The following is a 144,179-nucleotide window of genomic DNA, read 5'->3' as shown; positions in this document are numbered from 1 at the left end:
TCTCCATGCACATGTCATCGCAATGCCCGATGACCCCTGTCATAGCAAGCTCCATGCCTTTGTCATCACAATGCTTCACGAACATTTCATCAAAATTCTCAATGGCCATTGTCATCACAATGATCCATGACCCTTGTCATCACAATGCTCCAAGCCCTTGTCATCACAATGCTACATTACCTTTGTCATCACAATCCTACAAAACACTTGGCATCGCAATGCTTCCTGCCCTTGTCATCACAATGCACCATGACCCCAGTTCTCACAATGCTCCGTGTCTCCAGTCATCACAAGGCTTCATGACCTGTGTCATCACAATGATCCATGCCCTCATCTTCACAAGGCTCTGTGAACTTGGTCACCACAATGCTCCATGAACTTTTCATCACAATGCTCCGTGACACTTGTTATCACAATGCTCCGTCCCTTTGTCAACACAATGCTCCATGACCCTTGTCATCACAATGTTCCATGCGCTTCTCAGCGCAGTGATCCATGACCCATGTCATCACATTGCTCCATAAACTTTGTCATCACGATGATCCTTGCATGTCTTATCAAAATGCTCTCTCACCACTGATATCAAAATGTTCCCTCACTAGTCATCACAATACACCCACGCCCCTGTTCATCACAATGGTCCATAACCCCTGGCATGAAAATGTTCCATGACCCCTGACATCACAATGTTCCATAACCCCTGTCATCAAAATGTTCCATGACCCTTTTCATCAAATTGGTCCATGACCCTGTCATCACAATGATCCCTGCCCTTCTCATCACAATGCAAAACGCCCTTGTCATAAAAATGCTGCATGATTTTGTCATCACAAAGATCCATGACCCTTGGCATCACAATGCTCCATGTCATTGTCATCACAATGCTCCATGATCGGTCTCATCACATTGCTTCATGCTCTTGTCGTCACAAATCTCCATGACGCATGTCATCAGAATGCTCCATGGCCTTCTCATCACAGTGCTCCATGCCCTTGCCATTACAATGCTCCATTACACCTGTCATCACAATGCTCCAAGACCCCTGTAATCACAATGCTCCATGCCCCTTTTCATCTCAATGCTCCATGAACCCTGTCATCAAAATGCACCATGCCCACCATAATAATGCTTCATGCTATTGTCATCACAGTGAAATCATAATGCTCCATGACCTCTCTCATCACAATGCTCCAAATCCTTGTGATCAAAATGTTCCATAACACTTATCATCACAATGCCCCATGACGCTCGTCATCATAATTATCCATGGCCTTCTCATCACAATGCTCCATGACTTTGTCACCACAATGCTCAATACCCTTGTCATCACAATGCTCCCTGACACTTGTCGTCAGTATGCTCCTTGAACCTTGTGATGACAAGTTCCATGGACTTCTCATCCCAATGCTCCATGCCCTTGTCATCACAGTGCTGCACGACCCCTGTAATCACAATGCTCCATGCCCCTTTTCATCAGAATGTTCCATGAGACATATGATCACAAGGCACCATAGACTTCTCATCACAATGTTCTAATACCTTGTCATCACAATACACCCTGACACCTGTCATCACACTCCTCCATGAACATTTTCAGCCCTATGCACCCTGACCTTCTCATCACAACGCTCCACGTCCCTTGTCATCACAATACTCCATGAACATTTTCATCCCAATGCTCCATGACCCTTGTCATCACAATGATCCATGCCCTTGTCATCCCAATGCTCCATGACCCCTGTATTCACAATGATCCGTGACGCTTGTCTTCATAGTGCTCCATGACACCTGTCATCACAATGCTCCATGCCTTGGTCAGCAAAATGCTACATGACGTTGTCATTACAATGCTCTATGCACTTGTCATCACAATACTCCATTACCATTGTCATCACAATCCTCCATGAACCTTGGAATCACATTGTTTCATGCCCTTGTCATCACAATGCTCCATGCTCCTTGAAATCAAAATGATCCATGACCTCTGTCATCACAATGCTCCAAACCCTTGTGATCACCATGTTCCATAACACTTGTCATCACAACCCTCTATGATGCCTGTCATCACAATACTCCATGCCCCTTTCATCACAATGTTCCATGATCTTTGTCATCACAATTTTCAATACACTTGTCATCACAGTGCTCCCTGATTCTTGTTGTCAGAATGCTCCTTAAAACCTGTCAACAAAAGGCTCCATGCTGTTTTCATCACAAAGCCTAATGCCATTTTCATCACAATAATCCATGCCATTGTCATCAAAATACTCCACAAGCTTGTCATCCAAATGCTCCATGACCCGTCTCATCACAATTCTCCATGCAATTGCCAGCACAATGCTCCCTCACCCTTGTCATCACAATGCTCCAAGCCATTGTAATCACAATGCTCCATTACCTTTGTCATCAGAATCTTCCATGACACTAGGCATCACAATGCTCCATGGCATTGTCATCACAATGGTCCATTACATATGTCATCACAATGCTCCCTGACACCAGTCTTCACAATACCGCCTGACCTGGTCTTCACAATGCTCCATGCCCTTGTCATCATAATGCGCCATTCCAACTGTCATTGCAATAATCCATGAAAATTATTAGACCAATTTTCCATGCCCTTGTCATCACAATGCTCCATGCCCTTGTTATCACAATGCTCCGTGACACCATTCATCACAATTCTTCATGACCTTTGTCATCCCAATGGTCCATGCCCTCGTCATCAACAGTCTCTGTGACTGTTTTATCCTAAATGCTCCATGAAATTGTCATCACAATGCTCTTTGACCCTTGTCATCACAATACTCTATGCCTTTCTCAGCACAATGCTCCATGACCGTTGTCATCACAATGCTCCATGCGCTTGTCAGCACAATGCTCCATGACACATGTCATCACAATGCACCATGCGCTTGTCATCTCAGTGCTCCACAATCTTGTCATCAAAATGTTCCATTAACCTTGTCTTCACCCTGCTCCTTGCACTTCTCATCAAAATGCTCTCTCACCACTGATATCACAATGTTACATCACTATTCATCACAATACTCCCTCACTCTTGTCATCACAATGTTCCATGACTCCTGTCATCACCATGCTCCATGCACTGGTCATCACAATGTTCGATGACCTATGACATCACAATGTTCCATAACCCCTGTCATCAAAATGCTCCATGACACTTTTCATCAAAATGCTCCATGTCCCCTGACACCACAATGCTCCATAGCCCTTGTCATTATAGTGCTCCATGACGCTCGTCATCACAATTATCCATGGTCTTCTCATCACAATGCTCCACCGTCTTGCCATCTCAATGCTCCATGCCCTGTTCATCACAATGCTCCATGTCCCAAGTCATCACAATTCTCCACGTCCTTGTCATCACAATGCTCCATGACAGTTCTCATCACAGTGTTACATGATATTGTCATCACAATTCTCCATGCACATGTCATCGCAATGCCCCATGACCCCTGTCATAGCAAGCTCCATGCCTCTGTCATCATAATGCTTCACGACCTATTCATCCAAATTATCAATGGCCGTTGTCATCAAAATGCTCCATGACCCTTGTCATCACAATGCTCCAAGACCTTGTCATCACAATGCTCCATTACCTTTGTCATCACAATCCTCCAAAACATTTGTCATCACAATGCTCCCTGACAGTTGTCGTCAGAATGCTCCTTGAACCCTGTCACGAAAAGGCTCCATGGCTTTTTCATCACAATGCCCCATGCCGTTTTCATCACAGTGCTCCATGCCATTGTCATAAAAATACTCCACAAGCTTGTCATCAGAATGCTCCATGACCTTTGTCATCACAATTCTGCATGCACTTGTCAGCACAATGCTCCCTGACACTTGTCGTCAGTATGCTGCTTGAATCCTGTGATGACAAAGTTCCATGGCCTTCTCATCCCAATGCTCTATGCCCTTGTCATCACAGTGCTGCACGACCCCTGTAATCACAATGCTCCATGCCCCTTTTCATCAGAATGTTCCATGAGACATATCATCACAAGGCTCCATGGTCTTCTCATCACAATGCACCAGTACCTTGTCATCACAATGCTCTATTATATTTGTCATCACAATCCTCCATTACATTTGGCATCACAATGCTCCCTGCCATTGTCATCGCAATGGACCATGACATATGTCATCACAATGCTCCCTGACACCTGTCTTCACAACACTCCATGAACATTTTCAGCCCAGTGCTCCAAGACCCTTCTCATCTCAATGATCCATGCCCTTGTCATCCCAATGCTCCATGACCCCTGTATTCATAATGCTCCTTGACGCTTGTCATCACAGTGCTCCACAATCTTGTCATCACAATGCTCCATAAACCTTGTCATCACAATGCTCCATGCACTTCTCATCAAAATGCTCTCTCACCACTGATATCACAATATTACATCACTATTCGTCACAATACTCCCTCACCCCTGTCATCACAATGTTCCATGACTCCTGTCATCACAATGCTAAATGCATTATCATCACATTATTCGATGACCCCTGACATCACAATGTTCCATATCCCCTGTCATCAAAATGCTCCATGACCCGTTTCATCAAAATGTTCCATGACCCTTGACATCACAATGTTCCATAACCTCTGCCATCGAAATGTTCCATGACCCTTTTCATCAAATTGCTCCATGACCCTCTCATCACAACGCTCGCTGCCCTGCTCATTACAATGCACAGCACCCTTGTCATCAAAATGCTCCATGACATTGTCATCACAAAGATCTATGACACTTGGCATCACAGTGTACCATGTCATTGTCATCACGATGCTCCATGAACGCTCTCATCACATTGCTCCATGCCCTTGTCATCACAAAGCTCCATGACACAGGTCATCAGAATACTCCATGGCCTTCTCATCACAATGCTCCACGCCCTTGCCATCACAATGCTCCATTACCCCTGTCATAACAATGCTCCATGACCCCGACCATCATGATGGTCCATGGTCTTGTCATCAGAAGGCTCCATGACCCTTCTCATCACAATTCTCCAAGACTCCGGTAATCACAATGCTCCATGCCACTTTTCATCTCAATGATCCATGAACCCTGTCATCACAATGCACCATGCCCATCATCATAATGCTTCATGCTATTGTCATCAAAATGAAATCAAAATGCTCCATGACCTCTGTCATAACAATACTCCAAAATCTTGTGATCTCAATATTCCATAACACTTGTCATCACAATGCCCCATGAGGCTCATCATCACCATTATCCATGGACTTCTCATCACAATGCTCCATGACCTTTGTCATCACAATGCTCAATACACTTGTCATCAAAATGCTCCCTGAAACTTGTTGTCTGTATGCTGCTTGAAACCTGTCATGACAAAGCTCCATGCATTTTCCCTCACAATGAACCATGCCCTTTTCATCACAATGCTCCAAGACCACTGTAATCACATTGCTCCATGCCCGTGTCATCACAAAGCTCAATAAGGCATGTCATTAGAATGCTCCTTGGCCTTCTCCTCACAATGCTCCATGCCCATGTCATCACAAAGTTCCAAGACCCCTGTAATCACATTGGTTCATGTCCCTTTTCATCAGTATGCTCCATGAGATTTTTCATCACAAGGCTCCATGGTTTTCTCATCACAGTGCTCCAGGACCTTGTCATCAAAATGCTTCATGACCTTGTCATGAAAATTCTCAATGGCCCTTGTCATCATAATGCTCCAAGCCCTAGTCAACTCAATGCTCCATTATATTTGTCCTCATAATCCTCCATTACATTTGGCATCACAATGATCCTTGCCATTGTCATTGCAATGGACCATGCCATATGTCATCACAATGCTCCCTGGCAACTTTCTTCAAAATACTCCATGAAATTCCCATCACAATGCTCCATGCCCTTGTCATCACAATGCTCCATGACCCCTGTCATCACAATGCTCCGTGACTCCAGGCATCACAGTGCTTCATAACATTTGTCATCACAATGGTCCATGTCCGCATCATCACAAGGATCTGTGATCTTTGTAACCACAATGCTCCATGAACTTTTCATCACAATGCTCCGTGACCATTGTTATCACAAAGTTCCATGCCTTTGTCAGAAAAATGCTCCATGACCCTTGTCATCACAATGTGCCACGTGCTTTTCATCACAACAGTCCACAAATTTGTCATCACAATGCTCCATAAAACTTGTAATCACAATGCTCCTTGCCTGTCTCATCACAATGCTCCATTACCCCTATCATAACAATGATCCATGATCCCAGCCATCACAATATTCCACGGCCTTGTCATCACAAAGCTCCATGACACTTGTCATCACAATGCTCCAAAATCCCTGTAATCACAATGCTCCATGCTCTTGTCACCACAAAGCTCCATGACCCATGTCATCAGAATGTTCCATGGTCTTCTCATCAAAATGCTCCATGTCCTTGTCATAACAGTGCTCCAAGACCACTGTAATCACAATGGTCCATGCCCCTTTTCATCAGAATGCTCCATGATATTTGTCATCACAAGGCTCCATGGTTTTCTCATCAGAATGCTCCAGGACATTGTCATCACAATGCTTCACGACTTTGCCATGAAAATTCTCAATGGCCCTTGTCATCATAATGCTCCAAGGCCTAGTCATCACAATGCTCCATTATATTTGTCATCACAATGCTCCATTACATTTGGCATCACAATGCACCCTGCCATTGTCATCGCAATGGACCTTGACATATGTCCTCACAATGCTCCCTGACACCTGTCTTCACAGTACTCCATGACCTTCTCATCACAATGCTCCATGCCCTAGTCATCAAAATTCACCATGTCCAGTGTCATCAAAATAATCTATGAAACTTTTCAGACCAATGCTCCATGCCCCTGACATCACAATGCTCCATGCCCTTGTCATCACAATGCTCCATGACCCCTGTCATCACAATGCTCCGTGACTCCAGGCATCACAATGCTTCGTAACATTTGTCATCACAGTGATCCTTGCCCGCGTCATCACAAGGCTATGTGACCTTTGTAACCACAATGCTCCATGAAATTTTCATCAAAATGCTCCGTGACCCTTGTCATCACAATGCTCCAAGCATTTGTCAGAAAAATGCTCCATGACCCTTGTCATTACAATGTGCCAAGCACTTTTCATCACAACGGTCCACAAATTTGTCATTGCAATGGTCCATATACCTTGTAATCACAAAGCTCCATGCCCTTCTTATCACAGTGCTCCATTACCACTGTCATAACAATGCTCCATGACCCCTGCCCTCACAATTTTGCACGGCCTTGTCATCACAAGGCTCCATGACACTTGTCATCACAATGCTTCAAGATCCCTCTAATCACAGTGCTCCATGCTCTTGTCATCACAAATCTCCATGACATGTCATAAGAATGTTCCATGACCTTCTCATCAAATGCTCCATGCCCCTTTTCATCACAATGCTCCATGATACCTGTCATCACAATGCATCGTTCCCATCATCATAATGCTTCAGGCTATGGTCAGCACAATACAATCAAAATTCTCCATGACATCTGCCATCACAATTCTCCATGACCCTTGTCATCACAATGCTCCATGTACATTTTCAGCCCAATGCTCCATGACCCTTGTCATCACAATTATCAATGCCCTTGTCATCCCAATGCTAAATGACCCCTGTATTCACAATGCTCCGTGACGCTTGTCATCACAGTGCTCCATGACACCTGTCATCACAGTGCTCCATGCCTTTGTCAGCAAAATGCTACATGACGTTGTCATTACAATGCTCTATGCACTTGTCATCACAATACTCCATTACCATTGTCATCAGAATCCTCCATGAACCTTGGGATAACATTGCTTCATGCCCTTGAAATCACAATGCTCCATGCTCCTTGAAATCAAAATGATCCATGACCTCTTTCATCACAATACTCCAAACCTTTGTGATCACAAAGTTCCATAACACTTGTCATCACAATTGTCCATGATGCCTGTCAACACAATACTCCATGCCCTTTTCATCACAATGCTCCATGACCTTTGTCATCAAAATTCTCAATACACTTGTCATCACAATGCTACCTGACACTTCTCGTCAGAATTCTCCTTGAAGCCTGTCTCGAAAAGGCTCCATGCCTTTTTCATCACAGTGCCCCATGCCGTTTTCATCACAATGCTCCATGCCACTGTCATCAAAATACACCACAAGCATGTCATCAGAATGCTCCCTGACCCTTGTTATCACTATGCACCAAGTCATTGTCATCAAAATGCTCCATTACCTTTGTCATCAGAATCCTCTATGACACTTGGCATCACAATGATCCATGCTCTTGTCATCACAATGTGCCATTCCAACTGTCATTGCAATAATCCATGAAACATATTAGACCAATGTTCCATGCCATTTCCAACAAAATGTGCCATTCCAACTGTCATCGCAATAATCCATGAAATTTATTAGACCAATGCTATATGCCCTTGTCATCTAAATGCTCCATGTCCTTGTTATCACAATGCTCCATGACCCCTGTCATCACAATGCTCCGTGACTCCATTCATCACAATGCTCCCTGCCATTGTCATCGCAATGTACCATGACATATGTCATCACAATGCTCACTTACACCTGTCTTCACAGTACTCCATGACCTACTCATCACAATGATCCATGCCTTTGTCATCACAATGCACCATGTCCACTGTCATCACAAAAATCTTTCAAACTTGTCAGACCAATGCTCCATGCCCCTGACATCACAATTCTCCATGAGCTTGTCATCACCATGCTCCATGACCCCTGTATTCACAATGCTCCATGCCCATTTTCATCTCCTTGACCCATGAACCCTGTCATCACAATGCACCATGCACATCATCATAATGCTTCATGCTATTTTCATCACAATGAATTCAAAATGCTTCATGACCTCTGTCAAAACAATGCTCCAAACACTTGTGATCACAATATTCCATAACACTTGTCATCACAATGCCACATGACGCTTGTCATCACAATTATCCATGGTCTTCTCATCACAATGCTCCATTTCCTTTGTCATCACAATGCTCAATACACTTGTCATCAAAATGCTCCCAGACACTTGTTGTCTGTATGCTACTTGAACGCTGTCATGACAAGGCTCCATGCCTTTTTAATCACAGTGATCCATGCCCTTTTCATCACAATGCTCCAAGACCCCTGTAATCACAATGCTCCATGCCCTAGTCATCACAAAGCTCAATGATGCATGTCATTAGAATGTTCGTTGGCCTTCTCCTCAAATTGCTCCATGCCCTTGTCATCACAATGTTCCAAGACCCTTGTAATCACAATGGTCCATGACCCTTTTCATCAGTATGCTCCAAGAGAACTGTCATCACAAGGCTCCATGGATTTCTCATCACAATGCTCCAGGACCTTGTAATCACAATGCTTCACGAACTTGTCATGAAAATTCTCAATGGCCCTTGTCATCATAAGGCTCCAAGCACTAATCATCACAATGCTCCATTATATTTGTCATCACAATCCTCCATTATATTTGGCATCACAATGCTCCCTGCCATTGTCATCGCAATGGACCATGACATATGTCATCACAATGCTCCCTGACAGCTTTTTCAATATACTCCATGACCTTCTCATCACAATGCTCCATGCCCCTTTCATCACAATGCTCCTTGCCCTTGTCATCACAATGCTCCATGACGCATGTCATCAGAATGTTCCATGACCTTCTCATCACAATGCTCCATGACCTTGTCATCACAATGCTCCAAGACCCCTGTTATCACAATGCTCCATGCCCCTTTTCATCTCAATGCTCCATGAACCCTGTCATCACAATACACCATGCCCATCATCATAATGCTTCAGGCTATTGTCATCAGAATGAAATCAAAATTCTCCATGACCTCTGTCATAACAATGCTCCAAATCATTGTGTTCAAAATGTTCCATAACACTTATCATCACAACGCCCCATGACGCTCGTCATCACAATTATCCATGGCCTTCTCATCACAATGCTCCATGACTTTTGTCACCAAAATGCTCAATACCCTTGTCATCACAATGCCCCCTGACACTTGTCGTCAGTATGCTCCTTGAACCCTGTGATGACAAAATTCCATGGCCTTCTCATTCCAATGCTCTATGCCCTTGTCATCACAGTGCTGCACGACCCCTGTAATCACAATGCTCCATGCCCCTTTTCATCAGAATGTTCAATGAGACATATCATCACAAGGATCCATGGTCTTCTCATCACAATGCTCCAGTACCTTGTCATCACAATGCTCCATGATACCTGTCATCACAATATTCCATGAACATTTTCAGCCCAATGCTCCCTGACCTTCTCATCACAATGCTCCATGACCACTGTTATTACAATGTTCCATGACCCCTGTCATCACAACGCTCCATGTCCCTGGTCATCACAATACTCCATGAACTTTTTCATCCCAGTGCTCCATGACACTTGTCATCACAATGATCCATGCCCTTGTCATCCCAATGCTTCATGACCCCTGTATTCACAATGATCCGTGACGCCTGTCTTCACAGTGCTCCATGACACCTGTCATCACAATGCTCCATGCCTTTGTCAGCAAAATGCTACATGAAGTTTTCATTACAATGCTCTATGCACTTGTCATCACAATACTCCATTATCATTGTCATCACAATCCTCCATGAATCTTGGAATCACATTGTTTCATGCCCTTGTCATCACAATGCTCCATGCTCCTTGAAATCAAAATGATCCATGACCTCTGTCATCACAATGCTCCATGCCCTTGTTATCACAATGCTCCATGACCCATGTCATCACAATGCTCCGTGAGTCCAGTCATCACAATGCTTCATGACCTTTGTCATCAAAATGGTCCATGCCCTCATCATCAACAGTCTGTGTGACCTTTTTAACCTCAATGCTCCATGAAATTTTCATCACAATGCTCTTTGACCCTTGTCATTACAATACTCTCTGCCTTTCTCAGCACAATGCTCCATGACCTTTATCATCATTATGCCCCATGCGCTTGTCAGCACAATGCTCCATGACACGTCATCACAATGCACCATGCGCTTGTCATCACAGTGCTCCACAATCTTGTCATCACAATGCTCCATTAACATTGTCATCACAATGCTCCATGCACTTCTCATCAATATGCTCTCTCACCACTGATATCACAATGTTACATCACTATTCATTACAATACTCCCTCACCCCTGTCATCACAATGTTCGATGACCCCTGTCATCACCATGCTACATGCACTTATCATCACAATGTTCGATGACCTATGACATCACAATGTTCCATAACCTCTGTCATCAAAATGCTCCATGACCATTTTCATCAAAATGCTCCATGTCCGCTGACATCACAATGCTCCATATCCCTTGTCATTACAGTGCTCCATGACGCTCGTCATCATAATTATCCATGGCCTTCTCATCACAATGCTCCACCGTCTTGCCATCAGAAAGCTCCATGCCCTGCTCATCACAATGCTCCATGTACCATGTCATCACAATTCTCCACCTCCTTGTCATCACAATGCTCCATGACAGTTCTCATCACAATGTTACATGCTTTTGTCATCACAATTCTCCATGCACATGTCATCGCAATGCCCGATGACCCCTGTCATAGCAAGCTCCATGCCTTTGTCATCACAATGCTTCACGAACATTTCATCAAAATTCTCAATGGCCATTGTCATCACAATGATCCATGACCCTTGTCATCACAATGCTCCAAGCCCTTGTCATCACAATGCTACATTACCTTTGTCATCACAATCCTACAAAACACTTGGCATCGCAATGCTTCCTGCCCTTGTCATCACAATGCACCATGACCCCAGTTCTCACAATGCTCCGTGTCTCCAGTCATCACAAGGCTTCATGACCTGTGTCATCACAATGATCCATGCCCTCATCTTCACAAGGCTCTGTGAACTTGGTCACCACAATGCTCCATGAACTTTTCATCACAATGCTCCGTGACACTTGTTATCACAATGCTCCGTCCCTTTGTCAACACAATGCTCCATGACCCTTGTCATCACAATGTTCCATGCGCTTCTCAGCGCAGTGATCCATGACCCATGTCATCACATTGCTCCATAAACTTTGTCATCACGATGATCCTTGCATGTCTTATCAAAATGCTCTCTCACCACTGATATCAAAATGTTCCCTCACTAGTCATCACAATACACCCACGCCCCTGTTCATCACAATGGTCCATAACCCCTGGCATGAAAATGTTCCATGACCCCTGACATCACAATGTTCCATAACCCCTGTCATCAAAATGTTCCATGACCCTTTTCATCAAATTGGTCCATGACCCTGTCATCACAATGATCCCTGCCCTTCTCATCACAATGCAAAACGCCCTTGTCATAAAAATGCTGCATGATTTTGTCATCACAAAGATCCATGACCCTTGGCATCACAATGCTCCATGTCATTGTCATCACAATGCTCCATGATCGGTCTCATCACATTGCTTCATGCTCTTGTCGTCACAAATCTCCATGACGCATGTCATCAGAATGCTCCATGGCCTTCTCATCACAGTGCTCCATGCCCTTGCCATTACAATGCTCCATTACACCTGTCATCACAATGCTCCAAGACCCCTGTAATCACAATGCTCCATGCCCCTTTTCATCTCAATGCTCCATGAACCCTGTCATCAAAATGCACCATGCCCACCATAATAATGCTTCATGCTATTGTCATCACAGTGAAATCATAATGCTCCATGACCTCTCTCATCACAATGCTCCAAATCCTTGTGATCAAAATGTTCCATAACACTTATCATCACAATGCCCCATGACGCTCGTCATCATAATTATCCATGGCCTTCTCATCACAATGCTCCATGACTTTGTCACCACAATGCTCAATACCCTTGTCATCACAATGCTCCCTGACACTTGTCGTCAGTATGCTCCTTGAACCTTGTGATGACAAGTTCCATGGACTTCTCATCCCAATGCTCCATGCCCTTGTCATCACAGTGCTGCACGACCCCTGTAATCACAATGCTCCATGCCCCTTTTCATCAGAATGTTCCATGAGACATATGATCACAAGGCACCATAGACTTCTCATCACAATGTTCTAATACCTTGTCATCACAATACACCCTGACACCTGTCATCACACTCCTCCATGAACATTTTCAGCCCTATGCACCCTGACCTTCTCATCACAACGCTCCACGTCCCTTGTCATCACAATACTCCATGAACATTTTCATCCCAATGCTCCATGACCCTTGTCATCACAATGATCCATGCCCTTGTCATCCCAATGCTCCATGACCCCTGTATTCACAATGATCCGTGACGCTTGTCTTCATAGTGCTCCATGACACCTGTCATCACAATGCTCCATGCCTTGGTCAGCAAAATGCTACATGACGTTGTCATTACAATCCTCTATGCACTTGTCATCACAATACTCCATTACCATTGTCATCACAATCCTCCATGAACCTTGGAATCACATTGTTTCATGCCCTTGTCATCACAATGCTCCATGCTCCTTGAAATCAAAATGATCCATGAACCCTGTCATCACAATGTTGCAAACCCTTGTGATCACAATATTCCATAACTCTTGTCATCAAAATGCCGCATGATGATCGTCATCACAGTTATCCATGGTCTTCTCATCACAATGCTCCATGATCTTTGTCATCACAGTGCTCAATACACTTGTCATCAAAATGCTCCCTGACACTTGTTGTCTGTATGCTCCTTGAACCCTGTCATGACAAGGCTCTATGACTTTTTCATCACAATGATCCATGCCCTTTTCATCACAGTGCTCCAAGTCCCCTGTAATGACAATGATCCATGCCCTTGTCATCACAAAGCTCAAAGACGCATGTCATTAGAATGCTCCTTGGCCTTCTCCTCACAATGCTCCATGCCCTTTACATCACAATGTTCCAAGACCCCTGTAATCACAATGCTCCGTGCCCCATTTCATCAGTATGCTCCATGAGACTTGTCATCACAAGGCTCCATGGTTTTCTAATCACAATGCTCCAGGACCTTGTCATTAAAATGCTTTACGACCTTGTCATGAAAATACTCAATGGCCCTTCTCTTCATAATGCTCCAGGCCCTAGTCATCACAATTCTCCATTATATTTGTCATCACAATCCTCCGTTACATTTGGCATCAGAATGCTCCCTGCCATTGTTATCGCAATGGACCATGACATATGTCATCACAATGCTCCCTGACACCTGTCTTCACAATACTGCATGACCTTCTCATCACAATGATCCGTGCCCTTGTCATCACAATGCACCATGTCCACTGTCATCACAGTAATCTATGAAACTTGGCAGACCAATGCTCCATGCCCCTGTCATCACAATGTTCCATGCCCTTTTCATCACAATGCTTCATAACATTTGTCATCACAACGGTCCATTCCCGCATCATCACAAGGCTCCTTGACATTTGTAACCACAATGCTCCATTAATGGTTCATCACAATGCTCCGTGACCTTTGTCATCACAATGGCTCCAGGCATTTGTCAGAACAATGCTCCATGACCCTTGTCATCACAATGTGCCACGCACTTTTTATCACAATGGTCCACTAATTTGTCATCGCAATGCTCCATAACACTTGTAATCACAATTCTCCATGCCCTTCTCATCACAGTGCTCCATTACCCCTGTCATAACAATGCTCCATGACCCCTGCCATCACAATGTTACACGGCCTTGTCATCACAAGGCTCCAGGACACTTGTCATCAGAATGCTCCATGCCCATTTCATCACAAAGCTCCATGACACATGTCATCAGAATGTTCCATGGACTTCTCAACAAAATGCTCCATGCCCTTGTCATAACAATGCTCCAAGACCCCTGTAATCACAATGCTCCATGCCCCTTTTCATCTCAGTGCTCCATGAACCCTGTCATCACAATGCATCATGCCCATCATCATCATGCTTCCGGCTATTGTCAGCACGATGAAATCAAAATTCTCCATGACCTCTGTCATCACAGTGCTCCATGAACCCTGTCATCACAAAATTCCATGAACATTTTCAGCCCAATGCTCCATGACATTTGTCATTACAATGATCCATGCCCTTGTCATCCCAATGCTCCATGACCCCTGTATTCACAATGCTCCGTGATGCTTGTCATCACAGTGCTCCATGGCACCTGTCATCTCAATGCTCCATGCCTTTGTCAGCAAAATGCTACATAACCTTGTCATTACAATGCTCTATGTGCTTATCATCAGAATACTCCATTACCATTGTCATCAGAATCCTCCATGAACCTTGGGATCACATTGCTTCATGCCCTTGTCATCACAATGCTCCATGATCCTTGAAATCAAAATGATCCATGAACTCTGTCATCGCAATGCTCTATACACTTGTGATCACAATGCTCCATATCACTTGTCATCACAACGCTCCATGATGCCTGTCATCACAATACTCCGTGCCATTTTCATCACAATTCTCCATGACCTTTGTCATCACAATGCTCAATACACTTGTCATCAAAATGCTCCCTGACAATTGTCGTCAGTATGCTCCTTGAACCCTGTCACGAAAAGGCTCCATGACTTTTTCATCACAATGCCCCATGCCGTTTTCATCACAATGCTCCATGACATTTTCATCAAAATACTCCACAAGCTTGTCATCAGAATGCTCCATGCCCTTGTCTTCACAATGCTCCATGCCCTTCTTATCACAATGCTCCATGACCCATGTCATCACAATGCTCATTGACTCCAGTCATCACAATGCTTCATGACCTTTGTCAACACAATGGTCCATGCCCTAGTCATCAACAGTCTCTGTGACAGTTTTAACCTCAGTGCTCCATGAAATTTTCATCACAATGCTCTTTGACCCTTGTCATAACAATGCTCTATGCCTTTCTCAGCACAATGCTACATGACCGTTGTCATCACAATGCTCCATGTGCTTGTCAGCACAATTCACCATGACACATTTCATCACAATGCACCATGCGCTTGTCATCACATTGCTCCACAATCTTGTCATCACAATGCTCCATTAACATTGTCATCACAATGCTCCATGAACTTCTCATCATTATGCTCTCTTACCACTGATACCACAATGACCCATCACTATTCATCACAATAAACCTTCATCCCTGTAATCACAATGTTCCATGACTCCTGTCATCACAGTGCTACATGCACTTATCATCACAATGTTCGATGACCTATGACATCACAATGTTCCATAAGCCATGTCATCAAAATGCTCCATGACCATTTTCATCAAAAGGCTCCATGTCCCCTGACATCACAATGCTCCATACCCCTTGTCATTACAGTGCTTCATGACGCTCGTCATCACAATTATCCATGGTCTTCTCATCACAATGCTCCACGGTGTTGCCATCACAATGCTGCATGCCCTGATCATCACAATGCTCCATGTTCCCTGTCATCACAATTCTCCACGTCCTTAGCATCACTATGTTCCATGACACTTCTCATCACAGGGTTGCATGCTTTGTCAGCTCAATACTCCACAAGCTTGTCATCAGCATGCTCCATGACATTTGTCATCACAATTCTCCACGTGCTTGTCATCACAATGCTCCATGACAGTTTTCGTCACAATGTTACATGCTTTTGTCATCACAATTCTCCATGCACATGTCATCGCAATGCCCCATGACCCCTGTCATAGCAAGCTCCATGCCTTTGTCATCACAATGCTTCACGACATTTTCATCAAAATTCTCAATGGCCGTTGTCATCACAGTGCTCCATGACCATTGTCATCAAAATGCTCCATGCCCTTGTCATCACAAAGCTCAATGACACATGCCATCAGAATGGTCCTTGGTCTTCTCCTCATGATGATCCATGCACTTGTCATCACAATGTTCCAAGATCCCTGTATTCACAATGCTGATGCCCCTTTTCATCAGTAGGCTCCATGAGACTTGTCATCACAAGGCTCCATATTTTCCTCATCACAATGCTCCAGGACATTGTCATCACAATGCTTCAGGACCATGTCATGAAAATTTTCAGTGGCCCTTGTCATCATAATGCTACAAGCCCCAGTCATCACAATGCTCCATTATATTTGTCATCACAATCCTCCATTACATTTGGAATCACAATTATCCATGCCATTGCCATCGCAATGGACCATGACATATGTCATCACAATGCTCCGTGACACCGATCTTCACAATACTCCATGACCTACTCAACACAATGCTCCATGCCCTTGTCATCACAATGCACCATGCACACTGTCATCACAGTAACCTATGAAACTTGTCAGACCCATGCTCCATGCCCCTGTCATCACGATGCTCCATGCCCTTGTCATCACAATGCTCCATGAACCCTGTTATCACAATGCTCCGTGACTCCAATGATCACAATGCTTCATAACGTTTGTCAACACAATGGTCCATGCCCGCGTCATCACAAGGCTCTGTGACTTTTGTAACCACAATGCTCCATGAACATTTCATCACAATTCTCTGTGACCCTTGTCATCACAATGCTCCATGTCTTTGTTAGAACTATGCTCCATGACCATTGTCATCACAATGTGCCACGCGCATTTGATCACAACGGTCCACAACATTGTCATTGCAGTGCTCCATAAACTTGTAATCACAATGGTCCATGCACTTCTCATCAAAATGCTCCCTTAACAGAGATATCACAATGTTCCATCACTAGTCATCACAATACTCCCTCACCCTTGTAATCACAATGTTCCATGAACCTGTCATCACAATGCTACATCCCCTTATCATCACAATGCTCCAAGCCATTGTCATTGCAATGCTCCATTACCTTTGTCATCAGAATCCTCCATGACACTTGGCATCACAATGCTACATGCCATTGTCATCACAATGGGCCATTACATATGTCATCACAATGCTCCCTGACACATGTCTTCACAATACTGCATGACCTGGTCATCACAATGCTCCATGCCATTGCCATCACAATGTGCCATTCCAACTGTCATCGCAATAATCCATGAAACTTATTAGACCAATGCTTCATGCCCTTTCATCACAATGCTCTATGAACCCTGTCATCACAATGCTACGTGACTCCAGTCATCACAATTCTTCATGACCTTTGTCATCACAATGGTCCATGCCCTCGTCATCAACAGTCTCTGTGATCTTTTTAACCACAATGCTCCATGAACTTTTCAGCACAATGCCCTTTTACCCTTGTCATCACAATGCTCTGTGCATTTCTCAGCACAATGCTCCATGACCCTTGTCATCACAATGCTCCATGCGCTTGTCAGCACAATGCTCCATGACACATGTCATCAAGATGCACCATGTGCTTGTCATCACAATGCGCCATTCCAACTGTCATCGCAATAATCCATGAAACTTATTAGACCAATGATCCATGCCATTGTCATCACAATGCTCCATGACCCCTGTATTCACAATGCTCCGTGATGCTTGTCATCACAGTGCTCCATGGCACCTGTCATCTCAATGCTCCATGCCTTTGTCAGCAAAATGCTACATAACCTTGTCATTACAATGCTCTATGTGCTTATCATCAGAATACTCCATTACCATTGTCATCAGAATCCTCCATGAACCTTGGGATCACATTGCTTCATGCCCTTGTCATCACAATGCTCCATGATCCTTGAAATCAAAATGATCCATGAACTCTGTCATCGCAATGCTCTATACACTTGTGATCACAATGCTCCATATCACTTGTCATCACAACGCTCCATGATGCCTGTCATCACAATACTCCGTGCCATTTTCATCACAATTCTCCATGACCTTTGTCATCACAATGCTCAATACACTTGTCATCAAAATGCTCCCTGACAATTGTCGTCAGTATGCTCCTTGAACCCTGTCACGAAAAGGCTCCATGACTTTTTCATCACAATGCCCCATGCCGTTTTCATCACAATGCTCCATGACATTTTCATCAAAATACTCCACAAGCTTGTCATCAGAATGCTCCATGCCCTTGTCTTCACAATGCTCCATGCCCTTCTTATCACAATGCTCCATGACCCATGTCATCACAATGCTCATTGACTCCAGTCATCACAATGCTTCATGACCTTTGTCAACACAATGGTCCATGCCCTAGTCATCAACAGTCTCTGTGACAGTTTTAACCTCAGTGCTCCATGAAATTTTCATCACAATGCTCTTTGACCCTTGTCATAACAATGCTCTATGCCTTTCTCAGCACAATGCTACATGACCGTTGTCATCACAATGCTCCATGTGCTTGTCAGCACAATTCACCATGACACATTTCATCACAATGCACCATGCGCTTGTCATCACATTGCTCCACAATCTTGTCATCACAATGCTCCATTAACATTGTCATCACAATGCTCCATGAACTTCTCATCATTATGCTCTCTTACCACTGATACCACAATGACCCATCACTATTCATCACAATAAACCTTCATCCCTGTAATCACAATGTTCCATGACTCCTGTCATCACAGTGCTACATGCACTTATCATCACAATGTTCGATGACCTATGACATCACAATGTTCCATAAGCCATGTCATCAAAATGCTCCATGACCATTTTCATCAAAAGGCTCCATGTCCCCTGACATCACAATGCTCCATACCCCTTGTCATTACAGTGCTTCATGACGCTCGTCATCACAATTATCCATGGTCTTCTCATCACAATGCTCCACGGTGTTGCCATCACAATGCTGCATGCCCTGATCATCACAATGCTCCATGTTCCCTGTCATCACAATTCTCCACGTCCTTAGCATCACTATGTTCCATGACACTTCTCATCACAGGGTTGCATGCTTTGTCAGCTCAATACTCCACAAGCTTGTCATCAGCATGCTCCATGACATTTGTCATCACAATTCTCCACGTGCTTGTCATCACAATGCTCCATGACAGTTTTCGTCACAATGTTACATGCTTTTGTCATCACAATTCTCCATGCACATGTCATCGCAATGCCCCATGACCCCTGTCATAGCAAGCTCCATGCCTTTGTCATCACAATGCTTCACGACATTTTCATCAAAATTCTCAATGGCCGTTGTCATCACAGTGCTCCATGACCATTGTCATCAAAATGCTCCATGCCCTTGTCATCACAAAGCTCAATGACACATGCCATCAGAATGGTCCTTGGTCTTCTCCTCATGATGATCCATGCACTTGTCATCACAATGTTCCAAGATCCCTGTATTCACAATGCTGATGCCCCTTTTCATCAGTAGGCTCCATGAGACTTGTCATCACAAGGCTCCATATTTTCCTCATCACAATGCTCCAGGACATTGTCATCACAATGCTTCAGGACCATGTCATGAAAATTTTCAGTGGCCCTTGTCATCATAATGCTACAAGCCCCAGTCATCACAATGCTCCATTATATTTGTCATCACAATCCTCCATTACATTTGGAATCACAATTATCCATGCCATTGCCATCGCAATGGACCATGACATATGTCATCACAATGCTCCGTGACACCGATCTTCACAATACTCCATGACCTACTCAACACAATGCTCCATGCCCTTGTCATCACAATGCACCATGCACACTGTCATCACAGTAACCTATGAAACTTGTCAGACCCATGCTCCATGCCCCTGTCATCACGATGCTCCATGCCCTTGTCATCACAATGCTCCATGAACCCTGTTATCACAATGCTCCGTGACTCCAATGATCACAATGCTTCATAACGTTTGTCAACACAATGGTCCATGCCCGCGTCATCACAAGGCTCTGTGACTTTTGTAACCACAATGCTCCATGAACATTTCATCACAATTCTCTGTGACCCTTGTCATCACAATGCTCCATGTCTTTGTTAGAACTATGCTCCATGACCATTGTCATCACAATGTGCCACGCGCATTTGATCACAACGGTCCACAACATTGTCATTGCAGTGCTCCATAAACTTGTAATCACAATGGTCCATGCACTTCTCATCAAAATGCTCCCTTAACAGAGATATCACAATGTTCCATCACTAGTCATCACAATACTCCCTCACCCTTGTAATCACAATGTTCCATGAACCTGTCATCACAATGCTACATCCCCTTATCATCACAATGCTCCAAGCCATTGTCATTGCAATGCTCCATTACCTTTGTCATCAGAATCCTCCATGACACTTGGCATCACAATGCTACATGCCATTGTCATCACAATGGGCCATTACATATGTCATCACAATGCTCCCTGACACATGTCTTCACAATACTGCATGACCTGGTCATCACAATGCTCCATGCCATTGCCATCACAATGTGCCATTCCAACTGTCATCGCAATAATCCATGAAACTTATTAGACCAATGCTTCATGCCCTTTCATCACAATGCTCTATGAACCCTGTCATCACAATGCTACGTGACTCCAGTCATCACAATTCTTCATGACCTTTGTCATCACAATGGTCCATGCCCTCGTCATCAACAGTCTCTGTGATCTTTTTAACCACAATGCTCCATGAACTTTTCAGCACAATGCCCTTTTACCCTTGTCATCACAATGCTCTGTGCATTTCTCAGCACAATGCTCCATGACCCTTGTCATCACAATGCTCCATGCGCTTGTCAGCACAATGCTCCATGACACATGTCATCAAGATGCACCATGTGCTTGTCATCACAATGCGCCATTCCAACTGTCATCGCAATAATCCATGAAACTTATTAGACCAATGATCCATGCCATTGTCATCACAATGCTCCATGCCCTTGTTATCACAATGCTCCATGACCACTGTCATCACAATGCTCCGTGACTCCAGTCATCAGAATGCTTCATGAACTTTGTCATCACAATGGTCCATGCCCTCGTCATCAACAGTCTCTGTGACCTTTTTAACCACAATGCTCCATGAAGTTTTCATCACAATGCTCTTTGACCCTTGTCATCACAATGCTCCATGTGCTTTTCAGCACAATGCTCCATGACACATGTCATCACAATGCACCATTAGCTTGTCATCACAGTTCTCCAAAATCTTGTCATCACAATGCTCCATGAACCTTGGCATCACAGTGCTCCATGCAAGTATCATCAAAATGCTCTCTCAACACTGATATCACAATGTTACATCACAATTCGTCACAATACTCCCTCACACCTGGCATCATAATGTTCCATGACTCCTGTCTTCACCATGCTACATGCATTTTCATCACAATATTCGATGACCCCTGACATCACAATGTTCCATGACCCCTGTCATCAAAATGCTCCATGACGCTTTTCATCAAATTGCTCCATGACCCTGTCATCAAAATGCCCCCTGCCCTTCTCATCACAATGCACAACACCCTTGTCATCAAAATGCTCCATGACATTTGTCATCACAAAGATCCATGACACTTGGCACCACAATGCTCCATGTCACTGTCATCACGATGCTCCATGAACGCTCTCATCACATTGCTCCATGCCCTTGTCATTACAAAGCTCCATGACACATGTCATCAGAATGCTCCATGATCTTCTCCTCACAATGCACCTCGCCCTTGCCATCACAATGCTCCATTACACCTGTCATAAAAATGCCCCATGACACCTGCCATCACGATGTTCCATGGTCTTGTCATCACAAGGCTCCATGACCGTTCTCATCACAATGCTCCAAGACCCCTTTAATCACAATGCTCCATGCCCCTTTTCATCTCAATGATCCATAAACCCTGTCATCACATTGCACCATGCCCATCATCATAATGCTTCATGCTATTGTCATCAAAATGAAAACAAAATGCTCCATGACCTCTGTCATAACAATGCTCCAAACCCTTGTGATCACAATATTCCATAACTCTTGTCATCACAATGCCCCATGACTCTCAATATCACAATTATACATGGTCTTCTCATCACAATGCTCCATGCCCTTGTCATCACAATGCGCCATTCCATATGTCATCGCAATAATCCATGAAACTTATTAGACCAGTGCTCCATGCCCTTGTCATCACAATGCTCCATGCCCTTGTTATCACAATGCTCCATGACTACTGTCATCACAATGCTCCGTGACTACAGTCATCACAATGCTTCATGAAATTTGTCATCACAATGGTCCATGCCCTCGTCATCAACGGTCTCTGTAACCTTTTTAACCACAATGCTCCATGAACTTTTCATCACAATGCTCTTTGACCCTTGTCATCACAATGCTCCATGCGCTTTTCAGCACAATGCTCCATGACACATGTCATCACAATGCACCATTAGCTTGTCATCACAGTGCTCCAAAATCTTGTCAGCACAATGCTTCATAAACCTTGTCATCACAATGCTCCATGCAATTATCATCAAAATGCTCTCTCAACACTGATATCACAATGTTACATCACAATTCGTCACAATACTCCCTCACACCTGGCATCGCAATGTTCCATGACTCCTGTCTTCACCATGCTACATGCATTTTCATCACAATGTTCGATGACCCCTGACATCACAATGTTCCATCACATCTGTCATCAAAATGCTCCATGACGCTTTTCAACACATTGCTCCATGACCCTGTCATCAAAATGCACCAGGCCTTTGTCATCACAATGCACAACACCCTTGTCGACAAAATGCTCCATGACATTTGTCATCACAAAGATCCATGACACTTGGCATCACAATGATCCATGTCATTGTCATCACGATGCTCCATGAACGCTCTCATCACATTGCCCCATGCCCTTGTCATTACAAAGCTCCATGACACATGTCATCAGAATGCTCCATGGCCTTCTCCTCACAATGCACCACGCCCTTGCCATCACAATGCTCCATTACCCCTGTCATAACAATGCTCCATGACTCCTGCCATCACGATGTTCCATGGCCTTCTCATTACAAGGCTCCATGACCGTTCTCATCACAATGCTCCAAGACCCATCTAATCACAATGCTCCATGTCCCTTTTCATCTCAATGATCCATGAACCCTCTCATCACAATGCACCAGGCCCATCCTCATATTGCTTCATGCTATTGTCATCAAAATGAAATCAAAATGCTCCATGACCTCTGTCATAACAATGCTCCAAATCCTTGTGATCACAATATTTCATAACTCATGTCATCACAATGCCCCATGACTCTCGTTATCACAATTATCCATGGTCTTCTCATCACAATGCTCCATGACCTTTGTCATCTCAATGCTCAATACACTTGTCATCAAAATGCTCCCTGACTCTTATTTTATGTATGATCCTTGAAACCTGTCATTACAAGGCTCCATGCCATTTTCATCACAATGATCCATGTTCTTTTCATCACAATGTTCCAAGACCCCTGTAATCACAATGCTCCATGCCCTTGTCATCACAAAGCTCAATGACGAATGTCATTAGAATGCTCCTTGGCCTTCACCTCACAATGCTCCATGCCCATGTCATCACAAAGTTCCAAGACCCCTGTAATCACAATGGTCCATGTCCCTTTTCTTCAGTATGCTCCATGAGATTTGTCATCACAAGGCTCTATGGTATTCTCATAACAATGCTCCAGGAACTTGTCATCACAATGCTACATGACTTGTCATAAAAATTCTCAATGGCCCTTTTCATCATAATGCTCCTATCCCTAGTCATCACAAAGCTTCATTATGTTTGTCATCACAATCCTACATTACATTTGGCATCACAATGCTCCCTGTCATTGTCATTGCAATGGACCATGACATATGTCATCACAGTGCTCCCTGACACCTTTCTTCAAAACACTCCATAAACTTCTCATCTCAATGCTCCATGCCCTTGTCATCACAATGCTCCTTGACCCATGTCATCACATTGCTCCTTGACTCCAGTCATCACAATGCTTCATAACATTTGTCATCACAATGGTCCATGCCCGCATCATCACAAGAATCTGTGATGACCGTTGTAACCACAGTGCTCCATGAACTTTTCATCACAATGCTCCGTGACCCTTGTCATCACAATGCTCCGTGCCTTTCTCAGATAAATGCTCCATGACCCTTGTCATCACAATGTGCCACGCACTTTTTATCACAACGGTCCACAAATTTGTCATCACAATGCTCCATAAACATTGAAAACACAATGCTCCTTTCCCTTCTCATCACAATGCTCCATTAACCCATCATAACAATGATCCATGACCTCTGCCATCACAATGTTCCACGGCATTGTCATCACAATGCTCCAAGACCCCTGTAATCACAATGCTCCATGCCCCTTTTCATCTCAATGATCCATGAACCCTGTCATCATATTGCACCATGCCCATCATCATAATGCTTCATGCTATTGTCATCAAAATGAAATCAATATGCTCCATGACCTCTGTCATAACAATGCTCCACACCCTTGTGATCACAATATTCCATATCTCTTGTCATCACAATGCCCCATGCCTCTCGTTATCACAATTATCCATGGTCTTTTCATCACAATGCTCCAGGCCCTTGTCATCACAATGCACCATTCCAAATGTCATCGCAATTATCCATGAAAATTATTAGACCAATGCTCCATGCCCTTGTCATCACAATGCTCCATGCCCTTGTTATCACAATGCCCCATGACCACTGTCATCACAATGCTCCGTGACTCCAGGCATCACAATGCTTCATGAACTTTGTCATCACAATGGTCCATGCCCTCGTCATCAGCGCTCTCTGTGACCTTTTTAACCACAATGCTCCATGAACATTTCATCACAATGCTCTTTGACCCTTGTCATCACAATGCTCCATGCGCTTTTCAGCACAATGCTACATGACACATGTCATCACAATGCACAATTAGCTTGTCATCACAGTGCTCCAAAATCTTGTCATCACAATGCTCCATAAACCTTGTCATCACAATGCTCCATGCAATTATCATCAAAATGCTCTCTCAACACTGATATCACAATGTTACATCACAATTCGTCACAATACTCCCTCACCCCTGGCATCGCAATGTTCCATGACTCCTGTCTTCACCATGCTACGTGCATTTTCATCACAATGTTCGATGTCCCCTGACATCACAATGTTCCATCACCCCTGTCATCAAAATGTTCCATGACGCTTTTCATCAAATTGCTCCATGACCCTCTCATCAAAATGCTCCAGTCCCTTGTCATCACAATGCACAACATCCTTGTCATCAAAATGCTCCATGACATTTGTCATCACAAAGATCCATGACACTTGGCATCACAATGCTCCATGTCATTGTCATCACGATGCTCCATGAACGCTCTCATCACAGTGCTACATGCCCTTGTCATTACAAAGCTCCATGACACATGTCATCAGAATGCTCCATGGCCTTCTCATCACAATGCACCACGCCCTTGCCATCACAATGCTCCATTACACCTGTCATAAAAATGCTCCATGACACCTGCCATCACGATGTTCCATGGTCTTCTCATCACAAGGCTCCATGACCGTTCTCATCACAATGCTCCAAGACCCCTGTAATCACTATGCTCCATGCCCCTTTTCATCTCAATGATCCATGAACACTGTCATCATAATGAACCATGCCCATCATCATAATGCTTCATGCTATTGTCATCAAAATGAAATCAAAATGCTCCATGACCTCTGTCATAACAATGCTCCAAACCCTTGTGATCACAATATTTCATAACTCTTGTCATCACAATGCCCCATGACTCTCGTTATCACAATTATCCATGGTCTTCTCATCACAATGCTCCATGACCATTGTCTTCACAATGCTCAATACACTTGTCATCAAAATGCTCCCTGACACTTATTGTCTGTATGATCCTTGAAAACTGTCATTACAAGGCTCCATGCCATTTTCATCACAATGATCCAGGTCCATTTCATCACAATGTTCCAAGACCCCTGTAATCACAATGCTCCTTGCCCTTGCCATCACAAAGCTCAATGACGTATGTCATTAGAATGCTCCTTGGCCTTCACCTCACAATGCTCCATGCCCATGTCATCACAAAGTTCCAAGACCCCTGTAATCACAATGGTCCATGTCCCTTTTCTTCAGTATGCTCCATGAGATTTGTCATCACAAGGCTCCATGGTATTCTCATCACAATGCTCCAGGAACTTGTCATCACAATGCTACATAACTTGTCATACAAATTCTCAATGGCCCTTTTCATCATAATGCTCCAAGCCCTAGTCATCACAATGCTTCATTATATTTGTCATCACAATCGTACATTACATTTGACATCACAATGCTCCCTGTCATTGTCATCGCAATGGACCATGACATATGTCATCACAATGCTCCCTGACACCTTTCTTCAAAATACTCCATGAATTTCTCATCACAATGCTCCATGCCCCTATCATCACAATGCTCCATGCCCTTGTCATCACAATGCTCCATGACCCCTGTCATCACATTGCTCCGTGACTCCAGTCATCACAATGCTTCATTACATTTGTCATCACAATGGTCCATGCCCGCATCATCACAAGAATCTGTGACGACCGTTGTTACCACAGTGCTCCATGAACTTTTCATCACAATACTCCGTGACCCTTGTCATCACAATGCTCCATGCCTTTGTCAGAAAAATGCTCCATGACCCTTGTCATCACAATGTGTGACGCACTTTTTATCACAACGGTCCACAAATTTGTCATCACAATGCTCCATAAACATTAAAATCACAATGCTCCTTTCCCTTCTCATCACAATGCTCCATTAACCCATCATAACAATGATCCATGACCCCTGCCATCACAATGTTCCACGGCATTGTCATCACAAGGCTCCAAGACACTTGTCATCACAAAGCTCCAAGACACCTGTAATCACAAAGCTCCATGCCCTTGTCATCACAAAGCTCCATGACACATGTCATCGGAATGTTCCATGTCCTTCTCATCAAAATGATCCATGCCTTGTCATCACAGTGCTCAAAGACCCCTAAAATCACAATGCTCCATGCCCTTTTTCATCAGTATGCTCCATGAGGTTTGTCATCACAAGGCTCCATGGTTTTTTCATCACAATGCTCCAGGACCTTGTCATCACAATGCTTCACGACCTTGTCATGAAAATTCTCAATGGCCCTTGTCATCATAATTCTCCAAACCCTAGTCATCACAATGCTCCATTGTACTTGTCATCACAATCCTCGATTACATTTGTCATCACAATGCTCCCTGCCACTCTCATCACAATGGACCATGATATATGTCATCACAATGCTCCCTGACACATGTCTTCACAATATTCATTGACCTTCTCATCACAATGCTGCATGCCCTTGTCATCACAATGCTCCATGACCCCTGTCATCACAATGTTCCGTGACTCCAGGCATCACAATGCTCCATAACATTTTTCATTGCAGTGGTCGATGCCCGCGTCATCATAAGGTTCTGTGACCCTTGTAAACACGATGCTCCATGAACATTTCATCACAATGCTCTGTGACCCTTGTCATCACAATGCTCCATGCCTTTGTAAGAAAAATTCTCTATGTCCCTTGCATGACCCTTGTCATCCCAACGGTCCACAAATTATTCATCGCAATGCTCCATAAACCTTGTAATCACAATGTTCCATGTCCTTCTCATCACAATGCTCCATTACCCGTCTCATAACTATGCTCCATGACACACGCCATCACAATGTTCCACGGCCTTATCATCACAAGTCTCCATGACACTTGTCATCACAATGCTCCAAGACCCCTGTAATCACAATGCTCCATGCCCCGTTTCATCTCAATGCTCCATGAACCCTGTCATCACAATGCATCATGCCAATCATCATAATGCTTCCGGCTACTGTCACCACAATGAATTCAAAATTCTCCATGACGTCTGTCATCACAATGCTCCATGACCCCTGTCATCACAATACTCCATGAACATATTCAGCCCAATGATCCAAGACCCTTGTCATCACAATGATCCATGCCCTTGTTATCACAATGCTGCATGACCACTGTCATCACAATGCTCCGTGACTCCAGTCATCACAATGCTTCATGAACTTTGTCATCACAATGGTCCATGCCCTCGTCATCAACAGTCTCTGTTACCTTTTGAACCACAATGCTCCATGAACTTTTCATCAAAATGCACTTTGACCCTTGTCATCACAATGCTCCATGCGCTTTTCAGAACAATGCTCCATGACACATGTCATCACAATGCACCTTTAGCTTGTCATCACAGTGCTCCATAAATCTTGTCATCACAGTGCTCCATGCAATTATCATCAAAATGCTCTCTCAACACTGATATCACAATGTTACATCACAATTCGTCACAATACTCCCTCACACCTGGCATCACAATGTTCCATGACTCCTGTCTTCACCATGATACATGCATTTTCATCACAATGTTCGATGACCCCTGACATCACAATGTTCCATCACATCTGTCATCAAAATGCTCCATGATGCTTTTCATCACATTGCTCCATGACCCTGTCATCAAAATGAACCAGGCCTTTGTCATCACAATGCACAACACCCTTGTCGTCAAAATGCTCCATGACATTTGTCATCACAAAGATCCATGACACTTGTCATCACAATGCTCCATGTCATTGTCATCACGATGCTCCATGAACGCTCTCATCACATTGCCCCATGCCCTTGTCATTACAAAGCTCCATGACACATGTCATCAGAATGCTCCATGGCCTTCTCCTCACAATGCACCACGCCCTTGCCATCACAATGCTCCATTACCCTTGTCATAACAATGCTCCATGACTCCTGCCATCACGATGTTCCATGGCCTTGTCATCACAAGGCTCCATGACCCTTCTCATCACAATGCTCCAAGACCCCTCTAATCACAATGCTCCATGCCCCTTTTCATCTCAATGATCCATGAACCCTGTCATCACAATGCACCAGGCCCCTCCTCATATTGCTTCGTGCTTTTGTCATCAAAATGAAATCAAAATGCTCCATGACCTCTGTCATAACAATGCTCCAAATCCTTGTGATCACAATATTTCATAACTCTTGTCATCACAATGCCCCATGACTCTCGTTATCACAATTATCCATGGTCTTCTCATCACAATGCTCCATGACCTTTGTCATCACAATGCTCAATACACTTGTCATCAAAATGCTCCCTGACTCTTATTTTCTGTATGATCCTTGAAACCTGTCATTACAAGGCTCCATGCCATTTTCATCACAATGATCCATGTCCTTTTCATCACAATGTTCCAAGACCCCTGTAATCACAATGCTCCATGCCCTTGTCATCACAAAGCTCAATGACGTATGTCATTAGAATGTTCCTTGGCCTTCACCTCACAATGTTCCATGCCCATGTCATCACAAAGTTCCAAGACCCCTGTAATCACAATGGTCCATGTCCCTTTTCTTCAGTATGCTCCATGAGATTTGTCATCACAAGGCTCCATGGTATTCTCATCACAATGCTCCAGGAACTTGTCATCACAATGCTACATAACTTGTCATAAAAATTCTCAATGGCCCTTTTCATCATAATGCTCCAAGCCCTAGTCATCACAAAGCTTCATTATGTTTGTCATCACAATCCTACATTACATTTGGCATCACAATGCTCCCTGTCATTGTCATCGCAATGGACCATGGCATATGTCATCACAATGCTCCCTGACACCTTTCTTCAAAATACTCCATGAACTTCTCATCACAATGCTCCATGCCCTTGTTATCACAATGCTCCTTGACCCCTGTCATCACATTGCTCCTTGACTCCAGTCATCACAATGCTTCATAACATTTGTCATCACAATGGTCCATGCCCGCATCATCACAAGAATCTGTGATGACCGTTGTAACCACAGTGCTCCATGAACTTTTCATCACAATGCTCCGTGACCCTTGTCATCACAATGCTCCGTGCCTTTCTCAGATAAATGCTCCATGACACTTGTCATCACAATGTGCCACGCGCTTTTTAACACAACGGTCCACAAATTTGTCATCACAATGCTCCATAAACATTGAAAACACAATGCTCCTTTCCCTTCTCATCACAATGCTCCATTAACCCATCATAACAATGATCCATGACCTCTGCCATCACAATGTTCCACGGCATTGTCATCACAATGCTCCAAGACCCCTGTAATCACAATGCTCCATGCCCCTTTTCATCTCAATGATCCATGAACCCTGTCATCATATTACACCATGCCCATCATCATAATGCTTCATGCTATTGTCATCAAAATGAAATCAATATGCTCCATGACCTCTGTCATAACAATGCTCCACCCCCTTGTGATCACAATATTCCATATCTCTTGTCATCACAATGCCCCATGACTCTCGTTATCACAATTATCCATGGTCTTTTCATCACAATGCTCCATGCCCTTGTCATCACAATGCGCCATTCCAAATGTCATCGCAATAATCCATGAAACTTATTAGACCAATGCTCCATGCCCTTGTCATCACAATGCTCCATGCCCTTGTTATCACAATACCCCATGACCACTGTCATCACAATGCTCCGTGACTCCAGGCATCACAATGCTTCATGAACTTTGTCATCACAATGGTCCATGCCCTCCTCATCAACGCTCTCTGTGACCTTTTTAACCACAATGCTCCATGAACTTTTCATCACAATGCTCTTTGACCCTTGTCATCACAATGCTCCATGCGCTTTTCAGCACAATGCTCCATGACACATGTCATCACAATGCACCATTAGCTTGTCATCACAGTGCTCCAAAATCTTGTCATCACAATGCTCCATAAACCTTGTCATCAAAATGCTCCATGCAATTATCATCAAAATGCTCTCTCAACACTGATATCACAATGTTACATCACAATTCGTCACAATACTCCCTCACCCCTGGCATCGCAATGTTCCATGACTCCTGTCTTCACCATGCTACGTGCATTTTCATCACAATGTTCGATGACCCCTGACATCACAATGTTCCATCACCCCTGTCATCAAAATGTTCCATGACGCTTTTCATCAAATTGCTCCATGACCCTCAGATCAAAATGCTCCAGTCCCTAGTCATCACAATGCACAACATCCTTGTCATCAAAATGCTCCATGACATTTGTCATCACAAAGATCCATGACACTTGGCATCACAATGCTCCATGTCATTTTCATCACGATGCTCCATGAATGCTCTCATCACATTGCTACATGCCCTTGTCATTACAAAGCTCCATGACACATGTCATCAGAATGCTCCATGGCCTTCTCATCACAATGCACCACGCCCTTGCCATCACAATGCTCCATTACACCTGTCATAAAAATGCTCCATGACACCTGCCATCACGATGTTCCATGGTCTTCTCATCACAAGGCTCCATGACCGTTGTCATCACAATGCTCCAAGACCGCTGTAATCACTATGCTCCATGTCCCTTTTCATCTCAATGATCCATGAACCCTGTCATCATAATGCACCATGCCCATCATCATAATGCTTCATGCTATTGTCATCAAAATGATATCAAAATGCTCCATGACCTCTGTCATAACAATGCTCCAAACCCTTGTGATCACAATATTTCATAACTCTTGTCATCACAAAGCCCCATGACTCTCGTTATCACAATTATCCATGGTCTTCTCATCACAATGCTCCATGACCTTTGTCATCACAATGTTCAATACACTTGTCATCAAAATGCTCCCTGACTCTTATTTTCTGTATGATCCTTGAAACCTGTCATTACAAGGCTCCATGCCATTTTCATCAAAATGATCCATGTCCTTTTCATCACAATGTTCCAAGATCACTGTAATCACAATGCTCCATGCCCTTGTCATCACAAAGCTCAATGACGTATGTCATTAGAATGCTCCTTGGCCTTCACCTCACAATGCTCCATGCCCATGTCATCACAAAGTTCCAAGACCCCTGTAATCACAATGGTCCATGTCCCTTTTCTTCAGTATGCTCCATGAGATTTGTCATCACAAGGCTCCATGGTATTATCATCACAATGCTCCAGGAACTTGTCATCACAATGCTACATAACTTGTCATACAAATTCTCAATGGCCCTTTTCATCATAATGCTCCAAGCCCTAGTCATCACAATGCTTCATTATGTTTGTCATAACAATCCTACATTACATTTGGCAACACAATGCTCCCTGTCATTGTCATCGCAATGGACCATGACATATGTCATCACAATGCGCCCTGACAGCTTTCTTCAAAATACTCCATGAATTTCTCATCACAATGCTCCATGCCCTTGTCATCACAATGCTCCTTGACCCCTGTCATCACATTGCTCCTTGACTCCAGTCATCACAATGCTTCATAACATTTGTCATCACAATGGTCCATGCCCGCATCATCACAAGAATCTGTGATGACCGTTGTAACCACAGTGCTCCATGAACTTTTCATCACAATGCTCCGTGACCCTTGTCATCACAATGCTCCATGCCCTTGTCATCACAATGCTCCATGACCCCTGTCATCACATTGCTCCGTGACTCCAGTCATCACAATGCTTCATAACATTTGTCATCACAGTGGTCCATGCCCGCAATATCCCAAGAATCTGTGACGACTGTTGTAACCACAGTGCTCCATGAACATTTCATCACAATGCTCCGTGACCCTTGTCAACACAATGCTCCATGCCTTTGTCAGAAAAATGCTCCATGACCCTTGTCATCACAATGTGCCACACGCTTTTTATCACAACGGTCCACAAATTTGTCATCACAATGTTCCATAAACATTGAAAACACAATGCTCCTTTCCCTTCTCATCACAATGCTCCATTAACCCATCATAACAATGATCCATGACCTCTGCCATCACAATGTTCCAAGGCATTGTCATCACAAGGCTCCAAGACACTTGTCATCACAAAGCTCCAAGACACCTGTAATCACAATGCTCCATGCCCTTGTCATCACAAAGCTCCATGACACATGTCATCAGAATGTTCCATGTCCTTCTCATCAAAATGATCCATGCCTTGTCATCACAGTGCTCCTAGACCCCTGTAATCACAATGCTCCATGCCCCTTTTCATCAGTATGCTGCATGAGGTTTGTCATCACAAGGCTCCATGGTTTTCTCATCACAATGCTCCAGGACCTTGTCATCACAATGCTTCACGACCTTTTCATGAAAATTCTCAATGGCCCTTGTCATCATAATGCTCCAATCCCTAGTCATCACAATGCTCCATTATATTTGTCATCACAATCCTCCATTACATTTGTCATCACCATGCTCCCTGCCATTGTCATCACAATGGACCATGACATATGTCATCACAATGCTCCCTGACACATGTCTTCACAATATTACACGACATTCTCATAACAATGCTCCATGCCCTTGTCATCACAATGCTCCATGACACCTGTCATCACAATGTTCCGTGACTCCAGGCATCACAATGCTTCATAACATTTGTCATCACAGTGGTCGATGCCCGCGTCATCATAAGGCTCTGTGACCTTTGTAACCACAATGCTCCATGAACATTTCATCACAATGCTCCGTGACCCTTGTCATCACAATGCTCCATGACTTTCTAAGAAAAATTCTCTATGACCCTGGCATGAAACTTGTCATCCCAACGGTCCACAAATTATTCATCGCAATGCTCCATAAACCTTGTAATCACAATGTTCCATGCCCTTCTCATCCCAATGCTCCATTACCCCTCTCATAACAATGCACCATGACACCCGCCATCACAATGTTCCACGGCCTTATCCTCACAAGTCTCCATGACACTTGTCATCACAATGCTCCAAGACCCCTGTAATCACAATGCTCCATGCCCCTTTTCATCTCAATGCTCCATGAACCCTGTCATCACAGTGCATCATGCCCATCATCATAATGCTTCCGGCTATTGTCACCACAATGAAATGAAAATTCTCCATGACCTCTGTCATCACAATGCACCATGACCCCTGTCATCACAATACTCCATGAATATTATCAGCCCAATATTCCATGACCCTTGTCATCAAAATGATCCATGCCCTTGTCATCCCAATGCTCCATGACCCCTGTATTCACAATGCTCCGTGATGCTTGTCATCACATTGCTCCATGACACCAGTCAACACAATGCTCCATGCCTTTGTCAGCAAAATGCTACATGAGCTTGTCATTACAATGCTCTATGCGCTTTTCATCACAATACTCCATTACTATTGTCATCACAATCCTCCATGAAACTTGGGATCAGATTGCTACATGCTCTTGTCATCACAATGCTCCATGCTCCTGAAATCAAAATGATCCATGACCTCTGTCATCACAATGCTCCACACCCTTGTGATCACAAAATTCAATAACCTTTGTCATCACAATGCTCCATGTTGCCTGTCATCACAATACTCCATGCCCTTTTCATCAAAATGCTCCTTGAACATTGTCATCACAATTCTCAATACACTTGTCATTACAATGCTCCCTGACACTTGTCGTCAGAATGCTCCTTGAACACTGTCACGAAAAGGCTCCATGCCTTTTTCATCACAATGTCCCAGGCCATTTTCATCACAATGCTCCATGCCATTGTCATCAAAATACTCCACAAGCTTGTCATCAGAATGCTCCATGACCGTTGTCATCACAAATCTCCATGCACTTGTCAGCACAATGCTCCCTGACCCTTGTCATCACAAAGCTCCAAGCCATTGTCATCGCAATGCTCCATTACCTTTGTCATCAGAATCCTCCATGACACTTGGCATCACAATGCTCCATGCCATTGTCATCACAATGGTCCATTACATATGCCATCACAATGCTACCTGACACCTGTCTTCACAATACTGCATGACCTGGTCATCACAATGCTCCATGCCTTTGCCATCACAATGCGCCATTCCAAGTGTCATCGCAATAATCCATGAAACTTATTAGACCAATGCTTCATGCCCTTTCATCACAATGCTCTATGAACCCTGTCAACACAATGCTACGTGACTCCAGTCATCACAATTCTTCATGACCTTTGTAATCACAATGGTCCATGCCCTCGTCATCAACAGTCTCTGTGATCTTTTTAACCACAATGCTCCATGAACTTTTCAGCACAATGCCCTTTGACCCTTGTCATCACAATGCTCTATGCCTTTCTCAGCACAATGCTCCATTACCCTTGTCATCAGAATGCTCCATGTGCTTGTCAGCACAATGCTCCATGACACATGTCATCAAGATGCACCATGCGCTTGTCATCACAATGCGCCATTCCCAATGTCATCGCAATAATCCATGAAACTTATTAGACCAATGCTCCATGCCCTTGTCATCACAATGGTCCTTGCCCTCGTCATCAACAGTCTCTGTGACCTTTTTAACAACAATGCTCCATGAACTTTTCATCACAATGCTCTTTGACCCTTGTCATCACAATGCTCCATGCGCTTTTCAGCACAATGCTCCATGACACATGTCATCACAATGCACCATTAGCTTGTCATCACAGTGCTCCAAAATCTTGTCATCACAATGCTCCATAAACCTTGTCATCAGAGTGCTCCATGCAATTATCATCAAAATGCTCTCTCAACACTGATATCACAATGTTACATCACAATTCGTCACAATACTCCCTCACACCTGGCATCGCAATGTTCCATGACTCCTGTCTTCACCATGATACATGCATTTTCATCACAATGTTCCATGACCCCTGACATCACAATGTTCCATGACCCCTGTCATCAAAATGCTCCATGACGCTTTTCATCAAATTGCTCCATGACCCTGTCATCAAAATGCTCCCTGCCCATCTCATCACAATGCACAACACCCTTGTCATCAAAATGCTCCATGACATTTGTCATCACAAAGATCCATGACACTTGGCATCACAATGCTCCATGTCATTGTCATCACGATGCTCCATGAACACTCTCATCACATTGCTCCATGCCCTTGTCATTACAAATCTCCATGACACATGTCATCAGAATGCTCCATGATCTTCTCCTCACAATGCACCACGCCCTTGCCATCACAATGCTCCATTACACCTGTCATAAAAATGCCCCATGACACCTGCCTTTACGATGTTCCATGGTCTTGTCATCACAAGGCTCCATGACCGTTCTCATCACAATGCTCCAAGACTCCTGTAATCACAATGCTCCATGACCCTTTTCATCTCAATGATCCATGAACCCTGTCATCACATTGCACAATGCCCATCATCATAATGCTTCATGCTATTGTCATCAAAATGAAATCAAAATGCTCCATGACCTCTGTCATAACAATGCTCCAAACCCCTGTGATCACAATATTCCATAACTCTTGTCATCACAATGCCCCATGACTCTCGTTATCACAATTATCCATGGTCTTCCCATCACAATGCTCCATGCCCTTGTCATCACAATGCGCCATTCCAAATGTCATCACAATAATCCATGAAACTTATTAGACCAATGCTCCATGCCCTTGTCATCACAATGCTCCATGCCCTTGTTATCACAATGCCCCATGACCACTGTCATCACAATGCTCCGTGACTCCAGGCATCACAATGCTTCATGAACTTTGTCATCACAATGGTCCATGCCCTCGTCATCAACGGTCTCTGTGACCTTTTTAACCACAATGCTCCATGAACTTTTCATCACAATGCTCTTTGAAACTTGTCATCACAATTCCCCATGCGCTTTTCAGCACAATGCTCCATGACACATGTCATCACAATGCACCATTAGCTTGTCATCACAGTGCTCAAAAATCTTGTCATCACAATGCTCCATAAAACTTGTCATCACAATGCTCCATGAAATTATCATCAAAATGCTCTCTCAACACTGATATCACAATGTTACATCACAATTCGTCACAATACTCCCTCACACCTGGCATCACAATATTCCATGACTCCTGTCTTCACCATGCTACATGCATTTTCATCACAATGTTCGATGACCCCTGACATCACAATGTTCCATGACATCTGTCATCAAAATGCTCCATGACGCTTTTCATCAAATTGCTCCACGACCCTGTCATCAAAATGCTCCAAGCCCTTGTCATCACAATGCACAACACCCTTGTCATCAAAATGCTCCATGACATTTGTCATCACAAAGATCCATGACACTTGGCATCACAATGCTCCATGTCATTTTCATCACGATGCTCCATGAACGCTCTCATCACATTGCCTCATGCCCTTGTCATTACAAAGCTCCATGACACATGTCATCAGAATGCTCCATGGCCTTCTCATCACAATGCACCACGCCCTTGCCATCACAATGCTCCATTACACCTGTCAAAAAAATGCTCCATGACACCTGCCATCACGATGTTCCATGGTCTTCTCATCACAAGGCTCCATGACCGTTCTCATCACAATGCTCCAAGACCCCTGTAATCACAATGCTCCATGCCCCTTTTCATCTCAATGATCCATGAACCCTGTCATCACAGTGCACCATGCCCATCATCATAATGCTTCATGCTATTGTCATTAAAATGAAATCAAAATGCTCCATGACCTCTGTCATAACAATGCTCCAAATCCTTGTGATCACAATATTTCATAACTCTTGTCATCACAATGCCCCATGACTCTCGTTATCACAATTATCCATGGACTTCTCATCACAATGCTCCATGACCTTTGTCATCACAATGCTCAATACACTTGTCATCAAAATGCTCCCTGACACTTATTGTCTGTATGATCCTTGAAACCTATCATTACAAGGCTCCATGCCATTTTCATCACAATGATCCATGTCCTTTTCATCACAATGTTCCAAGAACCCTGTAATCACAATGTTCCATGCCCTTGTCATCATAAAGCTCAATGACGTATGTCATTAGAATGCTCCTTGGTCTTCACCTCACAATGCTCCATGCCCATGTCATCACAAATTTCCAAGACCCCTGTAATCACAATGGTCCATGTCCCTTTTCTTCAGTATGCTCCATGAGATTTGTCATCACAAGGCTCCATGGTATTCTCATCACAATGCTCCAGGAACATGTCATCACAATGCTACATGACTTGTCATAAAAATTCTCAATGGCCCTTTTCATCATAATGCTCCAAGCCCTAGTCATCACAATGCTTCATTATGTGTGTCATCACAATCCTACATTACATTTGGCATCACAATGCTCCCTGTCATTGTCATCGCAATGGACCATGACATATGTCATCACTATGCTCCCTGACACCTTTCTTCAAAATACTCCATGAACTTCTCATCACAATGCTCCATGCCCCTATCATCACAATGCTCCATGCCCTTGTCATCACAATGCTCCATGACCCCTGTCATCACATTGCTCCGTGACTCCAGTCATCACAATGCTTCATAACATTTGTCATCACAAAGGTCCATGCCCGCATCATCACAAGAATCTGTGACGACCGTTGTAACCACAGTGCTCCATGAACTTTTCATCACAATGGTCCGTGACCCTTGTCATCACAATGCTCCATGCCTTTGTCAGAAAAATGCTCCATGACCCTTGTCATCACAATGTGCCACGCGCTTTTCATCACAACGGTCCACAAATTTGTCATCACAATGCTCCATAAACATTGAAAACACAATGGTCCTTTCCCTTCTCATCACAATGCTCCATTAACCCATCATAAAAATGATCCATGACCTCTGCCATCACAATGTTCCACGGCATTGTCATCACAAGTCTCCAAGACACTTGTCATCACAGTGCTCCAAGACCCCTGTAATCACAATGCTCCATGACCCTTTTCATCTCAATGATCCATGAACCCAGTCATCACATTGCACCATGCCCATCATCATAATGCTTCATGCTATTGTCATCAAAATGAAATCAAAATGCTCCATGACCTCTTTCATAACAATGCTCCAAACCCTTGTGATCACAATATTCCATAACTCTTGTCATCACAATGCCCCATGACTCTCGTTATCACAATTATCCATGGTCTTCTCATCACAATGCTCCATGCCCTTGTCATCACAATGCGCCATTCCAAATGTCATCACAATAATCCAAGAAACTTATTAGACCAATGCCCCATGCCCTTGTCATCACAATGCTCCATGCCCTTGTTATCACAATGCCCCATGACCACTGTCATCACAATGCTCCGTGACTCCAGGCATCACAATGCTTCATGAACTTTGTCATCACAATGGTCCATGCCCTCTTCATCAACGGTCTCTGTGACCTTTTTAACCACAATGCTCCATGAACTTTTCATCACAATGCTCTTTGAAACTTGTCATCACAATTCTCCATGCGCTTTTCAGCACAATGCTCCATGACACATGTCATCACAATGCACCATTAGCTTGTCATCACAGTGCTCAAAAATCTTGTAATCACAATGCTCCGTAAAACTTGTCATCACAATGCTCCATGCAATTATAATCAAAATGCTCTCTCAACACTGATATCACAATGTTACATCACAATTCGTCACAATACTGCCTCACCACTGGCATCGCAATATTCCATGACTCCTGTCTTCACCATGCTACATGCATTTTCATCACAATGTTCGATGACCCCTGACATCACAATGTTCCATCACCCCTGTCATCAAAATGCTCCATGACACTTTTCATCAAATTGCTCCATGACCCTGTCATCAAAATGCTCCAGGTCCTTGTCATCACAATGCACGACATCCTTGTCATCAAAATGCTCCATGACATTTGTCATCACAAAGATCCATGACAATTGGCATCACAATGCTCCATGTCATTTTCATCACGATGCCCCATGAACGCTCTCATCACATTGCCTCATGCCCTTGTCATTACAAAGCTCCATGACACATGTCATCAGAATGCTCCATGGCCTTATCATCACAATGCACCACGCCCTTGCCATCACAATGCTCCATTACACCTGTCAAAAAAATGCTCCATGACACCTGCCATCACGATGTTCCATGGTCTTCTCATCACAAGGCTCCATGACCGTTCTCATCACAATGCTCCAAGACCCCTGTAATCACAATGCTCCATGCCCCTTTTCATCTCAATGATCCATGAACCCTGTCATCACAGTGCACCATGCCCATCATCATAATGCTTCATGCTATTGTCATTAAAATGAAATCAAAATGCTCCATGACCTCTGTCATAACAATGCTCCAAATCCTTGTGATCACAATATTTCATAACTCTTGTCATCACAATGCCCCATGACTCTCGTTATCACAATTATCCATGGACTTCTCATCACAATGCTCCATGACCTTTGTCATCACAATGCTCAATACACTTGTCATCAAAATGCTCCCTGACACTTATTGTCTGTATGATCCTTGAAACCTATCATTACAAGGCTCCATGCCATTTTCATCACAATGATCCATGTCCTTTTCATCACAATGTTCCAAGAACCCTGTAATCACAATGTTCCATGCCCTTGTCATCATAAAGCTCAATGACGTATGTCATTAGAATGCTCCTTGGTCTTCACCTCACAATGCTCCATGCCCATGTCATCACAAATTTCCAAGACCCCTGTAATCACAATGGTCCATGTCCCTTTTCTTCAGTATGCTCCATGAGATTTGTCATCACAAGGCTTCATGGTATTCTCATCACAATGCTCCAGGAACATGTCATCACAATGCTACATGACTTGTCATAAAAATTCTCAATGGCCCTTTTCATCATAATGCTCCAAGCCCTAGTCATCACAATGCTTCATTATGTGTGTCATCACAATCCTACATTACATTTGGCATCACAATGCTCCCTGTCATTGTCATCGCAATGGACCATGACATATGTCATCACTATGCTCCCTGACACCTTTCTTCAAAATACTCCATGAACTTCTCATCACAATGCTCCATGCCCCTATCATCACAATGCTCCATGCCCTTGTCATCACAATGCTCCATGACCCCTGTCATCACATTGCTCCGTGACTCCAGTCATCACAATGCTTCATAACATTTGTCATCACAAAGGTCCATGCCCGCATCATCACAAGAATCTGTGACGACCGTTGTAACCACAGTGCTCCATGAACTTTTCATCACAATGGTCCGTGACCCTTGTCATCACAATGCTCCATGCCTTTGTCAGAAAAATGCTCCATGACCCTTGTCATCACAATGTGCCACGCGCTTTTCATCACAACGGTCCACAAATTTGTCATCACAATGCTCCATAAACATTGAAAACACAATGGTCCTTTCCCTTCTCATCACAATGCTCCATTAACCCATCATAAAAATGATCCATGACCTCTGCCATCACAATGTTCCACAGCATTGTCATCACAAGTCTCCAAGACACTTGTCATCACAGTGCTCCAAGACCCCTGTAATCACAATGCTCCATGACCCTTTTCATCTCAATGATCCATGAACCCAGTCATCACATTGCACCATGCCCATCATCATAATGCTTCATGCTATTGTCATCAAAATGAAATCAAAATGCTCCATGACCTCTTTCATAACAATGCTCCAAACCCTTGTGATCACAATATTCCATAACTCTTGTCATCACAATGCCCCATGACTCTCGTTATCACAATTATCCATGGTCTTCTCATCACAATGCTCCATGCCCTTGTCATCACAATGCGCCATTCCAAATGTCATCACAATAATCCAAGAAACTTATTAGACCAATGCCCCATGCCCTTGTCATCACAATGCTCCATGCCCTTGTTATCACAATGCCCCATGACCACTGTCATCACAATGCTCCGTGACTCCAGGCATCACAATGCTTCATGAACTTTGTCATCACAATGGTCCATGCCCTCTTCATCAACGGTCTCTGTGACCTTTTTAACCACAATGCTCCATGAACTTTTCATCACAATGCTCTTTGAAACTTGTCATCACAATTCTCCATGCGCTTTTCAGCACAATGCTCCATGACACATGTCATCACAATGCACCATTAGCTTGTCATCACAGTGCTCAAAAATCTTGTAATCACAATGCTCCGTAAAACTTGTCATCACAATGCTCCATGCAATTATAATCAAAATGCTCTCTCAACACTGATATCACAATGTTACATCACAATTCGTCACAATACTGCCTCACCCCTGGCATCGCAATATTCCATGACTCCTGTCTTCACCATGCTACATGCATTTTCATCACAATGTTCGATGACCCCTGACATCACAATGTTCCATCACCCCTGTCATCAAAATGCTCCATGACACTTTTCATCAAATTGCTCCATGACCCTGTCATCAAAATGCTCCAGGTCCTTGTCATCACAATGCACGACATCCTTGTCATCAAAATGCTCCATGACATTTGTTATCACAAAGATCCATGACAATTGGCATCACAATGCTCCATGTCATTTTCATCACGATGCCCCATGAACGCTCTCATCACATTGCCTCATGCCCTTGTCATTACAAAGCTCCATGACACATGTCATCAGAATGCTCCATGGCCTTATCATCACAATGCACCACGCCCTTGCCATCACAATGCTCCATTACACCTGTCAAAAAAATGCTCCATGACACCTGCCATCACGATGTTCCATGGTCTTCTCATCACAAGGCTCCATGACCGTTCTCATCACAATGCTCCAAGACCCCTGTAATCACAATGCTCCATGCCCCTTTTCATCTCAATGATCCATGAACCCTGTCATCACAGTGCAACATGCCCATCATCATAATGCTTCATGCTATTGTCATTAAAATGAAATCAAAATGCTCCATGACCTCTGTCATAACAATGCTCCAAATCCTTGTGATCACAATATTTCATAACTCTTGTCATCACAATGCCCCATGACTCTCGTTATCACAATTATCCATGGACTTCTCATCACAATGCTCCATGACCTTTGTCATCACAATGCTCAATACACATGTCATCAAATTCTCCCTGACACTTATTGTCTGTATGATCCTTGAAACCTATCATTACAAGGCTCCATGCCATTTTCATCACAATGATCCATGTCCTTTTCATCACAATGTTCCAAGAACCCTGTAATCACAATGTTCCATGCCCTTGTCATCATAAAGCTCAATGACGTATGTCATTAGAATGCTCCTTGGTCTTCACCTCACAATGCTCCATGCCCATGTCATCACAAATTTCCAAGACCACTGTAATCACAATGGTCCATGTCCCTTTTCTTCAGTATGCTCCATGAGATTTGTCATCACAAGGCTCCATGGTATTCTCATCACAATGCTCCAGGAACATGTCATCACAATGCTACATGACTTGTCATAAAAATTCTCAATGGCCCTTTTCATCATAATGCTCCAAGCCCTAGTCATCACAATGCTTCATTATGTGTGTCATCACAATCCTACATTACATTTGGCATCACAATGCTCCCTGTCATTGTCATCGCAATGGACCATGACATATGTCATCACTATGCTCCCTGACACCTTTCTTCAAAATACTCCATGAACTTCTCATCACAATGCTCCATGACCCTATCATCACAATGCTCCATGCCCTTGTCATCACAATGCTCCATGACCCCTGTCATCACATTGCTCCGTGACTCCAGTCATCACAATGCTTCATAACATTTGTCATCACAAAGGTCCATGCCCGCATCATCACAAGAATCTGTGACGACCGTTGTAACCACAGTGCTCCATGAACTTTTCATCACAATGGTCCGTGACCCTTGTCATCACAATGCTCCATGCCTTTGTCAGAAAAATGCTCCATGACCCCTGTCATCACAATGTGCCACGCGCTTTTCATCACAACGGTCCACAAATTTGTCATCACAATGCTCCATAAACATTGAAAACACAATGGTCCTTTCCCTTCTCATCACAATGCTCCATTAACCCATCATAAAAATGATCCATGAACTCTGCCATCACAATGTTCCACGGCATTGTCATCACAAGTCTCCAAGACACTTGTCATCACAGTGCTCCAAGACCCCTGTAATCACAATGCTCCATGACCCTTTTCATCTCAATGATCCATGAACCCAGTCATCACATTGCACCATGCCCATCATCATAATGCTTCATGCTATTGTCATCAAAATGAAATCAAAATGCTCCATGACCTCTTTCATAACAATGCTCCAAACCCTTGTGATCACAATATTCCATAACTCTTGTCATCACAATGCCCCATGACTCTCGTTATCACAATTATCCATGGTCTTCTCATCACAATGCTCCATGCCCTTGTCATCACAATGCGCCATTCCAAATGTCATCACAATAATCCAAGAAACTTATTAGACCAATGCTCCATGCCCTTGTCATCACAATGCTCCATGCCCTTCTTATCACAATGCCCCATGACCACTGTCATCACAATGCTCCGTGACTCCAGTCATCACAGTGCTTCATGAACTTTGTCATCACAATGGTCCATGCCCTCTTCATCAACGGTCTCTGTGACCTTTTTAACCACAATGCTCCATGAACTTTTCATCACAATGCTCTTTGAAACTTGTCATCACAATTCTCCATGCGCTTTTCAGCACAATGCTCCATGACCCATGTCATCACAATGCACCATTAGCTTGTCATCACAGTGCTCAAAAATCTTGTAATCACAATGCTCCGTAAAACTTGTCATCACAATGCTCCATGCAATTATAATCAAAATGCTCTCTCAACACTGATATCACAATGTTACATCACAATTCGTCACAATACTGCCTCACCCCTGGCATCGCAATATTCCATGACTCCTGTCTTCACCATGCTACATGCATTTTCATCACAATGTTCGATGACCCCTGACATCACAATGTTCCATCACCCCTGTCATCAAAATGCTCCATGACACTTTTCATCAAATTGCTCCATGACCCTGTCATCAAAATGCTCCAGGTCCTTGTCATCACAATGCACGACATCCTTGTCATCAAAATGCTCCATGACATTTGTCATCACAAAGATCCATGACAATTGGCATCACAATGCTCCATGTCATTTTCATCACGATGCCCCATGAACGCTCTCATCACATTGCCTCATGCCCTTGTCATTACAAAGCTCCATGACACATGTCATCAGAATGCTCCATGGCCTTATCATCACAATGCACCACGCCCTTGCCATCACAATGCTCCATTACACCTGTCAAAAAAATGCTCCATGACACCTGCCATCACGATGTTCCATGGTCTTCTCATCACAAGGCTCCATGACCGTTCTCATCACAATGCTCCAAGACCCCTGTAATCACAATGCTCCATGCCCCTTTTCATCTCAATGATCCATGAACCCTGTCATCACAGTGCACCATGCCCATCATCATAATGCTTCATGCTATTGTCATTAAAATGAAATCAAAATGCTCCATGACCTCTGTCATAACAATGCTCCAAATCCTTGTGATCACAATATTTCATAACTCTTGTCATCACAATGCCCCATGACTCTCGTTATCACAATTATCCATGGACTTCTCATCACAATGCTCCATGACCTTTGTCATCACAATGCTCAATACACTTGTCATCAAAATGCTCCCTGACACTTATTGTCTGTATGATCCTTGAAACCTATCATTACAAGGCTCCATGCCATTTTCATCACAATGATCCATGTCCTTTTCATCACAATGTTCCAAGAACCCTGTAATCACAATGTTCCATGCCCTTGTCATCATAAAGCTCAATGACGTATGTCATTAGAATGCTCCTTGGTCTTCACCTCACAATGCTCCATGCCCATGTCATCACAAATTTCCAAGACCCCTGTAATCACAATGGTCCATGTCCCTTTTCTTCAGTATGCTCCATGAGATTTGTCATCACAAGGCTCCATGGTATTCTCATCACAATGCTCCAGGAACATGTCATCACAATGCTACATGACTTGTCATAAAAATTCTCAATGGCCCTTTTCATCATAATGCTCCAAGCCCTAGTCATCACAATGCTTCATTATGTGTGTCATCACAATCCTACATTACATTTGGCATCACAATGCTCCCTGTCATTGTCATCGCAATGGACCATGACATATGTCATCACTATGCTCCCTGACACCTTTCTTCAAAATACTCCATGAACTTCTCATCACAATGCTCCATGCCCCTATCATCACAATGCTCCATGCCCTTGTCATCACAATGCTCCATGACCCCTGTCATCACATTGCTCCGTGACTCCAGTCATCACAATGCTTCATAACATTTGTCATCACAAAGGTCCATGCCCGCATCATCACAAGAATCTGTGACGACCGTTGTAACCACAGTGCTCCATGAACTTTTCATCACAATGGTCCGTGACCCTTGTCATCACAATGCTCCATGCCTTTGTCAGAAAAATGCTCCATGACCCTTGTCATCACAATGTGCCACGCGCTTTTCATCACAACGGTCCACAAATTTGTCATCACAATGCTCCATAAACATTGAAAACACAATGGTCCTTTCCCTTCTCATCACAATGCTCCATTAACCCATCATAAAAATGATCCATGAACTCTGCCATCACAATGTTCCACGGCATTGTCATCACAAGTCTCCAAGACACTTGTCATCACAGTGCTCCAAGACCCCTGTAATCACAATGCTCCATGACCCTTTTCATCTCAATGATCCATGAACCCAGTCATCACATTGCACCATGCCCATCATCATAATGCTTCATGCTATTGTCATCAAAATGAAATCAAAATGCTCCATGACCTCTTTCATAACAATGCTCCAAACCCTTGTGATCACAATATTCCATAACTCTTGTCATCACAATGCCCCATGACTCTCGTTATCACAATTATCCATGGTCTTCTCATCACAATGCTCCATGCCCTTGTCATCACAATGCGCCATTCCAAATGTCATCACAATAATCCAAGAAACTTATTAGACCAATGCTCCATGCCCTTGTCATCACAATGCTCCATGCCCTTGTTATCACAATGCCCCATGACCACTGTCATCACAATGCTCCGTGACTCCAGTCATCACAGTGCTTCATGAACTTTGTCATCACAATGGTCCATGCCCTCTTCATCAACGGTCTCTGTGACCTTTTTAACCACAATGCTCCATGAACTTTTCATCACAATGCTCTTTGAAACTTGTCATCACAATTCTCCATGCGCTTTTCAGCACAATGCTCCATGACCCATGTCATCACAATGCACCATTAGCTTGTCATCACAGTGCTCAAAAATCTTGTAATCACAATGCTCCGTAAAACTTGTCATCACAATGCTCCATGCAATTATAATCAAAATGCTCTCTCAACACTGATATCACAATGTTACATCACAATTCGTCACAATACTGCCTCACCCCTGGCATCGCAATATTCCATGACTCCTGTCTTCACCATGCTACATGCATTTTCATCACAATGTTCGATGACCCCTGACATCACAATGTTCCATCACCCCTGTCATCAAAATGCTCCATGACACTTTTCATCAAATTGCTCCATGACCCTGTCATCAAAATGCTCCAGGTCCTTCTCATCACAATGCACGACATCCTTGTCATCAAAATGCTCCATGACATTTGTCTTCACAAAGATCCATGACACTTGGCATCACAATGCTCCATGTCATTTTCATCACGATGCTCCATGAACGCTCTCATCACATTGCCTCATGCCCTTGTCATTACAAAGCTCCATGACACATGTCATCAGAATGCTGCATGGCCTTCTCATCACAGTGCACCACGCCCTTGCCATCACAGTGCTCCATTACACCTGTCAAAAAAATGCTCCATGACACCTGCCATCACGATGTTCCATGGTCTTCTCATCACAAGGCTCCATGACCGTTCTCATCACAATGCTCCAAGACCCCTGTAATCACAATGCTCCATGCCCCTTTTCATCTCAATGATCCATGAACCCTGTCATCACAGTGCACCATGCCCATCATCATAATGCTTCATGCTATTGTCATTAAAATGAAATCAAAATGCTCCATGACCTCTGTCATAACAATGCTCCAAATCCTTGTGATCACAATATTTCATAACTCTTGTCATCACAATGCCCCATGACTCTCGTTATCACAATTATCCATGGACTTCTCATCACAATGCTCCATGACCTTTGTCATCACAATGCTCAATACACTTGTCATCAAAATGCTCCCTGACACTTATTGTCTGTATGATCCTTGAAACCTATCATTACAAGGCTCCATGCCATTTTCATCACAATGATCCATGTCCTTTTCATCACAATGTTCCAAGAACCCTGTAATCACAATGTTCCATGCCCTTGTCATCATAAAGCTCAATGACGTATGTCATTAGAATGCTCCTTGGTCTTCACCTCACAATGCTCCATGCCCATGTCATCACAAATTTCCAAGACCCCTGTAATCACAATGGTCCATGTCCCTTTTCTTCAGTATGCTCCATGAGATTTGTCATCACAAGGCTCCATGGTATTCTCATCACAATGCTCCAGGAACATGTCATCACAATGCTACATGACTTGTCATAAAAATTCTCAATGGCCCTTTTCATCATAATGCTCCAAGCCCTAGTCATCACAATGCTTCATTATGTGTGTCATCACAATCCTACATTACATTTGGCATCACAATGCTCCCTGTCATTGTCATCGCAATGGACCATGACATATGTCATCACTATGCTCCCTGACACCTTTCTTCAAAATACTCCATGAACTTCTCATCACAATGCTCCATGCCCCTATCATCACAATGCTCCATGCCCTTGTCATCACAATGCTCCATGACCCCTGTCATCACATTGCTCCGTGACTCCAGTCATCACAATGCTTCATAACATTTGCCATCACAAAGGTCCATGCCCGCATCATCACAAGAATCTGTGATGACCGTTGTAACCACAGTGCTCCATGAACTTTTCATCACAATGGTCCGTGACCCTTGTCATCACAATGCTCCATGCCTTTGTCAGAAAAATGCTCCATGACCCTTGTCATCACAATGTGCCATGCGCTTTTCATCACAACGGTCCACAAATTTGTCATCACAATGCTCCATAAACATTGAAAACACAATGGTCCTTTCCCTTCTCATCACAATGCTCCATTAACCCATCATAACAATGATCCATGACCTCTGCCATCACAATATTCCACGGCATTGTCATCACAAGTCTCCAAGACACTTGTCATCACTAAGCTCCAAGACACCTGTAATCACACTGCTCCATGCCCTTGTCATCACAAAGCTCCATGACACATGTCATCAGAATGCTCCATGGCCTTCTTATCACAATGATCCATGACCTTGCCATCACAATGCTCCATTACCCCTGTCATTACAATGCTCCTTAACCCCTGCCATCACGATGTTCCATGGACTTGTCATAACAAGGCTCCATGACACTTCTTATCACAATGCTCCAAGACCCCTGTAATCACAGTTCTCCATGCCCCTTTTCATCAGTATGCTCCATGAGACTTGTCATTACGAGGCTCCTTGATTTTCTCATCACAATGCTCCAGGAGCTTGTCATCACAATGCTTCATGCCCTTGTCATAAAAATTCTCAATGGCCATTCTCATCATAATGCGCAAGCCCTAGTCATCACAATGCTCCATTATATTTGTCATCACAATCCTCCATTACATTTGGCATCACGATGCTCCCTGCCAATGTCATCACAATGGACCATGACATATGTCATCACAGTGCTCCCTGACAGCTGTCTTCACAATACTCCATGACCTTCTCATCACAATGCTTCATGCCCTTGTCATCACAATGCACCATGCCCACTCTCATCACAATACTCTATGAAATTGGTCAGACCAATGTTTCATGCCCCTGTCCTCACAATGCTCCATGCCCTAGTCATCACAATGCTCCATGACCCCTGTCACCACAATGCTCCGTGACTCCAGTCATCACAATGCTGCATAACGTTTGCCATCACAATGGTCCATGCCCGCATTATCACAAGGCTCTGTGACATTTGGAACCACAATGCTCCATGAACTTTTCATCACAATGCTCCATGACCATTGTCATCACAATGCTCCATGCCTTTGGCAGAAAAATATTCAATGTCCCTTGTCATCACAATGTGCCGCGCGCTTTTCCTCACAACGGTCCACAAATTTTCATTGCAATGCTCCATAAACATTGTAATCACAATGCTCCATGCATTTCTCATCAAAATGCTCTCTCACAAGAGATATCACATTGTTACATCACTAGTCGTCACAATACTCCCTCACCCTGTAATCACAATATTCCATGACCCCAGTCATCACAATTGTACATCCCCTTATAATCACCATGTTCCATGACCCCTGACATCACAATGTTCCATAACCCCTGTCATCAAAATGCTCCATGATCCTTTTCATCCCAAAGCTCCATGACCCCTGACATCACAATGTTCTATAACCCCTGTCTTCAAAATGTTCCATTATACTTTTCATCAAATTCCTGCATAACCTTGTCACAAAAATACTCCCTGCCCTTCTCATCACAATGCACCACACCCTTGTCATCAAAATGCTCCATGACCTTTGTCATCACAAAGCTCCATGACCCTTGGCATCAAAATGCTCCATGTCATTGTCATCACAAAGCTCCATGACACTTGTCATCACAATGCTCGATGCCCTTCTCATCACAATGCTCCATGTCCTTTTCATTACAAACCTCATTGACTCATGTATCACACTGTTCTGTGCCCTTGTCATCACAATGCTCCATGCCCACTCTCATCACAATAATCCATGAAGCATTTCAGACCAATGCTCCTTGCCCTTCTCATCACAATGCTCCAAGACCCTTGTAATCACAATGCTCGATGCCCCTTTTCATCTCAATGCTTCATGAACCCTTTCAACACAATGCACCATGCCCATCATCATAATGCTTCAGGCTATTGTCATCACAATGAAATCAAAATGCTCGATGACCTCTGTCATCACAATGCTCCAAACTAGTTTGATCACAATGTTCCATAACCCTTATCATCACAACACCCCATGTTGCCCATCATCACAATTATCCATGATCTTCTCATCACTATGCTCCATAACCCTTGTCATCACAATGCTCTATACACTTGTCATCACAATGCTCCCTGACACTTGTCGTCAGTATGCTCCTTGAACCCTATCATGACAAGGCTCCATGCCCTTTTCATCACAATTCTCCAAGACACCTGTAATCGCAGTGCTCCATGCACTTGTCATCACAAAGCTCCATGACGCATGTCATCAGAATACTCCATGGCCTCCTCACAATGCTCCATGCCCTTGTCATAACAATGTTCCAAGACTCCTGTAATCACAATGCCCCATGCCCCTTTTCATCAGAATGCTCCATGAGACTTGTCATCACAAGTCTCCATGGTCTTCTATTCACAATGCTAAATTTCCTTTTCATCACAATGTTCCATGACCCCTGTAATCACAATACTCCATGAATATTTTCAGCCCAATGCTCCATGACCCTCACATCACAATGCTCGATGACCAATATCATCACAATGCTCCATGACCACTGTCATCACAACACACCATGACCGCTGACAACACAGTGATACGGGACTCTGGTCATCACAATGCTCAATTCCCTACTCATCACAATGCTCCATGATCCCTGTCATCACTATACTACATGAATATTTTAAGCCCAATGCTCCATGACGCTTATCATCACAATGATCCATGCCCTTGTCATCCCAATGCTCCATGACCCCTGTATTCACAATGCTCAGTGACGCATGTCACCAAAGTGATCCATGACACCTGTCATCAAAATGCTCCATGCCTTTGTCAGCAAAATGCTACATGACCTTGTCATTACAATGTTCTATGCGCTTGTCATCACAAAACTGCATTACCATTGTCATCACAATCCTCCATGAACCTTGGAATCATATTGCTTCATGCCATTGTCATCACAATGCTCCATGCTCCTTGAAATCAAAATGATCCATGACTCTGTCATCACAATGCTCCAAAATTTATGATCAAAATGTTCCATAACACTTGTCATCACAATGCTCCCTGACTCTTGTCCTCAGAATGCTCCTTGAACCCTGTCACTAAAAGGCTCCATGCATTTTTCATCACAAAGCCCCATGCCATTTTCATCACAATGCTCCATGCCATTGTCATCAAAATACTCCACAATTTTTTCATCAAAATGCTCCATGACCCGTGTCATCACAATTCTCCATGCACTTGCCAGCACAATGCTCCCTGACCCTTTTCATCACAATGCTCCAATCCATTGTCATCACAATGCTCCATTACCTTTGTCTTCAGAATCCTCCATGACAGTTGGCATCACAATGTTCCATGCCATTGTCATCACAATGGGCCATTACATATGTCATCACAATGCTCCCTGACACCTGTCTTCACAATACAGCATGACGTGGTCTTCACAATTGTCCATGCCCTTGTCATCAAAATGCGCCATTCCAGGGCCTCCCTGGTGGCGCAGTGGTTGAGAGTCCGCCTGCCGATGCAGGGGATACGGGTTCCTGCCCCGGTCTGGGAGGATCCCATATGCCGCGGAGCGGCTGGGCCCGTGAGCCATGGCCTCTGGGCCTGCGCGTCCGGAGCCTGTGCTCCGCAATGGGAGAGGCCACAACAGTGAGAGGCCCACATACCGCAAAAAGAAAAAAAAAATGCGCCATTCCAACTTACATTGCAATAATCCATGAAACTTATAAGACCAATGATCCATGCCCTTGTAATCACAATGCTCATGACCTTGTTATCAAAATGCTCCGTTACTCCAGTCATCACAATTCTTCATGACCTTTGTCATCAAAATGTTCCATGCCCTCATCATCAACAGTCTCTGTGACATTTTTAACCTCAATGCTCCATGAAATTTTCATCACAATGCTCTTTGGCCCTTGTCATCACAATGCTCTATGCTTTTCTCAGCACAATGCTCCATGACCGTTGTCATCACAATGCTCCATGCACTTGTCAGCCCAATGATCCATGACACGTCATCACAATGCACCATGCGCTTGTCATCACAGTGCTCCACAATCTTGTAATCACAATGCTCCATGCACTTCTCATCAATATGCTCTCTCACCACTGATATCACAATGTTACATCACTGTTCATCTCAATACTCCCTCACCCCTGTCATCACAATGTTCCATGACTCCTGTCATCACAATGCTACATGCACTTATCATCACAGTGTTCGATGACCTATGACATCACAATGTTCCATAACCCCTGTCATCAAAATGATCCATGACGCTTTTCATCAAAATGCTCCATGTCCCCTGACATCACAATGCTCCATAGCCCTTGTCATTACAGTGCTCCATGACGCTCATCATCTCAATTATCCATGGTCTTCTCATCACAATGCTCCACGGTCTTGCCATCACAATGCTCCATGCCCTGGTCATCACAATGCTCCATGTCCCTTGTCATCATATTTCTCACGTCCTTGTCTTCACAATGCTCCATGACAGTTCTCTTCACAATGTTACATGTTTTTCAAACTTGTCAAACCAATGCTCCATGCCACTGTCATCACAATGCTCCATGACCTTTGTCATCACAATTCTCAGTACACTTGTCATCACAATGCTCCCTGACTCTTTTCGTCAGAATGCTCCTTGAACACTGTCTCGAAAAGGCTCCATGCATTTTTCATCACAATGCCCCATGCCGTTTTCATCACAATGCTCCATGCCATTGTCATCAAAATACTCCACTAGCTTGTCATCAGAATGCTCCATGACCTTTGTCATCACAATTCTCCATGCACTTGTCAGCACAATGCTCCCTGACCCTTGTCATCACAATGTTCCAAGCCATTGTCATCACAATGCTCCATTACATTTGTCATCAGAATCCTCCATGATACTTCGCATCACAATGCTCCATGCCATTGTCATCACAATGGGCCATTACATATGTCATCACAATGCTCCCTGACACCAGTCTTCACAATAATGCATGACCTGGTCTTCACAATGCTCCATGCCCTTGTCATCAAAATGTGCCATTCCAACTCTCATTGCAATAATCCATGAAACTTTTTAGACCAATGCTCCATGCCCTTGTCATCACTATGCTCCATGCCCTTGTTATCACAATTCACCATGACCCATGTCATCACAGTGCTCCGTGAGTCAAGTCATCACCATGCTTCATGACCTTTGTCATCACAATGATCCATGCCCTCGTCATCAACAGTGCTCCATGCCTTTGTCAGCAAAATGCTACATGACCTTGACATTACAATGCTCTATGCGCTTGTCATCACAATACTCAATTACCATTGTCATCACAAACCTCCATGAACCTTGGGATCACATTGCATCATGCCCTTGTCATCGCAATGCTCCATGCTTCTTGAAATCAAAATGATCCATGACCTCTGTCATCACAATGCCCCAAACCCTTGTGATCACAAAGTTCCATAACAATGTCAGCACAACGCTCCAAGATGCCTGTCATCACAATATTCCATGTCCTTTTCATCACAATGCTCCATGACCTTGGTCATCACAATCCTGAATACACTTCTCATCACAATGCTCCCTGACACTTGTCGTCACAATGCTCCTTGAAACCAGTCAGGAAGAGGCTCCATGCCTTTTTCATCACAATGCCCCATGCGGTTTCCATCACAATGCTCCATGCCGTTGTCATCAAAATACACCACAAGCTTGTCATCAGAATGCTCCATGACTCTTGTCATCACAATTCTCCATGCACTTGTCAGCACAATGCTCCCTGACCCTTGTCATCACAATGCCCAAAGCCATGGTCATCAAAATGCTCCATTACCTTTGTGATCAGATTTCTCCATGACATTTGGCATCCCAATGCTCCTTGCCATTCTCATCACAATGGGTCATTACATATGTCATCACAATGCTCCCTGACAACTGTCTTCACAATACTGCATGACCTGCTCATCACAAAGCACCATCACACTGGCCATCGCAAAGTTCCACGGCCTCGTCATCACAAGAGTCCATGACACTTGTCATCACAATGTTCCAAGACCCCTGTAATCGCAATGCTCCATGCCCTTGTCATCACAAAGCGCCATGACACATGTCATCAGAATATTCCTGGGCCTTCTCATCAAAATGCTCCATGCCCTTGTCTTCACCGTGCTCCAACACCCCTTTAATGACAATGCTCCATGCCCCTTTTCATCCGTATGATCCATGAGATTTGTCATCACAAGGCTCCATGGTTTTCTCATCACAGTGCTCCATAATTTTTTCATCACAATGCTTCACGACCTTGTCATGAAAATTCTCAATGGCCCTTGTCATCATAATGCTCCAAGCCCTAGTCATCACAATGCTCCATTATATTTGTCATCACAATCCTCCATTACATTTGGCATCACCATGCTCCCTGACATTGTTATCGCAATGGACCATGACATATGTCATCACAGTGCTCCCTGACACCTGTCTTCACAATACTGCATGACCTGGTTATCAAAATGCTCCATGCACTTGTCATCACAATGCGCTATTCCAACTGTCATCGCAATAATCCATGAAACTTTTGAGACCAATGTTCCATGCCCTTTTCATCACAATGTCCCATTCCAACTGTCATCGCAATAATCCATGAAACTTATTACACCAATGCTCCATGCCCTTGTCGTCACAGTGCTCCATGCCCTTGTTATCACAATGCTCCATGACCCCTGTCATCACAATTCTCCATGACTCCAATCATCACAATGCTTCATGAACTTCGTCATCACAATTGTCCATGCCCTCGTCATCAACAGTCTCTCTGACAATTTTGACCACAATGCTCCATGAACTTTTCATCACAATGCTCTTTGACCTTTGTCATCACAATACTCCCTTCCCTTCTCATCACAATGCGCAACGCCCTTGTCATCAAAATGCTCCATGACTTTTGTCATCACACATATCCATGACCCTTGGCATCACAATGCTCCTTGTCATTGTCATCACAGTGCTCCATGAACACTCCCATCACATTGCTTCATGCCCTTGTCATCACAAAGCTCCATGACACATGTCATCAGAATGCTCCATGGCTTTTTCATCACAATGCTCCATGCCCTTGCCATCACAATGCTCCATTACACCTGTCATAACAATGCTCAATGACCCCTGCCATCACGATGTTCCTTCACCTTGTCATCACAAGGCTCCATGACACTTCTCATCACAATGTTCCAAGACCCCTGTAATCACAGTGCTCCATGCCCCTTTTCATCTCAATGATCCATGAACCCTGTCATCACAATACACCATGACCATCATCATAGTGCTTCATGCTGTTCTCATCACAATGAAATCAAAATTCTCCATGAACTCTGTCATAAAAATGCTGCAAACACTTGTGATCACAATATTCCATAACAGTGTTCAGGACAATGCCCCTTGACACTCGTCATCACAATTATCCATGGTTTTCTCATCACAATGCTCCATGACCTTTGTCATCACAATGCTCAATACACTTGACATCAAAATGCTCCCTCACACTTGTTGTCTTTATGCTACTTGAACACTGTCATGAGAAGGCTCCATGACTTTCTCATCACAATGATCCATGCCCTTTCATCAAAATGCTCCAAGACCTCTGTAATCACAATGCTCCGTGCCCTTTTCATTACAAAGCTCAATGACACATGTCATTATAATGTACATTGGCCTTCTTCTCACATTGCTCCATGCCCTTGTCATCACAATGTTCCAAGACCCCGATAATCACAGTGGTCCATGCCCCTTTTCATCAGTATGCTCCATGAGATTTGTCATCACAAGGCTCCATGTTTTTCTTATCACAATGCTCCAGGAACTTGTCATCACAATGCTTCACGACATTGTCATGAAAATTCTCAATGGCCCTTGTCATCATAATGTTCCAAGCCCTAGTCATCACAATGCTCCGTGACACTTGTCATCACAATGCTCCATGCCTTTGTCAGAAAAATGCTCCATGACCCTTGTCATCACAATGTGCCACGATCATTTCATCTCAACTGTCTACAAATATGTCATCACAATGCTCCAGAAAACTTTTCATCACAATGCTCCTTGCCCTTCTCATGACAATGCTTCATTAACCCTCTCATAACAATGCTCCATGACCCCTGCCATCACAATTTTCCACGGCTTTGTCATCACAAGACTCCATGACACTTGTCATCACAATGCTCCAAGACACTTTTAATCACAATGCTCCACGCCCTTGTCATCACAAAGCTCCATGACACATGTCATCAGAATATTCCATGGTCTTCTCATCAAAATGCTCCATGCCTTTGTCATCACTATGCTCCATTACCTTTGTCATCAGAATCCTCCATGTCACTTGGCATCAAAATGCTCCATGCCATTGTCATCACAATGGGCCATTACATATGTCATCACAATGCTCCCTGACACCAGTCTTCACAATACTGCATGACCTGGTCATCACAATGCTCCATGCCCTTGTCATCACAATGCACCATTTCAACTGTCATCGCAATAATCCATGAAACTTATTAGACCAATGCTCCATGCTCTTTTCATCACAATTCTCCATACCCTTGTTATCACAATGCTCCATGACCCCTGTCATCACAATGCTCCATGTGCTTTTCAGCACAGTGCTCCATGACACATGTCATCAGAATGCATCATGCACTTGTCATCACAGTGCTCCACAATCTTGTCATCACAATGCTCCATAAACCTTGTCATCACAATGCTTCATGCACTTCTCATCAAAATGCTCTCTCACCACTGATATCACAATGTTACATCACTATTCGTCACAATACTCCCTCACCCCTGTCATCATAATGGTCCATGACTACTCTCATCACAATGGTGCATGCACTTATCATCACAGTGTTCGATGACAACTTACATCACAATGTTCAATAACGCCGTCATGAAAATGCTCCATGACCCTTCCCATCACAATGCTCTAGTACCCCTCTCATAACAATGCTCCATGACCCCTGCCATCACAGTGTTCCACGGCCTTGTCATCACAATACTCCATGACACTTGACATAACAATGCTCCAAGATACCTGTAATCACAATGCTCCATGCCCTTGTCATCACAAAGCTCCATGACACATGTCATCAGAATGTTCCATGGCATTCTCATTCAAATGCTCCATGCCCTTTTCATCACAGTGCTCTAAGACCCCTGTAATCACAATGCTCCATGCCCCTTTTCATCGGTATGCTCCATGAGATTTTTCATCCCAAGGCTCCATGGTTTTTTTATCACAATGCTTCAGGACCTTGTCATCACAATGCTTCTGTACCTTGTCATGACAATTCTCAATAACCCTTGTCATCATAATGCTCCAAGCCCTAGTCATCACAATGCTCCATTATATTTGTCATCAGAATCCTCCATTTCATTTGTCATCACAATGCTCCCTGCCATTGTCATCGCAATGGACCATGACATATGACATCACAATGCTCCCTGACACCTGTCTTCACAATAATCCATGACCTTCACATCACAATGATCCATGCCCTTGTCAGCACAATGCACCATGTCCACTGTCATCACAATAATCGATGAAGGTTTTCAGACGAATGCTCCATGCCCCTGACATCACAATGCTCCATGCCCTTGTCATCACAATGCTCCATGACCCCTGTCATCACAATGCTCCGTGACTCCAGGCATCACAATGCTTCATAACATTTCTCATCACAATGGTCCATGCCCGCATCATCACAAGGCTCTGTGACCATTGTAACCACAATGCTCCATGAAATTTCCTTCACAATGCTCCGTGACACTTGTTATCACAATGCTCCATGCCTTTGTCAGAAAAATGCTCCATGACACTTGTCATCACAATATGCCACCGCTTTTCATCACAACAGTCCACAAATTTGTCATGGCAATGCTCCATAAATCTTGTAATCACAATGCTCCATGTCCTTCTCATCGCAATGCTCCATTACCCCTGTCATAACAATGCTCCGTGAACGTTGCCATCACAATGTTTCACTTCCTTGTCATCACAAGGCTCTATGACACTTGTCATCACAATGATCCAAGACCCCTGTAATCACACAGCTCCATGCCCTTGTCATCACAAAGCTCCATGACACATGTCATCAGAATGTTCCATGGCCTTCTCATCAAAAAGCTCCATGCCCTTTTCATCACAATGCTCCAAGACGCCTGTAATCACAGTGCTCCATGCCCTTTTTCATGTCAATGCTCCATGAACCCTGTCATCTCAATGCATCATGCCCATCATCATAATGCTTCCGGCTATTGTCAGCAAAATGAAATCAAAATTCTCCATGACCTCTCTCATCACAATTCTCCATGACCCCTGTCATCACAATACTCCATGAACATTTTCAGCCAAATGCTCCATGACACTTGTTATCACAATCATCCATGCCCTTGTCATCCCAATGCTCCATGACCCCTGTATTCACAATGATCCATGACTCCAGTCATCACAATGGTTCAGGACTTTTGTCATCACAATGTTCCATGTTCTCGTCATCCACAGTCTCTGTGACCTTTTTAACCACAATGCTCCATGAACTTTTCATCACAATTCTCTTTGACCCTTGTCATCTCAATGCTCTATGCCTTTCGAAGCAGAATGCTCCACGACCCATGTCATCACAATGCTCCATGTGCTGGTCAGGACAATACTCCAAGACATATGTCATCACAATGCACCATGCAATTGTCATCACAGTGCTCCACAATTTGTCATCACAATGCTCCATAATCTTGTCATCACAATGCTCCATGCACTTCTCAACAAAATGCTCTCTCACCACTGATATCACAATGTTACATCACTATTCGTCACAATGCTCCCTCACCCTGTCATCACAATGTTCCATGACTCCTGTCATCACAGTGCTACATGCACTTATCATCACAATGTTCGATGACCTATGACATCACAATGTTCCATAAGCCATGTCATCAAAATGCTCCATGACCCTTTTCATCAAAAGGCTCCATGTCCCCTGACATCACAATGCTCCATACCCCTTGTCATTACAGTGCTCCATGACGCTCGTCTTCACAATTATCCATGGTCTTCTCATCACAATGCTCCACGGTGTTGCCATCACAATGCTCCATGCCCTGGTCATCACAATGCTCCATGTTCCCTGTCATCACAATTCTCCACGTCCTTGGCATCACTATGTTCCATGACACTTCTCATCACAGTGTTACATGCTTTGTCAGCACAATACTCCACAAGATTGTCATCAGCATGCTCCATGCCCCTTGTCATCACAATTCTCCACGTGCTTGTCATCACAATGCTCCATGACAGTTCTCATCACAATGTTACATGCTTTTGTCATCACAATTCTCCATGCACATGTCATCGCAATGCCCCATGACCAATAACATAGCAAGCTCCATGCCTTTGTCATCACAATGCTTCACAACATTTTCATCAAAATTCTCAATGGCCGTTGTCATCACAATGCTCCATGACCCTTGTCATCACAATGCTCCATGCCCTTGTCATCACAAAGCTCAATGACACATGCCATCAGAATGCTCCTTGGTCTTCTCCTCACAATGATCCATGCCCTTGTCATCACAATGTTCCAAGACCACTGTATTCTCAATGCTCCATGCCCCTTTTCATCAGTATGCTCCATGAGACTTGTCTTCACTAGGCTCCATGGTTATGTCATCACAAGGCTCCAGGACCTTGTCATCACAATGCTTCACGACCATGTCATGAAAATTTTCAATGGCCCTTGTCATCATAATGCTGCAAGCCCCAGTCATCACAATCCTCCATTACATTTGGAATCAAATTATCCATGTCATTGTCATCGCAATGGACCATGCCATATGTCATCACAATGCTCCCTGACACCTGTCTTCACAATACTCCATGACCTTCTCATCACAATGCTCCATGCCATTGACATCACAATGCACCATGCACACTGTCATCACAGTAATCTATGAAACTTGTCAGACCAATGCTCCATGCCCCTGTCATCACAATGCTCCATGGCCTTGTCATCAGAATGATCCATGAACCCTGTCATCACAATGCTCTGTGACTCCAATCATCACAATGCTTCATAACGTTTGTCATCACAATGGTCCATGCCCGCATCATCACAAGGCTCTGTGACCTTTGTAACCACAATGCTCCATGAACATTTCATCACAATTCTCTGTGACACTTCTCATCACAATGCTCCATGTCTTTGTCAGAACAATGCTCCATGACCATTGTCATCACAATGTGCCACGTGCATTTCATCACAACGGTCTACAACCTTGTCATTGCAGTGCTCCATATACATTGTAATCACAATGGTCCATGCACTTCTCATCAAAATGCTCTCTTAACAGAGATATCACAATGTTCCATCACTAGTCATCACAATACTCCCTCACCCCTGTAATCACAATGTTCCATGACCCTGTCATCACAATGCTACATCCCCTTATCATCACAATGTTCCATGACCCCTGACATCACTCTATTACATAAACCCTGTCATCAAAATGCTCCTTGACCTATTTCATCCCAAAGCTCCATGACCCCTGATGTCACAATATTCTATAACCCATGCCATCAAAAGGTTCCATTACAGGTTATATAAAAGTGCTGCATGACTCGGTCATCAAAATGCTCCCTGCCCTTCTCATCACAATGCACCATGCCCTTGTCATCAAAATGCTCCATGAGTTGTCATCACAAAGCTCCATGACCCTTGGCATCACAATGCTCCATGTCATTGTCATCACAATGCTCCATGAAACCTCTCATCACATTCCTCCATGCCCTTGTCATCACAAAGCTCCATGACACATGTCATCAGAATGCTACATGGCCATATCATCACAATGTTCCATGCCCTTGCTATCAGAATGTTCCATTACACCTGTCATAACAATGTTCCATGATACCTGCCATCACGTTGTTCCATGGCCTTGTCATCAAAAGGCTCCATGACCCTTCTCATCACAAGCTCTAAGGCCCCTGTAGTCACAATGCTACATGCCCATTTTCATCTCAATGACCCATGAACCCTGTCATCACAATGCACCATGCCCATCATCATAATGCTTCATGCTGTTGTCATCACAATGGGCCATTACATATGTCATCACATTGCTCCCTGACACCTCTCTTCACAATATTGCATGACCTGGTCATCACAATGCTCCATGCCCTTGTCATCACAATGCGTCATTCAAACTGTCATCGCAATAATCCATGAAACTTATTAGACAATGTTCCATGCCCTTGTTAATACAATGCTCCATGACCCCTGTCATCACAATGCTCCGTGACTCTAGTCATCACAATGCTTCATAACCTTTGTAATCACAATGGTCCATGTCCTCGTCATCAACAGTCTCTGTTACCTTTTTAACCACAATGCTCCATGAACTTTTCATCACAATGCTCTTTGACACTTGTCATCAAAATGCTCTATGCCTTTCTCAGCCCAATGCTCCAAGACCCTTGTCATCACAATACTCCACGCACTTGTCAGCACAGTGCTCCATGACACATGTAATCACAATGCACTAGGCACTTGTCATCACAGTGTTCCACAATCTTGTCATCACAATGCTCCATAAAACTTGTCATCACAATTCTCCATGCACTTCTCATCAAAATGCTCTGTCACCACTGATATCACCATGCTACATCAATATTTGTCACAATACTCCCTCAACCCTGTCATTACAATATTACATGACCCCTGTCATCACAATGCTACATGCACTTATCATCACAATGTTCGATGACCTATGACATCACAATGTTCCATAAGCCCTGTCATCAAAATGCTCCATGACCCTTTTCATCAAAATGCTCCATGTCCCCTGACATCACAAGGCTCCATACCCCTTGTCATTACAGTGCTCCATGACACTCTTCATCACAATTATACATGGCCTTCTCATCACAATGCTCCATGGTCTTGCCATCACAATGCTCCATGCCCTGGTTATCACAATTCTCCAAGTTCTTGGCATCACTATGTTCCATGACACTTCTCATCACAGTGTTACATGCTTTGTCAGCACAATACTCCACAAACTTGTCATCAGAATGCTCCATGACCCTTGTCATCACAATTATCCATGCCCCTGTCATCACAAAGCTCCATGCCCTTGTCATCACAATGCTCCATGACCCCTGTCATCACAATACTGCATGAATATTATCAGCCCAATGCTCCATGTCATTCTCATCGCAATGCTCCATGACCAATATCATCACAATGCTCCATGACCACTGTCATCACAACACTCCATGACACCTGATAACACAATGATCCGGGACACTTGTCATCACAATGCCCCATTACCTAGTCATCACAATGCTCCATGACCCCTGTCATCACAATACTCCATGAATATATTCAGCCCAAACTCCATGACCCTTGTCATCAAAATGATCCGTGCCCTAGTCATCCCAATGCACCATGACCTCTAGATTCACAATGCTCTGTGACACTTGTTATCACAGTGCTCCATTACACCTGTCATAACAATGCTCCATGAATCCTGCCATCCCAATGTTACACTGCCTTGTCACCACAAGGCTCCATGACACTTGTCACAACTATGCTCCAAGACCACTGTAATCACATTGCTCGCTGCCCTTGTCATCACAAAGCTCCATGACACATGTCATCAGAATGTTCCATGGCTTTCTCATCAAAATGTTCCATGCCCTTGTCCTCACAATGCTCCAAGACCCCTGTAATCACAATGCTCCATGCCCCATTTCATCTGAAGGCTCCATGAACCCTGTCATCACAATGCATAATGCCCATCATCATAATGCTTCAGGGTATTGTGATCACAATGAAATCAAAATTCTCCATGACCTCTCTCTACACAATGCTCCATGACATTTATCATCACAATATTCCATGAACATATTCAGCCCAATGCTCCATAACACTTGTCGTCACAAAGATCCATGACCTTGTCATCCCAATGCTCCATGGCACCTGTATTCACAATGCTCTGTAACGATTGTCATTACAGTGCTCCATGACACCTGTCATCACAATGCTCCATGGCTTTGTTAGCAAAATGCTACATGACTTTGTCATTACAATGCTCTATGCCCTTGTCATCACAATACTCCATGAATCGTGGGATCACATTGCTTCATGCCCTTGTCATCACAATGCTCCATGCTCCATGAAATCAAAATGATCCATGACCTCTGTCATCACAATGCTACAAACCCTTGTGATCACAATGTTCCATAACACATGTCATCACAAAGCTCAATGCCCTTTTCATCACAATGCTCCATGACATTTGTCATCACAATTCTCAATACACTTGTCATCACAGTGCTCACTGACTCTTGTCGTCAGAATGCTCCTTGAACCCTGTCACGAAAAGGCTACATGCCTTTTTCATCACAATGCCCCATGCTGCTTTCATCAAAATGCTCCATGCCATTGTCATCAAAATACACCACAAGCTTGTCATCAGAATGCTCCATGACCCTTGTCATCACAATTCTCCATGCACTTGTCAGCACATTGCTCCCTGACCCTTGTCATCACAATGCCCCAAGCCATTGTCATCACAATGATCCATTACATTTGTCATCAGAATCCTCCATGACACTTGGCATCACAATGCTCCATGCCATTGTCATGACAATGGGCCATTACATATGTCATCACAATATTCCAGGACAGCTGTCTTTACAATACTGACTGATCTGGTCATCACAATGCTCCATGCCGTTGTCATCACAATGCGCCATTCCAACTGTCATCGCAATAATCCATGAAACTTATTAGACCAATGCTCCATGCCCTTGTCATCACAATGCTCCATACACTTGTTATCACAGTGCTCCATGACCCCTGTCATCACAATGCACCGTGACTGCAGTCATCACAATGCTTCATGACCTTTGTCATCACAATGGTCCATGCCCTCATCATCAACAGTCTCTGTGTCGTTTTTAATCACAATGCTCCGTGAACTTTTCATCACAATGCTCTTTGACCCTTGTCATCACAATGCTCTATGCCTTTCTCAGCACAATTCTCCATGACCCTTGTCATAACAATGCTCCATGGGCTTGTCAGCACAATGCTCCACGACACATGTCATCACAATGCACCATTCGCTTGTCATCACAGTGCTCCACAATCTTGTCATCACAATGCTCCATGAACCTTGTCATCACAATGCTCCATGCACTTCATATCAAAATGCTCTCTCACCACTGATATCACAGTGTTACATCACTATTCGTCACAATACACCCTCATCCCTGTCATCACAATGTTCCATGACTCCTGTCATCAAAATATTCCATGACCCTTTTCATCAAAAAATGCTCCATGACCCCTGACATGACAATGTTCCACAAACTCAGTCATCAAAATGTTCCATGACCATTTTCATCAAATTGCTCCATGACCCTCTCATCACAGTGCTCCCTGCCCTTCTCATCACAATGCACAACGACCTTGTCATAAAAATGCTCCATGACCTTTGTCATCATAAACATCCATGATGCTTGGCATCACAAACCTCCATGTCATTGTCATCATGATGCTCCATGAACGCTCTCATCACATTGCTCCATGACCTTGTCATCACAAATCTCCATGACACATGTCATCAGAATGCTCCATGGCCTTCTCATCACAATGCTCCATGCCCTTGCCATCACAATGCTCCATTACCCCGTCATAACAATGCTACATGACCACTGCCATCACGATGTTCCATGGCCTTGTCATCACAAGATTCCATGACCCTTTTCATCACAATGCTCCAAGACCACTGTAATCACAATGCTCCATGCCCCTTTTCATCTCAATGATCCATGAACCCTGTCATCACAATGCACCATGCCCTTCATCATAATGCTTCATGCTATTCTCATCCCAATGAAATTAGAATGCTTCATGAACTCTGTCATAACAATGCTCCAAACCCTTGTGATCACAATATTTCATAACAGTTGTCATCACTATTCCCCATGACACTCGTCATCAAAATTATCCATGGTCATCTCATCACAATGCGCCATGATCTTTGTCATCACAATGCTCAATCCACTTGTCATCAAAATTCTCCCTGACACTTGTTGTCTCTTTGATCCTTGAAACCTCTCATGACAAGGCTTCATGAATTTTTCATCACAGTGATCCATGCCCATTTCATCACAATGCTCCAAGACACTTGTAATCACAATGCTCCATGCCTTTGTCATCACAAAGCTCAATGACGCATGCCATTAGAATGCTCCTTGACCTTCTCCTCACAATGCTCCATGCCATTGTCATCACAATGTTTCAAGACACCAGTAATCACAATGGACCATGCCCCTTTTCATTAGTATGCTCCATGAGATTTGTCATCACAAGGCTCCATGGTTTTCTCATCACAATGCTCCAGGACCTTGTCATCACAAGGCTCCATGACGCTTGTCATCACTGTGTACCAAGACCCCTGTAAACACAAAGCTCCATGCCCTTGTCATCACAAAACTCCATGACACATGTCATCAGAATGTTCTATGGCCTTCTCATCAAAATTCTCCATGCACTTGTCGTCACAATGTTCCATTACCACTGTAATAACAATGCTCCCTGACCCCTGCCATCACAATGCTCCCTGCCCTTCTCATCACAATGCACATTGCACTTTTCATCAAAATGCTCCTTGACCTTTGTCATCACAAAGATCCATGACCCTTGGCATCAGAATGCTCCAAGTCAATGTCATCACCATGTTCCATGACTCCTGTCATCACAATGCTACATGAATTATCATCACAATATTCGATGACCACTGACATCACAATGTTCCCCAACCCCTGTCATCAAAATGTTCCATGACCCTTTTCATCAAATTGCTCCATGACCCTGTCATCAAAATGCTTCCTTCCCTTCTCATCACAGTGCACAACGCCCTTGCCATCAAAATGCTCCATGACCATTGCCATCACAAAGATCAATGACGCTTGGCATCAGAAAGCTCCATGCCATTGTCATCACAAAGCTCCATGACACATGTCATCAGAATGCTCCATGGCCTTCTAATCACAATGCTCCATGCCCTTGCCATCACAATGCTCCATTACCCCTGTCATAACAATGCTCCATGACCACAGCCATCACGATGTTCCATGGCCTTTTCATCACAAGGATCCATGACCCTTCTCATCACAATGCTCCAAGACCCCTGTAATCGCAGAGCTCCATGCCCCATTTCATCTCACTGATACATGAAACCTGTCATCACAATGCACCATGCCCATCATCATAAAGCTTCATGCTATTGTCATCACAATGAAATCAAAATGCTCCATGACCTCTGTCATAACAATGCTCCAAACCCTTGCTATCACAATATTCCATAACACTTTTCATCACAGTGCCCCATGACGCTCGTCATCACAATTATCCTTGTTCTTCTCATCACAATGCTCCATACTTTTGTCATCACAATGCTCAATACACTTGTCATCAAAATACTCCCTAACACTTGCTGTCTGTATGCTCCTTGAACCCTGTCATGACAAGCCTCCATGCCTTTTTCATCACAATGAGCCATGCCCGTTTCATCACAATGCTCCAAGACAACTGTAATCACAATGCTCTATGCCTTTGTCAGCAAAATGCTACATGACCTTGTCATTAGAGTGCTCTATGTGCTTGTCATCACAATAACTCTATTACCATTGTCATCACAATCCTCCATGAACCTGGGTATCACATTGCTTCATGTCCTTGTCATCACAATGCTCCATGCTCTTTCAAATCAAAATGATCCATGACCTCTCTCATCACAATGCTCCAAACACTTGTGATAACAATATTCCATAACACTTCTCATCACAACGATCCATGATGCTTGTCATCACAGTACTCCAAGCCCTTTCCATCACTATGGTCCATGACCTTTGTCATCACAATTCTCAATACACATGTCATCACAATGCTCCCTGACACTTGTCGTCAGAATGCTCCTTGAACACTGTCACGAAAAGACTCCATGCTTTTTTCATCACAATGTCAAATGCATTTTTCAGCACAATGCTCTATGCCATTGTCATCAAAATACTCTACAATCTTGTCATCACAATCCTCCATGACCCTTGTTATCACAATTCTCCATGAACTTGTCAGCACAATGCTCCATGATCCTTGTCATCACAAAGCTCCAAGCTATTGTCATCACAATGCTCCATTACATTTGTCATCAGAATCCTCCATGACACTTGGCATCACAATGCTCCATGCCATTGTCATCACAATGGGCCATTACATAAGTCATTTCAATGCTCCCTGACAACTGTCTTCACAATACTGCATGACCTGGTCATCACTATGCTCCATGCCCTTGTCATCACAATGCGCCATTCCAAATGTCATCACAATAATCCATGAAACTTATTAGACCAATGCTCCATGCCCTTGTCATCACAATGCTTCATGCCCTTGTTATCACAATGCTCTATGACCCCTGTCATCACAATGCTCCGTGACTCCAATCATCACAATGTTTAATGAACTTTTTCATCACAATGGTCCATGCCCTCGTCATCAACAGTCTCTGTGAATATTTAACCACAGTGCTCTATAAACTTTTCATCACAATGCTCTTTGACCTTTGTCATCACAATGCTCTATGCCTTTCTCAGAACAATGCTCCATGACCCTTGTCATCACAGTGCTCCATGTGCTTGTCAGGACAGTGCTCCGTGACACATGTCATCACAATGCTCCATAAGCATTGTCATCACAGTGTTCCATGACTTCTCATCAAAATGCTCTCTCACCACTGATATCACAATGTTACATCACAATTCGTCACAATACTCCCACACTCATCATCACAATGTTCCATGACTCCTGTCATCACAATGCTACATGCACTTATCATCACAATGTTCGATGACCCATGACATCACAATGTTCCATAAACCCTATCATCAAGATGCTCCATGACACTTTTCATCAAATTGCTCCATGAGCCTGTCATCACAATATTCCCTGCCCTTCTCATCACATTGCACAATGCCCTTGTCATCAAGATGCTCCATGACCCTTGGCATCACAGTGCTCCATGTCATTGTCATCACAATGCTCCATGAACGCTCTCATCACATTGCTCCATGCCCTTGTCATCAAAAAGCTCCATGACTCCTGTAATAACAATGTTCCATGATCCCTGCCATCACGTTGTTCCATGGACTTGTCATCACAAGGCTCCATTACCCTTCTCCTCACAAAGCTCCAATAACCTTGTAATCACAATGCTCCATGCCCATTTTCATCTCAATGACCCATGAAACCTGTCATCACAATGCAACATGCACATCATCATAATGATTCATAATATTGTCATCACAATGAAATCAAAATGCTCCATGACCTCTGTAATAACAATGCTCAAAACCGTTGTGATCAAATAATTCCATTACACTTGTCATCACAGTGCCCCATTACGCTCGTCATCAAAATTATCCATGCCTTTCTCATCGAAATGCTCCATTACCCCTCTCTTAAAAATGCTCCATGACCCCTGCGATCACAATGTTCCACGGCCTTGTCATCACAAGGCTCCATGACACTTGTCATCACGATGGTCAAAGACACCTGTCATCACAATGCTCCATGCCTTTGTCAGCAAAATGCTACATGACATTGTCATTACTATGCTCTTTGCGCTTGTCATCAAAATACTCCATTACCATTGTCATCACAATCCTCCATGAACATTGAGTTCTCATTGCTTCATGTCCTTGTCATCACAATGCTCCATGCTCCTTGAAATCAAAATGATCCATGACCTCTGTCATCACAATGCTCCAAACACTTGTGATTACAATGTTCCACAACACTTGTCATCACAACGCTCCATGATGCTTATCATCACAATACTCCATGCCCTTGTCATCACAATGCTCCCTGACACTTGTTGTCAGAATGCTCCTTGAGCCCTATCACGAAAAGGCACCATGCCTTTTTCTTCACAATGTCCCATGCCGTTTTCATCACAATGCTCCATGCCATTGTCATCACTATAATTCACAAGCTTGTCATCAGAATGCTCCATGACCATTGTCATCACAATTCTCCATGCACTTGTCAGCACAATGCTCCCTGACCCTTGTCATCACAATGCCCCAAGCCATTGTCATCACAATGCTCCATTACCTTTGTCATCAGAATCCTCCATGCAATTTGGCATCACAATGCTCCATGCCATTGTCATCACAATGGGCCATTACAAATGTCATCACAATGCTCCCTGACACCTGTCTTCAAAATACTGCATGAGCTGGTCATCACAATGCTCCATGCCCTTGTGATCACAATGCGCCATTCCAACTGTCATCGCAATAATCCATGAAACTTATTAGAATACTCCATGCCCTTGTCATCACAATGCTACATGCGAAGTTATCACAATGCTCCATGAGCCCTGTCATCACAGTGCTTCGTGACTCCAGTCATCACAATGCTTCATGACTTTTCTCATCACAATGGTCGATGCCCTCATCATCAAGAGTCTCTGTGCCCTTTTTAACAACAATGCTCCATGAAATTTTCATCATAATGCTCTTTGACCCTTGTCATCACAATACTCAATGCCTTTCTCAGCACAGTGCTCCATGACCCTTTTCATCACAATGCTCCATGCGCTTGTCAGCACAATGCTCCGCGACACATGTCATCACAATGCACCATGCGATTGTCATCACAGTGCTCCACAATCTTGTCATCACAATGCTCCATAAACCTTGTCATCACAATGCTCCATGCACTTCTCATCCAAATGCTCTCTCACCAGAGATATCACAATGTTCCTTCACTAGTCATCACAATACTCCCTCACCCCTCTAATCACAATATTCCATGACCCCTGTCATCACAATGCTACATGCCCTTATCATCACAATGTTCCATGAACCCTGACATCACCATGTTCCATAACCCCTGTCATCAAAATGCGCCATGACCCATTTCATCCCAAAGCTCCATGATCATTGACATCACAATGTTCTATAACCCCTGTCATCAACATGTTCCATTACACTTTTCATCAAATTGCTGCATGACCCTGTCATCAAAATGCTCCCTGCCATTCTCATCAAAATGCACAACGCCCTTGTCATAAAAATGTTCCATGTCATTTGTCATCAAAAAGCTCCATGATACTTTGCATCACAATGCTCCATGTCATTGTCATCACAATTCTCCATGAACCCTCTCATCACATTTCTCCATGCCTTTGTCATCACAATGCTCCAGGACAGTTGTCATCACAATGCTCGATGCCCTTCTCATCAAAATGCCCCATGCCCTTGCCATCACAATGCTCCATTACCCCTGTCATGACAATGCTCCATGACCCTTGCCATCACGATGTTCCATGGCCTTGTCATCACAAGGTTCCATGACCCTCCTCATCACAATGCTCCATTACCTCTGTCATAACAATGCTCCATGACCCCTGCCATCATAATATTTCACGGCCTTGTCATCACAAGACTCCATGACCCTTGCCATCACAATGACCCAAGTCCCTGGTAATCACAATGCTCCATGCCATTGGCATCACAAAGCTCCATGACGCATGTCATCAGAATGTTCCATGACCTTTTCATCACAATGCTCCATGCCCTTGTCATCACAATGCTCCAAGACCCCTATAATTACAATGCTCCATGCCCCTTTTCATCTCAATGTTCCATGAACCCTGTCATCACAATGCACCATGCCCATCATCATAATGCTTCATACTATTGTCATCACAATGAAATCAAAATGCTCCATGACCTCTGTCATCATAATGCTCCAAACCCTTGTGATCACAATCTTCCATAACACTTATCATCACATCACCACCTGACGCTCATCATCACAAATATCCATGGTCTTCTCATCACAATGCTCCATGAAATTTGTCATCACAAGGCTCAATACACTTGTCACACAATGCTCCCTGACACTTGTTGTCTGTATGCTCCTTGAACCCTGTCATGACAAGGCTCCATGCCTGTTTCATCACAATGCTCCCTGACCCCTTTAATCAAAATGCTCCATGCCCTTTTCATCACAAAACTCCATGACGAATATCAGCAGTGTGCTCCATGGCATTTTCCTCACAATGCTCCAAGCCCTTGTTATCACAATGCTCCAAGAGCCCTGTAATCACAAGGCTCCATGCCCCTTTTCATCAGAATGCTCCATGAGACTTGTCATCACAAGTCTCCATGTTCTTCTCATCACAATGCTCCAGGACCTTGTCATAACTATGCTCCATTCCCTTTTCATCACAATGCTCCATGACCCCTGCCTCCACAATACTCCATGAATATTTTCAGCCCAATGCTCCATGACCTTCTCATCACAATGCTCAATGACCAATATCATCACAATGCTCCATGACCACTGTCATCACAAAACTCCATGACACCTGACAACACAATGATCCGAGACTCTTGTCATCACAATGCTCCATTCCCTAGTCATCACAATGCTCCATGACCCCTCTCATCACAATATTCCTTGAACATTTTCAGCCCTATGCTCCATGACCCATTTCATCACAATGATCCATGCCCTTGTCATCTCAATGATCCATGACCCCTGTATTCACAATGATCCGTGACACTTGTCATCACAGTGCTCCATGACACCTGTCATCACAATGCTCCATGGCTTTGTCAGCAAATGCTACATGACCTTGTCATTACAATGCTCTATGTGCTTGTCATCACAATACTCCATTACCATTGTCATCACAATCCTCCATGAACCTTGGGATCACATTGAGGCATGTCCTAGTCATCACAATGCTCCATGCCCATTGAAATAAAAATGATCCATGACCTCTGTCATCACAATGCTCCTAACACTTGTGATCACAATGTTCCATAACACTTGTCATCACAACGCTCCATGATGCCTGTCACCACAGTACTCCATGTCCTTTTCATCACAATGCTCCATGAGCTTTGTCATCACAATTCTCAATACACTTGTCATCACAATGATTCCTGACACTCATCGTCAGAATGCTCCTTGAACACTGTCACGAAAAGGCTCCATGCCATTTTCATCATAATGCCCCATGCCATTTTCATCACAATAATCCATGCCATTGTCATCAAAATACTCCACAAGCTTGTCATCCAAATGCTTCATGACCCGTGTCTTCACAATTATCCATGCACTTGCCAGCACAATGCTCCCAGACACTAGTCATCACAATGCTCCAAGCCATTGTCATCACAATGTTCCATTACCTTTGTCATCAGAATCCTCCATGACACTAGGCATCACAATGCTCCATGCCATTTTCATCACAATGGGCCATTACATATATCATCACAGTGCTCACTGACACTAGTCTTCACAATACTGCACGACCTGGTCATCACAATGCTCCATGCCCTTGTCATCACAATGTGCCATTCAAACTGTCATCGCAATAATCCATGAAACTTATTAGACCAATGCTCCATGCCCTTGTCATCACAATGCTCCATGAACCCTATCATCACAATGCTCCGTAACTCCAGTCATCACAATGGTTCAGGACGTTTGTCATCACAATGTTCTATGCCCTCATCATCAACAGTCTCTGTGACCTTTTTAACCACAATGCTCCATGAACTTTTCATCACAATGCTCTTTGCCCCTTGTCATCACAGTGCTTTGTGCCTTTCTAAGCACAATGCTCTAAGAAACTTGTCGTCACAATCCTCCATGTGCTAGATAGGACAATGGTCCAAGACAAATGTCATCAAAATGCACCTTGCGCTTGTCATCACATTGCTCCACAATCTTGTCATCACAATGCTCCATTAACCTTGTCATCACAATACTCCATGCACTTCTCAACAAAATGCTCTCTCACCACTGATATCACAATATTACATCACTATTTGTCACAATGCTCCCTCACCCCTGTCATCACAATCTTCCATGACTCCTGTCATCACAATGCTACATTCACTTATCATCACAATGTTCGATGACCTATGACATCACAATGTTCCATAACACCTGTCATCACAATGCTCCATGCCCCTTTTCATCAGTATGCTGCATGAGACTTGTCATCACAAGGGTCCATGGTTTTATCATCACAATGCTCCAGGAAATTGTCATCACAATGCTTCACGACCTTGTCCTGAAAATTCTCAATGGCCCTAGTCATGATAATGCTCCAAGCCCTAGTCATCACAATGCTTCATTACATTTGGCATCACAATGCTCCCTGCCATTGTCACCGCAGTGGATCATGACATATGTCATCACAATGCTCCCTGACACCTGTCTTCACATAACTCCATGACCTTCTCTTCATAACGCTCCATGCCCTTGTCATCACAATGCACCATGTCCACTGTCATCACAATAATCTATGAAACTTGTCAGACCAATGCTCCATGCCCCTCTCATCACAGTGCTCCAAGCCCTTGTCATCACAATGCTCCATGACCCATGTCATCACAGTGCTCCGTGACTCCAGTCATCACAGTGCTTCATAACATTTGTCATCAAAATGGTCCATGCCTGCATCATAACAAGGCACTGTGACCTTTGTAACCACAATGCTCCATGAACTTTTCATCACAATGCTCCGTGACCCTTGTCATCACAATGCTCCATGCCTTTGCCAGAAAAATGCTCCATGACCCTTGTCAACACAATGTGCCACGCACTTTTCATCACAAAGGTCCACAATTTGTCATTGCAATGCTCCATAAATCTTGGAATCACAATGCTCCATACCCTTCTCATCACAATGCTCCATTACCCCTGTCATAACAATGCTCCATGACCCCTGCCATCACAATGTTCCAGGGCCTTGTCATCACAAGGCTCCATGACACTTGTCATCACAATGCTCCAAGACCCCTGTAATCACAATGCTCCATGCCCTTGTCTTCACAAAGCTCCATGACATATATCATCAGAATGTTCCATGCCCTTCTCATCACAATGCTCCATTACCCCTGTCATCACAATGCTCCATGACCCCAGCCATCACATTGTTCCACGGTCTTGTCATCACAAGGCTCCCTGACACTTGTCCTCACAGTGTTGCAAGACACCTGTCATCACAATGCTCCATGCCTTTGTCAGCAAAATGCTACATGACCTTGTCATTACTATGTTCTTTGCGCTTGTCATCACAATACTCCATTACCATTGTCATCACAATCCTCCATGAACCTTGGGATCATATCGCTTCATGCCCTTGTCATCACAATGCTCCATGCTCTTGTCATCAAAAAGCTCCATGACGCATATCATCAGAAAGTTCAATGGCCTTCTCATCACAATGCTCCTTGCCCTTGCCATCACAATGTTCCATTACCCCGTCATCACAATGCTCCATGACCCCTGACATCACGATGTTCCAAGGCCTTTTCATCACAAGGCTCCATGACCCTTCTCATCACAATGCTCCAAGACCTCTAAAATCACAATACTCCATGTCCCTTTTCATCTCAATAAACCATGAACCCTCTCATCACAATGTACCATACCCATCATCATAATGCTTCATGCTATTGTCATCACAATGACATCAAAATGCTCCATGACCTCTGTCATCACAGTGCTCCAAACCCTTGTGATCACAATATTCCATAACACTTATCATCACAACACCCCATGACGCTCATCATCACAAGTATCCATGGTCTTCTCAACACAATGCTCCATGACATTTGTCATCACAATGCTCAATACACTTGTCATCACAATGCTCCCTGACACTTGTCGTCAGTGTGCTCCTTGAACCCTGTCATAACAAGGCTCCATGCCTTTTTCATCACAATGATCGAGGCCGTTTGCATGATAATGCTCCAAGACCCCTGTAATCAAAATGCTCGATGCCCTTGTCATCACAAAGCTCCCAGACTAATGTCATCAGAATGCTCCATGGCCTTCTCATCACAATTCTCCATGGCCTTGTCATCACAATGCTCCAAGACCCCTGTAATCACAATGCTCCATGCCCCTTTTCATCTCTATGCTCCATGGACCATGTCATCACAATGCATCATGCCCATCATAATAATCCTTCCGGCTATTGTCAGCACAATGAAATCAAAATTCTCCATGACCTCTGTCATCACAGTGCACCATGAGCCCTGTCATCACAAAACTCCATGAACATTTTCAGCCCAATGCTCCATGACATTTGTCATTACAATTTGTCATCACAATGCTCCATGACAACTGTATTCACAATGCTCTGTGACGCTTGTCATCACAGTGCTCCATGACACCTGTCGTCACAATGCTCCATGCCTTTGTCAGCAAAATGCTACATGATATTGTCATTGCAATGCTCTATGCGCTTGTCATCACAATACTCCATTACCATTGTCATCACAATCCTCCATGAACCTTGGGATCACATTGCTTCATGCCCTTGTCATCACAATGCTCCATGCTCCTTGAAATCAAAATGATCCATGACCTCTGTCATCGCAATGCTCTAAACCCTTGTGATCACAATGTTCCATAACACTTGTAATCACAACACTCCATGATGCCTGTCATCACAATACTCCATGCCCTTTTCATCACAATGCTCTATGACCTTTGTCATCACAATTCTCCATACACTTGTCATCAAAATGCTCCCTGACAATTGTCGTCAGAATGCTCCTTGAAACCTGTCATGAAAAGGCTCCATGGGATTTTCATCACAATGCCCCATGCCGTTTTCATCACAATGCTGCATGCTATTGTTATCAAAATACTCCACAAGCTTGCCATCAGAAAGCTCCATGACCCTTGTCATCACAATTCTCCATGCCCTTGTCAGCACAATGCTCCCTGACCCTTGGCATCACAATGCTCCAAGCCATTGTCATCACAATGCTCCATTTTATTTATCATCAAAATCCTCCATTACATTTGGCATCACAATGCTCCCTGCCATTGTCATCGCAATGGATCATGACATATTTCATCACAATGCTCCCTGACACCTGTCTTCACAATACTCCATGACCTTCTCATAACAACGCTCCATGTCCTTGTCATCACAATGCACCATGTCCACTGTCATCACTATAATCTATGAAATTTGTCAGACCAATGCTCCATGCCACTCTCATCACAGTGCTCCAAGCCCTTTTCATCACAATGCTACATGACCCCTGTCATCACAATGCTCCGTGACTGCAGTTATCACAATGTTTCATAACATTTGTCATCACAATGGTCCATGCCCGCATCATCACAAGGCTCTGTGACCTTTGTAACCACAATGCTCCATGAACTTTTCATCACAATGCTCCGTGACCCTTGTCATCACAATGCTCCATGCCTTTGCCAGAAAAATGCTCCATGACCCTTGTCATCACAGTGTGTCACGCACTTTTCGTCACAACGGTCCACAAATTTGTCATCGCAATGCTCAAAAAACTTTGGAATCACAATGCTCCATACCCTTCTCATCAAAATGCTCCATTATCCCTGTCATAACAATGCTCCATGCCCCCTGCCATCACAATGTTCCACGGCCTTGTCATCACAAGGCTCCATGACACTTGTCATCGCAATGCTCCAAGACCCCTGTAATCACAATGCTCCATGCCCCTTTTAATCTCAATGCTCCATGAACCCTGTCATCAAAATGCATCATGCCCATCATTATAATGCTTCCAGCTATTGTCCGCACAATTAAATCAAAATTCTCCATGACCTCTGTCATCACAATGCTCCATGCCATTGCCATCACAATGCGCCATTCCAAGTGTCATCGCAATAATCCATGAAACTTATTAGACCAATGCTCCATGCCCTTGTCATCACAATGCTCCATGAACCCTATCATCACAATGCTCCGTAACTCCAGTCATCACAATGGTTCAGGACGTTTGTCATCACAATGTTCTATGCCCTCGTCATCAACAGTCTCTGTGACCTTTTTAACCACAATGCTCCATGAACTTTTCATCACAATGCTCTTTGCCCCTTGTCATCACAATGCTTTGTGCCTTTCTAAGCACAATGCTCCAAGAAACTTGTCGTCACAATCCTCCATGTGCTAGATAGGACAATGGTCCAAGACAAATGTCATCAAAATGCACCATGCGCTTGTCATCACATTGCTCCACAATCTTGTCATCACAATGCTCCATTAACCTTGTCATCACAATACTCCATGCACTTCTCAACAAAATGCTCTCTCACCACTGATATCACAATATTACATCACTATTCGTCACAATGCTCCCTCACCCCTGTCATCACAATGTTCCATGACTCCTGTCATCACAATGCTACATTCACTTATCATCACAATGTTCGATGACCTATGACATCACAATGTTCCATAACACCTGTCATCACAATGCTCCATGCCCCTTTTCATCAGTATGCTCCATGAGACTTGTCATCACAAGGGTCCATGGTTTTATCATCACAATGCTCCAGGAAATTGTCATCACAATGCTTCACGACCTTGTCCTGAAAATTCTCAATGGCCCTAGTCATGATAATGCTCCAAGCCCTAGTCATCACAATGCTTCATTACATTTGGCATCACAATGCTCCCTGCCATTGTCACCGCAGTGGATCATGACATATGTCATCACAATGCTCCCTGACACCTGTCTTCACATAACTCCATGACCTTCTCTTCATAACGCTCCATGCCCTTGTCATCACAATGCACCATGTCCACTGTCATCACAATAATCTATGAAACTTGTCAGACCAATGCTCCATGCCCCTCTCATCACAGTGCTCCAAGCCCTTGTCATCACAATGCTCCATGACCCATGTCATCACAGTGCTCCGTGACTCCAGTCATCACAGTGCTTCATAACATTTGTCATCAAAATGGTCCATGCCTGCATCATAACAAGGCACTGTGACCTTTGTAACCACAATGCTCCATGAACTTTTCATCACAATGCTCCGTGACCCTTGTCATCACAATGCTCCATGCCTTTGCCAGAAAAATGCTCCATGACCCTTGTCATCACAATGTGCCACGCACTTTTCATCACAAAGGTCCACAATTTGTCATTGCAATGCTCCATAAATCTTGGAATCACAATGCTCCATACCCTTCTCATCACAATGCTCCTTTACCCCTATCATAACAATGCTCCATGACCCCTGCCATCACAATGTTCCAGGGCCTTGTCATCACAAGGCTCCATGACACTTGTCATCACAATGCTCCAAGACCCCTGTAATCACAATGCTCCATGCCCTTGTCTTCACAAAGCTCCATGACATATATCATCAGAATGTTCCATGCCCTTCTCATCACAATGCTCCATTACCCCTGTCATCACAATGCTCCATGACCCCAGCCATCACATTGTTCCACGGTCTTGTCATCACAAGGCTCCCTGACACTTGTCCTCATAGTGTTGCAAGACACCTGTCATCACAATGCTCCATGCCTTTGTCAGCAAAATGCTACATGACCTTGTCATTACTATGTTCTTTGCGCTTGTCATCACAATACTCCATTACCATTGTCATCAAAATCCTCCATGAAACTTGGGATCATATTGCTTCATGCCCTTGTCATCACAATGCTCCATGCTCTTGTCATCAAAAAGCTCCATGACGCATATCATCAGAAAGTTCAATGGCCTTCTCATCACAATGCTCCTTGCCCTTGCCATCACAATGTTCCATTACCCCGTCATCACAATGCTCCATGACCCCTGACATCACGATGTTCCAAGGCCTTTTCATCACAATGCTCCGTGACCCTTGTCATCACAATGCTCCATGCCTTTGCCAGAAAAATGCTCCATGACACTTGTCATCACAGTGTGTCACGCACTTTTCGTCACAACGGTCCACAAATTTGTCATCGCAATGCTCAAAAAACTTTGGAATCACAATGCTCCATACCCTTCTCATCAAAATGCTCCATTATCCCTGTCATAACAATGCTCCATGCCCCCTGCCATCACAATGTTCCACGGCCTTGTCATCACAAGGCTCCATGACACTTGTCATCGCAATGCTCCAAGACCCCTGTAATCACAATGCTCCATGCCCCTTTTAATCTCAATGCTCCATGAACCCTGTCATCAAAATGCATCATGCCCATCATTATAATGCTTCCAGCTATTGTCCGCACAATTAAATCAAAATTCTCCATGACCTCTGTCATCACAATGCTCCATGCCATTGCCATCACAATGCGCCATTCCAAGTGTCATCGCAATAATCCATGAAACTTATTAGACCAATGCTCCATGCCCTTGTCATCACAATGCTCCATGAACCCTATCATCACAATGCTCCGTAACTCCAGTCATCACAATGGTTCAGGACGTTTGTCATCACAATGTTCTATGCCCTCGTCATCAACAGTCTCTGTGACCTTTTTAACCACAATGCTCCATGAACTTTTCATCACAATGCTCTTTGCCCCTTGTCATCACAATGCTTTGTGCCTTTCTAAGCACAATGCTCCAAGAAACTTGTCGTCACAATCCTCCATGTGCTAGATAGGACAATGGTCCAAGACAAATGTCATCAAAATGCACCATGCGCTTGTCATCACATTGCTCCACAATCTTGTCATCACAATGCTCCATTAACCTTGTCATCACAATACTCCATGCACTTCTCAACAAAATGCTCTCTCACCACTGATATCACAATATTACATCACTATTCGTCACAATGCTCCCTCACCCCTGTCATCACAATGTTCCATGACTCCTGTCATCACAATGCTACATTCACTTATCATCACAATGTTCGATGACCTATGACATCACAATGTTCCATAACACCTGTCATCACAATGCTCCATGCCCCTTTTCATCAGTATGCTCCATGAGACTTGTCATCACAAGGGTCCATGGTTTTATCATCACAATGCTCCAGGAAATTGTCATCACAATGCTTCACGACCTTGTCCTGAAAATTCTCAATGGCCCTAGTCATGATAATGCTCCAAGCCCTAGTCATCACAATGCTTCATTACATTTGGCATCACAATGCTCCCTGCCATTGTCACCGCAGTGGATCATGACATATGTCATCACAATGCTCCCTGACACCTGTCTTCACATAACTCCATGACCTTCTCTTCATAACGCTCCATGCCCTTGTCATCACAATGCACCATGTCCACTGTCATCACAATAATCTATGAAACTTGTCAGACCAATGCTCCATGCCCCTCTCATCACAGTGCTCCAAGCCCTTGTCATCACAATGCTCCATGACCCATGTCATCACAGTGCTCCGTGACTCCAGTCATCACAGTGCTTCATAACATTTGTCATCAAAATGGTCCATGCCTGCATCATAACAAGGCACTGTGACCTTTGTAACCACAATGCTCCATGAACTTTTCATCACAATGCTCCGTGACCCTTGTCATCACAATGCTCCATGCCTTTGCCAGAAAAATGCTCCATGACCCTTGTCATCACAATGTGCCACGCACTTTTCATCACAAAGGTCCACAATTTGTCATTGCAATGCTCCATAAATCTTGGAATCACAATGCTCCATACCCTTCTCATCACAATGCTCCATTACCCCTATCATAACAATGCTCCATGACCCCTGCCATCACAATGTTCCAGGGCCTTGTCATCACAAGGCTCCATGACACTTGTCATCACAATGCTCCAAGACCCCTGTAATCACAATGCTCCATGCCCTTGTCTTCACAAAGCTCCATGACATATATCATCAGAATGTTCCATGCCCTTCTCATCACAATGCTCCATTACCCCTGTCATCACAATGCTCCATGACCCCAGCCATCACATTGTTCCACGGTCTTGTCATCACAAGGCTCCCTGACACTTGTCCTCATAGTGTTGCAAGACACCTGTCATCACAATGCTCCATGCCTTTGTCAGCAAAATGCTACATGACCTTGTCATTACTATGTTCTTTGCGCTTGTCATCACAATACTCCATTACCATTGTCATCAAAATCCTCCATGAAACTTGGGATCATATTGCTTCATGCCCTTGTCATCACAATGCTCCATGCTCTTGTCATCAAAAAGCTCCATGACGCATATCATCAGAAAGTTCAATGGCCTTCTCATCACAATGCTCCTTGCCCTTGCCATCACAATGTTCCATTACCCCGTCATCACAATGCTCCATGACCCCTGACATCACGATGTTCCAAGGCCTTTTCATCACAATGCTCCGTGACCCTTGTCATCACAATGCTCCATGCCTTTGCCAGAAAAATGCTCCATGACACTTGTCATCACAGTGTGTCACGCACTTTTCGTCACAACGGTCCACAAATTTGTCATCGCAATGCTCAAAAAACTTTGGAATCACAATGCTCCATACCCTTCTCATCAAAATGCTCCATTATCCCTGTCATAACAATGCTCCATGCCCCCTGCCATCACAATGTTCCACGGCCTTGTCATCACAAGGCTCCATGACACTTGTCATCGCAATGCTCCAAGACCCCTGTAATCACAATGCTCCATGCCCCTTTTAATCTCAATGCTCCATGAACCCTGTCATCAAAATGCATCATGCCCATCATTATAATGCTTCCAGCTATTGTCCGCACAATTAAATCAAAATTCTCCATGACCTCTGTCATCACAATGCTCCATGCCATTGCCATCACAATGCGCCATTCCAAGTGTCATCGCAATAATCCATGAAACTTATTAGACCAATGCTCCATGCCCTTGTCATCACAATGCTCCATGAACCCTATCATCACAATGCTCCGTAACTCCAGTCATCACAATGGTTCAGGACGTTTGTCATCACAATGTTCTATGCCCTCGTCATCAACAGTCTCTGTGACCTTTTTAACCACAATGCTCCATGAACTTTTCATCACAATGCTCTTTGCCCCTTGTCATCACAATGCTTTGTGCCTTTCTAAGCACAATGCTCCAAGAAACTTGTCGTCACAATCCTCCATGTGCTAGATAGGACAATGGTCCAAGACAAATGTCATCAAAATGCACCATGCGCTTGTCATCACATTGCTCCACAATCTTGTCATCACAATGCTCCATTAACCTTGTCATCACAATACTCCATGCACTTCTCAACAAAATGCTCTCTCACCACTGATATCACAATATTACATCACTATTCGTCACAATGCTCCCTCACCCCTGTCATCACAATGTTCCATGACTCCTGTCATCACAATGCTACATTCACTTATCATCACAATGTTCGATGACCTATGACATCACAATGTTCCATAACACCTGTCATCACAATGCTCCATGCCCCTTTTCATCAGTATGCTCCATGAGACTTGTCATCACAAGGGTCCATGGTTTTATCATCACAATGCTCCAGGAAATTGTCATCACAATGCTTCACGACCTTGTCCTGAAAATTCTCAATGGCCCTAGTCATGATAATGCTCCAAGCCCTAGTCATCACAATGCTTCATTACATTTGGCATCACAATGCTCCCTGCCATTGTCACCGCAGTGGATCATGACATATGTCATCACAATGCTCCCTGACACCTGTCTTCACATAACTCCATGACCTTCTCTTCATAACGCTCCATGCCCTTGTCATCACAATGCACCATGTCCACTGTCATCACAATAATCTATGAAACTTGTCAGACCAATGCTCCATGCCCCTCTCATCACAGTGCTCCAAGCCCTTGTCATCACAATGCTCCATGACCCATGTCATCACAGTGCTCCGTGACTCCAGTCATCACAGTGCTTCATAACATTTGTCATCAAAATGGTCCATGCCTGCATCATAACAAGGCACTGTGACCTTTGTAACCACAATGCTCCATGAACTTTTCATCACAATGCTCCGTGACCCTTGTCATCACAATGCTCCATGCCTTTGCCAGAAAAATGCTCCATGACCCTTGTCATCACAATGTGCCACGCACTTTTCATCACAAAGGTCCACAATTTGTCATTGCAATGCTCCATAAATCTTGGAATCACAATGCTCCATACCCTTCTCATCACAATGCTCCATTACCCCTATCATAACAATGCTCCATGACCCCTGCCATCACAATGTTCCAGGGCCTTGTCATCACAAGGCTCCATGACACTTGTCATCACAATGCTCCAAGACCCCTGTAATCACAATGCTCCATGCCCTTGTCTTCACAAAGCTCCATGACATATATCATCAGAATGTTCCATGCCCTTCTCATCACAATGCTCCATTACCCCTGTCATCACAATGCTCCATGACCCCAGCCATCACATTGTTCCACGGTCTTGTCATCACAAGGCTCCCTGACACTTGTCCTCATAGTGTTGCAAGACACCTGTCATCACAATGCTCCATGCCTTTGTCAGCAAAATGCTACATGACCTTGTCATTACTATGTTCTTTGCGCTTGTCATCACAATACTCCATTACCATTGTCATCAAAATCCTCCATGAAACTTGGGATCATATTGCTTCATGCCCTTGTCATCACAATGCTCCATGCTCTTGTCATCAAAAAGCTCCATGACGCATATCATCAGAAAGTTCAATGGCCTTCTCATCACAATGCTCCTTGCCCTTGCCATCACAATGTTCCATTACCCCGTCATCACAATGCTCCATGACCCCTGACATCACGATGTTCCAAGGCCTTTTCATCACAAGGCTCCATGACCCTTCTCATCACAATGCTCCAAGACCTCTAAAATCACAATACTCCATGTCCCTTTTCATCTCAATAAACCATGAACCCTCTCATCACAATGTACCATACCCATCATCATAATGCTTCATGCTATTGTCATCACAATGACATCAAAATGCTCCATGACCTCTGTCATCACAGTGCTCCAAACCCTTGTGATCACAATATTCCATAACACTTATCATCACAACACCCCATGACGCTCATCATCACAAGTATCCATGGTCTTCTCAACACAATGCTCCATGACATTTGTCATCACAATGCTCCCTGACACTTGTCGTCAGTGTGCTCCTTGAACCCTGTCATAACAAGGCTCCATGCCTTTTTCATCACAATGATCCAGGCCGTTTGCATGATAATGCTCCAAGACCCCTGTAATCAAAATGCTCGATGCCCTTGTCATCACAAAGCTCCCAGACTAATGTCATCAGAATGCTCCATGGCCTTCTCATCACAATTCTCCATGGCCTTGTCATCACAATGCTCCAAGACCCCTGTAATCACAATGCTCCATGCCCCTTTTCATCTCTATGCTCGATGGACCATGTCATCACAATGCATCATGCCCATCATAATAATCCTTCCGGCTATTGTCAGCACAATGAAATCAAAATTCTCCATGACCTCTGTCATCACAGTGCACCATGAGCCCTGTCATCACAAAACTCCATGAACATTTTCAGCCCAATGCTCCATGACATTTGTCATTACAATTTGTCATCACAATGCTCCATGACACCTGTATTCACAATGCTCTGTGACGCTTGTCATCACAGTGCTCCATGACACCTGTCGTCACAATGCTCCATGCCTTTGTCAGCAAAATGCTACATGATATTGTCATTGCAATGCTCTATGCGCTTGTCATCACAATACTCCATTACCATTGTCATCACAATCCTCCATGAACCTTGGGATCACATTGCTTCATGCCCTTGTCATCACAATGCTCCATGCTCCTTGAAATCAAAATGATCCATGACCTCTGTCATCGCAATGCTCTAAACCCTTGTGATCACAATGTTCCATAACACTTGTAATCACAACACTCCATGATGCCTGTCATCACAATACTCCATGCCCTTTTCATCACAATGCTCTATGACCTTTGTCATCACAATTCTCCATACACTTGTCATCAAAATGCTCCCTGACAATTGTCGTCAGAATGCTCCTTGAAACCTGTCATGAAAAGGCTCCATGGGATTTTCATCACAATGCCCCATGCCGTTTTCATCACAATGCTGCATGCTATTGTTATCAAAATACTCCACAAGCTTGCCATCAGAAAGCTCCATGACCCTTGTCATCACAATTCTCCATGCCCTTGTCAGCACAATGCTCCCTGACCCTTGGCATCACAATGCTCCAAGCCATTGTCATCACAATGCTCCATTTTATTTATCATCAAAATCCTCCATTACATTTGGCATCACAATGCTCCCTGCCATTGTCATCGCAATGGATCATGACATATTTCATCACAATGCTCCCTGACACCTGTCTTCACAATACTCCATGACCTTCTCATAACAACGCTCCATGTCCTTGTCATCACAATGCACCATGTCCACTGTCATCACTATAATCTATGAAATTTGTCAGACCAATGCTCCATGCCACTCTCATCACAGTGCTCCAAGCCCTTTTCATCACAATGCTACATGACCCCTGTCATCACAATGCTCCGTGACTGCAGTTATCACAATGTTTCATAACATTTGTCATCACAATGGTCCATGCCCGCATCATCACAAGGCTCTGTGACCTTTGTAACCACAATGCTCCATGAACTTTTCATCACAATGCTCCGTGACCCTTGTCATCACAATGCTCCATGCCTTTGCCAGAAAAATGCTCCATGACCCTTGTCATCACAGTGTGTCACGCACTTTTCGTCACAACGGTCCACAAATTTGTCATCGCAATGCTCAAAAAACTTTGGAATCACAATGCTCCATACCCTTCTCATCAAAATGCTCCATTATCCCTGTCATAACAATGCTCCATGCCCCCTGCCATCACAATGTTCCACGGCCTTGTCATCACAAGGCTCCATGACACTTGTCATCGCAATGCTCCAAGACCCCTGTAATCACAATGCTCCATGCCCCTTTTAATCTCAATGCTCCATGAACCCTGTCATCAAAATGCATCATGCCCATCATTATAATGCTTCCAGCTATTGTCCGCACAATTAAATCAAAATTCTCCATGACCTCTGTCATCACAATGCTCCATGCCATTGCCATCACAATGCGCCATTCCAAGTGTCATCGCAATAATCCATGAAACTTATTAGACCAATGCTCCATGCCCTTGTCATCACAATGCTCCATGAACCCTATCATCACAATGCTCCGTAACTCCAGTCATCACAATGGTTCAGGACGTTTGTCATCACAATGTTCTATGCCCTCGTCATCAACAGTCTCTGTGACCTTTTTAACCACAATGCTCCATGAACTTTTCATCACAATGCTCTTTGCCCCTTGTCATCACAATGCTTTGTGCCTTTCTAAGCACAATGCTCCAAGAAACTTGTCGTCACAATCCTCCATGTGCTAGATAGGAAAATGGTCCAAGACAAATGTCATCAAAATGCACCATGCGCTTGTCATCACATTGCTCCACAATCTTGTCATCACAATGCTCCATTAACCTTGTCATCACAATACTCCATGCACTTCTCAACAAAATGCTCTCTCACCACTGATATCACAATATTACATCACTATTCGTCACAATGCTCCCTCACCCCTGTCATCACAATGTTCCATGACTCCTGTCATCACAATGCTACATTCACTTATCATCACAATGTTCGATGACCTATGACATCACAATGTTCCATAACACCTGTCATCACAATGCTCCATGCCCCTTTTCATCAGTATGCTCCATGAGACTTGTCATCACAAGGGTCCATGGTTTTATCATCACAATGCTCCAGGAAATTGTCATCACAATGCTTCACGACCTTGTCCTGAAAATTCTCAATGGCCCTAGTCATGATAATGCTCCAAGCCCTAGTCATCACAATGCTTCATTACATTTGGCATCACAATGCTCCCTGCCATTGTCACCGCAGTGGATCATGACATATGTCATCACAATGCTCCCTGACACCTGTCTTCACATAACTCCATGACCTTCTCTTCATAACGCTCCATGCCCTTGTCATCACAATGCACCATGTCCACTGTCATCACAATAATCTATGAAACTTGTCAGACCAATGCTCCATGCCCCTCTCATCACAGTGCTCCAAGCCCTTGTCATCACAATGCTCCATGACCCATGTCATCACAGTGCTCCGTGACTCCAGTCATCACAGTGCTTCATAACATTTGTCATCAAAATGGTCCATGCCTGCATCATAACAAGGCACTGTGACCTTTGTAACCACAATGCTCCATGAACTTTTCATCACAATGCTCCGTGACCCTTGTCATCACAATGCTCCATGCCTTTGCCAGAAAAATGCTCCATGACCCTTGTCATCACAATGTGCCACGCACTTTTCATCACAAAGGTCCACAATTTGTCATTGCAATGCTCCATAAATCTTGGAATCACAATGCTCCATACCCTTCTCATCACAATGCTCCATTACCCCTATCATAACAATGCTCCATGACCCCTGCCATCACAATGTTCCAGGGCCTTGTCATCACAAGGCTCCATGACACTTGTCATCACAATGCTCCAAGACCCCTGTAATCACAATGCTCCATGCCCTTGTCTTCACAAAGCTCCATGACATATATCATCAGAATGTTCCATGCCCTTCTCATCACAATGCTCCATTACCCCTGTCATCACAATGCTCCATGACCCCAGCCATCACATTGTTCCACGGTCTTGTCATCACAAGGCTCCCTGACACTTGTCCTCATAGTGTTGCAAGACACCTGTCATCACAATGCTCCATGCCTTTGTCAGCAAAATGCTACATGACCTTGTCATTACTATGTTCTTTGCGCTTGTCATCACAATACTCCATTACCATTGTCATCAAAATCCTCCATGAAACTTGGGATCATATTGCTTCATGCCCTTGTCATCACAATGCTCCATGCTCTTGTCATCAAAAAGCTCCATGACGCATATCATCAGAAAGTTCAATGGCCTTCTCATCACAATGCTCCTTGCCCTTGCCATCACAATGTTCCATTACCCCGTCATCACAATGCTCCATGACCCCTGACATCACGATGTTCCAAGGCCTTTTCATCACAATGCTCCGTGACCCTTGTCATCACAATGCTCCATGCCTTTGCCAGAAAAATGCTCCATGACACTTGTCATCACAGTGTGTCACGAACTTTTCGTCACAACGGTCCACAAATTTGTCATCGCAATGCTCAAAAAACTTTGGAATCACAATGCTCCATACCCTTCTCATCAAAATGCTCCATTATCCCTGTCATAACAATGCTCCATGCCCCCTGCCATCACAATGTTCCACGGCCTTGTCATCACAAGGCTCCATGACACTTGTCATCGCAATGCTCCAAGACCCCTGTAATCACAATGCTCCATGCCCCTTTTAATCTCAATGCTCCATGAACCCTGTCATCAAAATGCATCATGCCCATCATTATAATGCTTCCAGCTATTGTCCGCACAATTAAATCAAAATTCTCCATGACCTCTGTCATCACAATGCTCCATGCCATTGCCATCACAATGCGCCATTCCAAGTGTCATCGCAATAATCCATGAAACTTATTAGACCAATGCTCCATGCCCTTGTCATCACAATGCTCCATGAACCCTATCATCACAATGCTCCGTAACTCCAGTCATCACAATGGTTCAGGACGTTTGTCATCACAATGTTCTATGCCCTCGTCATCAACAGTCTCTGTGACCTTTTTAACCACAATGCTCCATGAACTTTTCATCACAATGCTCTTTGCCCCTTGTCATCACAATGCTTTGTGCCTTTCTAAGCACAATGCTCCAAGAAACTTGTCGTCACAATCCTCCATGTGCTAGATAGGACAATGGTCCAAGACAAATGTCATCAAAATGCACCATGCGCTTGTCATCACATTGCTCCACAATCTTGTCATCACAATGCTCCATTAACCTTGTCATCACAATACTCCATGCACTTCTCAACAAAATGCTCTCTCACCACTGATATCACAATATTACATCACTATTCGTCACAATGCTCCCTCACCCCTGTCATCACAATGTTCCATGACTCCTGTCATCACAATGCTACATTCACTTATCATCACAATGTTCGATGACCTATGACATCACAATGTTCCATAACACCTGTCATCACAATGCTCCATGCCCCTTTTCATCAGTATGCTCCATGAGACTTGTCATCACAAGGGTCCATGGTTTTATCATCACAATGCTCCAGGAAATTGTCATCACAATGCTTCACGACCTTGTCCTGAAAATTCTCAATGGCCCTAGTCATGATAATGCTCCAAGCCCTAGTCATCACAATGCTTCATTACATTTGGCATCACAATGCTCCCTGCCATTGTCACCGCAGTGGATCATGACATATGTCATCACAATGCTCCCTGACACCTGTCTTCACATAACTCCATGACCTTCTCTTCATAACGCTCCATGCCCTTGTCATCACAATGCACCATGTCCACTGTCATCACAATAATCTATGAAACTTGTCAGACCAATGCTCCATGCCCCTCTCATCACAGTGCTCCAAGCCCTTGTCATCACAATGCTCCATGACCCATGTCATCACAGTGCTCCGTGACTCCAGTCATCACAGTGCTTCATAACATTTGTCATCAAAATGGTCCATGCCTGCATCATAACAAGGCACTGTGACCTTTGTAACCACAATGCTCCATGAACTTTTCATCACAATGCTCCGTGACCCTTGTCATCACAATGCTCCATGCCTTTGCCAGAAAAATGCTCCATGACCCTTGTCATCACAATGTGCCACGCACTTTTCATCACAAAGGTCCACAATTTGTCATTGCAATGCTCCATAAATCTTGGAATCACAATGCTCCATACCCTTCTCATCACAATGCTCCATTACCCCTATCATAACAATGCTCCATGACCCCTGCCATCACAATGTTCCAGGGCCTTGTCATCACAAGGCTCCATGACACTTGTCATCACAATGCTCCAAGACCCCTGTAATCACAATGCTCCATGCCCTTGTCTTCACAAAGCTCCATGACATATATCATCAGAATGTTCCATGCCCTTCTCATCACAATGCTCCATTACCCCTGTCATCACAATGCTCCATGACCCCAGCCATCACATTGTTCCACGGTCTTGTCATCACAAGGCTCCCTGACACTTGTCCTCATAGTGTTGCAAGACACCTGTCATCACAATGCTCCATGCCTTTGTCAGCAAAATGCTACATGACCTTGTCATTACTATGTTCTTTGCGCTTGTCATCACAATACTCCATTACCATTGTCATCAAAATCCTCCATGAAACTTGGGATCATATTGCTTCATGCCCTTGTCATCACAATGCTCCATGCTCTTGTCATCAAAAAGCTCCATGACGCATATCATCAGAAAGTTCAATGGCCTTCTCATCACAATGCTCCTTGCCCTTGCCATCACAATGTTCCATTACCCCGTCATCACAATGCTCCATGACCCCTGACATCACGATGTTCCAAGGCCTTTTCATCACAAGGCTCCATGACCCTTCTCATCACAATGCTCCAAGACCTCTAAAATCACAATACTCCATGTCCCTTTTCATCTCAATAAACCATGAACCCTCTCATCACAATGTACCATACCCATCATCATAATGCTTCATGCTATTGTCATCACAATGACATCAAAATGCTCCATGACCTCTGTCATCACAGTGCTCCAAACCCTTGTGATCACAATATTCCATAACACTTATCATCACAACACCCCATGACGCTCATCATCACAAGTATCCATGGTCTTCTCAACACAATGCTCCATGACATTTGTCATCACAATGCTCAATACACTTGTCATCACAATGCTCCCTGACACTTGTCGTCAGTGTGCTCCTTGAACCCTGTCATAACAAGGCTCCATGCCTTTTTCATCACAATGATCCAGGCCGTTTGCATGATAATGCTCCAAGACCCCTGTAATCAAAATGCTCGATGCCCTTGTCATCACAAAGCTCCCAGACTAATGTCATCAGAATGCTCCATGGCCTTCTCATCACAATTCTCCATGGCCTTGTCATCACAATGCTCCAAGACCCCTGTAATCACAATGCTCCATGCCCCTTTTCATCTCTATGCTCGATGGACCATGTCATCACAATGCATCATGCCCATCATAATAATCCTTCCGGCTATTGTCAGCACAATGAAATCAAAATTCTCCATGACCTCTGTCATCACAGTGCACCATGAGCCCTGTCATCACAAAACTCCATGAACATTTTCAGCCCAATGCTCCATGACATTTGTCATTACAATTTGTCATCACAATGCTCCATGACACCTGTATTCACAATGCTCTGTGACGCTTGTCATCACAGTGCTCCATGACACCTGTCGTCACAATGCTCCATGCCTTTGTCAGCAAAATGCTACATGATATTGTCATTGCAATGCTCTATGCGCTTGTCATCACAATACTCCATTACCATTGTCATCACAATCCTCCATGAACCTTGGGATCACATTGCTTCATGCCCTTGTCATCACAATGCTCCATGCTCCTTGAAATCAAAATGATCCATGACCTCTGTCATCGCAATGCTCTAAACCCTTGTGATCACAATGTTCCATAACACTTGTAATCACAACACTCCATGATGCCTGTCATCACAATACTCCATGCCCTTTTCATCACAATGCTCTATGACCTTTGTCATCACAATTCTCCATACACTTGTCATCAAAATGCTCCCTGACAATTGTCGTCAGAATGCTCCTTGAAACCTGTCATGAAAAGGCTCCATGGGATTTTCATCACAATGCCCCATGCCGTTTTCATCACAATGCTGCATGCTATTGTTATCAAAATACTCCACAAGCTTGCCATCAGAAAGCTCCATGACCCTTGTCATCACAATTCTCCATGCCCTTGTCAGCACAATGCTCCCTGACCCTTGGCATCACAATGCTCCAAGCCATTGTCATCACAATGCTCCATTTTATTTATCATCAAAATCCTCCATTACATTTGGCATCACAATGCTCCCTGCCATTGTCATCGCAATGGATCATGACATATTTCATCACAATGCTCCCTGACACCTGTCTTCACAATACTCCATGACCTTCTCATAACAACGCTCCATGCCCTTGTCATCACAATGCACCATGTCCACTGTCATCACTATAATCTATGAAATTTGTCAGACCAATGCTCCATGCCGCTCTCATCACAGTGCTCCAAGCCCTTTTCATCACAATGCTCCGTGACTGCAGTTATCACAATGCTTCATAACATTTGTCATCACAATGGTCCATGCCCGCATCATCACAAGGCTCTGTGACCTTTGTAACCACAATGCTTCATAACATTTGTCATCACAATGCTCCATGCCTTTGCCAGAAAAATGCTCCATGACCCTTGTCATCACAGTGTGTCACGCACTTTTCGTCACAACGGTCCACAAATTTGTCATCGCAATGCTCAAAAAACTTTGGAATCACAATGCTCCATACCCTTCTCATCAAAATGCTCCATTATCCCTGTCATAACAATGCTCCATGCCCCCTGCCATCACAATGTTCCACGGCCTTGTCATCACAAGGCTCCATGACACTTGTCATCGCAATGCTCCAAGACCCCTGTAATCACAATGCTCCATGCCCCTTTTAATCTCAATGCTCCATGAACCCTGTCATCAAAATGCATCATGCCCATCATTATAATGCTTCCAGCTATTGTCCGCACAATTAAATCAAAATTCTCCATGACCTCTGTCATCACAATGCTCCATGACTCCTGTCATCACAATTCTCCATGAACTCTCTCATCACATTTCTCCATGCCTTTGTCATCACAAAGCTCCATGACACTTGTCATCACAATGCTCGATGCCCTTCTCATCACAATGCTCCATGCCCTTGCCATCACAATGCTCCATTACCCCTGTCATGACAATGCTCCATGACCCCTGCCATCACGATGTTCCATGGCCTTGTCATCACAAGGCTCCATGACCCTTCTCATCACAATGCTCCATTAACTCTGTCATAACAATGCTCCATGACCCCTGCCGTCACAATGTTTCACGGCCTTGTCATCACAAGACTCCATGACCCTTGCCATCACAATGATCCAAGACCCTGGTAATCACAATGCTCCATGCCCTTGGCATCACAAAGCTCCTTGACGCATGGCATCAGAATGTTCCTTGCCCTTTTCATCACAATGCTCCATGCCCTTGTCATCACAAAGCTGCATGACACATGTCACCAGAATGTCCATGGCCTTCTCATCAAAAGGCTCCATGCCCATGTCATCACAATGCTCCAACACCCCTGTAATCACAATGCTCCATGCCCCTTTAATCTCAATGCTCCATGAACCCTGTCATCAAAATGCATCATGCCCATCATCATAATGCTTCCAGCTATTGTCAGCACAATTAAATCAAAATTCTCCATGACCTCTGTCATCACAATGCTCCATGACTCCTGTCATCACAATTCTCCATGAACTCTCTCATCACATTTCTCCATGCCTTTGTCATCACAAAGCTCCATGACACTTGTCATCACAATGCTCGATGCCCTTCTCATCACAATGCTCCATGCCCTTGCCATCACAATGCTCCATTACCACAGTCATGGCAATGCTCCATGACCCCTGCCATCACGATGTTCCATGGCCTTGTCATCACAAGGCTCCATGACCCTTCTCATCACAATGCTCCATTAACTCTGTCATAACAATGCTCCATGACCCCTGCCATCACAATGTTTCACGGCCTTCTCATCACAAGACTCCATGACCCTTGCCATCACAATGATCCAAGACCCTGGTAATCACAATGCTCCATGCCCTTGGCATCACAAAGCTCCTTGACGCATGTCATCAGAATGTTCCTTGCCCTTTTCATCACAATGCTCCATGCCCTTGTCATCACAAAGCTGCATGACACATGTCACCAGAATGTCCATGGCCTTCTCATCAAAAGGCTCCATGCCCTTGTCATCACAATGCTCCAAGACCCCTGTAATCACAATGCTCCATGCCCCTTTAATCTCAATGCTCCATGAACCCTGTCATCAAAATGCATCATGCCCATCATCATAATGCTTCCAGCTATTGTCAGCACAATTAAATCAAAATTTTCCATGACCTCTGTCATCACAATGCTCCATGACACCTGTCATCACAATACTCCATGAAAATTTTCAGCCCAGTGCTCCATGACGCTTGTCATCACAATGATCCATGACCATATCAACTCAATGCTCCATGACCCCTGTATTCACAATGCTCCGTGACGCTTGTCATCACAGTGCACCATGACACCTATCATCACAATGCTCCATGCCTTTGTCAACAAAATGCCTCATGACCTTGTCATTACAATGCTCTATGTGCTTGTCATCACAACACTGCATTTCCATTGTCATCACAATCCTCCAAGAATCTTGGGATCACATTGCTTCATGCACTTGTCATCACAATGCTCCCTGCTCTTCTCATCAAAATGCACAACGCCCTTGTCATCAAAGTGCTCCATGACTTTGTCATCACAAAGATCCATAAACGCTCTCATCACATTGCTCCATGCACTTGTCATCAAAAAGCTCCATGACGCATATCATCAGAAAGTTCCATGGCCTTCTCATCACAATGCTCCTTGCCCTTGCCATCACAATGTTCCATTACCCCGTCATCACAATGCTCCATGACCCCTGACATCACGATGTTCCAAGGCCTTTTCATCACAAGGCTCCATGACCCTTCTCATCACAATGCTCCAAGACCTCTAAAATCACAATACTCCATGTCCCTTTTCATCTCAATAAACCATGAACCCTCTCATCACAATGTACCATACCCATCATCATAATGCTTCATGCTATTGTCATCACAATGACATCAAAATGCTCCATGACCTCTGTCATAACCATGATCCAAACCCTTGTGATCACAATATTCCATAACACTTGTCATCACAATGCCCCATGACGCCCGTCATCACAATTATCCATGGTCTTCTCAATGCAATGCTCCATGACACATGTCATCACCATGCGCCATGTGCGTGTTTCCACAGCGCTCCACAAACTTGTCATCACAATGCTCCATAAAACTTGTCATCACAAGGCTCCATGCACTTCTCATCAAAATGCTCTCTCACCACTGATATCACAATGTTACATCACTATTCATCACAATACTCCCTCACCCCTGTCATCACAATGTTCCATGACTCCTGTCATCACAATGCTACTTGCAATTATTATCACAATGTTCGATGACCCCTGACATCACAATGTTCCATAACCCCTGTCATCAAAATGCTCCATGACCATTTTCATCAAATTGATCCGTGACCCCTGACATCACAATGTTCCATAACCCCTGTCATCAAAATGTTCCATGACCCTTTGCATCAAATTGCTCCATGACACTGTCATCACAATGCTCCCTGCCCTTCTCATCAGAATGCACATCGCCCTTGTTATCAAAATGCTCCATGTCCTTTTCAACACAAAGATCCATGACCCTTGGCATCACAGTGCTCCATGTCTTTGTCATCACAATGCTCCATGAAAGCTCTCATCACATTGCTCCATGCCCGTGTCATCACAAAGCTCCATGACGCATGTCATCAGAATGCTCCATCCCTTCTCCTCACAATGCTCCATGACCCCTGCCATTACGATGTTCCTTGGACTTGTCATCACAAGGCTCTATGACCCTTCTCATCACAATGCTCCATGACTTTTGTCATCACAATGCTCAATACACTTGTCATCAAAATGCTCCCTGACACTTGTCGTCAGTATGCTCTTTGAACCCTGTCATGACAAGTCTCCATGACTTTTTCATCACAATGATCCATGTCGTTTGCATGATAATGCTCCAATACCCCTGTAATCAAAATGCTCCATGCCCTTGTTATCAGAAAGCTCCATGACTCATGTCATCAGAATGCTCCATGGCCTTCTCATCACAATGCTCCATTACCCCTGTCATTACAAAGCTCCTTAACCCCTGCCATCACGATGTTCCATGGACTTGTCATAACAAGGCTCCATGACACTTCTCATCACAATGCTCCAAGACCACTGTAATCACAGTGCTCCATGCCCCTTTTCATCAGTATGCTCCATGAGACTTGTCATTACGAGGCTCCATGATTTTCTCATCACAATGCTCCAGGAGCTTGTCATCACAATGCTTCATGTCCTTGTCATAAAAATTCTCAATGGCCATTCTCATCATCATGCTGCAAGCCCTAGTCTTCACAATGCTCCATTATATTTGTCATCACAATCCTCCATTACATTTGGCATCACAATGCTCCCTGCCAATGTCATCACAATGGACCATGACATATGTCATCACAGTGCTCCCTGACAGCTGTCTTCACAATACTCCATGACCTTCTCATCACAATGCTCCATGCCCTTGTCATCACAATGCACCATTCCCACTCTCATCACAATACTCTATGAAACTGGTCAGACCAAAGTTTCATGCCCCTGTCATCACAATGCTCCATGCCCTAGTCATCACAGTGCTCCATGACCCCTGTCCTCACAATGCTCCGTGACTCTAGTCATCAAAATGCTGCATAACGTTTGCCATCACAATGGTCCATGCCCGCATCATCACAAGGCTCTGTGTCATTTGGAACCACAATGCTCCATGAACTTTTCATCACAATGCTCCATGACCATTGTCATCACAATGCTCCATGCCTTTGGCAGAAAAATATTCAATGTCCCTTGTCATCACAATGTGCCACGCGGTTTTCATCACAACGGTCCACAAATTTTCATTGCAATGCTCCATAAACCTTGTAATCACAATGCTCCATGCATTTCTCATCAAAATGCTCTCTCACAAGAGATATCACAGTGTTACATCACTAGTTGTCACAATACTCCCTCACCCTGTAATCACAATATTCCATGACCCCTGTCATCACAATTCTACATCCCCTTATAATCACAATGTTCCATGAGCCCTGACATCACATGTTCCATAACCCCTGACATCACAATGTTCCATAACCCCTGTCATCAAAATGCTCCATGATCCTTTTCATCCCAAAGCTCCATGACCCCTGACATCACAATGTTCTATAACACCTGTCTTCAAAATGTTCCATTACACTTTTCATCAAATTCCTGCATAACCTTGTCACAAAAGTACTCCCTGCCCTTCTCATCACAATGCACCACACCCTTGTCATCAAAATGCTCCATGACCTTTGTCATCACAAAGCTCCATGGCCCTTGGCATCACAATGCTCCATGTCATTGTCATCACAAAGCTCCATGACACTTGTCATCACAATGCTCGATGCCCTTCTCATCACAATGCTCCATGTCCTTGTCATTACAAACCTCATTGACTCATGTATCACAGTGTTCTGTGCCCTTGTCATCACAATGCTCCATGCCCATTCTCATCACAATAATCCATGAAACATTTCAGAACAATGCTCCTTGCCCTTCTCATCACAATGCTCCAAGACCCTTGTAATCACAATGCTCCATGCCCCTTTTCATCTCAATGCTCCATGAACCCTTTCAACACAATGCACCATGCCCATCATCATAATGCTTCAGGCTATTGTCATCACAATGAAATCAAAATGCTCGATGACCTCTGTCATCACAATGCTCCAAACTCTTTTGATCACAATGTTCCATAACCCTTATCATCACAACACCCCATGACGCCCATCATCACAATTATCCATGATCATCTCATCACTATGCTCCATAACCCTTGTCATCACAATGCTCTATACACTTGTCATCACAATGCTCCCTGACACTTGTCGTCAGTATGCTCCTTGAACCCTATCATGACAAGGCTCCATGCCCTTTTCATCACAATTCTTCAAGACACCTGTAATCGCAGTGCTCCATGCACTTGTCATCACAAAGCTCCATGACGCATGTCATCAGAATACTCCATGGCCTCCTCACAATGCTCCATGCCCTTGTCATAACAATGTTCCAAGACTCCTGTAATCACAATGCCCCATGCCCCTTTTCATCAGAATGCTCCATGAGACTTGTCGTCACAAGTCTCCATGGTCTTCTATTCACAATGCTACGTTTCCTTGTCATCACAATGTTCCATGACCCCTGTAATCACAATACTCCATGAACATTTTCAGCCCAATGCTCCATGACACTTGTCATCACAATGATCCATGCCCTTGTCATCTCAATGATCCATGACCCCTGTATTCAGAATGCTCCGTGACGCTTGTCATCACAGTTCTCCAAGACCCCTGTAGTCACAATGCTCCATGCCCTTGTCATCACAAAGCTCAATGACGCATGTCGTGAGAATGCTCCTTGGTCTTCTCCTCACAATGCTCCTTGCCCTTGTCATCACAATGTTCCAAGACCCCTGTAATCACAATGTTCCATGCCCCTTTTCATCAGTATGCTCCATGAGACTTGTCATCACAAGGCTCCATGGTTTTGTCATCACAATGCTCCAGGACCTTGTCATCCCAATGCTTCACGACCTTGTCATGAAAATTCTCAATGGCCCTTGTCATCATAATGCTCCAAGCCCTAGTCATCACAAAGCTCCATGACACATGTCATCAGAATATTCCATGGAATTCTTATCAAAATGCTCCATGTCCTTGTCATAACAATACTCCAAGTACCCTGTAATCACAATGCTCCATGCCCCTTTTCATCTCAGTGCTCCATGGACCATGTCATCACAATTCATCATGCTCTAGTCATGACAATGCTCCATTATATTTGTCATCACAATCCTCCATTACATTTAGCATCACAATGCTCCCTGCCATTGTCATCTTAAGGACCATGACATATATCATCACAATGCTCCCTGACACCTGTCTTCACAATACTCCATGACCTTCTCATCACAATGCTCCATGTGCTTGTCACCACAATGTACCATGTCCACTGTCATCACAATAATCTATGAAACTTGTCAGATCAATGCTCCATGCTCCTGTCATCACAATGCTCCATGCCCTTTTCATCACAATGCTCCATGACCCCTGTCATCACAATGCTCCGTGACTCCAGTCATCACAATGATTCATAACGTTTGTCATCAAAATGGTCCATACCCGCGTCATCGCAAGGCTCTGTGACCTTTGTAACCACAATGCTCCATGAACTTTTCATCACAATGCTCCGTGACCCTTGTCATCACAATGCTCCATGTCTTTGTCAGAACAATGCCCCATGACCCTTGTCATCACAATGTGCCAAACGATTTTCATCACAACATTCCACAACCTTGTCATTGCAATGCTCCATAAACGCTGTAATCACAATGCTCCATGCACTTCTCATCAAAATGCTCTCTCACCAGAGATATCACAGTGTTCCATCACTAGTCATCAGAATACACCCTCACGCCTGTAAACACAATATTCCATGACTCCTGTCATCACAGTGCTACATCCCTTTATCCTCACAATGTTCCATGACCATTGACATCAACATATTCCATAACCCCTGTCATCAAAATGCTCCATGACCATATTCATCCCAAAGCTCCATGACCCCTGACATCACAATGTTCTATAACCACAGTCATCAAAATATTCCATTACACTTTTCATCAAATTGCTGCATGACCCTGTCATCAAAATGCTCCCTGCCCTACTCATCACAATGCACCACACCCTTGTCATCAAAATGCTCCATGACCTTTGTCATCACAAAGCTCCATGACACTTTGCATCACAATGCTCCATGTCATTGTCATCACAATGCTCCATGAACCCTCTCATCACATTGCTCCATGCCCTTGTCATCACAAAGCTCCATGACACATTTCATCACAATGCTCGATGTCCTTCTAATCACAATGCTCCATGCCCTTGTCATTACAGTCCTCCATGACCCATGTATCACAGTGTTCAGTGTCCTTGTCATCACAATGCTCCATGCCCACTCTCATCACAATAATCCATGAAATATTTCAGACCAGTGCTCCATGCCCTTCTCATCACATTGCTCCATTACACCTGTCGTAACAATGCTCCATGAACCCTGCCTTCACAATGTTCCACGGCCTTCTCATCACAAGGCTCCATGACAATTGTCATCACAATGCTCCAAGACCCCTTTAATCACCATGATCCATGCGCTTGTCATCACAAAGCTCCTTGATGCATGTAATCAGAATGTTCCATGGCCTTCTCATCACAATGCTCCATGCCCTTGTCATCACAATGCTCCAAGACCCTTGTAATCATAATGCTCCATGCCCCATTTCATCTCAATGCTCCATGAACCCTGTCATCACAGTGCACTATGCCCATCATCATAATGCTTCAGGCTATTGTCATCACAATAACATCAAAATGCTCCATGACCTCTGTCATCACAGTGCTCCAAAACCTTTTGATCATAATGTTCCATAACACTTATCATCACAACACCCCATGACGCTCGTCATCACAATTATCCATGGTCTTCTCATCACAATGCTCCATGACATTTGTCATCACAATGCTCAATACAATTGTCATCACAATGCTCCCTGACACTTGTCGTCAGTGTGCTCCTTGAACCCTGTCATAACAAGGCTCCATGCCTTTTTCATCACAATGATCCAGGCCGTTTGCATGATAATGCTCCAAGACCCCTGTAATCAAAATGCTCGATGCTCTTGTCATCACAAAGCTCCCAGACTAATGTCATCAGAATGCTCCATGGCCTTCTCATCACAATTCTCCATGCCCTTGTCATCACAATGCTCCAAGACCCCTGTAATCACAATGCTCCATGCCCCTCTTCATCTCTATGCTCCATGGACCATGTCATCACAATGCATCATGCCCATCATAATAATCCTTCCGGCTATTGTCAGCACAATGAAATCAAAATTCTCCATGACCTCTGTCATCACAGTGCACCATGAGCCCTGTCATCACAAAACTCCATGAACATTTTCAGCCCAATGCTCCATGACATTTGTCATTACAATTATCCATGCCCTTGTCATCACAATGCTCCATGACACCTGTATTCACAATGCTCTGTGACGCTTGTCATCACAGTGCTCCATGACACCTGTCATCACAATGCTCCATGCCTTTGTCAGCAAAATGCTACATGATATTGTCATTGCAATGCTCTATGCGCTTGTCATCACAATACTCCATTACCATTGCAATCACAATCCTCCATGAACCTTGGGATCACATTGCTTCATGCCCTTGTCATCACAATGCTCCATGATCCTTGAAATCAAAATGATCCATGACCTCTGTCATCGCAATGCTCTAAACCATTGTGATCACAGTGTTTCATAACACTTGTCATCACAACACTCCATGATGCCTGTCATCACAATACTCCATGCCCTTTTCATCACAATGCTCTATGACCTTTGTCATCACAATTCTCCATACACTTGTCATCAAAATGCTCCCTGACAATTGTCGTCAGAATGCTCCTTGAAACCTGTCACGAAAAGGCTCCATGGGTTTTTCATCACAAAGCCCCATGCCGTTTTCATCACAATGCTGCATGCTATTGTTATCAAAATACTCCACAAGCTTGCCATCAGAAAGCTCCATGACCCTTGTCATCACAATTCTCCATGCCCTTGTCAGCACAATGCTCCCTGACCCTTGGCATCACAATGCTCCAAGTCATTGTCATCACAATGCTCCATTATATTTATCATCAAAATCCTCCATTACATTTGGCATCACAATGCTCCCTGCCATTGTCATCGCAATGGATCATGACATATGTCATCACAATGCTCCCTGACACCTGTCTTCTCAATACTCCATGACCTTCTCATAACAACGCTACATGCCCTTGTCATCACAATGCACCATGTCCACTGTCATCACTGTAATCTATGAAATTTGTCAGACCAATGCTCCATGCCGCTCTCATCACAGTGCTCCAAGCCCTTTTCATCACAATGCTACATGACCCCTGTCATCACAATGCTCCGTGACTGCAGTTATCACAATGCTTCATAACATTTGTCATCACAATGGTCCATGCCCGCATCATCACAAGGCTCTGTGACCTTTGTAACAACAATGCTCCATGAACTTTTCATCACAATGCCCCGTGACCCTTGTCATCACAATGCTCCATGCCTTTGCCAGAAAAATGCTCCATGAGCCTTGTCATCACAGTGTGTCACGCACTTTTCGTCACAACGGTCCACAAATTTGTCATCGCAATGCTCAAAAAACTTTGGAATCACAATGCTCCATACCCTTCTCATCAAAATGCTCCATTATCCCTGTCATAACAATGCTCCATGCCCCCTGCCATCACAATGTTCCACGGCCTTGTCATCACAAGGCTCCATGACACTTGTCATCGCAATGCTCCAAGACCCCTGTAATCACAATGCTCCATGCCCCTTTTAATCTCAATGCTCCATGAACCCTGTCATCAAAATGCATCATGCCCATCATTATAATGCTTCCAGCTATTGTCCGCACAATTAAATCAAAATTCTCCATGACGTCTGTCATCACAATTCTCCATGAACTCTCTCATCACATTTCTCCATGCCTTTGTCATGACAAAGCTCCATGACACTTGTCATTACAATGCTCGATGCCCTTCTCATCACAATGCTCCATGCCCTTGCCATCACAATGCTCCATTACCCCTGTCATGACAATGTTCCATGACCCCTGCCATCACGATGTTCCATGGCCTTGTCTTCACAAGGCTCCATGACCCTTCTCATCACAATGCTCCATTAACTCTGTCATAACAATGCTCCATGACCCCTGCCATCACAATGTTTCACGGCCTTCTCATCACAAGACTCCATGACCCTTGCCATCACAATGATCCAAGACCCTGGTAATCACAATGCTCCATGCCCTTGGCATCACAAAGCTCCTTGACGCATGTCATCAGAATGTTCCTTGCCCTTTTCATCACAATGCTCCATGCCCTTGTCATCACAAAGCTGCATGACACATGTCACCAGAATGTCCATGGCCTTCTCATCAAAAGGCTCCATGCCCTTGTCATCACAATGCTCCAAGACCTCTGTAATCACAATGCTCCATGCCCCTTTAATCTCAATGCTCCATGAACCCTGTCATCAAAATGCATCATGCCCATCATCATAATGCTTCCAGCTATTGTCAGCACAATTAAATCAAAATTCTCCATAACCTCTGTCATCACAATGCTCCATGACTCCTGTCATCACAATACTCCATGAAAATTTTCAGCCCAGTGCTCCATGACGCTTGTCATCACAATGATCCATGACCATATCATCTCAATGCTCCATGACCCCTGTATTCACAATGCTCCGTGACGCTTGTCATCACAGTGCTCCATGACACCTATCATCACAATGCTCCATGCCTTTGTCAACAAAATGCCTCATGACCTTGTCATTACAATGCTCTATGTGCTTGTCATCACAACACTGCATTTCCATTGTCATCACAATCCTCCAAGAATCTTGGGATCACATTGCTTCATGCACTTGTCATCACAATGCTCCCTGCTCTTCTCATCAAAATGCACAACGCCCTTGTCATCAAAGTGCTCCATGACTTTGTCATCACAAAGATCCATAAACGCTCTCATCACATTGCTCCATGCACTTGTCATCAAAAAGCTCCATGACGCATATCATCAGAAAGTTCCATGGCCTTCTCATCACAATGCTCCTTGCCCTTGCCATCACAATGTTCCATTACCCCGTCATCACAATGCTCCATGACCCCTGACATCACGATGTTCCAAGGCCTTTTCATCACAAGGCTCCATGACCCTTCTCATCACAATGCTCCAAGACCTCTAAAATCACAATACTCCATGTCCCTTTTCATCTCAATAAACCATGAACCCTCTCATCACAATGTACCATACCCATCATCATAATGCTTCATGCTATTGTCATCACAATGACATCAAAATGCTCCATGACCTCTGTCATAACCATGATCCAAACCCTTGTGATCACAATATTCCATAACACTTGTCATCACAATGCCCCATGACGCCCGTCATCACAATTATCCATGGTCTTCTCATCGCAATGCTCCATGACACATGTCATCACCATGCGCCATGTGCGTGTTTTCACAGCGCTCCACAAACTTGTCATCACAATGCTCCATAAAACTTGTCATCACAAGGCTCCATGCACTTCTCATCAAAATGCTCTCTCACCACTGATATCACAATGTTACATCACTATTCATCACAATACTCCCTCACCCCTGTCATCACAATGTTCCATGACTCCTGTCATCACAATGCTACTTGCAATTATTATCACAATGTTCGATGACCCCTGACATCACAATGTTCCATAACCCCTGTCATCAAAATGCTCCATGACCATTTTCATCAAATTGATCCGTGACCCCTGACATCACAATGTTCCATAACCCCTGTCATCAAAATGTTCCATGACCCTTTGCATCAAATTGCTCCATGACACTGTCATCACAATGCTCCCTGCCCTTCTCATCAGAATGCACATCGCCCTTGTTATCAAAATGCTCCATGTCCTTTTCAACACAAAGATCCATGACCCTTGGCATCACAGTGCTCCATGTCTTTGTCATCACAATGCTCCATGAAAGCTCTCATCACATTGCTCCATGCCCGTGTCATCACAAAGCTCCATGACGCATGTCATCAGAATGCTCCATCCCTTCTCCTCACAATGCTCCATGACCCCTGCCATTACGATGATCCATGGACTTGTCATCACAAGGCTCCATGACCCTTCTCATCACAATGCTCCATGACTTTTGTCATCACAATGCTCAATACACTTGTCATCAAAATGCTCTCTGACACTTGTCATCAGTATGCTCTTTGAACCCTGTCATGACAAGTCTCCATGACTTTTTCATCACAATGATCCATGTCGTTTGCATGATAATGCTCCAATACCCCTGTAATCAAAATGCTCCATGCCCTTGTTATCAGAAAGCTCCATGACTCATGTCATCAGAATGCTCCATGGCCTTCTCATCACAATGCTCCATTACCCCTGTCATTACAAAGCTCCTTAACCCCTGCCATCACGATGTTCCATGGACTTGTCATAACAAGGCTCCATGACACTTCTCATCACAATGCTCCAAGACCCCTGTAATCACAGTGCTCCATGCCCCTTTTCATCAGTATGCTCCATGAGACTTGTCATTACGAGGCTCCATGATTTTCTCATCACAATGCTCCAGGAGCTTGTCATCACAATGCTTCATGCCCTTGTCATAAAAATTCTCAATGGCCATTCTCATCATAATGCTGCAAGCCCTAGTCATCACAATGCTCCATTATATTTGTCATCACAATCTTCCATTACATTTGGCATCACAATGCTCCCTGCCAATGTCATCACAATGGACCATGACATATGTCATCACAGTGCTCCCTGACAGCTGTCTTCACAATACTCCATGACCTTCTCATCACAATGCTCCATGCCCTTGTCATCACAATGCACCATGCCCACTCTCATCACAATACTCTATGAAACTGGTCAGACCAATGTTTCATGCCCCTGTCATCACAATGCTCCATGCCCTAGTCATCACAGTGCTCCATGACCCCTGTCCTCACAATGCTCCGTGACTCTAATCATCAAAATGCTGCATAACGTTTGCCATCACAATGGTCCATGCCCGCATCATCCAAGGCTCTGTGTCATTTGGAACCACAATGCTCCATGAACTTTTCATCACAATGCTCCATGACCATTGTCATCACAATGCTCCATGCCTTTGCCAGAAAAATGCTCCATGACCGTTGTCATCACAGTGTGTCACGCACTTTTCGTCACAAAGGTCCACAATTTGTCATTGCAATGCTCCATAAATCTTGGAATCACAATGCTCCATACCCTTCTCATCACAATGCTCCATTACCCCTGTCATAACAATGCTCCATGACCCCTGCCATCACAATGTTCCAGGGCCTTGTCATCACAAGGCTCCATGACACTTGTCATCACAATGCTCCAAGACCCCTGTAATCACAATGCTCCATGCCCTTGTCTTCACAAAGCTCCATGACATATATCATCAGAATGTTCCATGCCCTTCTCATCACAATGCTCCATTACCCCTGTCATCACAATGCTCCATGACCCCAGCCATCACATTGTTCCACGGTCTTGTCATCACAAGGCTCCCTGACACTTGTCCTCACAGTGTTGCAAGACACCTGTCATCACAATGCTCCATGCCTTTGTCAGCAAAATGCTACATGACCTTGTCATTACTATGTTCTTTGCGCTTGTCATCACAATACTCCATTACCATTGTCATCAAAATCCTCCATGAAACTTGGGATCATATTGCTTCATGCCCTTGTCATCACAATGCTCCATGCTCTTGTCATCAAAAAGCTCCATGACGCATATCATCAGAAAGTTCAATGGCCTTCTCATCACAATGCTCCTTGCCCTTGCCATCACAATGTTCCATTACCCCGTCATCACAATGCTCCATGACCCCTGACATCACGATGTTCCAAGGCCTTTTCATCACAAGGCTCCATGACCCTTCTCATCACAATGCTCCAAGACCTCTAAAATCACAATACTCCATGTCCCTTTTCATCTCAATAAACCATGAACCCTCTCATCACAATGTACCATACCCATCATCATAATGCTTCATGCTATTGTCATCACAATGACATCAAAATGCTCCATGACCTCTGTCATCACAGTGCTCCAAACCCTTGTGATCACAATATTCCATAACACTTATCATCACAACACCCCATGACGCTCATCATCACAAGTATCCATGGTCTTCTCAACACAATGCTCCATGACATTTGTCATCACAATGCTCAATACACTTGTCATCACAATGCTCCCTGACACTTGTCGTCAGTGTGCTCCTTGAACCCTGTCATAACAAGGCTCCATGCCTTTTTCATCACAATGATCGAGGCCGTTTGCATGATAATGCTCCAAGACCCCTGTAATCAAAATGCTCGATGCCCTTGTCATCACAAAGCTCCCAGACTAATGTCATCAGAATGCTCCATGGCCTTCTCATCACAATTCTCCATGGCCTTGTCATCACAATGCTCCAAGACCCCTGTAATCACAATGCTCCATGCCCCTTTTCATCTCTATGCTCCATGGACCATGTCATCACAATGCATCATGCCCATCATAATAATCCTTCCGGCTATTGTCAGCACAATGAAATCAAAATTCTCCATGACCTCTGTCATCACAGTGCACCATGAGCCCTGTCATCACAAAACTCCATGAACAATTTCAGCCCAATGCTCCATGACATTTGTCATTACAATTTGTCATCACAATGCTCCATGACACCTGTATTCACAATGCTCTGTGACGCTTGTCATCACAGTGCTCCATGACACCTCTCGTCACAATGCTCCATGCCTTTGTCAGCAAAATGCTACATGATATTGTCATTGCAATGCTCTATGCGCTTGTCATCACAATACTCCATTACCATTGTCATCACAATCCTCCATGAACCTTGGGATCATATCGCTTCATGCCCTTGTCATCACAATGCTCCATGCTCTTGTCATCAAAAAGCTCCATGACGCATATCATCAGAAAGTTCAATGGCCTTCTCATCACAATGCTCCTTGCCCTTGCCATCACAATGTTCCATTACCCCGTCATCACAATGCTCCATGACCCCTGACATCACGATGATCCAAGGCCTTTTCATCACAAGGCTCCATGACCCTTCTCATCACAATGCTCCAAGACCTCTAAAATCACAATACTCCATGTCCCTTTTCATCTCAATAAACCATGAACCCTCTCATCACAATGTACCATACCCATCATCATAATGCTTCATGCTATTGTCATCACGATGACATCAAAATGCTCCATGACCTCTGTCATCACAGTGCTTCAAACCCTTGTGATCACAATATTCCATAACACTTATCATCACAACACCCCATGACGCTCATCATCACAAGTATCCATGGTCTTCTCAACACAATGCTCCATGACATTTGTCATCACAATGCTCAATACACTTGTCATCACAATGCTCCCTGACACTTGTCGTCAGTGTGCTCCTTGAACCCTGTCATAACAAGGCTCCATGCCTTTTTCATCACAATGATCCAGGCCGTTTGCATGATAATGCTCCAAGACCCCTGTAATCAAAATGCTCGATGCCCTTGTCATCACAAAGCTCCCAGACTAATGTCATCAGAATGCTCCATGGCCTTCTCATCACAATTCTCCATGGCCTTGTCATCACAATGCTCCAAGACCCCTGTAATCACAATGCTCCATGCCCCTTTTCATCTCTATGCTCCATGGACCATGTCATCACAATGCATCATGCCCATCATAATAATCCTTCCGGCTATTGTCAGCACAATGAAATCAAAATTCTCCATGACCTCTGTCATCACAGTGCACCATGAACCCTGTCATCACAAAACTCCATGAACATTTTCAGCCCAATGCTCCATGACATTTGTCATTACAATTTGTCATCACAATGCACCATGACATCTGTATTCACAATGCTCTGTGACGCTTGTCATCACAGTGCTCCATGACACCTGTCGTCACAATGCTCCATGCCTTTGTCAGCAAAATGCTACATGATATTGTCATTGCAATGCTCTATGCGCTTGTCATCACAATACTCCATTACCATTGTCATCACAATCCTCCATGAACCTTGGGATCACATTGCTTCATGCCCTTGTCATCACAATGCTCCATGCTCCTTGAAATCAAAATGATCCATGACCTCTGTCATCGCAATGCTCTAAACCCTTGTGATCACAATGTTCCATAACACTTGTAATCACAACACTCCATGATGCCTGTCATCACAATACTCCATGCCCTTTTCATCACAATGCTCTATGACCTTTGTCATCACAATTCTCCATACACTTGTCATCAAAATGCTCCCTGACAATTGTCGTCAGAATGCTCCTTGAAACCTGTCATGAAAAGGCTCCATGGGATTTTCATCACAATGCCCCATGCCGTTTTCATCACAATGCTGCATGCTATTGTTATCAAAATACTCCACAAGCTTGCCATCAGAAAGCTCCATGACCCTTGTCATCACAATTCTCCATGCCCTTGTCAGCACAATGCTCCATGACCCTTGGCATCACAATGCTCCAAGCCATTGTCATCACAATGCTCCATTTTATTTATCATCAAAATCCTCCATTACATTTGGCATCACAATGCTCCCTGCCATTGTCATCGCAATGGATCATGACATATTTCATCACAATGCTCCCTGACACCTGTCTTCACAATACTCCATGACCTTCTCATAACAACGCTCCATGTCCTTGTCATCACAATGCACCATGTCCACTGTCATCACTATAATCTATGAAATTTGTCAGACCAATGCTCCATGCCACTCTCATCACAGTGCTCCAAGCCCTTTTCATCACAATGCTACATGACCCCTGTCATCACAATGCTCCGTGACTGCAGTTATCACAATGTTTCATAACATTTGTCATCACAATGGTCCATGCCCGCATCATCACAAGGCTCTGTGACCTTTGTAACCACAATGCTCCATGAACTTTTCATCACAATGCTCCGTGACCCTTGTCATCACAATGCTCCATGCCTTTGCCAGAAAAATGCTCCATGACCCTTGTCATCACAGTGTGTCACGCACTTTTCGTCACAACGGTCCACAAATTTGTCATCGCAATGCTCAAAAAACTTTGGAATCACAATGCTCCATACCCTTCTCATCAAAATGCTCCATTATCCCTGTCATAACAATGCTCCATGCCCCCTGCCATCACAATGTTCCACGGCCTTGTCATCACAAGGCTCCATGACACTTGTCATCGCAATGCTCCAAGACCCCTGTAATCACAATGCTCCATGCCCCTTTTAATCTCAATGCTCCATGAACCCTGTCATCAAAATGCATCATGCCCATCATTATAATGCTTCCAGCTATTGTCCGCACAATTAAATCAAAATTCTCCATGACCTCTGTCATCACAATGCTCCATGACTCCTGTCATCACAATTCTCCATGAACTCTCTCATCACATTTCTCCATGCCTTTGTCATCACAAAGCTCCATGACACTTGTCATCACAATGCTCGATGCCCTTCTCATCACAATGCTCCATGCCCTTGCCATCACAATGCTCCATTACCCCTGTCATGACAATGCTCCATGACCCCTGCCATCACGATGTTCCATGGCCTTGTCATCACAAGGCTCCATGACCCTTCTCATCACAATGCTCCATTAACTCTGTCATAACAATGCTCCATGACCCCTGCCGTCACAATGTTTCACGGCCTTGTCATCACAAGACTCCATGACCCTTGCCATCACAATGATCCAAGACCCTGGTAATCACAATGCTCCATGCCCTTGGCATCACAAAGCTCCTTGACGCATGGCATCAGAATGTTCCTTGCCCTTTTCATCACAATGCTCCATGCCCTTGTCATCACAAAGCTGCATGACACATGTCACCAGAATATCCATGGCCTTCTCATCAAAAGGCTCCATGCCCATGTCATCACAATGCTCCAACACCCCTGTAATCACAATGCTCCATGCCCCTTTAATCTCAATGCTCCATGAACCCTGTCATCAAAATGCATCATGCCCATCATCATAATGCTTCCAGCTATTGTCAGCACAATTAAATCAAAATTCTCCATGACCTCTGTCATCACAATGCTCCATGACTCCTGTCATCACAATTCTCCATGAACTCTCTCATCACATTTCTCCATGCCTTTGTCATCACAAAGCTCCATGACACTTGTCATCACAATGCTCGATGCCCTTCTCATCACAATGCTCCATGCCCTTGCCATCACAATGCTCCATTACCCCTGTCATGGCAATGCTCCATGACCCCTGCCATCACGATGTTCCATGGCCTTGTCATCACAAGGCTCCATGACCCTTCTCATCACAATGCTCCATTAACTCTGTCATAACAATGCTCCATGACCCCTGCCATCACAATGTTTCACGGCCTTCTCATCACAAGACTCCATGACCCTTGCCATCACAATGATCCAAGACCCTGGTAATCACAATGCTCCATGCCCTTGGCATCACAAAGCTCCTTGACGCATGTCATCAGAATGTTCCTTGCCCTTTTCATCACAATGCTCCATGCCCTTGTCATCACAAAGCTGCATGACACATGTCACCAGAATGTCCATGGCCTTCTCATCAAAAGGCTCCATGCCCTTGTCATCACAATGCTCCAAGACCCCTGTAATCACAATGCTCCATGCCCCTTTAATCTCAATGCTCCATGAACCCTGTCATCAAAATGCATCATGCCCATCATCATAATGCTTCCAGCTATTGTCAGCACAATTAAATCAAAATTTTCCATGACCTCTGTCATCACAATGCTCCATGACACCTGTCATCACAATACTCCATGAAAATTTTCAGCCCAGTGCTCCATGACGCTTGTCATCACAATGATCCATGACCATATCATCTCAATGCTCCATGACCCCTGTATTCACAATGCTCCGTGACGCTTGTCATCACAGTGCACCATGACACCTATCATCACAATGCTCCATGCCTTTGTCAACAAAATGCCTCATGACCTTGTCATTACAATGCTCTATGTGCTTGTCATCACAACACTGCATTTCCATTGTCATCACAATCCTCCAAGAATCTTGGGATCACGTTGCTTCATGCACTTGTCATCACAATGCTCCCTGCTCTTCTCATCAAAATGCACAACGCCCTTGTCATCAAAGTGCTCCATGACTTTGTCATCACAAAGATCCATAAACGCTCTCATCACATTGCTCCATGCACTTGTCATCAAAAAGCTCCATGACGCATATCATCAGAAAGTTCCATGGCCTTCTCATCACAATGCTCCTTGCCCTTGCCATCACAATGTTCCATTACCCCGTCATCACAATGCTCCATGACCCCTGACATCACGATGTTCCAAGGCCTTTTCATCACAAGGCTCCATGACCCTTCTCATCACAATGCTCCAAGACCTCTAAAATCACAATACTCCATGTCCCTTTTCATCTCAATAAACCATGAACCCTCTCATCACAATGTACCATACCCATCATCATAATGCTTCATGCTATTGTCATCACAATGACATCAAAATGCTCCATGACCTCTGTCATAACCATGATCCAAACCCTTGTGATCACAATATTCCATAACACTTGTCATCACAATGCCCCATGACGCCCGTCATCACAATTATCCATGGTCTTCTCATCGCAATGCTCCATGACACATGTCATCACCATGCGCCATGTGCGTGTTTCCACAGCGCTCCACAAACTTGTCATCACAATGCTCCATAAAACTTGTCATCACAAGGCTCCATGCACTTCTCATCAAAATGCTCTCTCACCACTGATATCACAATGTTACATCACTATTCATCACAATACTCCCTCACCCCTGTCATCACAATGTTCCATGACTCCTGTCATCACAATGCTACTTGCAATTATTATCACAATGTTCGATGACCCCTGACATCACAATGTTCCATAACCCCTGTCATCAAAATGCTCCATGACCATTTTCATCAAATTGATCCGTGACCCCTGACATCACAATGTTCCATAACCCCTGTCATCAAAATGTTCCATGACCCTTTGCATCAAATTGCTCCATGACACTGTCATCACAATGCTCCCTGCCCTTCTCATCAGAATGCACATCGCCCTTGTTATCAAAATGCTCCATGTCCTTTTCAACACAAAGATCCATGACCCTTGGCATCACAGTGCTCCATGTCTTTGTCATCACAATGCTCCATGAAAGCTCTCATCACATTGCTCCATGCCCGTGTCATCACAAAGCTCCATGACGCATGTCATCAGAATGCTCCATCCCTTCTCCTAACAATGCTCCATGACCCCTGCCATTACGATGTTCCATGGACTTGTCATCACAAGGCTCTATGACCCTTCTCATCACAATGCTCCATGACTTTTGTCATCACAATGCTCAATACACTTGTCATCAAAATGCTCCCTGACACTTGTCGTCAGTATGCTCTTTGAACCCTGTCATGACAAGTCTCCATGACTTTTTCATCACAATGATCCATGTCGTTTGCATGATAATGCTCCAATACCCCTGTAATCAAAATGCTCCATGCCCTTGTTATCAGAAAGCTCCATGACTCATGTCATCAGAATGCTCCATGGCCTTCTCATCACAATGCTCCATTACCCCTGTCATTACAAAGCTCCTTAACCCCTGCCATCACGATGTTCCATGGACTTGTCATAACAAGGCTCCATGACACTTCTCATCACAATGCTCCAAGACCACTGTAATCACAGTGCTCCATGCCCCTTTTCATCAGTATGCTCCATGAGACTTGTCATTACGAGGCTCCATGATTTTCTCATCACAATGCTCCAGGAGCTTGTCATCACAATGCTTCATGTCCTTGTCATAAAAATTCTCAATGGCCATTCTCATCATCATGCTGCAAGCCCTAGTCTTCACAATGCTCCATTATATTTGTCATCACAATCCTCCATTACATTTGGCATCACAATGCTCCCTGCCAATGTCATCACAATGGACCATGACATATGTCATCACAGTGCTCCCTGACAGCTGTCTTCACAATACTCCATGACCTTCTCATCACAATGCTCCATGCCCTTGTCATCACAATGCACCATTCCCACTCTCATCACAATACTCTATGAAACTGGTCAGACCAAAGTTTCATGCCCCTGTCATCACAATGCTCCATGCCCTAGTCATCACAGTGCTCCATGACCCCTGTCCTCACAATGCTCCGTGACTCTAGTCATCAAAATGCTGCATAACGTTTGCCATCACAATGGTCCATGCCCGCATCATCACAAGGCTCTGTGTCATTTGGAACCACAATGCTCCATGAACTTTTCATCACAATGCTCCATGACCATTGTCATCACAATGCTCCATGCCTTTGGCAGAAAAATATTCAATGTCCCTTGTCATCACAATGTGCCACGCGGTTTTCATCACAACGGTCCACAAATTTTCATTGCAATGCTCCATAAACCTTGTAATCACAATGCTCCATGCATTTCTCATCAAAATGCTCTCTCACAAGAGATATCACAGTGTTACATCACTAGTTGTCACAATACTCCCTCACCCTGTAATCACAATATTCCATGACCCCTGTCATCACAATTCTACATCCCCTTATAATCACAATGTTCCATGAGCCCTGACATCACATGTTCCATAACCCCTGACATCACAATGTTCCATAACCCCTGTCATCAAAATGCTCCATGATCCTTTTCATCCCAAAGCTCCATGACCCCTGACATCACAATGTTCTATAACACCTGTCTTCAAAATGTTCCATTACACTTTTCATCAAATTCCTGCATAACCTTGTCACAAAAGTACTCCCTGCCCTTCTCATCACAATGCACCACACCCTTGTCATCAAAATGCTCCATGACCTTTGTCATCACAAAGCTCCATGGCCCTTGGCATCACAATGCTCCATGTCATTGTCATCACAAAGCTCCATGACACTTGTCATCACAATGCTCGATGCCCTTCTCATCACAATGCTCCATGTCCTTGTCATTACAAACCTCATTGACTCATGTATCACAGTGTTCTGTGCCCTTGTCATCACAATGCTCCATGCCCATTCTCATCACAATAATCCATGAAACATTTCAGAACAATGCTCCTTGCCCTTCTCATCACAATGCTCCAAGACCCTTGTAATCACAATGCTCCATGCCCCTTTTCATCTCAATGCTCCATGAACCCTTTCAACACAATGCACCATGCCCATCATCATAATGCTTCAGGCTATTGTCATCACAATGAAATCAAAATGCTCGATGACCTCTGTCATCACAATGCTCCAAACTCTTTTGATCACAATGTTCCATAACCCTTATCATCACAACACCCCATGACGCCCATCATCACAATTATCCATGATCATCTCATCACTATGCTCCATAACCCTTGTCATCACAATGCTCTATACACTTGTCATCACAATGCTCCCTGACACTTGTCGTCAGTATGCTCCTTGAACCCTATCATGACAAGGCTCCATGCCCTTTTCATCACAATTCTTCAAGACACCTGTAATCGCAGTGCTCCATGCACTTGTCATCACAAAGCTCCATGACGCATGTCATCAGAATACTCCATGGCCTCCTCACAATGCTCCATGCCCTTGTCATAACAATGTTCCAAGACTCCTGTAATCACAATGCCCCATGCCCCTTTTCATCAGAATGCTCCATGAGACTTGTCGTCACAAGTCTCCATGGTCTTCTATTCACAATGCTACGTTTCCTTGTCATCACAATGTTCCATGACCCCTGTAATCACAATACTCCATGAACATTTTCAGCCCAATGCTCCATGACACTTGTCATCACAATGATCCATGCCCTTGTCATCTCAATGATCCATGACCCCTGTATTCAGAATGCTCCGTGACGCTTGTCATCACAGTTCTCCAAGACCCCTGTAGTCACAATGCTCCATGCCCTTGTCATCACAAAGCTCAATGACGCATGTCGTGAGAATGCTCCTTGGTCTTCTCCTCACAATGCTCCTTGCCCTTGTCATCACAATGTTCCAAGACCCCTGTAATCACAATGTTCCATGCCCCTTTTCATCAGTATGCTCCATGAGACTTGTCATCACAAGGCTCCATGGTTTTGTCATCACAATGCTCCAGGACCTTGTCATCCCAATGCTTCACGACCTTGTCATGAAAATTCTCAATGGCCCTTGTCATCATAATGCTCCAAGCCCTAGTCATCACAAAGCTCCATGACACATGTCATCAGAATATTCCATGGAATTCTTATCAAAATGCTCCATGTCCTTGTCATAACAATACTCCAAGTACCCTGTAATCACAATGCTCCATGCCCCTTTTCATCTCAGTGCTCCATGGACCATGTCATCACAATTCATCATGCTCTAGTCATGACAATGCTCCATTATATTTGTCATCACAATCCTCCATTACATTTAGCATCACAATGCTCCCTGCCATTGTCATCTTAAGGACCATGACATATATCATCACAATGCTCCCTGACACCTGTCTTCACAATACTCCATGACCTTCTCATCACAATGCTCCATGTGCTTGTCACCACAATGTACCATGTCCACTGTCATCACAATAATCTATGAAACTTGTCAGATCAATGCTCCATGCTCCTGTCATCACAATGCTCCATGCCCTTTTCATCACAATGCTCCATGACCCCTGTCATCACAATGCTCCGTGACTCCAGTCATCACAATGATTCATAACGTTTGTCATCAAAATGGTCCATACCCGCGTCATCGCAAGGCTCTGTGACCTTTGTAACCACAATGCTCCATGAACTTTTCATCACAATGCTCCGTGACCCTTGTCATCACAATGCTCCATGTCTTTGTCAGAACAATGCCCCATGACCCTTGTCATCACAATGTGCCAAACGATTTTCATCACAACATTCCACAACCTTGTCATTGCAATGCTCCATAAACGCTGTAATCACAATGCTCCATGCACTTCTCATCAAAATGCTCTCTCACCAGAGATATCACAGTGTTCCATCACTAGTCATCAGAATACACCCTCACGCCTGTAAACACAATATTCCATGACTCCTGTCATCACAGTGCTACATCCCTTTATCCTCACAATGTTCCATGACCATTGACATCAACATATTCCATAACCCCTGTCATCAAAATGCTCCATGACCATATTCATCCCAAAGCTCCATGACCCCTGACATCACAATGTTCTATAACCACAGTCATCAAAATATTCCATTACACTTTTCATCAAATTGCTGCATGACCCTGTCATCAAAATGCTCCCTGCCCTACTCATCACAATGCACCACACCCTTGTCATCAAAATGCTCCATGACCTTTGTCATCACAAAGCTCCATGACACTTTGCATCACAATGCTCCATGTCATTGTCATCACAATGCTCCATGAACCCTCTCATCACATTGCTCCATGCCCTTGTCATCACAAAGCTCCATGACACATTTCATCACAATGCTCGATGTCCTTCTAATCACAATGCTCCATGCCCTTGTCATTACAGTCCTCCATGACCCATGTATCACAGTGTTCAGTGTCCTTGTCATCACAATGCTCCATGCCCACTCTCATCACAATAATCCATGAAATATTTCAGACCAGTGCTCCATGCCCTTCTCATCACATTGCTCCATTACACCTGTCGTAACAATGCTCCATGAACCCTGCCTTCACAATGTTCCACGGCCTTCTCATCACAAGGCTCCATGACAATTGTCATCACAATGCTCCAAGACCCCTTTAATCACCATGATCCATGCGCTTGTCATCACAAAGCTCCTTGATGCATGTAATCAGAATGTTCCATGGCCTTCTCATCACAATGCTCCATGCCCTTGTCATCACAATGCTCCAAGACCCTTGTAATCATAATGCTCCATGCCCCATTTCATCTCAATGCTCCATGAACCCTGTCATCACAGTGCACTATGCCCATCATCATAATGCTTCAGGCTATTGTCATCACAATAACATCAAAATGCTCCATGACCTCTGTCATCACAGTGCTCCAAAACCTTTTGATCATAATGTTCCATAACACTTATCATCACAACACCCCATGACGCTCGTCATCACAATTATCCATGGTCTTCTCATCACAATGCTCCATGACATTTGTCATCACAATGCTCAATACAATTGTCATCACAATGCTCCCTGACACTTGTCGTCAGTGTGCTCCTTGAACCCTGTCATAACAAGGCTCCATGCCTTTTTCATCACAATGATCCAGGCCGTTTGCATGATAATGCTCCAAGACCCCTGTAATCAAAATGCTCGATGCTCTTGTCATCACAAAGCTCCCAGACTAATGTCATCAGAATGCTCCATGGCCTTCTCATCACAATTCTCCATGCCCTTGTCATCACAATGCTCCAAGACCCCTGTAATCACAATGCTCCATGCCCCTCTTCATCTCTATGCTCCATGGACCATGTCATCACAATGCATCATGCCCATCATAATAATCCTTCCGGCTATTGTCAGCACAATGAAATCAAAATTCTCCATGACCTCTGTCATCACAGTGCACCATGAGCCCTGTCATCACAAAACTCCATGAACATTTTCAGCCCAATGCTCCATGACATTTGTCATTACAATTATCCATGCCCTTGTCATCACAATGCTCCATGACACCTGTATTCACAATGCTCTGTGACGCTTGTCATCACAGTGCTCCATGACACCTGTCATCACAATGCTCCATGCCTTTGTCAGCAAAATGCTACATGATATTGTCATTGCAATGCTCTATGCGCTTGTCATCACAATACTCCATTACCATTGCCATCACAATCCTCCATGAACCTTGGGATCACATTGCTTCATGCCCTTGTCATCACAATGCTCCATGATCCTTGAAATCAAAATGATCCATGACCTCTGTCATCGCAATGCTCTAAACCATTGTGATCACAGTGTTTCATAACACTTGTCATCACAACACTCCATGATGCCTGTCATCACAATACTCCATGCCCTTTTCATCACAATGCTCTATGACCTTTGTCATCACAATTCTCCATACACTTGTCATCAAAATGCTCCCTGACAATTGTCGTCAGAATGCTCCTTGAAACCTGTCACGAAAAGGCTCCATGGGTTTTTCATCACAAAGCCCCATGCCGTTTTCATCACAATGCTGCATGCTATTGTTATCAAAATACTCCACAAGCTTGCCATCAGAAAGCTCCATGACCCTTGTCATCACAATTCTCCATGCCCTTGTCAGCACAATGCTCCCTGACCCTTGGCATCACAATGCTCCAAGTCATTGTCATCACAATGCTCCATTATATTTATCATCAAAATCCTCCATTACATTTGGCATCACAATGCTCCCTGCCATTGTCATCGCAATGGATCATGACATATGTCATCACAATGCTCCCTGACACCTGTCTTCTCAATATTCCATGACCTTCTCATAACAACGCTACATGCCCTTGTCATCACAATGCACCATGTCCACTGTCATCACTGTAATCTATGAAATTTGTCAGACCAATGCTCCATGCCGCTCTCATCACAGTGCTCCAAGCCCTTTTCATCACAATGCTACATGACCCCTGTCATCACAATGCTCCGTGACTGCAGTTATCACAATGCTTCATAACATTTGTCATCACAATGGTCCATGCCCGCATCATCACAAGGCTCTGTGACCTTTGTAACAACAATGCTCCATGAACTTTTCATCACAATGCCCCGTGACCCTTGTCATCACAATGCTCCATGCCTTTGCCAGAAAAATGCTCCATGAGCCTTGTCATCACAGTGTGTCACGCACTTTTCGTCACAACGGTCCACAAATTTGTCATCGCAATGCTCAAAAAACTTTGGAATCACAATGCTCCATACCCTTCTCATCAAAATGCTCCATTATCCCTGTCATAACAATGTTCCATGCCCCCTGCCATCACAATGTTCCACGGCCTTGTCATCACAAGGCTCCATGACACTTGTCATCGCAATGCTCCAAGACCCCTGTAATCACAATGCTCCATGCCCCTTTTAATCTCAATGCTCCATGAACCCTGTCATCAAAATGCATCATGCCCATCATTATAATGCTTCCAGCTATTGTCCGCACAATTAAATCAAAATTCTCCATGACCTCTGTCATCACAATGCTCCATGACTCCTGTCATCACAATTCTCCATGAACTCTCTCATCACATTTCTCCATGCCTTTGTCATCACAAAGCTCCATGACACTTGTCATTACAATGCTCGATGCCCTTCTCATCACAATGCTCCATGCCCTTGCCATCACAATGCTCCATTACCCCTGTCATGACAATGTTCCATGACCCCTGCCATCACGATGTTCCATGGCCTTGTCTTCACAAGGCTCCATGACCCTTCTCATCACAATGCTCCATTAACTCTGTCATAACAATGCTCCATGACCCCTGCCATCACAATGTTTCACGGCCTTCTCATCACAAGACTCCATGACCCTTGCCATCACAATGATCCAAGACCCTGGTAATCACAATGCTCCATGCCCTTGGCATCACAAAGCTCCTTGACGCATGTCATCAGAATGTTCCTTGCCCTTTTCATCACAATGCTCCATGCCCTTGTCATCACAAAGCTGCATGACACATGTCACCAGAATGTCCATGGCCTTCTCATCAAAAGGCTCCATGCCCTTGTCATCACAATGCTCCAAGACCTCTGTAATCACAATGCTCCATGCCCCTTTAATCTCAATGCTCCATGAACCCTGTCATCAAAATGCATCATGCCCATCATCATAATGCTTCCAGCTATTGTCAGCACAATTAAATCAAAATTCTCCATAACCTCTGTCATCACAATGCTCCATGACTCCTGTCATCACAATACTCCATGAAAATTTTCAGCCCAGTGCTCCATGACGCTTGTCATCACAATGATCCATGACCATATCATCTCAATGCTCCATGACCCCTGTATTCACAATGCTCCGTGACGCTTGTCATCACAGTGCTCCATGACACCTATCATCACAATGCTCCATGCCTTTGTCAACAAAATGCCTCATGACCTTGTCATTACAATGCTCTATGTGCTTGTCATCACAACACTGCATTTCCATTGTCATCACAATCCTCCAAGAATCTTGGGATCACATTGCTTCATGCACTTGTCATCACAATGCTCCCTGCTCTTCTCATCAAAATGCACAACGCCCTTGTCATCAAAGTGCTCCATGACTTTGTCATCACAAAGATCCATAAACGCTCTCATCACATTGCTCCATGCACTTGTCATCAAAAAGCTCCATGACGCATATCATCAGAAAGTTCCATGGCCTTCTCATCACAATGCTCCTTGCCCTTGCCATCACAATGTTCCATTACCCCGTCATCACAATGCTCCATGACCCCTGACATCACGATGTTCCAAGGCCTTTTCATCACAAGGCTCCATGACCCTTCTCATCACAATGCTCCAAGACCTCTAAAATCACAATACTCCATGTCCCTTTTCATCTCAATAAACCATGAACCCTCTCATCACAATGTACCATACCCATCATCATAATGCTTCATGCTATTGTCATCACAATGACATCAAAATGCTCCATGACCTCTGTCATAACCATGATCCAAACCCTTGTGATCACAATATTCCATAACACTTGTCATCACAATGCCCCATGACGCCCGTCATCACAATTATCCATGGTCTTCTCATCGCAATGCTCCATGACACATGTCATCACCATGCGCCATGTGCGTGTTTTCACAGCGCTCCACAAACTTGTCATCACAATGCTCCATAAAACTTGTCATCACAAGGCTCCATGCACTTCTCATCAAAATGCTCTCTCACCACTGATATCACAATGTTACATCACTATTCATCACAATACTCCCTCACCCCTGTCATCACAATGTTCCATGACTCCTGTCATCACAATGCTACTTGCAATTATTATCACAATGTTCGATGACCCCTGACATCACAATGTTCCATAACCCCTGTCATCAAAATGCTCCATGACCATTTTCATCAAATTGATCCGTGACCCCTGACATCACAATGTTCCATAACCCCTGTCATCAAAATGTTCCATGACCCTTTGCATCAAATTGCTCCATGACACTGTCATCACAATGCTCCCTGCCCTTCTCATCAGAATGCACATCGCCCTTGTTATCAAAATGCTCCATGTCCTTTTCAACACAAAGATCCATGACCCTTGGCATCACAGTGCTCCATGTCTTTGTCATCACAATGCTCCATGAAAGCTCTCATCACATTGCTCCATGCCCGTGTCATCACAAAGCTCCATGACGCATGTCATCAGAATGCTCCATCCCTTCTCCTCACAATGCTCCATGACCCCTGCCATTACGATGATCCATGGACTTGTCATCACAAGGCTCCATGACCCTTCTCATCACAAGGCTCCATGACTTTTGTCATCACAATGCTCAATACACTTGTCATCAAAATGCTCTCTGACACTTGTCATCAGTATGCTCTTTGAACCCTGTCATGACAAGTCTCCATGACTTTTTCATCACAATGATCCATGTCGTTTGCATGATAATGCTCCAATACCCCTGTGATCAAAATGCTCCATGCCCTTGTTATCAGAAAGCTCCATGACTCATGTCATCAGAATGCTCCATGGCCTTCTCATCACAATGCTCCATTACCCCTGTCATTACAAAGCTCCTTAACCCCTGCCATCACGATGTTCCATGGACTTGTCATAACAAGGCTCCATGACACTTCTCATCACAATGCTCCAAGACCCCTGTAATCACAGTGCTCCATGCCCCTTTTCATCAGTATGCTCCATGAGACTTGTCATTACGAGGCTCCATGATTTTCTCATCACAATGCTCCAGGAGCTTGTCATCACAATGCTTCATGCCCTTGTCATAAAAATTCTCAATGGCCATTCTCATCATAATGCTGCAAGCCCTAGTCATCACAATGCTCCATTATATTTTTCATCACAATCCTCCATTACATTTGGCATCACAATGCTCCCTGCCAATGTCATCACAATGGACCATGACATATGTCATCACAGTGCTCCCTGACAGCTGTCTTCACAATACTCCATGACCTTCTCATCACAATGCTCCATGCCCTTGTCATCACAATGCACCATGCCCACTCTCATCACAATACTCTATGAAACTGGTCAGACCAATGTTTCATGCCCCTGTCATCACAATGCTCCATGCCCTAGTCATCACAGTGCTCCATGACCCCTGTCCTCACAATGCTCCGTGACTCTAATCATCAAAATGCTGCATAACGTTTGCCATCACAATGGTCCATGCCCGCATCATCCAAGGCTCTGTGTCATTTGGAACCACAATGCTCCATGAACATTTCATCACAATGCTCCATGACCATTGTCATCACAATGCTCCATGCCTTTGCCAGAAAAATGCTCCATGACCCTTGTCATCACAGTGTGTCACGCACTTTTCATCACAAAGGTCCACAATTTGTCATTGCAATGCTCCATAAATCTTGGAATCACAATGCTCCATACCCTTCTCATCACAATGCTCCATTACCCCTGTCATAACAATGCTCCATGACCCCTGCCATCACAATGTTCCAGGGCCTTGTCATCACAAGGCTCCATGACACTTGTCATCACAATGCTCCAAGACCCCTGTAATCACAATGCTCCATGCCCTTGTCTTCACAAAGCTCCATGACATATATCATCAGAATGTTCCATGCCCTTCTCATCACAATGCTCCATTACCCCTGTCATCACAATGCTCCATGACCCCAGCCATCACATTGTTCCACGGTCTTGTCATCACAAGGCTCCCTGACACTTGTCCTCACAGTGTTGCAAGACACCTGTCATCACAATGCTCCATGCCTTTGTCAGCAAAATGCTACATGACCTTGTCATTACTATGTTCTTTGCGCTTGTCATCACAATACTCCATTACCATTGTCATCAAAATCCTCCATGAAACTTGGGATCATATTGCTTCATGCCCTTGTCATCACAATGCTCCATGCTCTTGTCATCAAAAAGCTCCATGACGCATATCATCAGAAAGTTCAATGGCCTTCTCATCACAATGCTCCTTGCCCTTGCCATCACAATGTTCCATTACCCCGTCATCACAATGCTCCATGACCCCTGACATCACGATGTTCCAAGGCCTTTTCATCACAAGGCTCCATGACCCTTCTCATCACAATGCTCCAAGACCTCTAAAATCACAATACTCCATGTCCCTTTTCATCTCAATAAACCATGAACCCTCTCATCACAATGTACCATACCCATCATCATAATGCTTCATGCTATTGTCATCACAATGACATCAAAATGCTCCATGACCTCTGTCATCACAGTGCTCCAAACCCTTGTGATCACAATATTCCATAACACTTATCATCACAACACCCCATGACGCTCATCATCACAAGTATCCATGGTCTTCTCAACACAATGCTCCATGACATTTGTCATCACAATGCTCAATACACTTGTCATCACAATGCTCCCTGACACTTGTCGTCAGTGTGCTCCTTGAACCCTGTCATAACAAGGCTCCATGCCTTTTTCATCACAATGATCCAGGCCGTTTGCATGATAATGCTCCAAGACCCCTGTAATCAAAATGCTCGATGCCCTTGTCATCACAAAGCTCCCAGACTAATGTCATCAGAATGCTCCATGGCCTTCTCATCACAATTCTCCATGGCCTTGTCATCACAATGCTCCAAGACCCCTGTAATCACAATGCTCCATGCCCCTTTTCATCTCTATGCTCCATGGACCATGTCATCACAATGCATCATGCCCATCATAATAATCCTTCCGGCTATTGTCAGCACAATGAAATCAAAATTCTCCATGACCTCTGTCATCACAGTGCACCATGAGCCCTGTCATCACAAAACTCCATGAACAATTTCAGCCCAATGCTCCATGACATTTGTCATTACAATTTGTCATCACAATGCTCCATGACACCTGTATTCACAATGCTCTGTGACGCTTGTCATCACAGTGCTCCATGACACCTCTCGTCACAATGCTCCATGCCTTTGTCAGCAAAATGCTACATGATATTGTCATTGCAATGCTCTATGCGCTTGTCATCACAATACTCCATTACCATTGTCATCACAATCCTCCATGAACCTTGGGATCATATCGCTTCATGCCCTTGTCATCACAATGCTCCATGCTCTTGTCATCAAAAAGCTCCATGACGCATATCATCAGAAAGTTCAATGGCCTTCTCATCACAATGCTCCTTGCCCTTGCCATCACAATGTTCCATTACCCCGTCATCACAATGCTCCATTACCCCTGACATCATGATGTTCCAAGGCCTTTTCATCACAAGGCTCCATGACCCTTCTCATCACAATGCTCCAAGACCTCTAAAATCACAATACTCCATGTCCCTTTTCATCTCAATAAACCATGAACCCTCTCATCACAATGTACCATACCCATCATCATAATGCTTCATGCTATTGTCATCACAATGACATCAAAATGCTCCATGACCTCTGTCATCACAGTGCTTCAAACCCTTGTGATCACAATATTCCATAACACTTATCATCACAACACCCCATGACGCTCATCATCACAAGTATCCATGGTCTTCTCAACACAATGCTCCATGACATTTGTCATCACAATGCTCAATACACTTGTCATCACAATGCTCCCTGACACTTGTCGTCAGTGTGCTCCTTGAACCCTGTCATAACAAGGCTCCATGCCTTTTTCATCACAATGATCCAGGCCGTTTGCATGATAATGCTCCAAGACCCCTGTAATCAAAATGCTCGATGCCCTTGTCATCACAAAGCTCCCAAACTAATGTCATCAGAATGCTCCATGGCCTTCTCATCACAATTCTCCATGGCCTTGTCATCACAATGCTCCAAGACCCCTGTAATCACAATGCTCCATGCCCCTTTTCATCTCTATGCTCCATGGACCATGTCATCACAATGCATCATGCCCATCATAATAATCCTTCCGGCTATTGTCAGCACAATGAAATCAAAATTCTCCATGACCTCTGTCATCACAGTGCACCATGAACCCTGTCATCACAAAACTCCATGAACATTTTCAGCCCAATGCTCCATGACATTTGTCATTACAATTTGTCATCACAATGCTCCATGACACCTGTATTCACAATGCTCTGTGACGCTTGTCATCACAGTGCTCCATGACACCTGTCGTCACAATGCTCCATGCCTTTGTCAGCAAAATGCTACATGATATTGTCATTGCAATGCTCTATGCGCTTGTCATCACAATACTCCATTACCATTGTCATCACAATCCTCCATGAACCTTGGGATCACATTGCTTCATGCCCTTGTCATCACAATGCTCCATGCTCCTTGAAATCAAAATGATCCATGACCTCTGTCATCGCAATGCTCTAAACCCTTGTGATCACAATGTTCCATAACACTTGTAATCACAACACTCCATGATGCCTGTCATCACAATACTCCATGCCCTTTTCATCACAATGCTCTATGACCTTTGTCATCACAATTCTCCATACACTTGTCATCAAAATGCTCCCTGACAATTGTCGTCAGAATGCTCCTTGAAACCTGTCATGAAAAGGCTCCATGGGATTTTCATCACAATGCCCCATGCCGTTTTCATCACAATGCTGCATGCTATTGTTATCAAAATACTCCACAAGCTTGCCATCAGAAAGCTCCATGACCCTTGTCATCACAATTCTCCATGCCCTTGTCAGCACAATGCTCCCTGACCCTTGGCATCACAATGCTCCAAGCCATTGTCATCACAATGCTCCATTTTATTTATCATCAAAATCCTCCATTACATTTGGCATCACAATGCTCCCTGCCATTGTCATCGCAATGGATCATGACATATTTCATCACAATGCTCCCTGACACCTGTCTTCACAATACTCCATGACCTTCTCATAACAACGCTCCATGTCCTTGTCATCACAATGCACCATGTCCACTGTCATCACTATAATCTATGAAATTTGTCAGACCAATGCTCCATGCCACTCTCATCACAGTGCTCCAAGCCCTTTTCATCACAATGCTACAAGACCCCTGTCATCACAATGCTCCGTGACTGCAGTTATCACAATGTTTCATAACATTTGTCATCACAATGGTCCATGCCCGCATCATCACAAGGCTCTGTGACCTTTGTAACCACAGTGCTCCATGAACTTTTCATCACAATGCTCCGTGACCCTTGTCATCACAATGCTCCATGCCTTTGCCAGAAAAATGCTCCATGACCCTTGTCATCACAGTGTGTCACGCACTTTTCGTCACAACGGTCCACAAATTTGTCATCGCAATGCTCAAAAAACTTTGGAATCACAATGCTCCATACCCTTCTCATCAAAATGCTCCATTATCCCTGTCATAACAATGCTCCATGCCCCCTGCCATCACAATGTTCCACGGCCTTGTCATCACAAGGCTCCATGACACTTGTCATCGCAATGCTCCAAGACCCCTGTAATCACAATGCTCCATGCCCCTTTTAATCTCAATGCTCCATGAACCCTGTCATCAAAATGCATCATGCCCATCATTATAATGCTTCCAGCTATTGTCCGCACAATTAAATCAAAATTCTCCATGACCTCTGTCATCACAATGCTCCATGCCATTGCCATCACAATGCGCCATTCCAAGTGTCATCGCAATAATCCATGAAACTTATTAGACCAATGCTCCATGCCCTTGTCATCACAATGCTCCATGAACCCTATCATCACAATGCTCCGTAACTCCAGTCATCACAATGGTTCAGGACGTTTGTCATCACAATGTTCTATGCCCTCGTCATCAACAGTCTCTGTGACCTTTTTAACCACAATGCTCCATGAACTTTTCATCACAATGCTCTTTGCCCCTTGTCATCACAATGCTTTGTGCCTTTCTAAGCACAATGCTCCAAGAAACTTGTCGTCACAATCCTCCATGTGCTAGATAGGACAATGGTCCAAGACAAATGTCATCAAAATGCACCATGCACTTGTCATCACATTGCTCCACAATCTTGTCATCACAATGCTCCATTAACCTTGTCATCACAATACTCCATGCACTTCTCAACAAAATGCTCTCTCACCACTGATATCACAATATTACATCACTATTCGTCACAATGCTCCCTCACCCCTGTCATCACAATGTTCCATGACTCCTGTCATCACAATGCTACATTCACTTATCATCACAATGTTCGATGACCTATGACATCACAATGTTCCATAACACCTGTCATCACAATGCTCCATGCCCCTTTTCATCAGTATGCTCCATGAGACTTGTCTTCACAAGGGTCCATGGTTTTATCATCACAATGCTCCAGGAAATTGTCATCACAATGCTTCACGACCTTGTCCTGAAAATTCTCAATGGCCCTAGTCATGATAATGCTCCAAGCCCTAGTCATCACAATGCTTCATTACATTTGGCATCACAATGCTCCCTGCCATTGTCACCGCAGTGGATCATGACATATGTCATCACAATGCTCCCTGACACCTGTCTTCACATAACTCCATGACCTTCTCTTCATAACGCTCCATGCCCTTGTCATCACAATGCACCATGTCCACTGTCATCACAATAATCTATGAAACTTGTCAGACCAATGCTCCATGCCCCTCTCATCACAGTGCTCCAAGCCCTTGTCATCACAATGCTCCATGACCCATGTCATCACAGTGCTCCGTGACTCCAGTCATCACAGTGCTTCATAACATTTGTCATCAAAATGGTCCATGCCTGCATCATAACAAGGCACTGTGACCTTTGTAACCACAATGCTCCATGAACTTTTCATCACAATGCTCCGTGACCCTTGTCATCACAATGCTCCATGCCTTTGCCAGAAAAATGCTCCATGACCCTTGTCATCACAATGTGCCACGCACTTTTCATCACAAAGGTCCACAATTTGTCATTGCAATGCTCCATAAATCTTGGAATCACAATGCTCCATACCCTTCTCATCACAATGCTCCATTACCCCTATCATAACAATGCTCCATGACCCCTGCCATCACAATGTTCCAGGGCCTTGTCATCACAAGGCTCCATGACACTTGTCATCACAATGCTCCAAGACCCCTGTAATCACAATGCTCCATGCCCTTGTCTTCACAAAGCTCCATGACATATATCATCAGAATGTTCCATGCCCTTCTCATCACAATGCTCCATTACCCCTGTCATCACAATGCTCCATGACCCCAGCCATCACATTGTTCCACGGTCTTGTCATCACAAGGCTCCCTGACACTTGTCCTCACAGTGTTGCAAGACACCTGTCATCACAATGCTCCATGCCTTTGTCAGCAAAATGCTACATGACCTTGTCATTACTATGTTCTTTGTGCTTGTCATCACAATACTCCATTACCATTGTCATCAAAATCCTCCATGAACCTTGGGATCATATCGCTTCATGCCCTTGTCATCACAATGCTCCATGCTCTTGTCATCAAAAAGCTCCATGACGCATATCATCAGAAAGTTCAATGGCCTTCTCATCACAATGCTCCTTGCCCTTGCCATCACAATGTTCCATTACCCCGTCATCACAATGCTCCATGACCCCTGACATCACGATGTTCCAAGGCCTTTTCATCACAAGGCTCCATGACCCTTCTCATCACAATGCTCCAAGACCTCTAAAATCACAATACTCCATGTCCCTTTTCATCTCAATAAACCATGAACCCTCTCATCACAATGTACCATACACATCATCATAATGCTTCATGCTATTGTCATCACAATGACATCAAAATGCTCCATGACCTCTGTCATCACAGTGCTCCAAACCCTTGTGATCACAATATTCCATAACACTTATCATCACAACACCCCATGACGCTCATCATCACAAGTATCCATGGTCTTCTCAACACAATGCTCCATGACATTTGTCATCACAATGCTCAATACACTTGTCATCACAATGCTCCCTGACACTTGTCGTCAGTGTGCTCCTTGAACCCTGTCATAACAAGGCTCCATGCCTTTTTCATCACAATGATCCAGGCCGTTTGCATGATAATGCTCCAAGACCCCTGTAATCAAAATGCTCGATGCCCTTGTCATCACAAAGCTCCCAGACTAATGTCATCAGAATGCTCCATGGCCTTCTCATCACAATTCTCCATGGCCTTGTCATCACAATGCTCCAAGACCCCTGTAATCACAATGCTCCATGCCCCTTTTCATCACTATGCTCCATGGACCATGTCATCACAATGCATCATGCCCATCATAATAATCCTTCCGGCTATTGTCAGCACAATGAAATCAAAATTCTCCATGACCTCTGTCATCACAGTGCACCATGAGCCCTGTCATCACAAAACTCCATGAACATTTTCAGCCCAATGCTCCATGACATTTGTCATTACAATTTGTCATCACAATGCTCCATGACACCTGTATTCACAATGCTCTGTGACGCTTGTCATCACAGTGCTCCATGACACCTGTCGTCACAATGCTCCATGCCTTTGTCAGCAAAATGCTACATGATATTGTCATTGCAATGCTCTATGCGCTTGTCATCACAATACTCCATTACCATTGTCATCACAATCCTCCATGAACCTTGGGATCACATTGCTTCATGCCCTTGTCATCACAATGCTCCATGCTCCTTGAAATCAAAATGATCCATGACCTCTGTCATTGCAATGCTCTAAACCCTTGTGATCACAATGTTCCATAACACTTGTAATCACAACACTCCATGATGCCTGTCATCACAATACTCCATGCCCTTTTCATCACAATGCTCTATGACCTTTGTCATCACAATTCTCCATACACTTGTCATCAAAATGCTCCCTGACAATTGTCGTCAGAATGCTCCTTGAAACCTGTCATGAAAAGGCTCCATGGGATTTTCATCACAATGCCCCATGCCGTTTTCATCACAATGCTGCATGCTATTGTTATCAAAATACTCCACAAGCTTGCCATCAGAAAGCTCCATGACCCTTGTCATCACAATTCTCCATGCCCTTGTCAGCACAATGCTCCCTGACCCTTGGCATCACAATGCTCCAAGCCATTGTCATCACAATGCTCCATTTTATTTATCATCAAAATCCTCCATTACATTTGGCATCACAATGCTCCCTGCCATTGTCATCGCAATGGATCATGACATATTTCATCACAATGCTCCCTGACACCTGTCTTCAGAATACTCCATGACCTTCTCATAACAACGCTCCATGCCCTTGTCATCACAATGCACCATGTCCACTGTCATCACTATAATCTATGAAATTTGTCAGACCAATGCTCCATGCCGCTCTCATCACAGTGCTCCAAGCCCTTTTCATCACAATGCTCCGTGACTGCAGTTATCACAATGCTTCATAACATTTGTCATCACAATGGTCCATGCCCGCATCATCACAAGGCTCTGTGACCTTTGTAACCACAATGCTTCATAACATTTGTCATCACAATGGTCCATGCCTGCATCATCACAAGGCTCTGTGACCTTTGTAACCACAATGCTCCATGAACTTTTCATCACAATGCTCCGTGACCCTTGTCATCACAATGCTCCATGCCTTTGCCAGAAAAATGCTCCATGACCCTTGTCATCACAGTGTGTCACGCACTTTTCGTCACAACGGTCCACAAATTTGTCATCGCAATGCTCAAAAAACTTTGGAATCACAATGCTCCATACCCTTCTCATCAAAATGCTCCATTATCCCTGTCATAACAATGCTCCATGCCCCCTGCCATCACAATGTTCCACGGCCTTGTCATCACAAGGCTCCATGACACTTGTCATCGCAATGCTCCAAGACCCCTGTAATCACAATGCTCCATGCCCCTTTTAATCTCAATGCTCCATGAACCCTGTCATCAAAATGCATCATGCCCATCATTATAATGCTTCCAGCTATTGTCCGCACAATTAAATCAAAATTCTCCATGACCTCTGTCATCACAATGCTCCATGCCATTGCCATCACAATGCGCCATTCAAAGTGTCATCGCAATAATCCATGAAACTTATTAGACCAATGCTCCATGCCCTTGTCATCACAATGCTCCATGAACCCTATCATCACAATGCTCCGTAACTCCAGTCATCACAATGGTTCAGGACGTTTGTCATCACAATGTTCTATGCCCTCGTCATCAACAGTCTCTGTGACCTTTTTAACCACAATGCTCCATGAACTTTTCATCACAATGCTCTTTGCCCCTTGTCATCACAATGCTTTGTGCCTTTCTAAGCACAATGCTCCAAGAAACTTGTCGTCACAATCCTCCATGTGCTAGATAGGACAATGGTCCAAGACAAATGTCATCAAAATGCACCATGCACTTGTCATCACATTGCTCCACAATCTTGTCATCACAATGCTCCATTAACCTTGTCATCACAATACTCCATGCACTTCTCAACAAAATGCTCTCTCACCACTGATATCACAATATTACATCACTATTCGTCACAATGCTCCCTCACCCCTGTCATCACAATGTTCCATGACTCCTGTCATCACAATGCTACATTCACTTATCATCACAATGTTCGATGACCTATGACATCACAATGTTCCATAACACCTGTCATCACAATGCTCCATGCCCCTTTTCATCAGTATGCTCCATGAGACTTGTCTTCACAAGGGTCCATGGTTTTATCATCACAATGCTCCAGGAAATTGTCATCACAATGCTTCACGACCTTGTCCTGAAAATTCTCAATGGCCCTAGTCATGATAATGCTCCAAGCCCTAGTCATCACAATGCTTCATTACATTTGGCATCACAATGCTCCCTGCCATTGTCACCGCAGTGGATCATGACATATGTCATCACAATGCTCCCTGACACCTGTCTTCACATAACTCCATGACCTTCTCTTCATAACGCTCCATGCCCTTGTCATCACAATGCACCATGTCCACTGTCATCACAATAATCTATGAAACTTGTCAGACCAATGCTCCATGCCCCTCTCATCACAGTGCTCCAAGCCCTTGTCATCACAATGCTCCATGACCCATGTCATCACAGTGCTCCGTGACTCCAGTCATCACAGTGCTTCATAACATTTGTCATCAAAATGGTCCATGCCTGCATCATAACAAGGCACTGTGACCTTTGTAACCACAATGCTCCATGAACTTTTCATCACAATGCTCCGTGACCCTTGTCATCACAATGCTCCATGCCTTTGCCAGAAAAATGCTCCATGACCCTTGTCATCACAATGTGCCACGCACTTTTCATCACAAAGGTCCACAATTTGTCATTGCAATGCTCCATAAATCTTGGAATCACAATGCTCCATACCCTTCTCATCACAATGCTCCATTACCACTATCATAACAATGCTCCATGACCCCTGCCATCACAATGTTCCAGGGCCTTGTCATCACAAGGCTCCATGACACTTGTCATCACAATGCTCCAAGACCCCTGTAATCACAATGCTCCATGCCCTTGTCTTCACAAAGCTCCATGACATATATCATCAGAATGTTCCATGCCCTTCTCATCACAATGCTCCATTACCCCTGTCATCACAATGCTCCATGACCCCAGCCATCACATTGTTCCACGGTCTTGTCATCACAAGGCTCCCTGACACTTGTCCTCACAGTGTTGCAAGACACCTGTCATCACAATGCTCCATGCCTTTGTCAGCAAAATGCTACATGACCTTGTCATTACTATGTTCTTTGTGCTTGTCATCACAATACTCCATTACCATTGTCATCAAAATCCTCCATGAACCTTGGGATCATATCGCTTCATGCCCTTGTCATCACAATGCTCCATGCTCTTGTCATCAAAAAGCTCCATGACGCATATCATCAGAAAGTTCAATGGCCTTCTCATCACAATGCTCCTTGCCCTTGCCATCACAATGTTCCATTACCCCGTCATCACAATGCTCCATGACCCCTGACATCACGATGTTCCAAGGCCTTTTCATCACAAGGCTCCATGACCCTTCTCATCACAATGCTCCAAGACCTCTAAAATCACAATACTCCATGTCCCTTTTCATCTCAATAAACCATGAACCCTCTCATCACAATGTACCATACACATCATCATAATGCTTCATGCTATTGTCATCACAATGACATCAAAATGCTCCATGACCTCTGTCATCACAGTGCTCCAAACCCTTGTGATCACAATATTCCATAACACTTATCATCACAACACCCCATGACGCTCATCATCACAAGTATCCATGGTCTTCTCAACACAATGCTCCATGACATTTGTCATCACAATGCTCAATACACTTGTCATCACAATGCTCCCTGACACTTGTCGTCAGTGTGCTCCTTGAACCCTGTCATAACAAGGCTCCATGCCTTTTTCATCACAATGATCCAGGCCGTTTGCATGATAATGCTCCAAGACCCCTGTAATCAAAATGCTCGATGCCCTTGTCATCACAAAGCTCCCAGACTAATGTCATCAGAATGCTCCATGGCCTTCTCATCACAATTCTCCATGGCCTTGTCATCACAATGCTCCAAGACCCCTGTAATCACAATGCTCCATGCCCCTTTTCATCACTATGCTCCATGGACCATGTCATCACAATGCATCATGCCCATCATAATAATCCTTCCGGCTATTGTCAGCACAATGAAATCAAAATTCTCCATGACCTCTGTCATCACAGTGCACCATGAGCCCTGTCATCACAAAACTCCATGAACATTTTCAGCCCAATGCTCCATGACATTTGTCATTACAATTTGTCATCACAATGCTCCATGACACCTGTATTCACAATGCTCTGTGACGCTTGTCATCACAGTGCTCCATGACACCTGTCGTCACAATGCTCCATGCCTTTGTCAGCAAAATGCTACATGATATTGTCATTGCAATGCTCTATGCGCTTGTCATCACAATACTCCATTACCATTGTCATCACAATCCTCCATGAACCTTGGGATCACATTGCTTCATGCCCTTGTCATCACAATGCTCCATGCTCCTTGAAATCAAAATGATCCATGACCTCTGTCATCGCAATGCTCTAAACCCTTGTGATCACAATGTTCCATAACACTTGTAATCACAACACTCCATGATGCCTGTCATCACAATACTCCATGCCCTTTTCATCACAATGCTCTATGACCTTTGTCATCACAATTCTCCATACACTTGTCATCAAAATGCTCCCTGACAATTGTCGTCAGAATGCTCCTTGAAACCTGTCATGAAAAGGCTCCATGGGATTTTCATCACAATGCCCCATGCCGTTTTCATCACAATGCTGCATGCTATTGTTATCAAAATACTCCACAAGCTTGCCATCAGAAAGCTCCATGACCCTTGTCATCACAATTCTCCATGCCCTTGTCAGCACAATGCTCCCTGACCCTTGGCATCACAATGCTCCAAGCCATTGTCATCACAATGCTCCATTTTATTTATCATCAAAATCCTCCATTACATTTGGCATCACAATGCTCCCTGCCATTGTCATCGCAATGGATCATGACATATTTCATCACAATGCTCCCTGACACCTGTCTTCAGAATACTCCATGACCTTCTCATAACAACGCTCCATGCCCTTGTCATCACAATGCACCATGTCCACTGTCATCACTATAATCTATGAAATTTGTCAGACCAATGCTCCATGCCGCTCTCATCACAGTGCTCCAAGCCCTTTTCATCACAATGCTCCGTGACTGCAGTTATCACAATGCTTCATAACATTTGTCATCACAATGGTCCATGCCCGCATCATCACAAGGCTCTGTGACCTTTGTAACCACAATGCTTCATAACATTTGTCATCACAATGGTCCATGCCTGCATCATCACAAGGCTCTGTGACCTTTGTAACCACAATGCTCCATGAACTTTTCATCACAATGCTCCGTGACCCTTGTCATCACAATGCTCCATGCCTTTGCCAGAAAAATGCTCCATGACCCTTGTCATCACAGTGTGTCACGCACTTTTCGTCACAACGGTCCACAAATTTGTCATCGCAATGCTCAAAAAACTTTGGAATCACAATGCTCCATACCCTTCTCATCAAAATGCTCCATTATCCCTGTCATAACAATGCTCCATGCCCCCTGCCATCACAATGTTCCACGGCCTTGTCATCACAAGGCTCCATGACACTTGTCATCGCAATGCTCCAAGACCCCTGTAATCACAATGCTCCATGCCCCTTTTAATCTCAATGCTCCATGAACCCTGTCATCAAAATGCATCATGCCCATCATTATAATGCTTCCAGCTATTGTCCGCACAATTAAATCAAAATTCTCCATGACCTCTGTCATCACAATGCTCCATGCCATTGCCATCACAATGCGCCATTCCAAGTGTCATCGCAATAATCCATGAAACTTATTAGACCAATGCTCCATGCCCTTGTCATCACAATGCTCCATGAACCCTATCATCACAATGCTCCGTAACTCCAGTCATCACAATGGTTCAGGACGTTTGTCATCACAATGTTCTATGCCCTCGTCATCAACAGTCTCTGTGACCTTTTTAACCACAATGCTCCATGAACTTTTCATCACAATGCTCTTTGCCCCTTGTCATCACAATGCTTTGTGCCTTTCTAAGCACAATGCTCCAAGAAACTTGTCGTCACAATCCTCCATGTGCTAGATAGGACAATGGTCCAAGACAAATGTCATCAAAATGCACCATGCACTTGTCATCACATTGCTCCACAATCTTGTCATCACAATGCTCCATTAACCTTGTCATCACAATACTCCATGCACTTCTCAACAAAATGCTCTCTCACCACTGATATCACAATATTACATCACTATTCGTCACAATGCTCCCTCACCCCTGTCATCACAATGTTCCATGACTCCTGTCATCACAATGCTACATTCACTTATCATCACAATGTTCGATGACCTATGACATCACAATGTTCCATAACACCTGTCATCACAATGCTCCATGCCCCTTTTCATCAGTATGCTCCATGAGACTTGTCTTCACAAGGGTCCATGGTTTTATCATCACAATGCTCCAGGAAATTGTCATCACAATGCTTCACGACCTTGTCCTGAAAATTCTCAATGGCCCTAGTCATGATAATGCTCCAAGCCCTAGTCATCACAATGCTTCATTACATTTGGCATCACAATGCTCCCTGCCATTGTCACCGCAGTGGATCATGACATATGTCATCACAATGCTCCCTGACACCTGTCTTCACATAACTCCATGACCTTCTCTTCATAACGCTCCATGCCCTTGTCATCACAATGCACCATGTCCACTGTCATCACAATAATCTATGAAACTTGTCAGACCAATGCTCCATGCCCCTCTCATCACAGTGCTCCAAGCCCTTGTCATCACAATGCTCCATGACCCATGTCATCACAGTGCTCCGTGACTCCAGTCATCACAGTGCTTCATAACATTTGTCATCAAAATGGTCCATGCCTGCATCATAACAAGGCACTGTGACCTTTGTAACCACAATGCTCCATGAACTTTTCATCACAATGCTCCGTGACCCTTGTCATCACAATGCTCCATGCCTTTGCCAGAAAAATGCTCCATGACCCTTGTCATCACAATGTGCCACGCACTTTTCATCACAAAGGTCCACAATTTGTCATTGCAATGCTCCATAAATCTTGGAATCACAATGCTCCATACCCTTCTCATCACAATGCTCCATTACCCCTATCATAACAATGCTCCATGACCCCTGCCATCACAATGTTCCAGGGCCTTGTCATCACAAGGCTCCATGACACTTGTCATCACAATGCTCCAAGACCCCTGTAATCACAATGCTCCATGCCCTTGTCTTCACAAAGCTCCATGACATATATCATCAGAATGTTCCATGCCCTTCTCATCACAATGCTCCATTACCCCTGTCATCACAATGCTCCATGACCCCAGCCATCACATTGTTCCACGGTCTTGTCATCACAAGGCTCCCTGACACTTGTCCTCACAGTGTTGCAAGACACCTGTCATCACAATGCTCCATGCCTTTGTCAGCAAAATGCTACATGACCTTGTCATTACTATGTTCTTTGTGCTTGTCATCACAATACTCCATTACCATTGTCATCAAAATCCTCCATGAACCTTGGGATCATATCGCTTCATGCCCTTGTCATCACAATGCTCCATGCTCTTGTCATCAAAAAGCTCCATGACGCATATCATCAGAAAGTTCAATGGCCTTCTCATCACAATGCTCCTTGCCCTTGCCATCACAATGTTCCATTACCCCGTCATCACAATGCTCCATGACCCCTGACATCACGATGTTCCAAGGCCTTTTCATCACAAGGCTCCATGACCCTTCTCATCACAATGCTCCAAGACCTCTAAAATCACAATACTCCATGTCCCTTTTCATCTCAATAAACCATGAACCCTCTCATCACAATGTACCATACACATCATCATAATGCTTCATGCTATTGTCATCACAATGACATCAAAATGCTCCATGACCTCTGTCAGCACAGTGCTCCAAACCCTTGTGATCACAATATTCCATAACACTTATCATCACAACACCCCATGACGCTCATCATCACAAGTATCCATGGTCTTCTCAACACAATGCTCCATGACATTTGTCATCACAATGCTCAATACACTTGTCATCACAATGCTCCCTGACACTTGTCGTCAGTGTGCTCCTTGAACCCTGTCATAACAAGGCTCCATGCCTTTTTCATCACAATGATCCAGGCCGTTTGCATGATAATGCTCCAAGACCCCTGTAATCAAAATGCTCGATGCCCTTGTCATCACAAAGCTCCCAGACTAATGTCATCAGAATGCTCCATGGCCTTCTCATCACAATTCTCCATGGCCTTGTCATCACAATGCTCCAAGACCCCTGTAATCACAATGCTCCATGCCCCTTTTCATCACTATGCTCCATGGACCATGTCATCACAATGCATCATGCCCATCATAATAATCCTTCCGGCTATTGTCAGCACAATGAAATCAAAATTCTCCATGACCTCTGTCATCACAGTGCACCATGAGCCCTGTCATCACAAAACTCCATGAACATTTTCAGCCCAATGCTCCATGACATTTGTCATTACAATTTGTCATCACAATGCTCCATGACACCTGTATTCACAATGCTCTGTGACGCTTGTCATCACAGTGCTCCATGACACCTGTCGTCACAATGCTCCATGCCTTTGTCAGCAAAATGCTACATGATATTGTCATTGCAATGCTCTATGCGCTTGTCATCACAATACTCCATTACCATTGTCATCACAATCCTCCATGAACCTTGGGATCACATTGCTTCATGCCCTTGTCATCACAATGCTCCATGCTCCTTGAAATCAAAATGATCCATGACCTCTGTCATTGCAATGCTCTAAACCCTTGTGATCACAATGTTCCATAACACTTGTAATCACAACACTCCATGATGCCTGTCATCACAATACTCCATGCCCTTTTCATCACAATGCTCTATGACCTTTGTCATCACAATTCTCCATACACTTGTCATCAAAATGCTCCCTGACAATTGTCGTCAGAATGCTCCTTGAAACCTGTCATGAAAAGGCTCCATGGGATTTTCATCACAATGCCCCATGCCGTTTTCATCACAATGCTGCATGCTATTGTTATCAAAATACTCCACAAGCTTGCCATCAGAAAGCTCCATGACCCTTGTCATCACAATTCTCCATGCCCTTGTCAGCACAATGCTCCCTGACCCTTGGCATCACAATGCTCCAAGCCATTGTCATCACAATGCTCCATTTTATTTATCATCAAAATCCTCCATTACATTTGGCATCACAATGCTCCCTGCCATTGTCATCGCAATGGATCATGACATATTTCATCACAATGCTCCCTGACACCTGTCTTCAGAATACTCCATGACCTTCTCATAACAACGCTCCATGCCCTTGTCATCACAATGCACCATGTCCACTGTCATCACTATAATCTATGAAATTTGTCAGACCAATGCTCCATGCCGCTCTCATCACAGTGCTCCAAGCCCTTTTCATCACAATGCTCCGTGACTGCAGTTATCACAATGCTTCATAACATTTGTCATCACAATGGTCCATGCCCGCATCATCACAAGGCTCTGTGACCTTTGTAACCACAATGCTTCATAACATTTGTCATCACAATGGTCCATGCCTGCATCATCACAAGGCTCTGTGACCTTTGTAACCACAATGCTCCATGAACTTTTCATCACAATGCTCCGTGACCCTTGTCATCACAATGCTCCATGCCTTTGCCAGAAAAATGCTCCATGACCCTTGTCATCACAGTGTGTCACGCACTTTTCGTCACAACGGTCCACAAATTTGTCATCGCAATGCTCAAAAAACTTTGGAATCACAATGCTCCATACCCTTCTCATCAAAATGCTCCATTATCCCTGTCATAACAATGCTCCATGCCCCCTGCCATCACAATGTTCCACGGCCTTGTCATCACAAGGCTCCATGACACTTGTCATCGCAATGCTCCAAGACCCCTGTAATCACAATGCTCCATGCCCCTTTTAATCTCAATGCTCCATGAACCCTGTCATCAAAATGCATCATGCCCATCATTATAATGCTTCCAGCTATTGTCCGCACAATTAAATCAAAATTCTCCATGACCTCTGTCATCACAATGCTCCATGCCATTGCCATCACAATGCGCCATTCAAAGTGTCATCGCAATAATCCATGAAACTTATTAGACCAATGCTCCATGCCCTTGTCATCACAATGCTCCATGAACCCTATCATCACAATGCTCCGTAACTCCAGTCATCACAATGGTTCAGGACGTTTGTCATCACAATGTTCTATGCCCTCGTCATCAACAGTCTCTGTGACCTTTTTAACCACAATGCTCCATGAACTTTTCAACACAATGCTCTTTGCCCCTTGTCATCACAATGCTTTGTGCCTTTCTAAGCACAATGCTCCAAGAAACTTGTCGTCACAATCCTCCATGTGCTAGATAGGACAATGGTCCAAGACAAATGTCATCAAAATGCACCATGCACTTGTCATCACATTGCTCCACAATCTTGTCATCACAATGCTCCATTAACCTTGTCATCACAATACTCCATGCACTTCTCAACAAAATGCTCTCTCACCACTGATATCACAATATTACATCACTATTCGTCACAATGCTCCCTCACCCCTGTCATCACAATGTTCCATGACTCCTGTCATCACAATGCTACATTCACTTATCATCACAATGTTCGATGACCTATGACATCACAATGTTCCATAACACCTGTCATCACAATGCTCCATGCCCCTTTTCATCAGTATGCTCCATGAGACTTGTCTTCACAAGGGTCCATGGTTTTATCATCACAATGCTCCAGGAAATTGTCATCACAATGCTTCACGACCTTGTCCTGAAAATTCTCAATGGCCCTAGTCATGATAATGCTCCAAGCCCTAGTCATCACAATGCTTCATTACATTTGGCATCACAATGCTCCCTGCCATTGTCACCGCAGTGGATCATGACATATGTCATCACAATGCTCCCTGACACCTGTCTTCACATAACTCCATGACCTTCTCTTCATAACGCTCCATGCCCTTGTCATCACAATGCACCATGTCCACTGTCATCACAATAATCTATGAAACTTGTCAGACCAATGCTCCATGCCCCTCTCATCACAGTGCTCCAAGCCCTTGTCATCACAATGCTCCATGACCCATGTCATCACAGTGCTCCGTGACTCCAGTCATCACAGTGCTTCATAACATTTGTCATCAAAATGGTCCATGCCTGCATCATAACAAGGCACTGTGACCTTTGTAACCACAATGCTCCATGAACTTTTCATCACAATGCTCCGTGACCCTTGTCATCACAATGCTCCATGCCTTTGCCAGAAAAATGCTCCATGACCCTTGTCATCACAATGTGCCACGCACTTTTCATCACAAAGGTCCACAATTTGTCATTGCAATGCTCCATAAATCTTGGAATCACAATGCTCCATACCCTTCTCATCACAATGCTCCATTACCACTATCATAACAATGCTCCATGACCCCTGCCATCACAATGTTCCAGGGCCTTGTCATCACAAGGCTCCATGACACTTGTCATCACAATGCTCCAAGACCCCTGTAATCACAATGCTCCATGCCCTTGTCTTCACAAAGCTCCATGACATATATCATCAGAATGTTCCATGCCCTTCTCATCACAATGCTCCATTACCCCTGTCATCACAATGCTCCATGACCCCAGCCATCACATTGTTCCACGGTCTTGTCATCACAAGGCTCCCTGACACTTGTCCTCACAGTGTTGCAAGACACCTGTCATCACAATGCTCCATGCCTTTGTCAGCAAAATGCTACATGACCTTGTCATTACTATGTTCTTTGTGCTTGTCATCACAATACTCCATTACCATTGTCATCAAAATCCTCCATGAACCTTGGGATCATATCGCTTCATGCCCTTGTCATCACAATGCTCCATGCTCTTGTCATCAAAAAGCTCCATGACGCATATCATCAGAAAGTTCAATGGCCTTCTCATCACAATGCTCCTTGCCCTTGCCATCACAATGTTCCATTACCCCGTCATCACAATGCTCCATGACCCCTGACATCACGATGTTCCAAG

The sequence above is a fragment of the Mesoplodon bidens genome (genome assembly GCF_964165515.1).
Source record: "Mesoplodon bidens genome assembly, contig: HAP1_SCAFFOLD_35, whole genome shotgun sequence".
Lineage (NCBI taxonomy): Eukaryota > Metazoa > Chordata > Mammalia > Artiodactyla > Ziphiidae > Mesoplodon > Mesoplodon bidens.
Note: the sequence above shows the minus strand (reverse complement) of the source record.